At 34.4% G+C, this 144,179-nt stretch overlaps 1 protein-coding gene across 5 annotated transcripts; it reads right to left on the reverse strand.

Moving 5' to 3' along the window:
* Positions 1 to 15,666: 15,666 nt before the first annotated feature.
* LOC149531765 (P-loop containing nucleoside triphosphate hydrolases superfamily protein) lies at positions 15,667 to 89,480 on the reverse strand. Of its 5 annotated transcripts, none has more exons than XM_089811373.1 (20): positions 89,315 to 89,480; positions 88,728 to 88,862; positions 78,005 to 78,151; positions 77,772 to 77,862; positions 61,432 to 61,550; positions 60,016 to 60,206; positions 59,597 to 59,807; positions 42,629 to 42,872; positions 42,040 to 42,228; positions 41,689 to 41,921; positions 21,068 to 21,257; positions 20,540 to 20,748; positions 19,629 to 19,978; positions 18,218 to 18,311; positions 17,820 to 18,038; positions 17,493 to 17,732; positions 17,187 to 17,396; positions 16,849 to 17,088; positions 16,556 to 16,759; positions 15,667 to 16,389 (listed from the first exon to the last, which is right to left on the reverse strand). In XM_089811373.1, exons 2-20 carry the CDS (start codon positions 88,839 to 88,841, stop codon positions 16,228 to 16,230), a joined length of 3,657 nt encoding a protein of 1,218 aa, XP_089667499.1. In that variant the 5' UTR covers positions 88,842 to 88,862; positions 89,315 to 89,480; the 3' UTR covers positions 15,667 to 16,227. The 5 variants fall into 5 exon arrangements, with proteins under 5 accessions (XP_089667499.1, XP_089667503.1, XP_089667501.1 ...); XM_089811377.1 differs by having other exon boundaries at positions 18,218 to 18,314; positions 19,632 to 19,978; positions 41,689 to 41,903; positions 89,315 to 89,475; XM_089811375.1 differs by having other exon boundaries at positions 41,689 to 41,903; positions 89,315 to 89,475.
* Positions 89,481 to 144,179: the final 54,699 nt, after the last annotated feature.

The following is a 144,179-nucleotide window of genomic DNA, read 5'->3' on the forward strand; positions in this document are numbered from 1 at the left end:
ATATGCTCGGTTCTAAGGCCTTCTAGGTTAGGGCCAAATACAAATAGAAATTACAATACCAGTTCTACAAGATCCCACAAGATCTAGTTACCACACACCAATTTCAGCTAGTCTAGATCCACAACTGGATAAGAACACCAAGAAGAATCCACACTTGTACCCTCAGGTCCACCAAGCAATCCTCTAATTCCTAAGCCGCAAACCTAGCTCTTCAAAATTTGCATCTATACTTCATCCCCTTCTCTAATTCTCCAACCTAGAATGAATCATTATCCCCCTTTCAAAAAGACTCTACAAGACCCCTTCTTATACCCAACTAAGCCACAAGTCGAACCAACTTCTTAAAAACTAAATTAAATCCCTTACATTAAATATAGGTTGAGCCACAAGTTGGCTACAACACTAAATTAAATACCCATACATAAATTAACTTCCAAAAGTTAGCTCACAGATAACTCAACACCAACAAAACCAAGACCAAACCGAGTGTCAGCAAAACCAAGTCCAGCACCAGTAAATTCCTAGGCATTTTCGAGTTCCACAGACCATGCCAAATTCCACAGACCATGTCGAGTTCCTAGACCATGCCAAGTACCAGTATCTGTCGAGCTCCTAAACCATGTCGAGTTCCCAAACCATGTTGAGCACCAATATCTGCTGAGCTCCACAACTTTAAGCCAAAAATCCTCCAAACATGCAAGATTTCAAGCAAGCCTAGGATGCTCCTGCATCAGACACCCTAGGTTCGAAAAGATGTTCTCGGTAGTTGGAAAAACATCTTCTGGGATTCAACACATAAATCCCTAATTGGTTCTTCACATACATATCCTCCTAGTCTTCAACTTGTACAGTCTTTCCCTTGTTCTTCATCTACTTCTTCACATACATCTTAGGTGTGCTACAGGTCTTCTTTCCACACTAATCTCCAACCTTCTCAGAATTTTCCAACTCAACTCACCTGCCAATACTCAGGCTCCTCCTACCGAGTTCTTCATTCTATAAAGGAATCAAAGAAAACTTTGTGCCACCTTTCTCAACGGTAAACACATTCTTGACACAATCATGCATAGCCCTGCAATCATACTGCCAAGGTCTACCAAGCAACACATGAAAAATGTTCATGTCCACAATATCACAAAACACTTGATGCTTATATTGTCCAATCTGGAAATCAACAAGGCATTAATCCCTCACTTCCAAAGCATGTTCACCTTACAACCAACCAATCCTATAAGGATAAGGATGTCTTACTCTCTTCAAACCAAGTTTTTGAACCATCTCTTCAATGACAAGGTTATCAGTACTACCACCATCCACAATCACCTTGCAGACTTTTCCATCAGACTTACAACAAGTCCTGAACAAGCTAGTCCTCTGAAAAGAATCCAATGTCCTCTCACCAACCATTACTTGTCAAGCTAACAAAATTTCTCCTTCCTCAAGTTGACTGTCTTGAACTACAACATCATTCACAAGAATAGTTGTCCTACTAAGTGGACATTCAAAACATCTATGTCCTTCTTTACCACATCTGAAAGAATTACCTTTGAACACACCTCCACCTATCCTTTTTTTTTGATCAACAAGTTTTGGTTCACCCTCTACACTCAATTTAGCTTGTGCCAAGCTATCCTACTTCTCCTTCCCTCTAGCATTACCTTGACTTTTTCTTTTCAACTTATCTTTTGCCTTCAAAGCATACTGATAAGCAACCTCAACTAAAGAAATATTTAGCATACCAACCTCATCTTGAATATTGAATCTCAAACCATTAATGTACTAAGCTACTTTTTCCTTTGACAATTCTCTATGACTAGACCAAATAGTCAACTTGTAGAATTCCTCAGTATAATCTTTCACAGACATATCTTTTTGTTTCAGATTCTACAATCTTTTAAACAACTCAAGTTCATAATCAACAAGCATGAACTTAGCTTTCAACTTAGTCACCATCAATCTCCATCTAGTGATCTTTGTTTCACCTTCCTCTTCTCTATCTCTTTTCAATTCTTTCCACCAAAGAGCAGTATGTCCTTTCAACTTAGTTTGTGCCAACCTCACTCTGAGTGTATCCTCAATATCCTCAAGCTCAAAGTAGTCTTCCAATTCACCAATCCAATTGATCAAGTCTTTAGGAGGCAAAGTACCTAAGAAATTAGAAACCTCCATATTATGCTTCATCTTCAAGTGAGATCCAGGTCTAGCAAACTGACCAGCCCTAGTTCCAATAGGTCTCTCCACATGATCAATTATGTCCTCACCACTAGATCCAACAACTTCAAAATCTTCAACAACTTCCTCATAACTACCTTCAGTGCCCACATGCCTATGTATACCACCTAAAGCACTTACAATTTTAGAAACCTAGTCACTCTTCATCAATGCAATCTCAAATCTAATCTTCTCTAAGATCCTTTCTTCCACAGCATCACTGAGATCACCAATTTCCCTAGGGTCCAATCTTCTTGGAGGCATTTTCTAAAATTTTAGTAAACCCTAAGCAACAAATCCACCAATCCAAAAGATCAATCAACCACAAGATCAACCTCCTCTACAAGTCCTAGTGTAAATTGCCTCAACTTCGACGATCTATCAACACACTCAAGAAAAACCTTTGCTTTGATACCACCTGATGCAGTATAAGGCAGGAGAATCCCCAAAGGAGATGTCTAAACCCCTAGCAAATAACCACACAACAGAAATACAAAAACAAACAATAATAATGCAAGATCTGATACCAAATCATAACTCTTTATTCATATAATAACTGATCAAATGTAATATGCCCGACTGTAAGGCCTTCCGAGTTAGGGCCAAATAAAAATAGCAATTACAATACTAGTTCTGCAAGATTCCACAAGATTCAGTTACCACATGCCAATTACAGCTAGCCTAGATCCACAAGTGGATAAGAACACCAAGAAGAATCCACACTTGTACCCTCAAGTCCACCAAGCAATCCTTTGGTTCCTAAGCTGCAACCCTAGCTCTTCAAATTTTGCATCTATACTTCATCCCCTTCTCCAAGCTAGAATGAATCATTGTCCCCCTTTCAAAAAGACTCTACAAGACCCTTTATACCCAACTAAGCTACAAGTCGGCCCAACTTCTTACAAACTAAATTAAATCCCTTACATTAAATATAGGTTGAGCCACAAGTCAGCTACAACACTAAATTAAATACCCATACATAAATTAAATGCCAAAAGTTGGCTCACAGACAACTCGGCACCAAGAGAACCGAGAACAAACCAAGTGTCAGCAAAACCAAGCCGAGCACTAGTAAATTCCCAAGCATTGTCGAGTTCCAGAGACCATGCCGAGTACAAGTATCTGTCAAGCTCCTAGACCATGCCGACTTCCCAAACTATGTCGAGCACAAGTATCTACCGAGCTCCACAACTTTAAGCCAAAATTCCTCCAAACATGTAGGATTGCAAGCAAGCCTAGGATGCTCCTGCATCAAATAACAACAATGAACATCCAAGATGGTTCATTTGTACAATTATCAATCTCCTTAGAAAAGAAAAATGAGGATAAAATTTTCTTAGCATGGCTATATCAAGAAAAAGATGAAAACAAAGAGATTAAGTACTATGAGATATCCCCATAAAAATATGGACTGGGATATGACCTTGCACAAAAAATGGGGTATAGAGGCTCAAGTCCCCAAAAACAATAATGGACTTGTAGATCTCATAGAAGCTAAGTATAAAAAGTGGGAAGACAAAGTTGGATTTAGTTTTCACTAAGCCAAGTTCCACCTAGTAGCAAACATAGGTCCCATCTTTGATGAGGAAAGTGAAGAGTCCAAGGAAGAAGCTAAAATTGAAGGCATGTCTTATGAGAGATTACTACACATTCAAATGGAAAATTGTGCATATCATGGCCTTCAAATACCGGGAACCTTAAAATCTAGAAGAGCCTCTTGAGGCTACGTATTTGGTACAAACAACTGAATAGGAGATAATTGAAATTCCTAAGACATCCCTACAAGAGGAATCCCTAGCGAGTACCTCCAATAAAAATGTAAAGGTTTATATGTCTCACAGATAGAGCTACCAAGAACACATAAACATCCTAGGTTAGAACACATAAACATGATAATCTCTCAATTCCTCAGTGGATCAAGGGGCAATGTTAGTGAATCCAATGAGTATGAGTAGGATTCCCCGTCTAATATGATTGAAGAGAAAGAGATAGACATGGTGCATATATTTTCTAGTCAAATCAAAGTAGTGGATGAGTCAAGTGATAGGTCTAAAGGATTAGGTGTACATGTTTCCTTTGCAAACATCAGTGATGACACTATGATTCCTACTAGGTTGAATACCTGAGTATAGGATGACATTATATATCTTGACTTATTTGTTGCTGACTTGTTATACATACTGTGAATACCCTCGAGGCTTCCACCTCCACTACCTTAGTTCATTGTGAACTTATCGAATAGACATAGAAAGATAAGCCAATTAAAATGCCTACATTTCCTAATGATTATGCATCGATTTTTTATCTAAATATTTTTGAACCCCTCACCTCTTCCACTAATAAATGTAGTGTGAACATAAAGGAGACAAATATCAAGTACCACAGTCATAAAATCAAATTGAAAAAGAAGTGGTATGACAGTGAAAACCACATCATGGAAGTGTCAGAATCCAAAAAAAAAAAATTTAAATTATATATATATATATATATCCGAGGATGGAAACCTCTTTGAGGTGCTTGAGGATGGGGTGTTTGGTGACTTGTCATGTTACTTTAAGGGGAGATCATTAGTATTTATTGATCATGCTAGAATAGCTAGGAACCCAAATCAAGAGTGGCTAAACAACTCACCCACAACATGGGGAGGAGAATAAGAAATCAAAGAATGATCTTTCTTGCATCAGCAAACAATTATATCACTAGGATCCCGACCACAAGTGGGAGAAAATGGAGAGAACTTTCTTGTAAGACTGTCAACACAAAGGGACAAAGTTGTATCAACGTTGCACATTGGTAGCCAAAGACTAAAGCAAAATAGGAGCAACAAACAAAGAAGATTCCATATGACAAGAGGGGTTGCACTAGCAATAAGAGGTCAAGTAGGATCCACAGGGTTTGAGGAGAGACAAACAATAGTAGAAGCATTACTCAAAGGGTAGTCATCATTAGTTTGTAAAATGTCATCAAAGGAAGAGTCAAAATCTAAGATAACCAAATGTTACTATTAACATCCTTTCACCATGTTGCAACACCTTTACAATGCAAGAAAGAACAATTTGTTTTCAAGTGATCAGCAGAAAAGCACCTACAATATCAAACGGGAGACCCTCATAATCCAAATATTGAGACCAATGTATATCTCCAGCCATAATAACCACATCCACAAGAAGAGGTGTATAAATGTCAATATTGACCAAATTTTGGGTAAAAGAGAAACCAATGAGGTTGTGGTATCATAGATATTCAAGAAACAACTAATAGCATTGTTGATCCCCTCAAAACAAGAACTCTCACAAAAATAAAGAGAGATTTTGGGAAGACTAACCCACATTGGACGACATGTTAAGTGGTTCAATAAGAGGGTTTAAAGGAGATTTTCCAAGGTTTGGCGAAAAGAGAGTTTGTCGAGCCCATAACTTGTTCATCACCATAAATCAATCATAAAAAGAAACAAGGACAACAATAAAAAAACCTTACAACAAGGAAAAATATAAATATTAATAGAGACTAAGGGTCTCCAACAATTTGTCACCTAATGGTGAATCTCAGGAAGTGAATGCTAGAAACAAGAAAATCCACAAATCAACTGAAAATGATGGTAGAAGTCCATATTATCAACCACATCTAGGCCACAAACCACCATGTATGAGGTCTCGGCACAAGCAAGAGTTTGAGGTTTCTACTTGAGAGGAAGAGAAACAACAACTTTCGCAATATGAACAAGGCTTCACCCATTAGCAGCAATAGAAATAGGCTACGGGGACGAGGGGAGAAGGGGAAAGAGCCCATGTTCATGGAATCAAGTCTTGTAAAAGAGGAAATAGTGAGCACTGCTTCAACAAAAATAGCCCCACACCAATAGTTGAGACACCATCCACTATTACACACAAAACTACACCAACAGGAGTTCCATCTACAACAACCTTTAGCATATACACGATAGGTAAATTAGGGGTAGTTGTTGATGACATGACTAGGTAGCAACAACAAAGTTCGAAGTCATTTGAATGGCTATGTTAAGCACCCAATTCTATTTTTTGTTAACCCATTCTTGAAGGCAAAATGGATAATAATTTAAATTGATAGATGATAAAACAATTGAAATAAACAAGACACGTCCTTGGCATGAAGAATATGAGTGTGCCAAAAAAAATCTCCTCTTACAATCTTTATTATCCTTTTTTGTGGCTAGTAAAATGTTATCAAATAAACGAGAACTAAAAGAAACTCAAGAAATTACAATGGTCTGATGGAAAAGGAAACAAGAATAGGTGTATAATGAAGCATGTTTTGTGTTGGGTATAAAAAAGGAGAGGTATAAGCTTTAAAGAATCAAAAAATTATAGCATATCCTTAGCTAATAAATGGATACTCAAACCCCTAAAAGGGAATGAGCCATGGATGGTTCTACTAAGAAACATTGTACAATTAGTTGTCCTGAAACATGCCAACACTTGGAAACTTCATCACCCTTGTGACCACGTGTTTGGTTATCTCCCTTGTTGGTTCAAATGTCTTCAAAAGCCTATGGAGAGGTTAGGAGTATTATATATTGATTAAAAAAAGAATAGCAACATTAAGGATAATAATAGAATCAATTTCCAACTTTCTAATCTTGACTCAACTATAAGAATTTTCAGCAAGCTCTTCATTTAAGAAAGGTATAAGTCCCTCAATGAAAGTCTATGTAACATGCAATTGAGATCTTTGACCTCCCTAAGCTCTAAATAGTATTTGTCTCCATCCAAATGGAGTACTGATTCAACAATAATGGAGTCTTGTAAAACCCTTTAGTTTCTCACTCTTTTTGTTCTAATAGTGATATGTTTTACTATCTCAAGTGATTTGATGGATCTAAACTAGACAAAATTAGTACCAAAAATGTATACAATTCCTTGCAAGAATCCATGGACATTGTCACTTTCTCAATAAAATTGGAAATCTCAACTTACCTGATAAACAATGGTCCAAAATTTTAGCTTTATTGTGGTCAATATGCCTAAACCTAAGAAAGCATATTTTTGTATGGTAGTGTACCTAATATAGACATTTTTAATTGAAAGTGCATGATCTTTATAGAATGGGAGAAATAAGGAAAGATTCTAAGGAATTAGAAAGGTGCTTATTGAATCTAATAAAAGAATCACTTTTCATGATATATCTATGTAGGTGACTATAACCACGAAGATATTCAAATAGAAATTTATTCAACTAATAAAGACTAGTATTGTGGGTGAAAACAAAACAAAACAAAAATATGTGATCTATTAGAAATTCAATAGATCAAACATCCCTTTTTCTAAAAAGGGCACTCTTAATTTTAGAGGAAACATTTTATATTATTTTTATAGAGACGGTGAAGGGAGAATTTGTGCAGCGTAAACAATTTTTAATTAAGGTGACCAATTCCAACAGCGGCCTTTAGATATTGATCCACTTTGGGTTGGAACAATTTAGACTCCTACAATGACAACCATAGTTGCAAAATTCATCGAGTTCTCCATGAGTTTTTAAAACTCACGGATTTTTTTCCTACATGACAGGTATTTTTGCCAAAAACTTCTAGATTTTACTCACAAAACTCACAAAAGTTTTGAAATGTTCTTGGTAATAACTTGGTAGCAAAAGAATATAATGTTCAGGATGAACAAAATATCATTAAAATATCATTTTGATTAATTTTATTTGCTCCTCCAATGCAAAAACATCCTCCCAACCTTTGCCAATCATGTGCAATGATTTTGTACCAAGGAGTAATGATTTGTAGCTTATCTAATTGTAGGTGTAACCAAAGCTTTTTCAAGGCCATCCATATGAAGAAGAAGAAGAAGAAGAAGTTAGCTCAAAAATGCCTCAATGACATTGCCTTTTATGCAATATAAGATTCATTTAAGCATAATGAAGGTGGGACATTTCAAATAGTCCATTTGATTGGATGAACAGTGTCAATGGCATTTGCATCCACGAAGGAGGTCGATAACATGTCATGTCCAACATGGAGTCACAATCAAGTAGACATTTAAGACTAGACCCTCTAATAGTTCTAGATCTCCCTTACTTTATACTAGAGTTGGAAAGAGTGATATATTAAATATTTATATTTATATTTACTTTTACTTTTATAAAAATAATTTGCTCTTTTAATTTTACTTCAAACTATTTTGCTGCCAACCATCAAAACTTGTCATTTTGACTCCCTAGAATTATTTTTAGGCCTTGAGGAGTTTTTACTTTTGGTAATTAAATTAACTATGGTGACTTCAGATATTGCTAAAGGTAGCCATAAACAACAATTTTGTCAATTTCGTTCAATAACATATTCTTATAGGTAATATAAGGGTGACATTTTACTAACACATGTTTTTTTTGTCATATTTAATAAATCTATTTTCCATCCCAAAAAAATGGGGAATGATAATTTAACCATGTCATCTTGAATCACAAAAGCTAAAAAGTCCATCTATGTATTTGTAATTTTGTTTAATCATGCTCTATTATATTGAATAAATTATTTTTGTTTCCTTATTTAAATTTGTAATTAGCTTATACAATAGCTCTTAAATAGAATTATTATTTATACAAAATTCATCCAAATACATAGCAAAGTGTTAATATTTTATAGCTTCTGTTGGATAAAATATAAACCTTTGTTCATCTTGCTTAGGATTTCCGTGCACATTCCTTCACGCTAACCAAGATTGTATTCATTGTGTTTATTTCCCTGACGTTACCTTTGATCAATGTGTCGGTTGAGCAGTTTGTGTAGAGTCACGTACCTTTTCGTTGGAATCATATTTATTATGATAAGAACCCCCACTTTATATGAGATAGAAGTTAGATTGTACAAGCAGTCTGATTAAATCAACAACTTTAGAGCATCCATTGAATAAAAAGATTTATACAAATACTTCTATATTAAGGTGGCAGCAAATCAAAGACATTCATCATTTCAATTTTTTGTTCATATAATATTAAAGAGAATATACACACAGAATATATTTTGAAGAAGGATCCTAATTAAGTGTGAGATATAGACTCAAGTTGTCATCTTATAAAGAGATATAAATAATACATACAAGTGCTTACATAGTTCAAATATTTATAAGACTTTTATATCATATTGTAATTATATCAAAGGATTGAGAAAATCTAATCGAGAAATTTAACATGGTATCAAAACAGGTTTAAGAGACGATCCAAATTAGATTTATTTGATTCAATGCTCTAAAATTATTCTCAATTTCCTTATCAATCAAAATGGTAAGTGGTATCAAGGTCGAGGATAGACTTGATGGTGATTCAAATTATGCAGCATGGAAACTACAAATGAAGTTAACCTTAAAGGAAAATGACCTCAAACAATTCATTGACAAATCTAACCAACCACCAAAGGGGAATGATGAATTGAATAAATGGGAAAGAGATAACACTAGAGACATGAAATTCATTGTGGATGGTGTTAGGGATCATCTGCTCCCTACTATGTCAAAATTAGACACAACACACGAAATGCTTAAAACTCTTGAAGAAATGTTTGAGATAAACAATACAACAAGAATTATAACCTTGAAAGATAACCTCTCCAACATTAAAATGAACAAAGGAGAATCCATTGCTTCATATTTCATGAGGATACCATAACTAAGGAATCAACTCTCGAAAATTGGCCAGATTTATGATGAAAAAGAATTAACCATGATAACTCTAAAAGGACTACCATCATCATGGAAATATTTTAGACAGGGGGTATTTGCTTGATCAAGGCTTCCTAAACTTGCTTGACTAAAGAATGACTGCATACAAAAGGAGGGCATGTTAATATCTCGAGTCGATATTTCTATTGGAGGTGATATTCAGGCTCTCACAACCCAAGTTGGTAAAAATAAGAACCCTAAATTCAAAAGGAAAAGAAGACATCTGGATTACTCGAAAATGCAATGCTTTAGATGTGACAACTATGGTCACTAAGCATTCAAATGCCCCGATAAATTGAAACATCAAGCAGCTTTCGCCAAAGTTAGTAATTTTGATGTAGATCCAGAGAAGTATCCATTCTAAGGAAACTTCATAATATCCATAACATGTGTGTATTGGATTAAGAGGGGGTTCTCTATTATATTCATTGAAATGTAAAATAAGCATGTTAAAATTTCTAAGATGGTCTTAGAATATCAAATTATTGTACTATATTATCCATGTGTATTTACTTTTTAAACATTACTTATATGTGCCTTGACCTTTCTATTTTGAGAATGTTATTACAAGAAGAGGGTGTTAATAAGGAGCTCTGATGATTGATATTCAGTGGGAGTTGAAAAAATCTTTGTATATGACAATGATGGGCCTCCACCTATGTACATCATGAAGAAGTGATGACTTCAAAAATGACATTACTTGTATTTGCAGAAGTTATTGTAAGGTGACGATCTTACAATAACCTGTATTATGAGATTTAACAATTTGAGTATATGGTAAATGTCTTGCATCTCAACATTCTGGGAAGCCATTACTCTAAGAATATTTGGTGAATATCACTGATATTCTGGGAAGCCAATACTCTTGATATCAAATGTGATATCAAACCTTTGAATACTTGGTGAATATCATTAATATTCTAGGAGGCCAATACTCTTGATACCAAATGTGATATCAAAACTTTGAGTACTTGGTGAATATCAATGATATTCTGGGAGGCCAATACTCTAGATATCATAAGTGATATCATATCTTATTTTGAGTACTTGATGAATATCGAATGTCGATATTCTAGGAGATCAATATTCATGATGTAAATGTAATACCAAACCTTTGAGCACTTGGTGAATATCATGTTTTGATATTCCAAAAGACCAATACTTTGATATCAAATGCAATATCAAACAAGAGACACAATGCATCATAGTTCCTACCTAACGCATCATGGTTGTAGAGATGTAGATGAGTGAGAATAAGGTTAAATAGTTCTAAACTAGCATTGTGAATGCATTATTTTTTGCCTAGAAATGCACTTGTGATCTGATAGGATGACTCATATTTTGTTGTTAAGTTCTCGTGTTATATTATTATATCTTTGGGTATTTAAACCCAAGAATAAGAGGCCAAAGTCTCCAATATGACACTAAGTACTTAATATCATACTATGATCAATACATATGCTTTAGACAAATTTGCACCTTCTACATTGACAACTTAAAATATGTGCAACGAGGAAAGATATCCATACTAATATTTGAATTATAGAACTTGAAGAAGTGATGAAGCATTTTTTAATCATTAGCATTGGACAAAAACTATGATAAAGATATAGATAGAGATAAATAGCAATATAGAACAATAACAACATAAACATATATGCAAAGGAAAAAAGGATAGATAATATAGAGGAGGAAGAGGAAGACAGATAAAATAGTAAGTTTGTGTGTGTATGAGAAAATTAAATATAATTATTTTTCTTAATTAATAGTCAAAATAAAATCATGGTTATAATAAAGAATTAAAATATATCATATTTTAATTAATGAAACTAATAATTTAATTTTATATTAAAACTAACATTTATATAAGAAAAAATGAAATTTATTGAAATATAAAAATATTTTATAAGTAAAACTAATCGTTTAATTTTACACAATTAGAAAAGGTTTACTATTTGATGTTTTATATTTCCAAATTTTTCATAAAATTAAGTAATTTTTAATTATAAAATAATATCTATATAATTTAGTATGTACATTTGTAAATAATAAATAGATGTAATACATATAAATTTGATGTTGATGAATAAATATGATGTAATAAATAAGAAATAGAATATTACTATTTAATTTTAATACATAATTTATAAAAACTTAATAATAATTTATATATCTTTTACAATTGAATTATTTCTTTTTTGTGGTTATTTTCTTTAGTAATTTTTTGATATAAAATATAATTATTAATTTTAATATTAAAAGATATATTTAAGTTTTAATTATATTTAATCTAAATGATAAATTGTTTAAATAAAAAATATTAATAATAATAAATGATATAATTTGTAAATTGTAACATTGATCAATTATAGATGTTACAAACACTATTATAAAATATAATTAAAAATAATATTGTTTAATTTATTTTTATAAAAGAGTAAAATAACATTTATAACTTAACTACTTTTTTTTTTTTTTTAAGTTTTAAAAAAATTAGAAATTCAAATATAAAGATATAACATATTGAAATTATATTAAAAAGACACACACACATAACTAATACTACATATATTTAAAATAACAAATTAAAAATATTTAATTCTATATTTGAACTTGGTAAGAAAATTAGATTGTGATAATTAATATTGATTAGACATGTTGTGTGAGTTGGAAGATAAAATGATTGAAAAAAAAAAACAAATCTTATCAACTTCTCACGAATGTGGAAAAAATAAAGTTGTAATTAATGCATTTGTTGAAGTTGTTAAAAAATATTTGTATTTTTGTTAAAGAAAATTATTTTTCTCCCCCACCAAAAATAGTATGGACCATTAGAATGAATGAAAAATATGATTTATAAAATAATGAAAAATTAGAAAAAGATATAAACATTTGAAATTTTATATAAACATTTAAATTTTTTGATTTGATTGGTTAGTCTTAATGTCATATTAGCATTGACATAAATGCATAAATATTCTTTGGCAGAAACTAATAATGGATATAGTTTGAGATATCATTAAAATTGTTATTTAATTAAGTAATATTTTTTTTTAATCCTTTGCCAAGGAGTGTTAATGTTTTAAAACTTCTCTTAGATAAAACATAAACATTAATTCGTTGATATATATAGAGAGAGATATTCAAAAGTCTTTCATTCATGTCCATCCAATTTTAATATTAATATTAATATTTCCATGTGACCTAGCATGATGCATGTATTTGTGCTTCCACGTATGCAATGGTAATAGGGGTTTTATAGTTACGAGGTACTATGTCTGAGTCAGGGTTTTGTAATCTCCTTAGTCACATCGGTCATTGTGTTAAACCCGATGTGACCCACCTTATACCTTCGATTTCCGTGCACATTCCTTCACGCTAACCAAGATTATATCCATTGTGTTTATTTCCTTTCCGTTACCTTTGATCAATGTGTCGGTTGGGCAGTTTGTGTAGAGTCACGTACCTTTTCGTTGGAATCATATTTATCATGATAAGAACCCCCACTTTATCTGAGATAGAAGTTAGTTTGTACAAGCAGTCTGATTAAATCAACAACTTTAGAGCATCCATTGAATAAAGAGATTTATACAAATACCTCTATATTAAGGTGGCAGCAAATCAGAGACATTCATCATTTCAAAGTTTTGTTTATATAATATTAAAGAGAATATATATACAAAATATATTTTGAAGAAGGATCCTAATTAAGTCTGAGATAGAGACTCAAGTGGCCATCGTATAAAGAGATATAAATAATATTTACAAGTGTTTACATAGCTCAAATATTTACAAGACTTTTATATCAAATTGTAATTATATCAAAGGATTCAGAAAATCTAATCCGGAAATTTAACCTAAAACATGGTTTAGGTCCACGTGCTCCTATTAAAGATATTCAAATGTCACGATTTGAGATTGTATCTGCACCTTACTAAAAGTTTGAACCTTCGGTATCAAGCACAAATGATTTTACATACTGCAAACTTTTTTTTTGATATTGCTATCAAGATTCAACTATGTAGATTTTGACTCAAACTCAATGTATCATGAGTAGTGATTCAGAAGAATCCATCTCTCATGAGAATAAATGGAACACTTAGCACTCATTGGATCTAGGAGATGCTCACAGAGGTGAAACATCGACACTTCTCGAGAGGTCATCCATCTTAGTACTACTCCAACTTGAGCACACTTAACTATAGAGTTTCCTCCATGGTTAAACCCACTCTGCTTGCAACCCCATTTGCAAAACCTTCAACAAGTGTCGTGCTTTGTGAACCATTTATTAGAAAACCCCTTAAGCTCATGAATTTATAAGTGGGAGATATTTTTCCACAACTAGTCAAATTTTGATATTGCTATCAAGATTCAACTATGCAACTTTTGAGTCAAACTCATTGACTCGTGTTTCATAAGTAGTGATTCACAAGAACCATCTCTAATGAGAATAAATGGAACACTTAGCACTCATTGGATCTAGGTGATGCTCACAGAAGCAAAGCATCGAGACTTCCTTGGAGGTCACCCATCCCAGTACTACTCCAGCTTAAGCATGCTTAACTACCAAATTCCCTCCATGGTTAAACCCACTCTGCTTGCAACCCCATTTGCAAAGCCTTCACTAAGTATTGTGCCTTATAAACCATTTATTAGAAAGCCCCTTAAGCTCATCAATTGATAGGTAGGAGATATTTTTCCACAGCAAGTCAAATTTTGATATTGCTATTAGGATTCAATCGTGTAGTTATTTAGTTAAACTCATGTTTCATGAGTAGTTATTCACAAGAATCCATCTCTCATGAGAATAAATGGAACACTTAAACACTCATTGAATCTAGGTGATGCTCACAGAGCTGAAGCACCGAGGCTTCCCGGGAGGTCACCCATCCCAGTACTACTCCAGCTTGAGCGCCCTTACTACAGAGTTTCCTACATGGTTAAACCCACTCTACTTGCAAACCCATTTGCAAAACCTTCACCAAGTGTTGTGCCTTATGAAGCATTTATTAGAAAGCTCCTTAAGCTCATCAATTGATGAGTAGGAGATATTTTTCCACAGCAAGTCAAATTTTGATATTACTATCAAGATTCAACTGTGTAATTTTTGAATCAAACTCATTGAGTGGTGATTCATAAGAATACCTCTCTCATCTCTCGTGAGAATAAATGGAACACTTAACACTCATTGAATCTAGGCGATCTTCATAGAAGTGAAGCACCAATACTGCAAACAGTCAATATATGAACGACATTGATGACAATGATAATACCATTCTAGTATGTATATTATACTTAAAGTGATTAGAGACATACAATGCTAATAAAGAAATAAATGGTGCCAAATAATTTTTAAGTTTTGCTAAAGGCTTTGTCCAGTTTTAAACTATAGTACTTCCTTGCATACCCTCCATAAACATTATATTAAATACAGATTTTATGTGTAAGCTAGTACTAGGATTGTGATATTGCCATTAGGATTTACTAAAATTGTGATGAACTAGACTAGGATTGCTAGAGCAGTTCATCTTAAATCAAAAGGCTCGCAGATACTCACAAGATTTGGATGATTTACCTTGCATTTTCTATTGTGGACTTCATATGTTACTAATGCTTTCTTGCCATTCATATGGCAACCCACTGAACATTTTTTATATAAAACTAACACACTGAAAACTTCCAGCTTGAATCCTTGCCTGTAATATTCCAGTACCTACGCATATAATTAGAACTTAGCAATCCAATGGAATAAATATAGAAATAGGCAAAATCCAATGGAATAAATTTGGAAATGGGCAAATGCTAGAAGCATCTGTAATGTGTCAAGCTGTTTCCGCAGTTACGTGAACCCCAAAACCTAAAGAAAGAACATTAATATTGGGAACTGAATTGACCATCGCATACAACTCTGAGCGATTCATTATTCCCCACTAAAAAAGTATAATGCAATGTTACTCAAAATTGTGAAGATTATAAACTGTGAAGATTATATCTACGATTCAGCGCTCCTTTAGAAGTACTCTTCAAACGCGTATACTACATCAATCTTAATCACAAAATGCCCAGCAAGAAATTTTCATACTAAATATAATTGCTATGATTTGCCCAGGGGCTGTTAAGTTGCTTGAACATCCCTTGACCAACTGCGCAGCTACTGCAGCAAAGAACAACAGCCCTTCTGCTCGGGTGTTTGGAATTCCTAAAAAATTATGAAATGCCAACACCCTCTTGATCTACCTTTTGCCGGTACTGTAGATTTATAGAATTCAACAGAAAATGTTGAACCAGTGGAGTTCTTAAGTTGTAGACAAGTTATTAGTTATTACTCAGCTTTTTGTCTTGTGCGTCTTTCTTGCATTGCTTCTTCTCTGTACCGTTTTCTCCGCTCCTCACGTTGTCGTTGCTTCGTGACCTGTTCATCTTTAGCCTTTTTCAGCTCATATGCTTTTCTTTGATCCTGGTGCTGCAATTTACGCTTCTTTATCTGCAAGAATATTGGAGTTGCATAATATGTTAGCATCAAGATACGGTGCAAATCTTTCTGATTAGGAATCTGTCATAGAAAATGGCATTCAATCCAATACAATTTTCTTGATGTAAAATCTTTGAAATAAATTAAGTTGCTTACTGTGTTTACTGTTAACATATACCTTCTCATTTCTTATTGTCTGCAGCTGTTTGACAAGAGTGTGAACTTTCCGTTCATGAGGTTCCATAACCACAGCACGGCGATTTTCAAGTAAAGGGGTTTTTCGTTTTGGAAGATTTTTTGGCTTTGATTTAAAAGGAAGGGCCTGTTGCAGTTTCTTCGGTACTTTCAACACATTGAATTGTTTGGGTTGTCGTTCTATAGACTGTAATGAAGAGAAAAAGCGTGAGTTACGAGGTGATCAAATGTAAAAGTATAAAAAACGTGTCCCAATATAATATTAGTTTTCCTCACCTTGTACAAAGAATCCTTATTCACAGGAATAGGAAGAGATTGCTCTCTTCTGAGTTCTGCTACAGTTTTCATGCCTTTCCAGACATAATCACGAGACTGAAGAGATGTTGCAACAGGGTTAAAGAAACGTGGAATATCAACTCGAGTCCAAGCTCGTAAGAAAACTATATCACTCATAAGGATTTTATCCTCAAAAGTACACCTCACACTACCTTCCTTCCCTTGTCCAGTCTTTACAGCCTGCAAGCAACATGAGATCATATTCGTGTCATGTAAAAAAAAATATATAATGTATATGTTACAGAACTCTGTTGCGTTTATAATTGTTTTTATAATACCTTCTTCACTTGACCACGGATTCCACTAACTGTTCTGATAGAAGCACCCTCAAACCTAGCCACTTCTAGAGCTGATGTGAACATGTCTTTGATAAAGGCTGTTTTTTTGTAGATTTTGTAGGGGTGCCCCACAAGTTTGAGCTTCTTAACAATCTGAACTGAATGGTTAAACTCTAATACAACACCAGTACCAGTGATCCGAAAGGATGCCTGTGTTAATACTCGAATTAGTCAAATGAACCTGACACTTGAAAGAAACTAAGATGTGCCAGATAAAACTATAAGCTACTATGAACACTGACAAACCTGATTGTTCGACAAATTTTGGAAAGCAACCATTCCAGTATTGGGAGGTGCAAGAGGGCCCCAGAATGTTGCAAGGCAATGCATGTGTTCTGGTGTGTATTTAAGCATTCTGTGGCGGCCATTTCTATCCTCAAGTGAGTAGACAGGCAGTGTTTGATAGCGCCTCCAACCAATAGAAACTACAATGGGGTCTCGATTCTTCAATACCTTCCTGTGCCATCTATGCTTCTTCAATCGAACCTATATATACATAAGGAAATCCTCAAGTCTAAGCAACATATCATTCTCAGAAAGATTGGTTCCAGTGATAGATGACAGATAACAAACCTGCATGTATCCCACACTTTCCTCGCCTCTACCAATCCCTCCAACCAGGACTGGATGCCGTGGGTTAAAATACTTAACCATCTCAAAAGGCATAGCATGCACCTCCAACCTCAAGTATGAACCAGTTTGAAATCCTTCCATTTCAACACGTGTAACCTCATCAATCTCATTAAGCTCAGCTAAATTCCTCTGCTTGCGAAGCTCAATCTCTTCCTTAATCTGAAAAAGGAAGACATTCCGTAAATTAAAGTACTCAAGATTTTGTAATGCTATCACCATGCTGAATTCCCCATTTGTATTACAGATAGATAATGCTGCAACCAAATAATTTCCGCAAAAACATCTGGTCATCTATAGGCAGTCATATTACAACCCTAAACCAATTAGAAGCCATTCACCTTATCCAAGAAATCACTCTGTCCAACTTGACTTGTATGATATTTGGTTTTCTTCACATCCTCTTCTTCTTTGTCCAAAGACTCGGATCCATTGTATGTGATTCAGTAGTCAAAGATAAATGCAAATTAAGATATCCTGCTTCAATAATAATTGAACTAAATATACAAAAACAGCATGAAGGAACTCCATGAATTGCATAAGCTAGAGAATCAACAAAGAAATATTTAACGAAATTTTTAAGGTCACTGCCAAAAAATAAATGCATGCTAATTATTTGCATGAATCATGAATTGGATATTGTTTTGTTGAAAAGGACATTGAGTTTTTTTTTTTTTCGCAAGTTCGAATCTATGCTGAAAGAACAAAAGACTAGTATCATCCTAGTATTCTAGAGTATACTTGATTAGACAAAGAAATGCTAGTTTAAAACATAAATGCAGCATATAGGTCAGACTATATCCGAGACACTTACCAGGGGAAATAGGAATAAGAATACTAAAGTCCTCTCTATAACGAGAACTGTTTAGACTATAGAAAAGATGTTTAGAGTGAAGAAAAAGTCTTTAGACTGAAGAAATTGATAACATGAAAGAATAACAGAAAGAGCAGATGACCTTCAATATAAAGAAACAGAAACAAGGATTAGTAACAGGCACAACAACAGGTGTTAACTGTCTTTTGTGCAACCATTAAGGAACATTCAACCATTGTGTAACTTATTATACACATTAGAAACATTGAGGGCAGATCAGATAGTGATGGAACCTTTTGCATCATTCTACAAAGCAGCAAATCAAAAAGTTCCTCCTATTAAGTTTGAAACGGAAGAGTTCAAAGTTGAGAAATTTGCAAAGCAATAAAGAATACAGGCAAATAAAGTAATTAGGGCTAAGAGAAACAACTGAAATTACTAAGAAACACAGAAAATTGAATTGGGATGATCTTCTGGATTAGGGCGTTCTTGAAGGCTAGTTATACATAATGTGTGAAGTGTGTGAGCAATTATTGTCTATGGATTAAATTAACCACCTAAACTTTCAAGTTTGTGCTAAATTGATAATCTTTTTTTGTTTAAATTTATTTACTAATAATCCGAGCATTCCATTTATCTATGCCAATTCCCAACCTTAAAGTAGACGGTCATTTAGCTCTTCCCACTCATATTTATTGTGCCCAGATGGCTGTGTACCTAATTACCATTAATTCTTTAGAAATAGACTTTCCCAACTCTTGCAATGCAGTCACCCATGCAAGGGAAACTCTGGACTTGCAATCCTGCATCATATCCTAAAAATGGATCTCATACACAGTGCTGTCCAAGAACATTTTTTCACAATGTTATGAACCGTGGAAACTAAATATCTTTAAAAGTAGGCATTGTATGACTGGAAAACAAAATAGCCAAAAGGATATTGAGAATCAAATTTGGCACGAAGTGCAAGCTTTTTCAGTCTTCGTTGTTCTTCTGCAGACTTCAAATTTGTACTGTCCTCCAGGCTATCATTAGCTTCATCTCCATATTTCTCTCCCGTCTCCAGATCTTCAAAATCTCCATAGGCAGAGTCATCATCTTCATTGCTCTCATCCATTGCTTCACCTCGGTGAGCAGCCTTTGACCAGTCACCAGTAACAAAGCGGTCGCGAATGCTTTCAAGTACATCCTGATTTAACCAATCACTTAATTGTGAATCATCTACCTGTGGCTTAGTGCAGTCATCAGCATTAGGATCTTCAACATTGAGATGCACATCATGTTTTTTCTGTCAAAGTACAAGCAGAATAATATTAAGTCTTTGATGTAAATAATTGCTTACAGAACAGAAAACATGCAAAAAAAAATAGCAAATGGTTTTCCATCCCACAATTTGCTTGCTCCATAGCAATTATGACCCGATTGGAGGAAAAGAATGAATGCGGACAGATTTCAATAAACAATGAAGCATTACAAAACATATAAATATCATCATATCAGTTGGATTCCATGTGCTCAGACCACCTAAATGTGCTTTTTCTATTTTTTGTAAAAAATATTTTTCCCCTGAAATTTGAGTCTCCAGACCCGAAACATGATTACAACATAGGACTTGACTTTCTTAAGTAATTGAAGCAGCAGAGATAAACAATGTGGCACTATAATTGGTGACACATGCTTTTCAAGGAAAGTCAACATTTAAAAAATGATAGTTACATGGCCAAATGAAACTTTTCTAAAAGGTAATTAATCTATCTATAGGCAGTGAATTCTTTTAAGCTACATTTCATGTGTTTCAAACAATATAGTTAAAAACATTGACAATTCTATCATCCGTTTTACCAATTACCTTTTCAGAATTCCGTTTCAGCTTGAACACTTCCTCCTCATCACTACCGTCACTGTCACTATCTTCTTTAAGTCCTTGAAAGAACTTTGGAGTGGAAATCGATGTAGATTGACCGTACACAAGGTCCATCAAATTTATTTTCTTCTTCAAAAATGATTGAGACGTCAAATTTTCTTTCCATTTTGATGCATCACCCATCAAACTTGTATCTTCAAAAGAGGGAACCAGGCATGCAAAGTAAAAAGTCAATATTTTAACGTGTCAAAATATGATGTGAAAATCTAACTATGACATATAACTTCATTGCAATGATATTTACACAGTACAATTAGATCAGTGCAACAACATAGGTCTAGAATTTAAACACAATCCTTGCTGAGATTTAGAAGCAAAGAATAATATGCGAGGCTATCCTTGAATGGTACATTATCAGTGTTTTAAGTGGATATTAGATTACAGGAATACCCACAAATCCTATTAATTATCCATTTTAAAACTCAAAAGACTGATCATCGTAGTAACAAGTACCATTTATTTTTTCATCTTTTGATAATCCTTCACATCTATTTGATGCTCCATCCTGCAACTTTTCAGAATGATTTTCTTCAAATTTAAGCATTTCATGTTCCTCTTCACTGTTGTATTCATCACTTGGAGAAATATCATCCTCATCCTTCTCACTTTGTGACCCATCTTCACTGTCACTTCCAGAATAATCCTGTTAACAATAAGAAACACATTTGAATAGTCTACAAGTCAAACTCACCTTTATCTTGTAAAATAAATCTTTTCAAGAAGCACATACACTAGTATATATTATAATTTAATTTACTACATCTAAAATTATTTATATTTCTTTTATCTCCATTTATTTAGTTTTTTACTAGTTTAAACTTTGTATTTGAATTTCTTAAAAAATGGATGATTTATATCTCCAAATATTATAATTTAAATGAATATTTTATGTGGCATTTATTAGATTATTTTAGAAAGTATATTCTATCTATAATAAGATTTAAACTTTTGACATGTAGATGGTTGTCAAATTTAACCTGGAAGAATAAAAGTTAACATTAACACACTCACACCATCCCACTCCACCCATTCTGCCATTGTAGAATGCCTATTGGCATTAAAAATGCTAATTACACCTTATGATATATTACCTAGACAGAGCAAAAATACTAGCACCCTATCTTTTGTATGTAGCTCATAACCAAATAAAGTGTCAAATTTCTAACATGTTTGCATTCATTTTGGTGTGTGAAAGCTAGCATTCATTTTGAATAAATGCAATTATTAATAATTTGTTCCATCGGGCAGGTTTGACATTTACCCAACCTTAATGAGGTATGTATTTATATGGATGTTGTTGAAGAACAAAGCATCAGTTAGTTTATTTGTGGAGAGCATTACCGTTGCAAGAACCAGCTGCCTGAAGCCTTTATGGAGTCAGCGCAGTTCCTGGGACCATTTTTCCCCAGTTGTAAAGGACCGCTATCTCTGTTTTCGACTCTTTGAACTGGGGCAGGAATGTTCTATAGTACACTGTCTGCCTCACTCACTTCAATCCCTCTCCTCTACAATTACAAGACACAAATCAAATGCAAACCTGAGGAGTTCCACAACTGACAGGACGGAATCCTTGTCATACTACTCAGAACTGTGCAAGACCAATGCAAGGTGCAATAAGTTAGGCTATAGGCTGGATTGCAATTGGTCTCTTCCTTCAGGCATATGAGGCGAGAGAACTCCTTGCGCACCTCTGTCTATCTATTGATATGCTTGCACCTCTAAAATGCAAGCATACACTTTGTATCGATTCCCTCTGCCATTGACCAGTCCTACGGCAAGTTAATGGTCCAAGTATGGTCTCATTCCTCCTGTTTATCAATTAAGATAATTTCATACTGGAATGCATCATAATATTTTTATAACCTTCTGTTTGCATTCTGGGCACTTATATACTACAGCAGTAGCATTATGATTTGGTCTGGAAATTGTTTTTGAGACATAAAGCTTATATTTTGTTTCTGAAAACTTGTTGCTATGACGTATTGAACTGATTATAGTTGTGGTCACAAAGTTCAATATTTTAAATGAAGTTGCAAACAAGACTTGAATATATATTTCCTGGACAAGGTGTATACATCAGACTGTGTCCTAAGGAATCTGATCTTTCTTAGACACTGTTGTTTTTATGAATTAATATGTAATCAGAAATTGATTCCAGTTGCAACAACTGTTATTGTAAAAATTCGAGCAATTTTTTTATTTGATATCTTCCAGAGGTATCAGAGCCACCTTTCTGCCAGCCTATGCATTGATAAATGACAGGGATCAGAGTTACAAGCAAAGGGAAAAGAAGGCAATGCGTGATAGGCAAGAGGGAAACCCCCAAGAATTCACTAGGGAGATCAAACAGATCCATACCAGCATGAGGGAGATAATTCAATTTTTAAGGGGAATGATCCAGCAACTAAGTGCTGATATACCCATTCAAAATGGTGCTGAAGGTAGCATTTTTGGTGGACAAAAAACTTCAGCTAGTGTTGGGAGAACTTCAGTTGATACAATAACCGCTAGGGCTAAATGTTTGAGCTAGCAATGAAGTGCTGATATACCCATTCGAAATGGTACTGAAGGTAGCAGTTTTGGTGGATGAAAAGCTTCAGCTAGTGTTGGGAGAACTTCAGTTGATACAATAACCTTTAGGGCTAAATTTTTGAACAAAGAAATAGCAGTACATATCAAGGAAAAACAACCTAATTTAGAGCAAGACATGACAAGATGGCATGATGCATACTATATGTTAAGCCCTACCATACCTGCAGACTTAAAAGAAATGAAGAAAGAGCTGGACGTTAAAATTTGAACCATAAGATACAGAAAAAAACACGAAATAAGAAATGCAATAAAAATGAGGTTTCTTGGGAAAACCACTCCTCAATGAGGGAAACAACCCAGCCTGCTAAAATTTAGATCTTTATTGATTCCCTTAAATCAAAACTACAATACTTCCGCTTTTATCAAAAGCACACACATATCAGGGATGAATAAAACAGTAGTAATCAGCTGCAGGCAATTCCCAAATAGTAAATGTTTGCAAGAGTTCAAAATATTTTTTAAAAAATGAAAAACTACACTCTCAGACTTCTGTATCAGATGATACTGTTGCTTGAACCATTGAGCATAAGAATGAAATGATCAAAACAACTTATTCTGCTTATCACACAGATTGCATGTAATGCCTACTGATGAGAGAACTTGCTTGAGAATAATATCCACATGTTTCTCTGCAGAATCTACCAAACCCAATGACCTGTAGACTTTAGATCGAACACAATGATCTCTCTGCTTTAGATACACATGATATCACCGTACATTATTGAGAACCAAAAATGATTACTTTAAAAACTGAATAAGACCCATTGCATTCAAAGAGGCTTTCCGTGGGGAGATCAAAAGACATGGGTTACAAATACACAGCCGTTATGAATGCTCGAGCGCTTGTCACATTAAGTTCTGCCAGCAAGGAAGAGAGCCCACGATGATCCTAGATGGATGCCACGATGGAGACAAAAGCCAAGTCATAGAAAATACCAAACAATAACAACCGTTGGCATAATAAATAAGGACCTGTGTTAAACATAACACAAGATGCTATTAATTGCCGTCGTCGCATGACGGTCTTCCACCAACAGTGAAATGCCTTCGGTGCAGGACAGACTGCCAACAACTGCTGCAAGGCAGTACACTTTTATGCTAAGAGAGAACATACAAACATGAAGGAATTGACAAACAAAACTAAGAAGAGATGCCATTAGCTCAGATACAGCAACACCAAACAGGATGAGGAAGAAGGTATGACAAGCTGAATGATAGCAGCTGAACCTTAGGTAAAAGATTGATCTTGCATCTACACTGATTCAACACTGGGCATGGGAGGAGAAGGTTGAAGAGAGGAAAGACATTCAGCATCATTTGGGAAAAATCACTACTCCAACTTTTGATGGTGCTGGTAATTCCTCAACAAGGGTTTGGTTACACAAATTAGATACATGGTATCATAAGCATGATTCAATCACCACTTTGGAAATTCAACCAAAGGTTGCTAGAAAGATTCAGTTTGAAGGATTGGGAACCTCATTTTAGAGAGTTAGTTCAGCTGAACCAAGAGGGTACGGTGAAGGATTATGCAGCAAAATTTCAGCGGTTCGTAGCAGTGATTTCCGATGCGTCAGAACAAAGGCTTATAGCTTCTTCATGTAAGGCCTAACTGGGCCCCTCACAGGGTTAGTCACAGAATTTAGCCCAAGCTCATTATAAGATGCCACCAAAAGGGCTTTGAGTTTTGAAGATTTGGCAACTGGGGAAAGATTGAGTTCCAAGCAAGAATCTCCTATGGAATCAAAGAAAACATTTCAGAATAGCACACTGCCTCCTAAGCCAAGCCAAATAGAGGTGTGTCTAATAACGAATTGCCAAGGAAAAAGCTATGATTCACATGCAGAAATCCATGGCAACCAGATCTTAGGCTTTTGGGGAATGGACAAATACACTATATTCAGGTAGTCACCAATGAGGGTACACATGAGGTGATGTGAGAAGGTTTTCATCCAACTCGGAAGTTGCTTGAGGACAAGCAACATCCAGGACAGGCAAACTGTAATGACCCCAGTAAGAATGGGGCAGCCCAACTTTGCTAAAGTGTGTTTTTTAATAAATAAATGTACTTCTGAATAAATTAAAAAAATGATAAAAGTGATAATTAATAATTTGTTCCCAGGTTGACTTTCCTTCTAGCCAACATTGCAGCGGTTTAACATGCAGCCGACCTTAGTTGAGCGTGTATTTACAGGGGTATTGTTGAAGGAGAAAGCGTTGATTAGTTTATTAATGAAGAGCGTTAAATAAATGCATGGCACAGCTCAAATGCAAACCTGAGGAGATCATCACCATATGCTCAGAGTTGTGGGAAACCAATGCAAGGTGCAATAGACTACATGAGTTGCAGCAGCAGTGTAGAACAGGCAGTAGTTAGTGATTACAACTGGTGTCTTCCTTCAAGCATATGAGGTCAGATAACTCCTTCTGCACCTCAGTCAGCATCTATTCGTGGTTGCACCACTATACGCAAGCACACACTTTGTATTGATTCCCTCTGCCAGTGACCAGTCCTAGGGTGATTGAATCATCCAAGTATGGTCTCATTCCTCCTGTTCACAGATGAATATAATTGCATACTGTAATGTGTCGTACTGTTTCGAGGACCTGCTGTTGAGTTCTGGGCACTTTTACTCTATAGTAGTAGATTATGTTTTGATCTCAAAATTATATCCAAGACATAAAGCTTATTTTATTTCTGAAAACTTGTTGCCGTGATCTATTGAACTGATTATAGCTGTGGTCACAAAGTTCAGCCCTGTAGTCTTTAACTGAAACTGTTGCAAACAAAATCTCAATATATATTTCTCGGACACGGTCTATACATCAGACTATGTCCCAAGGACTCTGATTTTTAGTAGAAACTGTCATTTTTCTGGATTAATATATAATCAGAAATTAGTTTGAGGCTGCAACAAGTATCATTGTGAAATTTTGTGTAATTTTCCTATCGGGCATCTTTCATACTACTAGTATTAATCTAAAAATTAAAGGATTTTTTTTCTCCATTTCTGTTTTACCCTCTGAATTGCTAAAGCTAAAGTAAAAGCTTCTCCTTCACACCCTTACACACATCCAACCCATCAAGAACTTTATATCTAATCTTATTTCCAAGCAATATCTTATCAATGCATGAAATATTGTATACTACTCATCAGCCTTATCAGAAAATTAGAACTTTGGATTCAACTCACAGGCCTAGGTACATATTTATTACTTGGCTTGTTTACCAGTGATCAATGATGCACCAATCCATTTCACATTTCCTTTGTTTCTACCATAGTAACATGAAATTGTCTTTGTGACCTTGTCCATGCCTCCTAGAGGTAACCCATCGGCATGGTATCCCCATCCACCAAATTAGAACTTTGAACAAAGGCTCTTTTGCCTTGAAAACGAAAATAAATAAGTTTATATTTTTACAAAGTTATATATATGATGTTTACATTCGTATTTGTTATTTACCTTGATTAACTTCTCTGAACAAGTCATCAAAAACTGTTCTTGCAAACTTCTTCCCTTCAACTTTTCTGGAATTACGGGAGCCCAACTAGCCATTCACAAGAAGGATTTGTGGCAACAATGCTTTGCAAAGTGAGGGAATGGCTAGAAATCATGTCACCCCTGATCACACAAGATTCTTGTCATTCATGCACTCCCTCATCAAAGAAAGGAACCAGACATAGTTTGAAAACTTGGCAGAAACTTGCCACCACTTGCCAGTCTTGTGGCTCACCAAGTCAACTCCCCATGAACTCGTGAGCTGAGTCCGGGTAAGTCACATCCAATGCCTCATTCTTTTTTGCAGAAGACTCGCACAAGTCCAAGGTTGGGACTTGCAGATTCTATGTTGGGACTTTTGCCGCTGGCTGCAAACATCAAAACACTTTAAAAAAACCTCCTTTTATCCCTTTTTTCTCATTTCAATCCACTCTTTGGTGCCCAAAACAGGTCTGCATTGTGAAGTAGGGTTTGAAGAAGATGAGCATACCAGATCAAAGATTCAAAATAGACCTAGTAAGTGATTTTTATTCTCTCTTTTTTTTTCTCTTCAATTGAAATTAAAAAAACCTCAAAAATAAAGGGCAAATGCTGGAAAGAAAACAAATCATTGCCTTTCATAACCTAATTCCTAGTATTTTTAGTTAGTTATTGAAATCTATTTTTTCAAATCATTGATATCATGCCCCCACCAAAGTAGGAATTGCAACCCTATTCCAGGAAGAGTGATCAGAAAATATTATTAATAGATAATCAATGGATTGATAATAGTGGCAATGGATAAACTGTGGTTAGGATAATAAGGAAAAGGCATGCAGTGATTAATTAATTCATAGCAATCTCTGTAAAAAAACAGCAGTCAACTAAAGAGGCGGTTAATTGTTCCTAAGAGTTGGGTAAGCAATGCCAATAGCGATCAGCATTAAATAGATAAGTAATAATTATATTATTGGCAAATAATGAAGGGGCGTGATGGTGTAGCAAAGCATAAACCCTAATCTAAGGGCCATAACTTCAGAAAACAAAGAAGACACAACCTTCCAAATTTGTCGGAAGAGGTATAAGACACACGTTAAAGTAGCAATATTGGGGACAGCTCATAAATCAATATCAACATTGAAAGTCATTAGCATTTTTACAAAAAGAAAGATTGATGTTCTTCATGTAAACTCTGAGCAATGATAGCCCACTGAACTGACAATAAGAAATACAAATAAACCAGTAAGGAGAAGCCAGCAGAAATGATGGAATCTGGAATATGGGAATGATGCTCAGACCCAATAAGACCCACACAGCCAGCAATGTATAAATCTGTAGTGAAATGCATCAAACAGAGACTAAGAAAAGGAAATATACACCACAGTTATATTTTACAATGATCTGGGGGTATACAGCATTAATGAAGAGAATAGAAAACAATCAGCATTCTTTACTGTTCCGAGGGTGGACTCGTACAGCAATACCACCGTATCAGCATCTATTGACAAGCAAACACCTGCAGATCAAATACATATTAGAGTAAAATCACTCTAATTTTGTTTCTCTCTCTTCCGTAGATTTACTTCTACTTCTAATGGTCACTCTTCTTGTATGTTTCTATTTTCTGTCTTTGTTCAATATGGAAACTTTCTCTTTCTTTCTTCAGAATGTTTTTGTTTCTCTCTCTTTGTTCATTATAGAAACAACATTCTTCTGTATACTTGTATATATAGATCATTTATGATCTCTGTTTAATAACAGATTCATTATTTTACCATAGTATGGTATCAGAGCTATTTTTTTCGAAAAATAATTTCAATATTGAAATTTTCTAATTTAATTTTCGAAATAGGTTTTGAATATCTATAATTTCTTCATAAAATTTTTAGACTAAGAGATTTCTGACATTTGTGCCTGGGTGTGTTCATTTTTTGTTTTCGCAGGAATTCTTTTTTTCCTTCAAATCCGAGTAGGGTTTTTGGGCGTTATTTTGTGTTTGTTTTTTTCGGGCATCTTATATTTGGTATTTCTAAGTGTAATTTTCATGCTCCTTTTTCGCTAAGCGTCAGTGTTCTGAGTGATTTTTTCTGCAAAACGGTGGTTGCTGTGCACGATTTCTGCAAAATCGTGGCCATAGTCTTGCATACTAGCACGAACAACCTGCAACTGTGTGAAAAAAGACCTTCAGTTTTTGTGATTTCTCAGTTCCTTTTTTTTCGCAGACATTTTTGCATTCCACCAACATTTTCGGTGTTTTTCAACCTAAATAATGATTGATTTTTGCTCCTTTGAGGGTTTTAATCATAGTTTGCAAACTCTCCGAGCACTCCCCAAGCTGCTGAGTACTCTTAAATTTTTTTTGTTGGGCAAGTACTCTCAAGTTCAACTCTCGTGTTTTTATAGACACAAAAAATCATGGGTAGAAATGTCAAAGTAGGTAAAACGATGGTTGAAATATCTTTTTCACATACAATTTTTTCTATAAAACCATGCATTTTCTCTTTCAAGATGTTAATTCTTAATTTAATACATTTTGTGATATTGCTATCAAGATTTAACTATGTGATTTTGAGTCAAACTCATTGACCCATGTTTCATGAGTAGTGATTCAACATGAATTCATCTCTCATGAGAATAAATGGAACACTTAGCACTCATTGGATCTAGGTGATGCTCATAGGGGTGAAGCACCAGGACTTCCTAGGAGGTCACCCATCCCAATACTACTCCAGCCTGAGCGCACTTAACTACAGAGTTTCCTCCATGGTTAAACCCAAAGCTTGCAACCCCATTTGCAAAACCTTCAACAAGTGTTGTGCCTTAATACATTTTGTTATTGAATTTTACAAAAGAAAATATGTTTCTTTAAGAGAATTTTTTTTTTTGTTCTTTCTAAGTTGCCGAGTTTTCCCCGAGTTTTTGTTAAGTTTTCTCCCAGTTTTTGCTGAGTTGAAAATTTTGGGCCTGCCAATTACTCTCTGGGTCCGAGTCTGAAAACTATGGTTTTAATAACCCTCTATCTCTGCTATATGAACAGACCACCTATTTCCACCATTTTTTTCACAGCAATCTGCCATTTTTAAACGTTTTTTTCGGACAGCTAGGGTTTCTTTCGAAACTCTGGGTGTTCGTGCCAAATTAAAAATCTTTTTGCAAATTCTTGGTGGGTTTTTGCAGATCTCAGCTAGGTTGGTCTCCGTTTTTTCTGGGTGCATCATTTTTCGTGCCAGCAGAATCAGAATCTAATTTCAGATTCTTCCTGAATTTTTCGAGACCTCTTTTGGGTCTCTTTTTGTTTTTCCTAGGTCTTTCGTCAATCTGCCTTGAAGTTCGTGCCATTGCTGATATTCACATTTTTTACCATCATAAAACGTGTCATGGCATCTCCACCAATCTTCTCTTGGAAGGCAGTCAATTCAATGGAAATAAGTGCAACACCTGGAAGCAGAGAATGATGATGATCTTCAAGTATCGTCGCCTTGTGGCGCTTGTTCTCGGTACCAAATTCGTCCTACCACAATCGATACTACTCAAGAAGTTTGATGAGCGTAATCGAGAAGCGGATATGCTTATTAAGCTTTCAATTAATGATGATCAACTGCCTCAAGTGTCGTCTAGCAAGAAGCTGCAGAGATCTGGAAAATATTGAAGGATCTCTACAAGACATCAAATAAAAGAAGAGCCTTCTTTCTGAAGAATCAGCTTGAGGCCATTGGTCGTACCATTAAGGAAGAAGATATGATGGTCATTACTGTGAAAAGTCTACCATCATCCCTTGAACACTTGATTGAGATGCTCAACATTACTGCAACTATTGTTGACCTCAAATTTCCCGATTGTACACCAAACTTTTGCAACAGGACCGTTGGAAACAACAATTTGGCAGAAGTGCTCCTTCATCATCCTCTGAACAAGCATTTTCAGCCCAATCTCATTCCTCTGCTCAATCTCATAATAGCTCCAAGAAGAAGCAAATCTGGTGCAACTATTACCAAAAATTTGGTCATGTGATCTTGGAATGCACGACTCGCATTGCTTCTGACCAGCAGACACAAGGAGGGTCTCAGCTATAGGCCAATATTGCACATGTAGAGCTCATTGATCAGCCTGAGTCTACCTTCTACACCTTTTGAAGATTCTCCTACAATTTTTTTGTTTGAAGTTCAATTGACCATTAAGGGAGGGTATTACAGTTAAATCTCTCTAATTTTGTTTCTCCCTTCCGTAGCTTTACTTCTATTTCTAATAGTCACTCTTCTTCTATGTTTCCATACTCTCTCTTTGTTCAATATGGAAACTTTCTCTTTCTCTCTTCAGGATGTTTCTATTTCTCTTTGTTTGTTATATAATGTTTCTATTTCTCTCTCTTTGTTCATTATAGAAACATTCTTGTGTATACCTGTATATATATAGATCATTTATGATCTTTGTTTAATAACCCATTCATTATTTTACCATAATAGCACAACAGAAGCATTGCATTTAGTGAAAACAAGGAGGCTTTACAACAGAACACCATAGAACTCAATACATCTTCGAACTCATATTTCTTAGTTATATATTATGATCGCCCATCATGACTATAAGATAAAAATATGATGTTTATAAGTATATATCTAAGTTAGCAATTTGGATGCAGATCCGGATGCGGATGCATGAAGCAGGTGCATAGATGCACGGATTTTTTAGGGGGTTGTGTTTGGATGCGTGTGTGTGTGTATTTTAAAAATACACACATGCACATATATTATGTATATCCAAATAAATGCATTTTCATTAACGTTGAATACTGAATAAATGGATTGTTCTAGGATCACAGATTCACAGATATTGACAATCTCAGTCAAAAACAATAGATCCTGTGAACTGGAAACAACATCATTAGATAGGATCACAGCTTTAGTCTATCTATTATTTCCTTTAACATTTGTAATGGAAAACACCAGGTATGGAAATATTAACAAGCATGGTAGAAATTGATATCTGGATTTAAATATGCTGCCACAAAAACTCTTAGACACATTTTATGCCTATAACACAAGACAATGCTTACAAATGCCCTCCATACATAGAGTAACCAATAATTGTCAACATTTAGATTTAACGATTCTGAATTTTGAATTCTCTGCAAGCCTAAACTGGATATAAATCTTATGTTTTAGCCAAATAATAGAAGCATATGCTTGTGGAAGCCACTTGGAAGTGCCTCCCAAGGTGATAGGATTCCACTTGCATTCAGATGCCCGGGAGGCGTTTCCAAATGGCTTCTACAGGCATTCGCCTCGGAATCCACCTCCACAAGCACCTGCTTCTACCTCCAAGCCCAAGATGCCCGTTTCAGCTTCTAAGGTATATAACGAATAATTTTGATTATCATATATCATCGTTGATGACTAAATCGCCTATGATGACAGTTATGTGAAGTGTTCGACTATTTTAATGCATCTTGAAAGGAAGGTCTTGAGGTGTAAGCAAAGGAGTTTTCAAGGCTACATAAGTAGAGGATCCTAGAATGGGCTTGACAACCCTTACGTCAAAGAGTCGAGGAACCCACTTACAACCTCTAGCAACTCCACAAGATGGTTATGTGTTTTCTAAAAGATGAGGCAAGATGGGAAAGAAACTTTCAAGCCGCGAAGTGAGAGAGAGTTGCAGTAGACTTCCCTCTTGAACTTGTGTAGAAATGGCTTCTAGCAGACCCATCATGTCTCTTCTTGCAAACCCTAATATATTTGTAGAGTACTATTGACAAGCTACAACTATGATGTGGTGCTAACCCTAGTTTTGTGTGTGTGTGTGCGTGGGTGTGTGGGAGATAATGTATGTCTGTGTGTGGATAGTTATAATTATGTTCTTTTTTATTGCAGGTTTCAAATCTCAAGGTGTATTACCATAGAAATATTTAATTGGTGAGATGTAAGCCAAATCTTAATTTGTCACAATTATGCTTTTAAGAAAATTCTAGGGCAAATTAGGAAGGGGACATCACTATTGATAACAAAAATTTTGCCGACTTATTACAAAACCTTGCTAAAATTCTTATTTTTCAATGTTATAACAGCAAAGTCAACTTCAAGGGCAAGGCTACGTAGAACAGAAGACAAAGCATGGAAGTATGGGATACTGGGAAACAAAAAGGATGAGGTCACTTGTACCATATGTAGTAAATGTATGACAAGGGGATCAATAGATTGAAATACTACACTGCAAAAATACCAAGACAAAACGTGGATATATGCCCAAAATGTAACTCTGGAGATGGTTAGAGAGATGAAGACCTTTATTGCTGATTCCAAGCTGAGAAAAGAAGAAAAGCAAAAAAAAACAAAAGAAGCCATAGCAGCAGTGAGAACTCAAAATGCATCGACTTTGGATCCCCTTGGTGGCCAAAGTCCACACATCCTAACAATGGTGAGAATCCTAAGGTTTTTCTTCCTACTAGGCAGATTCCTCTGTCATCAAGACCAAATTACTTTATTCCACACAACGTTCCAAGACCACAACCTGCATTTGAAGGTTCCAAATGGAATAAAGAGAAACATCTTGAAGCTAGGATGGCAGCAGGAAAGTTTTGGTACTACTTTAATTTACCTTTCAACACAGCAAACAGCCCATACAAGGAAGATTTGGTGAATGCATTACGATTGGAAGCAGGGGATTTAAGGCCCCTACAGCTAATTACTTGAGTGGGCCATTGTTAAAGGAAGTTGTAAAGAATGCATGGTCATCGTTGATGAATAAAGAGAAATTTGGAGTCGAAAAGGATTCAACATCTTATAACTTCCTTTTTCACTCCGATTACCTCTCCTAGAGGAATTAAGTGTGTTGGGGGCTCGTCTGCTATTACTCACACCGGATCAATAAGGCCGCATATAGATCATATGCACATACACCATCAACAACAACAGCCCCTCTCTCTCAGGCAACAAGCTCAGACTTCTTTGCACACTGATAGTTATCCTTCGATTCTGAGCTACTTTTTGAAGACTACAAACTGCTAATTGTTACATGGTCTCAATGCCTCTCTAGTGTAGGGTTGTCTCTCTTTGTCTGCTTCTTTCTCTGTTTGTTTCCTTTTCTCGACACCGCTTGGTTGGTCCTGCTACATTCTAGCCCCTATTTGTATCTTCAATCCCTTAGGCCTGTTTGTGGTCTTTTGTTGGACATTAATAGTTTATCTTAACTTATCATATGGATGGATAGCCTGATTGACAGAATATAACTCTACAAAACTTCCTAGTGACTTCTCATGGAGCATTGGTATTCCTAAACTCTATAGATGCCTCCCATAAAATAAAAAATGTTGAATACTTGTGCAATTTATTAGATGGGGTGATTCAGGAGGTTGGTGTTGGGAATGTTCCAAATAATCACAGACAACACAAACTGCATATGTAGCTACAAGCAAAATGCTTAAGAAGAGCATCCTACAAATTCATGGAGTCCTTTGCGCTATACATTGCTTGGACTTATAGTTAAAGGACATTGGGAAGATTGGATGGGTGAAAAGGGTGGTTGAAGATGCTGAAAATGTGACCAAAGTTACATACATCCATACTTGGTCCTTGCTTTGTTGAGAAAACACACAAATGGCAAGGACCTTCTAGTGACCAAGGATGGTATGATTTGCTAGCCACTTCATCACATTGCAAAACATTCTTGGTGTAATTCCTCATCTCAAGAAAATGTTTGTGTTTGATTCTTGGTCGAAGTCTACATTTTCATAAACATAGAAAGCCGAGACAATTGGAAGTATTGTTTTCGATGAAACAATCAACAATAATATAGATAGGTTGATTAAGATACTGAACAAACACAAACATAAATTTTATGTGCTGTTTTTTTCTTTGAAAGGTTATTTTTGCATACTTTAAAATTGATTTTCTTTCTTTTTGGTGGCAAAACCTTTGGTAAGGGTTCTTCATACGATGAAAGGAGAGAGCATGCCAAAGGATTTCATTTATGAGGCCATTTCACAATGGTAAGGTAGAAAAAATAGCAAATATGGAATCATTTGGTGCATCATTGATCGTAGATGGACAAAACAACTCCATCATCCCATCCACGCATTGGCCTACTTGTGAATGGGAAATTCTAGCTCTCTGATATATTTAGGGTTGACGAGGTCATGGTAGGAGTTATTGTTGATAAGATGGTGCCTCATCATGAGTTGAGAAACAAGATTATTGATGAATTGGAGGTAAGAATTACTATATCTTATTTATGAATTTGGCAATGTTGACTGGGGGGAAGAAGCCAATAGTGAATTGGGGTCCAATAGCAATTCACTCAATTTTAATCATTTATTTACCAATACTGGATCATTTAATTACCAATAGTTGGTCAATTTTTTGCTTTTTGGAACCATGATTGGCTCATTTGTGCACCACTACTAGTGATAAATGAACCACTACTAGAGATTTGTGAAAGACCACTGGAGATTTGTGAACCACTAATGGTGATTTGAGTAGATAATTATTCGTGAAATCGGGGTCAATCAGTTAACACTTTTTTTGTACCACCTTTTTACCCTTTCACACATAACATCTTCAGTAGAGTGCATCATTTTTGGGCAGAAGCTGAAACCTTGGCTTTAAGCAGTTAAGTTGCATACGAAAACAACTAAAAATATATTGTTGAAATCCAATACCATTTGGTGCCTCAATTGAATGCGCAAAGTTAGCTATAGCCACTATTGGCTCCTTTCTCCTATCCAAAAACATCCATTTTACATACATAGTGACTAAATATTTGATTTACATTTAATTTCAATCTGTATCTATTCAAGGTCTATAAGGGTGTGGACAGCCTCTTTTCTTCATCTCAAGCAATTGACAAAAGAGAAAAAAGACCAGGTAAAGATTTAGTTCAATATTACAATAAGAAATTAGAAGCTTGATTGTTATATTTTTCTATTTAATGCTTATATATCAAAAAGACTTTTTTGTAGATTTATGGTGGGAGAGTTATGATGTCGGCACACCTTATCTTCAAAAGATAGCCCATTGTGCTTTTCAACATTTAGATACCACAACATCAACTATTTCCAAAAATTAAGTTACAATTGGAGAGGAAAGAAGACGATGCAAACTTTAGTTGTCTGTTTTACTCACTTGGACATATCATTATATGTAATTTTGTAAACATTAATAAACTTTGGTGTTGTTATATATTTCAAAGTTTGAAACTATGAGTATATGAAGATGAAAGTGCAACTAGTGAGTTTTCGAAGATAATATGACATGTAATGTTTGAATTTTGGCTCTCATGTTTTGCAAATACATTAATTTATTTTTCTTTATTCTAAAACTACAGTTTTCTTCTTTGTCGAGTCCTAGCCGAGTTTTTGCCAAGTCTCAAGTCTAAGTCCTAATTTGGGCTACCGAGTGTGTGCAAACTCCAAGTTTTCAAACTTTAGACCCAAGCATGGTTGTAGATAAGTTTGAATACTTATTTAGCACCTTTAGCATGTGTTTAATGATTTATCCCTTCAATCTTCTCAAAGCTCTTAGCCATCACATCCAAGCAATGTGCTGTAAAAAGTATAAGAAATAGTAGGATGTCTCTCCATAATAAGTCTCTCTACAAATAGATATGTTGTTGCATTGTCTATGATAATTTGGACAACATTCACAACCCCAACCACGTAAATCATCTCACCTAATAGTTGCACAAAGTCTCAACAATTTCTACTCTATACAAAAAGAACAAAAGAGAAAATTGATCAAAAGAAAAACATGTTTCAATTGTATTTTTATTCGATATTGTATTCGTTCCATCAAAGTGCCTTAAATAGGCATTACAAGAAGTGTGAACTTACATAACCATTGAAAGTAACCGATAGCTTTAATTAATTAATCTAAACCTAAATAAACTAAACTATTTAATGTAATACTCCAACACTCCCCCCCTTATTACATTAATCCAAACATGAATGGAAGTTGCAAGGGTCTTAAACCCAACCCTCTAGAGACTTTAATCAAGCACCTTCATGAGTTCTTGCTCACTCAAGAAACACTGAATTGACCGCAACAGTGGATTTCTTGACTTTTTTGATTAACCAAGAGACACTAAACTGCCCACATCAATGGATCTCCTAACTACAAAATCTGAAACCATTTGTACAATATGAGGGCTTCCACCTCCCACGCATAATGAGACACATTGCCTCTGAAATTCCACATCTCCTCTGAGTGTGTCTAATACCTCCTTCGGTGCTACACATGATATGCCTTTCCTTTGAAAGTCCACATCTCCTTCAAGTGTGTCTAATGGCCCCCCTCAAGTGTTGCAGAAACAACCTCTCTTTTGTTGCACAAATCACCAATGTTATGCCTGCACACGAGATGTTTTTCCTCTAAAAGTATACATCTCCTTCGAGCGTGTCTAATGCCTCCTCTAGTGCTCAACATATCACCAACCAAATGCAGATACATCAACAATAGAAGGACCGCAAATGAAGAAGGGTTCCAAGCGAAACTCTTCAAGCTAGTATTACTGTTTTGGGCTCCTATCTCACAGTCCTCTTTAACAAAGTGGTTTGCACTGGTTTTCTCAACTCTTGGTCACGACATATTATCCATCTGATACATAAGACCAGCTCAATCTCAGACCTCAACAACTACATGACCATCATGGTTGGGCATACTTTTGTCAAACTTTATGCTACTATATCCAACATTATCTTATCCAAGGAGCTTGATCAACAGCTTTGCCAAGTAGGGGGCAGGCTGGCTTTTGTACATATTATCAAACCACAACCACATTCTGACTATGCAAACTATCATTAAGGAGGCTCAGCAGCACTCGACGAAAGTGTATTGCTTCTTTGTAGACTTCCACAATGCCTATGACTCTGTCCCTCAAACCACTCTCTTCCAGAGGCTTAGGGATATTGGGATTTCAAAGAGTCTCTTGAAGACTATCATGAGAGTATACAAGAGCATGGTGGGCAAGTTCAGGACTCCCCAAGTTTTTTCAGATCCTATCCAAAGCACCATCAGGGTGAAGCAAGGATACCCTCTCTCCTACTCTTTTCGGTATTTATATTGACAAGCTCGAGATTCTCCTCTGTGACTTCTCGCTCCCTATTGATGGTCGCTATTTACACAAGGTTTTAATCTCCATTCTACTATTTGTCGATGATGTGGTTCTTTTGGCTTCATCCCCAGAATAGCTCCAATGGCTTCTTGATGGATTGGCCTCCCTTTGTGAGTCACGGCAGTTAGTTGTGAACCTGGTCAAGACCTCGCATCTCCATTTCCACCTTCAAGCTATGGAGGTTGAGATCATCCTCCTACACTTATCTGGGGATTAAGTTCTCTGGACCCTGTTTCAATTTGAGACTTGTCATGCAACCCCAGGTTAATAAGGGACTCAACTCCCTAGCTATGCTTGAGAGATAGTACTTCAAACATCACTTCCAGGATATCACAACCAAAATGTCCCTCTTGGACTCTTTGGTCAGACCCACTGTTCTCTCAAGTTCTATTGTGTGGTGGCCTTCTCTCCTAGATTCCAAATGAGCTTCGGTTGAGAGTTCAAACCCTCCTTCATGCGTTATCAGATGTCATCGGTCCACCCCCTGCAATATCATCTTGGTTGAGTTTGGGGCTCATCCCTTCAAACTTGGGACCATCTTCAATTTGATTTGGTTCCTTCATTGGCTTTAGAGCTTCACAAACTCTACTGAGAGCCACCATAGATATTCTTACCTAGCTTATTGCTCTTCCATGGCAGTGGCAAGCTCTGATCCCACTGGCAAAGCTCGCTATTGATTCACCCAGGCTTCTACTCTTCTTGGCTCAACGAGCACATCAAGCTCGACATCTACATACAGTATTTTATTACGACATGGAGTAACCCTCTAAGGGGACTCCGCCCGAGGATGGCTCTCTATGCTAAGCAATTCCTAGATATCCATGGCAAGGTCATTGTGCGCCCTTGGTACCTCACCCGCCGTTAGACTCGTGCCCTTTGCATCTCTTTGGGATCTTTTAGAATGGGCTCCCATCAGTTGCGTATACGCACCAACCACTAGATTGACGGAGAGAATAGGATCTATCAGCTTTGTCCCCTTTCTGTTGCCCTGCCTACTATGAGATCAGGAGAAGGTTCTACATCTTATTTAGAGTGCACGTCCATCTCATTCTTTAGGTATACTGATCAGCGGTGTCTCGCATTTTACCTCCTAGAGGCCATGTGGTTTGGCGATTGCACTTTGCAGCTTTTGTTCACACCGAGACAAACTTCAAACTAGCTCATCACCTCCTTCTTCACTACTATGTCTCTTGCCCAAGGGACGAAGCAGTTGCTCGGCCTCCCCTCAGGACACACTAGGTTCGTGAAGCTTTGCAAAGAAACTACTTGGCAACACCAGCATCACCATACCCAATTGCTAATTTACTATTTTTAGTAAGTCTAATTTAGGTAGTTGCCATATTTGGCAGTGCAATTGGTGATGTTGGCAATTGGTCATCACCTGCATCAAATGGGGTTATTTATTACACAGGCTCATTATTTATTAATTAAGTTTATATTACAATGGCACTTCATTATTATTATATGTTAGAAAGTGATGTTGTGTTGGTGAAGCTTCTTAAGTGGAGTTATGTTTGGGGACTTAAGTGTCATTTGAAGATTATAAATATGAGCCATTGTGAAGGAAAACACATCCAATTGTCTAATTTGCTTTTGTTGCTTTTGTGTAGGTTTTTGCATTCTGATTTCAATTCCCTTGCTATGGGATGAGGATTTGATTGGAGGATCTGAAATTGGTGTTTCCTCATTCTGTTGCATACTGTGGTTGAGGAGCAATTTGTCTACTGAAGAAATTGGGAGTCTTCTCTTACTGTCTTTCCACTGTAGCTGAGAAGATGAATTGTATTGAGGAGGGTTTAAGGATTTTAACAGTAGCGTTTGGAGCTGATGAAGAAAACAAATTAGTGAGTTGTGGTTGACTGCTGTCCTCAAGAAGACAGTGTTTCTTGTTTGCTGGTGCTATGATCAAGGATTGCGGACCTGCATGTGGAATCCAGGTCCCGCGACTATGTTTCTAGAGGTCACATTGAATAAATAAAGGGCTAGGTCAATTTCCTGGTGGCTTGCAATTCATATTTTTTAGCTGAAGGTTGGCGTTGCAGAGCTGAAATGTGTGGATAGCACTCAAGGGGAGCTGAACGTGAATCCCTACAGAGGGATATATTGCTGCAAACATCTTCCACTTACCAGATACAGGTTCTCTCCGTTATACACAATACATTTGTAATTTGTTGAATATTAAGACAAAAACTTTCAGCATTAGTGTGCCTTAGTGATTTGTTTGTGCATAGTTACTTTTCCTTTGTGAATTTCCAGAGTTTTATGCTTATTAAAAAGGGGTTTCAACCCAATATATATCTGCTGCACGTAGGTTAGAAGTTGGGAGAAATATCAAGCTTATCTCTGGTTAGTAGTCTCTTGATTTGGTAGTATAAAATTGCAGCGTGTCATTTCAGAAATTGGCCACATAATTAATATATTTTATGCTGTCATCTCTGCCTACATGAATTCTCAAATTCAAAATTGCAAAAGCATTAAAATTCCTAAAAAGAAGTTACATTACCACAATTGATCAGAGAGAAGTGTTTTAGGCTTTACTACACTGATAGCAGAGATTACTGAAGTATTTAACAAAAAGTCGAATAACTAAATAATAAAGAAAATTAGTGTTTTTACAGGTAGTCATATTCAATAAAACCTCTATTAGGATAAATCTAAAAAAAAAATAGAAATGTAAAGTCTTATTCAAATAAAAAAGATTAAAGGTGGCTTTGGCATATTCACGTTCTGTACACATTGATTAAATCTATTCCAGTAAGAGAAACATATAATAAAAATGATCTAATGATGTGGCCCTATCTATTTAATAAATTCGTTTGTGCAGTGTTTTATTAACAGAAACCATTTGACAAATACGGTCTAGTCATGTGGAACCTATGTACTACTAATATATGCTATGTTAGTTTCTTAAATTCACATAATGTAGCGTCTTCAACAAGAGAAAGTTGTCAAATAAGGATAATTTTTATTAACTTCTATACTACAAATTGTTCATCATTGATAATTCCAAAGCTAAGTCTTTTTGGAATTCAACCTGCATATTTTTAGTCATCTTAAGATGAACTCTATGCATAGGCATTAAACTAATACATTTTGTCTGATGAACTAATATATCTTTAGTTATTTTAAGATGATCTCTATGCATAGTCATTAAAATAAAATAAAATAATCGCACTGAAAGGGAGTCCAACTTAAACAAATTTATAAGCATTCTCCAATATATATGTATGATTTTTAGACGAGAAACTCGTAAAATATTCATGCATAAAAGAATTAATTACTTCTTGCGAATGGTTACAATGCAAGAAAGGGTTTAAAGTCATCATAGAACGGGAGGAAAATTGTAAATATGACAAGAAAAGGCAGCTGACAACATAGCCAAAGCTCAAACAATCAAGTCTCATCAACAAAGAAAGAAGACACCAGATGAAGACTGTGGAATTGGCGATGAGAGATAATGGAAACACCAAAGTAGGATTCAATTCATAATCTTCAAATAGGAACCATTAAAAAATTATTATTAAATACAGATTGTAATGTACTCTACATTTTCTACAACCAAGAGTTCACATTAAATCCAGGTGTACCAAAAGGATTATTCATAACAATTTCTGAAAGAATTTTCCAAGGTGACACCCAACATTAAATTGTAAAAAGAAAAGAGTATGCGGACAATAATATTTTTAACGTTTTTTGCATGTTGCAAATACAGGAACCTAGCCTTCAATGTGGATGACAAATATTCTTGGAAATGTAACAAAAGAAATGAATGATGAGCTCTATTCAGCCATTTATCAATAATCTAAACTGAAGTATTGCTTCCAAAAGTTCAAGAGGACCACACTACCATCTAATTAAATGACAAGAAAATCTCAGATCACCAAAAACAATAATCAGCATACCTTTGGATTGTCCTCCTCCTCATCCTCAAAAAAGACTGCTTTTCTCCTTATTCTTCCATTTTGAAACTCTGATACCTCTCTCACATTTTGTTTTGGAAGGGTCTCCACCTCACTGTCAGACATGACTGTAACCTTCTCTTCTGGAAAATTGGTGCTGATAATGGCATGTCCATCATTTCCATTTGGCAATTTTTTGTAAAGTCCATTGCTTCTCCCTGTATCACCATTGTCAACTGAAAAACTATCAGAATAGAAACCAGGAAAAGCAGTATCTGCTTAAGCAATACAACTAAATTATGAATAAGCCCTGATCCTTTTCTCTATGTTTGCTATGGCCAGCACTTTGATTACCTTGTCCTCTTTCTTTGTCACTATTCTCTTCTTCACTGCTGGACCCTTCGCCAATGTCTGTAGGATTAGCATCTTCTCTTGGATTTCCTCGAAAAAGTTGTATAAAGCTCTGCTCCAGCTTTTCATTGATTGAATACTTTGTATTCTGAAGTGTTTTTACAAGGGCTTCACCCACGTCAAGGGTATTTCCTAAATAAACAGAAAACAATTTTCCCATAAGCTTGGAGCGATACATCTACCAAATAATTTGACTTGGAAACTGAACAATAACTCAGGATGCAACTGACAAGGCCATCCGACTATGTAAGTTAGCAGAAAAAGGAGAAGGGAAGAGTGATATTTGAAAAAACCAAGGTGATAATTCGAACCAGCACAATATCCCAAAAGCTATAATGATTACAAACTACATTCTCTTATGTTAATTAATCCTCTCCTACACTACTCTACCCTGTAATCTGTAGTTCATTTCCTTGCCTAATTATAAATATAAAAGATACATAGATAAAAGCATCTCAATAAAAAAGAATCAATGACAAGTTGCAGGAATGTTGGAGACCTATTTGTTAGCATGATGAAAAGGACGAAGTACCTTGTTTTGCTTCTGTTGCTCCATTACCATCTCCTTGTTTGGAAAATTGAACCATATGATCATTAATGTTAATGTAAACAGCATCCTTGTCATACAGGAGATCACCAAGATCTGACATTGGTGCATAGAAGAGTTTCTCTTTCTCACGCAGTCCTTTTCTCTTTGCTACTGAGGGCAGAGGGCATGGATCAGGTAAACTAGCAACACCAGCCAAATGACAATCCCCAACACCTGCAATGTGTACCTGCCAATGACTTCAAAGTGTCAACCAAAACTGCTTCTTAACATATAAAAGATTTGAGAATATGGTATTATGGGTAGTTTCGAGATGACAGTTCTATTTACGGCTTGCCCTATGTTGTCATAAGTTAGAACTATACACCTCAATACATTTGTCTCATGGTCGCTTCATTTCCAATTACTAATAGCTAGTGTAAACTCAGACATTACTGGTCTAAGCAATGCAACATGGTTTGAATTCATGTCCATGATAGGTGCTTCATTTGGAATATACTGAATCGAAAAACTATCATTGTGTCCATTGTTTAGTAGGTTTGATTCTTTTTAGTTCATAATATAAGTTCTTAGAAAATTAGCTTGAAAGTATTCAGTTCCAGACGAATAATTTATGACAATTAATTTTCAAGTACTCAGTTTCTGTAAACTATACATAGCAGATAGTACATGATATCAGGCACATTAAAATCTTAGAATTTTTTCTTTTTAATTCCTTTTAATCTGTACCAATAACCCTAACCGTAAGAGTTTATGGGCTCCATCCATACTAAGCAATAACTAAAAAAATGTAAACCCAATAAAACCCTTGCTGGGGCTGCTACCTCTCAACCCCATTTCTCAGCCCCCAAACCCCTAATCCACCACCAACACCAAGACTCCATGGAACATCGGCAATTTTTAATTTTCAATGTCCACAAAATTAAGGTTATAGTCCTGCATTTCCTATTATTCCACTAGTAAAATCAAGCTGTCTATTTGAGGTCTTCTGGGTCATGATGTAGTATAGTGATTTTTTGTTTCATCTTTTGAGCTTTGTTGATGGCATTTTACATGAAGTGTAAGTTGCCTAGTCACCTTCTCCTCATGTGGATTGAGACAGCATAAAAAGATAAGCTTGCCATCAAATTGGAGATCAAGAATACTGGTCTGGATGCAGGTGAGGTAACTTTGACTTCTGCATTGACCAATGTGAAGGATGGTGGATTGGTTGTTTAGTTTAGATTGTCATAGTTGTCAGGTTCTGTTTTGGTCAAGGTTTTAGTATGTCTATAGGTGTTTATGTTTGTATCTTCTTTCTGGCCAGGAAAGCTCTTTCTTTGTACCTCTCATTGGCCATGAGATGGTTAAACCAAGCTTACAAGGAGATGGGGGTACTTGGAGACTCCAGTGACTGGTATTGGTACTGGTACAGCTAATTCCCAAAAATAGGAGACAACAATACTCGGAGTTGTTTGATTAATTTAGAATTTCTAGAAAATATCATGACAGAGAATTTTGAAAACAAGAACAATGTTAAGTTTAACATTAGCTTTAAAGTTTAAATACAGAAATGTCAAATGTCATGTGTGAAAGAGTCAAAGAGTGCAAAACTCAAAACATATATTTCATATTAGATTATTGTTACCTATGGAAATTCAAAAGTATCGATACTTTGATGCCAATACACATGGCACAAGATATGAGATGTGTGGTTATGAGAAAAAAATTACAGTTCTTTTGAAAGTGGGGAAGGTTTGCGTGGATGTGTCCCTCTAAGATATTTGAGAAGGCTGGAAATGGTGGCTTCCATTATTTCCAAAGGTTGAATTGTTGGTACGCAAAGATCTCTATTAAGATTTTGGCGACCTAGCAATTAGTAAATCATGACACTATAATTGTACATAACTGACAAGTCTTTTTGGAGAGGCAATTGAGCAGATTGATTAGAAGACTATAATGGCTATCATTATCATTACTAATCATAGTTCTGAGATTCTCTGCGAGTCAGGCGAGTACCCCTACTCAGGTCAGCCTTGCCAGATCCGGTATGGCAAGAGGCAAGGCTAAATCTTCATAAAAATTTCAAGGGTTTTTGTTGCTTTGCCAAATCAGGGCCGAGTCCGAGTCTAGGAATTTTGTTACTAATCGATATGTAATAATGATTTGCAAGGTGATGATAGAGTATTTAATATTTATGCCCTATGCTTTTTGGTGGGAAATGCCAATTTCTGGTCAAGAGACTTTGGAGATGGCAACCAAAAGGACCGTATGCATTAAAATGTTTCCAAGGACATCTCTAGTAACAAAGTCCTTTGAGAAATGTCTCAAGGGGTAGGAGACAAATCTCTTGGTAACTATGGATTAAACTCTAAAACAACATTTGCCTGTATATACTTATGATATAATGCAAAAAGCATGAAACCCAAGTCCATTTGTATCAATGTAACCCCAATACTAGGGTACGTTGGGATGGCGAAACGTCGGGACAAGTTTTTGAAACAGGGAGAAAATGGGCCTCATTTTTGGGATGACGAGGGGACGGCCAAGGGACGACGGCAAGGGGAGGATGGGGAAGGGAGGGGTGTTGTGTAGTATACATATAGAACTTGAAATGCTTGTTATGAAATGATGTTTCAGTACAACATACAAAATTAAAATACTTGAACATAGAAAAATTGCAACATGAACTAGAACCATTGAACATTCAACATAGTAACATTCAAAAATCAAAAGTCAAGTACACATCCCAATGGCAGCATGGTTGCGGAATGGTGGAGGTGGGGGTACTTGGGTACACAACTACTCGATGCGGGGACATCTCGAGGACGGATACTTCAAGGTTTGGGAGGGGGCGCAAGTACATGTGTTACACTGATTTGTATATATCTTAGATTTACATTTATAAGATTAAAAAAAAAATTTATTTCTTTTATATTATTTTTATAAATGGCCTGAACTAGTTTTCAAATTAAATTTATCTTTATATATGATTGTTTGTATAATAATTATTTAGATTTATTGAGTTTAATGATAGAACTTAACTATGAATAATTTAATTGATTTCTAATTTTAAAATTTGTATGCTTTCAAATTTATTTTATTAAGATTTTTATTTATTTATTAATTTAAATATCATTTCATGATAAAAACAAATGAGAACTGCAGAAAAAATAGAAAGTTAATAAGTACAAACTAACTAACTTACAAAATATAAAGTTATTAATTAAAAGCTAAATAGATGACTTAAATTAACATTATAAGCTAAATATGGGAATGCTACTTTCATAAAGGAGGTGTTATGCACATTTCTTGAGTTGTCAATAGGGGACACACCTGCTGGAGTGTTTGAATACCCTTTTGACAGCGTCTACAAAGTAATAATCTTGAGTCTAGCCACTTGAAGATGCCAACTTCGAGTATTTGAGATGTAATCAAATTCCCATTCTATTCCACGCTTATCTTGGCCAAATATCTACATAAATTGAATAGCATCAAGTTCTAGATGCACCATGTGACTCTTGTTTCTCTCATTATTTGATTCTGATTTAGTTGTTTGTTAGATAGAGCATCCTTATGTGTTGTAGATCCTAGAAATTAGATATCTCATTTCCACAGCAGTCGCTTACAATAGCATCACTTTATGCCATAAAGGTCTGCTTGATTCCATCCAAACAGTATACTGGTACTCAGACTACCTTTTTTGTGGTCTTGTCATTGAGCTCAGATGAGTTTGCGAGAAATAAATTGTTTGCATTCCCAACTGAAATCATGTGTTGGAACTTGGTTCCCAAGAGAACATCTCCAGAAGAAAAAAAAACATACAAGGTCATTGGTGTCAAGTTAAAATTAAAAAAAATCTTAGAATGTTCCATCTCACTTTGTTGTAGGCTTTGGTGCTATCAAATTCGGTGTGTGCATTATACTATAGGTTAGATTGATTACTTCCAATATTTATTCTCTTTTATATAGCCTCCTTTCTCTTCAAAGATTATGGAGAGCAATATTGTTGCAAATGATTAGATTTCTTACAGATTGTACTATATATGTCTTTTAATTTTCAGAATGTAATTCTTACTGATTTATGTATCTTATTTGCAGGTTGTAATCAGATTATCAATAATCGTTTTCTTATCAAATGTAGAAATGATGCCTCAATCAATATTGAGAAATACTAATTATTATTTCACAAGTTTGACACTGATTTTTGATGCTTGATCTCCCAGAAACAAACATTAATTGATTTTGGTATTCTTCTTTGAAGATCGGATCTGCAAATAGATCTATGGAAGAGGTATGTCCCACGAGCAGACATGCCTCCACAAAGTGAAGGCATGTCAATTCATGGCCTGCCCATTCAAATGGGTCATTTTGTTACAGTTTAGACAACCGATCATTTATTGATTTTATGCATTAATTATGTCTTTAACTGTTGAGTTTTAAGATCGCTACAAATGTAATAGCACTGCCTATAAAGTATGTATTTTCCAAAGGCAGCAATCTCTCTCTTATTTATAGTGGATGAGACATGGAGAGACATGTCCCTTCATGGGAGTCTATTCATATACTCTTTAAATTAATATCATGACATTTATATATATATATAGTCTCATTATATTAATTTCTCTAACCTAATAATACTTATATATATATATATAATCTCAACGTGAGAACATCTTTGGTTAGAAGATATACACTGTTTAGATATCATCTCGTGATATCAAGAGTAATTGTCTCTTAAATGTCAAGTCACATGACATTCACCAAGTACTCTGAGTAATGGCCTCCTGAACATTAAGATACATGAATGGTCGAATAGTAGGGCAATAAGGGATCTATGTCGTAAGGGGACCTTTACCTTTATAATAGGTTGAGGGTATGCAAGGGGGTTGGGAGGGCCACTATAGCACTATAGTGGAAAGGGCAGTCTATTGTGCTTGATGAAAGGGGCCGCCCCCCATATATAATTAAGGGTGTGCCCTCAAATAGATTATTGCAAGGCAGATTGTTGTGCCTGCCAGGAAAGACCTAACAATCGTTTATTTGAAATGAAGGGCCGAAACAAAATGTTATGGAATGGGAGCTAGATGCCTACCGACAACAATTTGTTTATGCCAGCCCCTGCCCCTAAAATATGTTTCACCAAGTACTCTGAGTCATAGTTTGCAAACTCTCTGAGTACTCTCAAAGTTGCTAAGTACTCTCAAGTTTTTTTGTTGGGTGAGTACTCTCAAGTTTAACTCTCGCGTATTTATAGATGTTAAAAAAGATAGGTAAAAATGCTAATGCAGGGAAAACATTGGATTAGATGCATTTTTCACATCATTTTAGTGCTATAAAACTATAGATTTTCTCTATAGAAATTTAATTACTAATTTAATACATTTTATAATTGTGTTCTACAAAAAAAAATGTTTCTTTAAGAGATTTTAAATTTTAGTACTTTTTGAATTGCCGAGTTTTCCCCAAGTTTTTGTTGAGTATATGCCAAGTTTTTTCCGAGTTGAAAATTTTGGGCTTGCCGAGTACTCTCTAAGTCCGAGTCTGCAAACTATGCTCTGAGGAATGGCCTCCTAAACATCAAGTCACATATATTCACCAAGTACTCTGAGTAATGGCCTCCTGAACATCAAGTCGCATATATTCACCAAGTACTCTGAGTAATGGCCTCCTGAATATCAAGTTGCATGACATTCACCAAATACTCAAAATGTTCATAAGGTATGCGCACACATATCCTCAATAATACTTAGCATATGAACATTCATGGTTTGTTTAAGGAACTTAATCCACCATGCAAAATATAATCTATCATGATCTACTTAGACATCATAAGATATCCATCATAATATAAGATTAAGTTATTATAAGATCGTCACCTTCCAATAACTTCAATAAATACAAGTGATCGTCATTTGCAATTCGTCACTTCCTCGTGATATACACAGGAGATAGGCCCATTGAAATCATGCAGTCACATATAGATTTTCACACTCCCTTTGAATATCAATCTTCTGAGCTCCTCATCCAATGTTGCCTATTGATGAAGTGTCAAACTCCCTCTGAATCTGATATCAATCTTCCTTTTCTTGCAAGAACATACCTGGAGAGAAAAGAAAAGATCAGTCAAATAGCTCTTATAATACATATAGAAATATAAATAAAAGATTATCTACAACAGTAAATAAAGGTAGTTCTTGAGGTACAATTATCAAAAAATACTTATCTCACTTAATATCCTTTACAGTTAGTATCTCTAGAAATGGCTCATCTTCATGAGGCACTTGGATTATTCATTCTTTGTCTTCTCATAGAGACTTTATTTCAACTTCTTCACATAAATGTAAATATGTTCACAAAAATCATATTTTATTTTTATTTTTTATGTACTTCTATCCTTCCATTTCATGCCCTTTCTATTTAATTAATTCCTTTTAATAATTGGTGTCACTCTTAGACAACCGCCCACTTCAATTTTAAATAGTTACCTTTATTTGTTAATGAACTCCTTTTGCCACATTCCATGGCCAACCACGAATATATTTATTCATATAATTATTATCGCATTCATTGGGTCAACCAACTATGTGCCGATTTAATCATATATTTTATCTGGCTTCATTTTTCAATGGGTCCACCTCCCTACGTGGCATATGACTGAACTTTCATGGATTTTCTTTCTTGTTAAAAACTTCCATCTTCCTTGCATTCATTTCTCAATCAGTATGGTATGACACCATTGTATAATATGTCGCTTGGTTTGGCCAAACAAAAGTTACCATTTTTACATACTCTTTCAATGGTAGCGGGTCCCTATTCACTCACCACCAAGCAATCCACATTTCTTCCTCTACTTATTATCTTGTCTTTTAACAGGTATTGGATATTCTACTCTTTCCTTCCAATAACCATTGACACTGGAGACCCGTATTAGGCATTGTCAACGGTCGCTTACCATATTTTTGAGGACACCACTAGTCTTTGCTTATCCTCATTTTGTCTTGGAATATCGGTCAAAGAATTACATGGCACTAAAACTTCCAATGAAGTTTTAGTGCCATATTCCTTCTCACAGCATCTGCAATGATGGTATTCAAACTGCCTTCATAGTTTGACTTTATTTGCCAACATTGCACCATATTTCTACAGAACTCACTCACAGAGATTAGATGATTATAATACAACATGGGCAGATCATTCCTCCTCGATACAATGCCCCACCACAACCATTAGACTAGTTCTTCACTAATGAAATGATCAGCACTCCTAGTTTGGGGAATTATTCATATATCTTTAATAATAATCCACCTTCCAAATTGTTTTCTTGATTTTCCTCTAAGTCTCTTTGAATGACCTTGGAGTTGGAAGTCACACCTTGCAACATACATGTCCAATACTACAGTAGTGTATTTTATGAATTGCTTTGTCCTCACAATACTCAATGTTGTTGACACAGTTTCCTTCGCACCTATTAGATTTAGGAATCTTCGTTGAGTTGGATTCTTTCTTTACCATCTTCATTTTCAGCCTGGGTCTGATACCATGTTGACTTTTAAGATTGCTACAAATGTAATACCACTACTAGTAAAGTATGTGTTTTCCAAAGGCAGCAACCTCTCTCTTATTTAAATTGTGGATGAGACATGGAGAGACATGTCACCACATGGGAAATGTCTATTCATATAATCTTTTAATTAATATAATGAAATTTATAAATATATATAGTATTTCTTTAGTCTTATTATATTAATTTCTCTAACCTATTAATACTTAGATATATATACATTTATATCTACAATAATATTGACACATAGGTTTATCCGACTAATGCTACCAAACATCAACATTAACAAACATGATCGGTATAGACAATGTAATCAAGTTTGTTCTTATTGTAGTCTTTGCAGAAACAAATATCGGATCTGTACGCAATCATTGAAAATTATTGTTCGATCAGGATTATGTAGGGAACAAGAAATGATAATAATTTGCAAGTAATAACCTCCAAATGCAAATTGACAACATACTTGGAACTTATTATGTTTCGATCAGGTACATGAATGATAATTGAATTCCAACGATTAAATCAATTGACCATATGGTTATAAATAATTAAATATGTATGAATATATATGAATTTACATAGTGTATACTGATATATATACACACATATATATCATAGAATCAATCATCATTCCTAAATCTGACCGAAGCTGTCATTTGTTCAACACTCTCTCTTAGCTAAGGAAGATAAAGTTTAACCAAGTATACATCACAACAATAGGCTCATCTATTGTGAGAAGAGATATCACCTTACTCGTGATATCAAAAGATATGATATGCTCAAGAATATCAAGTCACGTGATATTCTTCATAAAATATCCAAATTATGGTATGTGCACTGACATCAAGTCTCATGATGTCTACCATAACAAATCCTAATATATCCATGGATACATTATCCACCATGATTATCTCATTAGGATCATAATGATCTTCAATTGATATCATTTCTCATGATGTCTTTCAAATGTCCAAGAGATACTAACTATCATGACATGTCCACATACATTAAATCACATGATATCCATCATGATAGTGAGACTAATCATTGTAAAGTCATCACCTTACAATGTCAAATACAAGTGTATGAAAGATCGCCACTTTTCAATAATGTACACAAGGGGGCCCATAAAATCATGGAGTCACACACATGACAAAAGAGTTTACACGAAGTCACCACAGATTTTCTCACATGGTGTTGTCATGGCATCACACACACGACATCCACCATGAACTATATCAGAGTTGGATCCATCATAACTACCCCTAGAGGGTGGAATAAGAATTTCACTTTAAGCTTCTCTCTCACAAAGAAGAATCCAAAAATCTATTTCAAGAAATCACTGATGCTAAGATTCCCTCTTAGCAAGGGCTTCATTCTTCACAACTCCGAGCTAGTCTCAAAATGCACAAACTTTACCTTGGTAAGAGACTTGGTGAGAATATAAGGCGTTTGTTCTTCAGTGATAATGTACCTTGTCTAAAAACCATCTCCATGATCTACTCCCTCTAAATCACTATGATCAACGTCACCAAAGATCCACTTGACATAACTCCTAGCAACTTTGTTTTGATCACAACATTATTCATAGAAGTAGTTTCTCGTACACAAATGTATTTGTATGATTTCATAGTAACATGAGTGAATGTAATAAACTATGGATTTATCCCCAAGCTTGGCGACACCAACATTTATGATAGTGTCACTTCTATCTGAAGCTCCAAGTACATGCATCAACCTCTTGACCTTCTTGTCCAAGGTTGCCTTAGAATTTTTTTGAATGTGATATCAGCGTTTTGACCTCCTCATCCAAGGTTTCCTCCGATAAATCATATGTCTCCCTCGGAATCTGACTTCAAAGTATCAAGTTTTCTTTCCCTTGAGTGCAATTTCTTCTACTCCTTGGTTTGCCTTGAAGACTATCCAAATAGTTAATAAAACTAAATTATCTCAAAGGGAAATGTTAATCATAGAAGCATACAACATTTGTCATCCCACATTATAGCAGGAGCTAATGTGCTTGTTTACAACCTTCTCTCTAGGAAGAGGCTTGGTGAAAATATTTGTCATTTGTTCTTCAATGCTGATGTACCTCAACTAAATACTAATGAAACTATCTTGTTATGATCTACACCCTTTTCAAACAAACTAATCATAATTTGTATATACAATAGACTCTTCCTCTTTGAGAGATGTCTCAATTCAATCCTTAAGAACAACATGTGATGGCCCCTCGCTCTTCAATTTTGAAGACAATTATCATACTGTTACATCCAAAAGATGAATCCATGCCAAAATCTAGGAAATGCAACACTTGAATCTCTTCACAGATTGGGCTGCCAATTTGGATTTTAGAGTATCAATAGAGAGAACCCCCACTAGTTCTAAGTTTGTTTTCACGATAGCATTTGGTTTATTCCACTGTCGTGCTAATATTACCCACCATATGCCTTCAAAATATGCACAAGTTACAACAAAATATATATGCAGTGTATATACACAACTAATTTATACAAAACAACTTCAGATATATTTGTTGACACAAATGTTCAGACATATATTCCAACTTTGTGCAACCACTTAATAAAGAAAACTGCAGATTTTTCATGGAGTGCACAACCAATCATACGTGCAGCATCAACTAAGTACTCTAGTTGGTACACAGGGATATCCTTCTGTATAAACTGTTAAAACCAGCTTAACAATGTCATCAAAATGCATTTTCCAGAATCAATATGGGGAAAACAATCACTAAGAACATATATATAATTTTCCCCTTTTCGCAGAAGTCAAGTTTTTTTGGTGTGTAGTGCAAATCAAGAATACTATTGACATCAGTGACGTGCATCTATTCAGCCCTGCATCTTCATTGTGATTTGTGTATGATGGCCAGAGCCAGAGTCGCTCTCATCATTTAGACTATGTCCATGGCCCAGCAAGGTATTAGCTTTCAAACCAATATCATATCTTTGTTTCAAATGTACAAATTATTTCCCCTTTCCAAGTGACTCAAGGACAATTTTACGCTAATATTATTGATCGTCACTGCCAATTACTATGGTAGCTTGTAATAGAAGTCACATAACTTGGAAATAATACACTGTAATGCTTCGACTATGAATAGCTTATCAATAATTGCCAACAAGTATATTTGTCAGCAATTGACATGCAGTGATGACTCTTCTAGAGTAATTTCCAAATGATCAGTTTGTTTTGGAAATGGAGCAATAACAAGCCCACGCACTTATTACAATGTAATTGGTAAAATACTTGCTTGTTATTAACAAAGACCGAGAGGTCTATATATACAAAAGAATGAAAAGATATTTCCTTAGGAAACCATCGCAAAGAATAAAAAACATTATATTCTAGCTAAAAGAAAGCTAACAGATAATTACAAACTAACTAATATTAGGCACATTCTAAAATTCCCAACAGATTATAAATAGATAACAATTAACTAATAATAGAAGCTTATCTATTTCCGTAATACCCTCCCTTAATGGTTAATCTATCCACAACACCAAGTTGTCCTTTGAATTTAACAAACTTATCAGTGCCAAGAGGCTTGGTGAGAATGTCTACAGTCTGATCCGTGGCAGGAACATATTGCAAGTCTATTGTCTCGTCTTCAACCAGTTGTCGTATATAGCAACACTTAACATCCACATGCTTGGCTCATTCATGGAAGACTAGATTCCGTGCTAACTTGTTAATGCCTTCATTATCAACAAAGTGGTTGGTCCTGTTGGTGACATTTGCATATCCCCAAGCATCCAACGAGGCCAAACAGCTTCACAACTTGCCTTGATTGTCCCTCTGTATTTGGCCTCCGTAGAGGAGATAGAAACTGTTGTTGCTGCTTACTAGCCCGTGTGACGGCACCGCATCCCAACCTAAATACATATCTAGAAGTTGACTTTGTATCGTCAACAAACCCTGCCCAATTTGAATCTGTGAACCCACTAAGTCTAGGTAAAGAAGTCAAAAATCTGTAGTGCCCTTCACCTAACAAAGCATACGCTTTGCTGCCATCCAATGATCAGCCTTAGAAGCTGTCATAAAATGTGAGATGTAGTTGACTGAGACGCTGATATCAAACCTAGTAGCAAAGAGGTAGATGAGGTTGTCTACTAGTTGCCTATATGTAGTATCATCAACGGGAGGAGAATCAAACCTGGCGGATAACTTGAGACCTTTCTCCATGGGTGTAGATGTAGGCTTGCAATCTTGCATATAGAATTTGTCTAATAGAGTTCTCGCATATTTGGACTGAGAGATGAAAATACCAAAAGATTGTTGCCAAACCTCAACACCAAGGCAATAATGCATGAGCCCAAGGTTAGTCTTACCAAAAGACTGACATAAATTCTATTTGATTCCCTGAATCAAAGATGTCAAACTGCTAGCGATGATTAAATTATCCACATAAATAACTAGAAGGATGATGTCACTGTCAGTAATCTTGATGTATAATTTGAGTCTAAAGAACTCCTCTCGAAGCCTTGACCACTGAGGTACTTATCAATTTTCATGTACCATGCCTGAGGGGCCTACTTCAAGCCATAGAAAGCTTTCACTAATTTGAAAACCTAATGTTCTTTATTGGCAACCTTGAAACCAGGAGGTGGCATCATGTAGACCTCTTCTTGGAGATCACCATTTAGGAAAGCACTCTTGACGTCCATTTGATGGACCTTCCAACTAAATTGTGTTGCCATGGCTAGGAGTAATCTAATTGTGCTCATCTTGCAATAGGGGCAAAGGTCTCCTCATAATCAATACCTCAACGTTGAGAAAAGCCGTTTGCAACTACAGGAGATTTTTACTTATCCAAAGTACCATCAGATTTGTATTTGATTTTGTAAACCCATTTGCAGCCAATGGGTTTCTTCCATGGTGGAAGATCGGAAAGGACCCTGGTGTTATTCTTTAGCAGGCTCTGTTGTTCAGATGTCATGGCCTGTTCCCACTCTGGAATTCCTTTAGCCTCGAAATATGTTTGAGGTTCAAATACATTGTTAATGTTGGCTATGAGAGCAAAGTTAACAAACTCTATAGGTTTGCTCTTTTTACGAGCAGTTCTCCCATCAATGAGCTCATCATCACAAAGATCAACAAGTGTCTTGGCCCACCATTTAGGCACGAGAGAAGAATGATCAACATTAGTATCAGGAGATGCACTATGATCAAGTTCCTCATATGAAGAATCTAGATCAAACTCAGGTGAAGCATCTACAAATCTGGGTGATCCTGCAGAAGAAGCTGGAGGTGTCTGTATAGGGATTACTGGTATAACTGGAGCTATTGGAGCCCTCCCATCAGGTGGACCTAATGGAAGTCAAACTCCTAAATCATGAACCTTCATAAGCTGGTCTACTGCATCAAGAATAGGACAAACAGGCATAAATGGTCCTTGTTGCTTATCAAAGACTACATCACAACTGTACAGGAGACGAGATGTCTTAGTGTCAATCAAACGATAGGCTTTGTATAGACTAATGTATCCGACGAGCATGAGTTTCTAACTCTTGGTATCCAACTTGGTGCGAGACGCATCAGGGATCCAAAAAAGAGCAAGAGAGTCAAAAACTTTCAGGTGACTAATTTTGGGCTTGAGACTTGACTAGGCCTCTTCTAGAGTCTTACCTTTGACCGCTACAATGGGTGACTAGTTCAAAAGATAAACTACAGTGTTAACTGCTTCTGCCCATAATTTCTTTGGAACATGTCTGTGTTCAAGCATTGAGCAAGCCATCTCAGTGATTTTTTTGATCCGAAGTTCACCTACACTGTTATGTTGTGGTGTGTAGTTAATTGGCGTTTGATGCCATGAGTATCCAAGAAGCTAGAGAATTCATTAGAACAAAATTCCCCCCCCCCCGTCTGACCTAAGAGTAATAATAGATTTCCCACACTCTTTTTCAACTAAAGGTTTAAACTTTTGACAGAGAAGAAATGCATCTGATTTTGTTTTAAGAAAATATACCCACATTTTTCCACTGAAATCATCAACGAACAACAAAAAATATCTAGACCCAAGAATAGAAGGAGTGGTCATAGGGCAACAAATATCGACATGAACAAGCTGAAGTACCTGAGAAGCTTGCCATGAATCGCCACTAGTGAAAGGTGTGTGATGTTGCTTCCCAACATGGCATGCATTACAAACTCCAAGCTGCTGATTCTGAATCTCTAGCAAACCGAGGACAAGCTCTTCCTGAGCAAGCTAAGAGAGATAATACACATTTAAGTGTCCATACCACTAATGCCAAAGTGTGCTAGCTAGTGACCATCAAGCAGCCATGGCTAAGTCTCGAGAATCCCTGGAATCAACAAGTAAGAAAAGACCATGATCCTCAAGACCTACTACAACAATAGACTAAGTCACCCTATCCGTGATGGTACACTGACGTGAACTGAAGGTGACATTCAACTATTGTGAATATCACAGCAACTAACTAATTGAGAGTAGATTTAGTTTCATCCCTGGAACATAGTATACATCGAGGAAAATGAGATTCCTCTTAGCAAACTAAATCTGAATGTTCCCTTTGCCGACAATGGTGTACTCTTCTCCGCCACAAAAAATAACAAAATCTAAATAAGGCTAGTTGTCAGTGAACCAATCTCTGCAGTGGGTATAATGATGAGAGGCACCTAAATCAATGTACCAGGCAGACGACTTCACATGATCTGCTGGTATTTTAGCCATGAAGATGTAAAAGGTAGATTTTGTTTGCTCAGTGTGCTCTGCATTGTTTGCCTTGAGCTGCAAACCTGATTGTTTGGATTGGGCAGCTAAGCATTTCCGACATTCAACCTTTGTGTGACCAAACTTGTGGCAGTAGTTGCATTGAATGTTCTTCTTCCAGGAGCCTTCTGAAGCTAGAGCAAAAGACTTCTCTTGAGAAGAGTGTTAAGACTTGCCTTTCCTGTTAAATCCATTTCGTGTGCAGATACTTATAACATGTAGTCAATGATAACTATATCTGTATATTGTTCACTCCATCTGCATAGAAGTCTCATTTATAGTCACAATGTTCTGTAGAGATATTAAGCCCTACAAGCAAATACAGATGACTATGGATATATCTGTAAGTTAATTTTTCTCATGACAAAATAAAGATACCAATCTTGCAGAGGTTAAAAGAGTGGAGGGGCTTACAAAGTCCTCCTTCTATTTACTATTGTTGCCCTTGATCAGGTTGAATGTGACTAACTTCAATCCTAGTTTGCAGACATTCCATTATAATGAATTCCTTCTTACAGTTGTTTTACTACTTCATTTGTCGTCAATGATATGGCCCTATGGCCTTTCACAAACTCATGGTTCCAAACTGCTAGAATGCAAATTACTATGAATGGTAACTCAATATTCTCCAATTTCTTAATCCTTCCGTAGATAGTCTCGCATCAACCATGGGTTTTGCATCCCACTGGTCAGCATGTACAGAGGCAATATCCTTCAATCAAGCAAGCAAATGAGGGGTTAAAAATCCTCAAATTATCTTGCTCCTTGTTCCTGCAAACAATGAACATCTATATTCTCTTTAAGAGATAAGTCTCTCAATATGCACCTGTAGAATTCACTACCCTCACTATCATCATCGTTGAATAGAGATCGTTGACCTTGCATAAAAATCATAGATCGCAACAGACTAGCCACGATATTCAGATCACTCATATACTAGTGAGATACACATATGGAAGCGGGATTCTGGAATACATCAGTCATATATTGTGGCCACATTTCTCAGAGACTGTGAGCATATATTAGGCTCATTCATTGGTGATCATGGCATATTAATTTATTTATTGGACTGATAGCCTTCAGTGCTGTTAGTGTCCGGGCACAGGTCTGCAAAGTAATGTTCTCACCGTGGGAAATTTATAGCTTGAATAGATCAATGAGTCACCAGTTGTGAATCATCAACACCTTCGATGCCGTTAAATGAACAGACGTAATCTTGAAGCTCGTGAACTTGGATTAGGTTTTGACCAAGTGGCAATGCCAAACACCACTAATAGCTAATCTGCACTCTCAAATCTAATCGGATCTTCCTTAACAAGGCTCTGATATCATGTTGAGAATGACTAGATTTCTACAGATTTGTACTATATATATCTTTTAATTTTCAGAATATAAGTCTTACTAATTTCTGTAACTTATTCGCAGGTTGTAATCGGAATATGGATAATTGTGTTCTAATCAAATGTAGAAATGATGCCTTAATCAATATTGAGAAATATTGATCATTATTTCACAAGTCTGAAACTAATCTTTGATGCTCGATCTCGAAGGGGCAAACACTAATTGATTTCGGTGTTCCTCTGTGAAGATCAAATCTGCAATATATATCTATGGAAGCGGCATGTCCCATGAGTGGACATGTCTCCACATAGTGAAGGCATGTCAGTTCATGGCATGCCCATTCAAATGTGCCATTTCATTACAGTTTAGACACCAGATCACTAATCGGGTTTATGCATTAATTATATCTTTAACAAACATGATCCGTATGGACAATGTAATCAAGTTTGGTCTGATTGTAATCTCTGCACAACCAAATATCTGATCTGAATGTAATCACCGATAATCATTGCTCAATCGGGATTATGTAGGGAACAAGAAATGATAATAATTTGCAAGTAATAATCTCCAAATGCAGATTGACTATATACTTGGGATTTATAGATGGAGGATTTGAATTATGTACAGTTGAGAAGTTGCTCTTTAATAAGTTAATACGGGTATGCCCTTAAGGTGTCCTGCACCCGTTCTGGGTATGCATTGCCCAGGGGTATGCTTGGATACACCCTGGGTATCTACCTGAGGGTCTGGGTATGCCCAGGTACGTACCTGAGCCTATCCAAAGCGAAAAAGTAACAAAAATATATACATTTTTTACTTTGTTTTGCATCCGAAAACTCTAAGATAATTGATTTCCAAAGATTAGATCAATTGATGATATGGTTATAAATAATTAAATATGTATGTATATATATCAGTATACAGTGTATACTGATATATATACACACACATATATCATCGATTCGGTCATCATTCCTATATCTAATCGAAGCTCTCATTTGTTCAACAAAGATGAACTTAGCAATTGACTTACTTATGATTTTCTAGATTTTGTTAGACTGGGCAATACATCAGAGATCTCAAAAGGTGCTTTAATCCAGTTTGTTTAAATAATATTTGCAAATACCACCTGCTGCAGTGGCGATTTAATGATCTGTTATAAAACAATAATGAGCCGAGAAAAAATGTGGCCTTATAGACAATTCAAATTTCTTGGTTTTACGGGTGATAAGCATTCAGTTTAAAAGGTTAGGGACCCACAAGGAAACCTATTTTGCCAATTAAATAGAAACACGAGGGCAAGCCAAAAACTTACCTTTGTTCCCTTCTTCAGATTGCAACCACGCAAGTAACCATAAAGAGTAACATTTCGATCACATTTTTGGTCTTCTTGTACACACTCCGGAGGAGTGACATCCTCAAAACGATCCACCAGTATGTACGGATGAGAAGTTCTCCACAACAAGGGGCGAAACTTTGCAACAGAAATAAATCTTGCAAGATTATGTATTTCACGCTTGGCATACCTGGAAGAAAAATGTAAATCCAGAAAAGTTAAAATATTTAAATAACCACTATGGCTCCTTAATAACTTCTTCAGTGATTATTTTAAACTTGTAACCTCAATGTGGGTAGCAATATCACCATCTCATAACAAAAACAGTACTACTCACATGTCACAACTTCAGATTAACAGTCAGCAAAGCAACAAAATAGGAAGAAACAAACTCTTACTTTCCGTGAATTAGACCAGAGAGATAGAATAGCTTTGCACCATCATAGATCTCTGTCCAAAAACGATGTTTGAGACGCTGCTTTGTCTTCCTTAGCTTCTTTACATCCTTAAACTTGTCTAAATGTGTCAGAACTCCCATGACCTTGGGAAATCCATGAACTTGGAGAACATTCAAAAACTCAAACGTTTCCTGTTAAAAAAGCATGTTACAGTTAAAAAGTAAACAAGAAAGCATATTCACTTACATAATACGCACACAAACAATTACCTATGAGAATACATGTGACTTCAGCCTCAAATGTGAATAATGAATTGTTATGTCCAATACACACTCTTGCATGTTCTCAACAAATGCTAAAGATTATGTAACATTTAACAGAGAAGCTTACTTAACCAAAGAACTAAACATAAAAAATGACTACAGATGAAGGAATAGAAACATGAAGTAAGCTTGAGTTGGTGACATCCGACAACACCAGCAAGATTGAAATTATCAACCAGAAGAAAAGGCAACCCACAAATAAAAGCCTGAATCTACACAGAATGCTCCTTCTGGATTACCCAATGGAATGTTGTGATATGAGACTCGTGATAATAAGGTATGTATAACTTAAGCTAAATAATATGATAGATCTGGCACAACACAGAAAAACAATTATAGAATAAGAAATAAAACTAGCTATGCATAGAGAGAAGTTCACTCTAGTTATGATTTTGTTTAATTGAGAACAAATTTTTTTCAATAATTCATCTTTTATGTGAGTTTTTAATGTTCTTTTATAACCCGACATCTCCATATGACCTGGTACCTTATCCAGAAACACCAGACATGATCTTAAATTGTGGTATTATTCAGATAGGTCCAAGGCTCCAAATACTGTATTCTAGCCTTATTGAGACTGCATCCATGTTCATATCTGATACATAGATAAAGGTGTCTGGTCAAGAAAATGAAGCATCCAGCAACTCGGTAACACCAGACATGATCTTAAATTGCGGTATTATTCAGATAGGTCCAAGGCTCCAAATACTGTATTCTAGCCTTATTGAGACTGCATCCATGTTCATATCTGATACATAGATAAAGGTGTCTGGTCAAGAAAATGAAGCATCCAGCAACTCAGTTTGGAGCAAGATAGACTTGAACTTAATAAATCAAACTCAATAAATTGTTCTGCATTAGAAATTATCAAGCCAGGGTATAGACAAACATTCAAATACATGATAAAAAAGAATACATCTGATAAATTTCAAAATAAATTATGTAATAAGTACATAACAATCTGTTCCTTAAAAATATAATTGGAAACATGCATTGCCGGAAAGAGTTAATATATTGGTGCTAAGAGAACATAACAATGAAATTATACATTTAAACCTTCTGCAAACATCCATAAACAGTGTGTGGCCCTCACCATTTCAAAACCATAGCTTCCATCTATAAGAAGCAAAACAAGATCAGCAAATTTTGCTGCATCAATCATAGCATTCATATCATTTGGACACTCCACAAATTGCAATCGCCTTTGTTTACCTGAACCACAATCCAAAAACAAGTGTTAGTGTCACCTAAACAGAAACAAACAGAATGGCTGGTTGGCTATCCCTAACTCCCAAAAACAAGCAACCTTCATCAATATACAATCATAGAATCAATAGTGGAGACACCTTATGTTCTATTATGATCTCAAGTGCTTTATTATAATCATTGTGCAAGAACTCAAACAACGATTATATTCCACAGTTTTTCGGTTTTCCTCAATATAAAAAATTAGAACAGCAATTTTGGTCACCCTTTGGTATAGTATAACAGGAATATAGATTAAAGTGAAACTATACACTAATGATTAAATAAGTAAGATTTTCTAGGTATATACACTTTTCTACATTGTAATAAAGGAAAATGTATAAACTCAAGCTGGAGTAGTACTGGGATGGGTAACATCCCGGGAAGTCCCAGTGCTTCTAAGTGTTCCATTTATTATCATGAGAGATGGATCCATGTTGAGTCATTACTCATGAAATATGGGTCAATGCGTTTGACTCAAAAACTACACAGCAAATCCCTGATAGCAATATCATAATTTGACTTTCTGTGGAAATTATCTCCTACTTATCAATTTATGAGCTTAAGGGGCTTTCTAATGAATCATTCATAAGGCACAACACTTGGTGAAGCTTTTGCAAATGGGGTTGCAAGGAGAGTGGGTTTAATCATGGGGGAAACTCCATAGTCAAGCACACTCAAGCTGGAGTAGTATTGGATGGGTGACCTCCCAGGAAGTCCCGGTGCTTCACCTCTGTAAGCATCACCTAGTTCGAATGAGTGCTAAGTGTTCCATTTATTATCATGAGAGACAGATTCATGTTGAATCACTACTCAGGAAATATGGGTTTATGAGTTTGACTCAAAAACTACATAGTTAAACCCTGAAAGCAATATCATAATTTGACTTGCTGTGGAAATTATCTCCTACTTATCAATTAATAAACCAGAATCTTTTTTGACTATGTAGTCTTATGCCCAACACTCTAAATAAATAATTCACACCAGTCCAGACAAACCATTCACCATTGCAGCAGATGAGATCCATACAAAGACTGAGACATTGTACAGTTAATGGAAATTTTCCTTTATACACAGTTTGGATGCCAAAAACTTAAAAAAATTGAAACAGGTGAAAATAGACAAAGATTCCAACTAGGAGATTTTAAATGATTACTAGGATCCAATGTCTCTGATCCAAGTTATCCGCCAGAGTCAAACTAATACCTATCTACCCTCTACATGAGTGTGTGTATACATATAGAGTCTAGGGTCAAGACAAATGCCAGAACAAAGAGAGAGAAAATAACTATCAGGAAAATACATCTTATATAATACATACAGTCTAGACAGATGCCAGAACAAAGAGAGATAATAACTATCAGGAAAATACATTTTATATATAATTTATATTAACTTTTGTGATGCTATCATTTAACTGCAAGGTTGCATGGGTACTCGTACCCACACCCCTGGTACTCGTACCCACGTACCCAAGTACCGGGTACACGTATCCCACGTCCGGGTACTTGGTGGAGAGCATCATAGCTAAGGACCTTGATTAAGATTCTGAATTTTTTTTTTTGGTTTTTTGTTTTTGTATTAGCTGCTTGTTTATCAAACTTAATTCAATACCAAATCAATTTGAAACTTTGATACTCATTAACAATAAACTTTATCACTGTTCAAGTCAAAAGTTTATCATTTGCAATATGTGATTGTCATATGGTTTAGGATCTTCTTGTTCATGTTTAAAGTCTGCCTTCTTTGTTATGCATCTAAGCATTTATCATGTATTATTATTTCAAACATATAGCAAATCTGAAACTGAAAACAGTACATTACATTTGCAAACTTTATCACTGTTCTTGTTTTGAAAAACCATTGTCATGACTCATAAAATCAGATTTTTTATAAATATAAAAGTGTAATTTTTAAATAAGTTTGAAATACCCAAGTACCTCCGTCCCCTATTATGAAAAATACTTTAAACATTCAGCAATAGCATATATATATATTTGACTTATGGCTCATATTTTCAAATTTCTTGTTTTGAATGCTTAATGTCATGACTCATGACAGATATTTTGATTTTTATATTTTCTATAAAATATTAATTATATAGAAAAAATTAGGCATGCACACGTACCCCCGTCCCCTATTTTGAAAAATATGCGTACCCGTACCCGTTCCCGTTCCCGTACCCACGTACCCATGCAACCTTGTTTAACTGTTAATGCAATTCCTTGCTATTACTTTAGAGTTTATTACTGAATTATTCATTAATTATCATGCACGAACGCATGCACCACACAACAATTCCTTGAATTGTTATTTCCTCAGTATGTGTTAATTTAGCATAGTCTCAATATCCTTACAATAGTCTCCTTGACTTAATTAGAATCTGTACTATTTAAGGCACAACCTTTAAATTTGATGTAACAATCAAGGGAATGTATTTGTACACGAGTTCCAAATGCTGTCACCTTCTAAAAAGTTGTGTTTCTTTGCCATCCTTTAAGAATCAGACCTGGCGTGAACAAGAAAAATGGATTGGAACTATCTGAAAAAAAGTGCTAGTAGAACATACAGCCACAACATTCATTTTATTATTTCTTAAATTTATTTCTGTTTCTCCATTATATGACAATTAAAAACAATTGAATTCCTTTAATACTAGTGCATTATAGTGCCTAATTGATCATGAATTCCAAAGATGTAACAGGCGGCCAACCCCAAAAGAATTGATCATTTCCTATGTAAATATGGAAGGTATATTACAAGGATTTGGTCAAGTCCTTTAGTTAAGCCTTCCCTTGAATCAATTAATAACAACACCTGGTGTAAACAAACAAAATGAATTGGAACCCTGTTGAAAGTAAAGTCATTGATGTCAGAAAGGAATCTGCTGTCCAAGACTGTTGTTATTGATGTAAAAGGAGTCCTCAATATGAGGTAAACAATGTATTGAACATGTTATTATGGCAAGAAGACTCCACTTAGTTATGATGCCTGATTTGATTATGTGCAACAAGTATACATATAAAAGGACATAAGTGTGGGGCATGGAGCAAAGAAGAAGATATAATTCTATATGCTAGCCTTATTTACATGACAGCACTTACAACTTTTATATGCTGACCTGCCTCATTCCTTTCATGTTGGTGCCCATGTTTGTGCATGACAAAGTCAAATTATTACTTTCAAAGGTGGCTGACTTCACTCATAAAAGTGTTTACAGCATCCAAGTCAAAGATTAGAAATGCGCAATCAAAAGAATTCCAAATGCACAGATTTATATGCTATAAGAGGAGCAATTAAATTTTAAAATGTTTCAAAGGTATTAAAATAATATCTCTAAATATCTTATTTATTATTCCTTTAATGGTCAAATATTGTGTTTCTTGTAAATATTAGAATGTTTTTAATATTCTTTGATTCTTTTCCTATTAGAATGTTTCTAATAACAAAGAGTGTTTTGTACAAGAAACATCATCTTTGTAAACTATATATGAGCATCTTGTTCATTCATTGATCTATCCCATATTATACCAAATTACCTGTGAAATATGGTACAGTGCTGGTTGTTTTTTTAAATGAAAAATCTTCATTTCTAATATCTCTCATTCAAAGCCCGTTAATGGGATTTCAAGGGTTAATCCTTTGCCTTCAAATCATACATCCAGGGAGCAGGTCTTGAGGGTGGAGGAAGGATGGTATAGAGTACATTTTGATGGGGCCTCAAAAGGTAATCTGGGACGTAGTGGAGCAGGGTGTGCTATCTTAGATAAAGCCAATAATGTTTTGGTATTAGGAGCGAAGGCATCAACAGAGGGAATGAATAATGTGGCTGAATGCCAGGCAGCAATATTCACTCTCAAAGTTGCCAAGAAATACGAGGGTAAGAAGATCCATCTATATGGAGACTCACAAGTAGTGATTGATGGAATTATAAATGTTAAGATGGATGTTGGGTTCCTGGATAAGTATATTAGAAGGATACGAAAGCTACTAGATGGGTTTGACACCTTTCAAGTCTCCCACACTAGAAGGGAAGGGAAAGAGTTACCTGACAAAATGGCTAATGTAGGTGTTAGAATAGGAGGGCACCAAGAAATGAGTGAGGACTTTGGACACATTTCTTTATCATAAATCTAAATCACCTTCCCCTCAATCGAACAGCTGAATGATAGTTCAACCACAATGATGGAGAGGTGGGGCAGCTAGTTGGCGCTAATGAGAAGTACACAAGCACGTGTAGAGGCATTATTAGATATGTGCAAAGGCCGCAATGAGTGGGCATCACTCTCTGTCATGTAGGCTTCTTATAAGCTTTCTAGAAAACGGAAAAGTTAAATAGTGCCAAAGGCTAGATGTCTTTGTCTTTCCATAGTGAGAAAAGGGTAAAGTAAAAAGGCAAAATGGAGGTAAGAAAATTTCTACAAATGCCAAAGAAGAAACAAACACTTGGATTTCCTAGTAAGATCATGCCACGCCATTTAGGAGAAGTGTTTTGAATCAATGAAGATGAGTTCAGTAGAATCATTGAGCAGTTGTTGGGTGACATTTCTTTGTTGTTCTGCGAATGGGCTTTTGTCTTAGCTGAGGAAAAGGAGGGGGCTACCAAAATGATCAACCTAAGTTTGGAAACTGACTGGCATCTAAGGTATTAGACGTGGCTTGACATGGTGGAAGTGGGAGATGGATTCTGCACTGCTAAGGGTGTTTGGCAACGAGTTCTTGCATTGTTTTTAGCGCTTCAACTCTAGTTTGGCAAAGAACGGGGAAGGCTCGTACAGCTTGGATGGAATTGCTTCACTTCATGGCCACATGGAAGGAAGATTAGAGACATCTGGCAAATGAAAGGAGGAGAAAATGGAAGCATACTCCAAGCAAAGTCAAGGAATGGGATTCTAGAAAAATTTCAAGGCAGGTATAGCCACTTTTGTTGGGTAGGAAGAAGGGCAAAAGAGACACAGTTGGTGGAGTAATGCTCAACGATACTAGGGAGGAAATGATGGCGCAATGGGGGCTCGATGGGTGAGCTTTTGTTTGTCTCATTCAGCAGAGCCCATTTTTTGTATTAAAGTATATCTCCTTATGGTCTGTAGCGTGCTTGCATCCTCTGTAAATTGTTAGCTAGTCCTAGGCTGTGTCTATGTTTGTGTCGGGTAGGTAAATGAGTGTTTATGACCATGTTTGTTGGAGTCTATGGTGATTTTGGTTGTAACATTATGGGAGTACCTGAAAAATCTTGGTTTTTAGGACTATTTTTTGCTGCATTGTAAGGGGGATCTCTGAAAATCAAGGCTTTAAGGTTTGTTTTGTCAATGTAAAACTTTTAAAAATCTATCAAAAAAAAAACTTTCATTCAAAATAATTTTAGTCAATTTTTCAAAACCATTCTTTCTCGGAAATTTTGTGGGTCTACTCTAGGGAAATATTTCCCTACCCACATTCATTTTTTCTTTTCCTAAAAATCCCCTACCCGCATATTCTATTTTTGTGCATTTTTTTCACCATTTTTTTGTGACAGTAACCTCCTATTTCTGCTTGTGGCTTGCACGACCATTCTTTGTGGTAGATTTCTATTACAAATCACAACAGGTGTGGTTTTTCTAGGGTGTTAACCATTTTTTGGTTTGTTTTTCTCTGCAACACAAAAACACATTTGAAGTTTGTGGTTTCTTGGCCCTTACAACCATTTCCTTTTTGTCGTTTCTACGAATAAGCAAGATTTGCAGCCCAGTTTTCTTCTTCAATTGGATTTGTTGAAGCTATTGGCCTTTTTTCAGTTTTCTCTACTCATTCGGCCAGCACTACCATTTTCCAAGCTTGTGTGGTCCCTTTTTCCTTGCAAATAGAGGTCTTTTGCAGCGACAGCTCTACATCTGCCTCTCAAAGTTTTCAGCAGTTTGTATTTCGCGCGACCAATGTTTATTTTTTCACACCTTGTGATCCATAGTGGGTTTTCTTCATTTTTCAATCAATTTTGGTGTATTTGCAAAAAATCATCTAGGGTTTCTTCAAAACCCTCCAAAAATTCCAAATTCTTAATGGGTTTTTCGAGAGCCTTTTTGGGTTTACTCGTGCCTAAATATTTGTTGTTGAGCCTCGAAACTAGAGTTCGTTTTTTTGCTTCAATCTTATTCAAAACGTGATTTTCACATGTTGATTGTATTCTATCTTGACATTCATATTGCCATTAGGTTAACCAACTTTGACCTCAAACTTATACATTGGCACCTCTGACGAATATTCTGCTTGAGGGAAGTCAAAAATTCATTGGCGAAAACTACAATATGTGAAAGCAACTAATGATGGTAATCTTTAAATATAGATGTCTTGACAAGTAATTTGTGAGTAGTAAGTGAGTTGTCACATGTCATTGATGGCAACATATCTCATTTGCATGATCAATTGGGTTAACAACCAATTTTCTTATGACAACTTTGTGAAAAATGCCCGTCTAGGAAGGGAATACAAGATACAGTCAAACAATTTTAGCCAGCAATGACAATAGAGTTATCAGATGTCGCTACAATTTTGGGAACATGATATATACAATGTGTAAAAGCTACTAGTATGGGCGCTTGGGTTAATATGACAAATAGCACATGTTTAGGTGATGCAAAGCAGAATAGTTCCAATATGTTAATGTTACTGGACAATTATGAGATTAGGTAATTTTGCTTAGCTAATTGTATTGTTTTGACGATTCAATTGCTTAGCAATTGAGGGGCAACATCCAAGGACTTAACTCTGATAGCATGGTCCAATGTTGTATTTTGGCATTTGAGTGGACATGTTTTGTTAAGGGTAAGTATAGCTGACTAAATTAATAATTCACATAGGTATTAAGCAAAGTCTCATTTGGTATGAGAGGAGAATGGATGTATTGTATGTATGAGATGATGCTATGTACGAGTCTTGATGTCAAATTAGAGCAAATGAGAGCTACAATGGAACTAATCAAGCGATTGTGATGTCATGTATATTTCATTTTTGATATAATACTTTCTTTGTGTTTGGGCAATGAGTCCAAAAGGTGGATGTAACCTTCATTCTCAAGCAAAAGCTTTTTCTTATTGTTCTCAACTCCCTATAGGATTGTAGATCTCTAACAAGGTCTTGTCTCCTAACAAAGACTAATATACTAAATGTTATGCAACAACTCTTAATAGGGTCAAATCTCCTAACAAAGATACTTTCAGATTAGTGCATCATCTTGTGGGTTCAATCCCCACCAGGGTTTTCTCTTGCCCAGGGTTTTCTCTTGCCCAGGGTTTTCTCGAGAACAAATCATGGTGTTATGATTACTTCTTTGATGTATCTTATACTTTTATGCATTGTGGTTTATGGTTACCTATGTTTAAGTAAAAAAGTGTTGAATTGGTTTAAAAGTGTTGCAACTAGTTGGGTGATTAGATCTCATACCTAATGCAAGATATTAGCAATTTTGCAAACAAAGTGTTAAAACCCTTGATTTCCTAGGGTTTAAAGAACAAATGTGATTATTCACACTTTCCACTAGTGGAATCGTGGAAAGTGATTCCCAAGAATGTACTATGGTTACATTTGGTTTTGACCCAAGAGATGGAGGGATTTAGGAGAAACTAGAAGCCCTAACCAGGTGTCTTTATCTGACTGGTTACTAAATTGTGCAAATGTGTGTTGCAGAAGGGAGATGTATGAGTTGATCAAGGATTAAGGGTGGACTTGGAGGTTTGGCATAGAGGCAAAGGTGTTCCAAGGGTTGGTTAAGTTTGGCAAGTCCATTGGTGTGTAGTTGTTTTGGCAAGTCCATTTGTGTGTAATTGCTTTGAAAAATAGGCCTAATTAGCCCTATGTGATCAGTCACAGTTTGGTGGATATTGTTTTAAGGGGAACCCAAGTTTAACATATGTTGTCAAGGGCCCAAAGCAATTTATTTGGGAGAATCTAGAGTAAAAAGGGGAAAACTAGGCGAAGAGCCCTAATTGAGTATTAGGCCTGTCTAGGACAGTATGACTCATCAAGGGAGAGGAAACTGAAAAAGTGTTGAAACTCACTTAGAAATTGAGTCTCTACACCAAAAGATATTGAGGGAAGGGATCAATTCATCAAGGTGAAGTTTTGAAGGTTAAGGGAAAGACAAGGCTAGTTCACTTGTATGCAACTAGAAGGGTTTAGGGTGTGAAATCAGAATGTGGGAACTTAAATTGATGGATTGTTAGTGGGGACATATAGGAGTCTTGGAGTTTGCAAGTGGCTCTTGGGAACAAGGAGGAAGGAGGAGGCTAGGTAGATATTGGATAGCCTAGTGATTAGAAGAAAGGAGATAAATGTTTAAGGAGGGGTAGCAGTTTTTTGTTGCTACGACCACTTTGCATCAGAAGAACTTAACAAAATTCGCAATGCCTTTTTTGACTTGATCAGATTTAATGGTGGATGAAGAATTTTCTTAACACTAAGCCAATTTCAAAACTCCTTAGTTTGAGCATACTTCACTTGGAACATGGAATTTCCTTCTTGATAGGGGCAGCCTTCATACGAGTTTGTGGAATTTATCCCTACTTCAACAAATTTCTCATCCTCCTAAGGCATACTTTATAATGATTTAAGATATTTGCGATGTTTGAGAGGGTGGACTTCAGGTTTATTTAAGGAACTTCAAACACTTAGCAGTTTTCTGAGGCTTCCAAACCGAGCAGAATCGAAGTGTGTTTATGGAAATAGCCATGCCTTAAAGTTTTAAACATTTTTTTTTTTGTGCAAAAAATTGTGGAATTTCCATCTCCTAATCAAACTTCAACATGTCCTTGGGAATTTTTATCTTGATACTTGGCAAATTTGTAATTCTTGACTACACTTGAACTTCACCATGGCTTGCGGATTTCCTTCATGTGAGGTCAGACTTCATGATGATTTGACAATTTTGCCATGCCTAGGGAAAATTTTCTTATCTTTTTAAGGCAGACTTTCTATTGAAATAAGGATTTTTCAAACACTTTTGACAATTTTTTTATTGCTTTCCTCCAAACTTTCAAAGTTCGTCTCCACTTGCTTTCCTCTTGTATTGAGCTGGGCTTCAACTAGGTTTGAGAAATTTCTTTGCTACATTTTGCTCATTCTACTAAAAATAAATTAAAAAATCCAGGCTAGGAGAGGATATGAAATTTACGAATGCAAAGTATGGATTTTAAGTCTAATTCTAATGTCACTTTTTACATTTTTATTCAAATTTCACCTTCAAATCTTTAAAATTTTGAACTTTCAATAAAGAATTAGAACTAAAAAGCTTGAAAAGGCAAGATAAGAACTTTCTCAAAACTTAGATAAATTCACCAAATTTGTCTTATTTCTGAAATTTCAGACTGATAATTTGAAATTTCATGCAGAATTGCCCTTGAAACCTGCATAAAATCGCATATACCTGCTAAAAACACAAGAAAAACAAGAAAATGCTTAGGAACTACCCTCAAACCTGCACAACAGAAAAACCTTCCTCTTTATCTCAGAATTCCAGAACTCTTTATCATGTTTGTATTAGTTTGTGGTGACTGATCAGGGAAGTATTGCACACTTTCCTGTGGGTCAACATGTTGTAAGCCGCAAAAATCTTGTATAAAATGGCTTAGGGTTAGGGATTAATAGCTTCTTGTGGAGGTATCGAGCTGTAAGGGATTACAGATTGTAATCAAGTTGCAATCACTAGATAATAAAATATTGGACTGGACGTTTGGTGGACGTAGCCTAGATATTGGGTGAACCACATTAAATCTTTTTGTCTTGTGTTCTTTGCTATGTGCATTATTATTTTCTGATATTGGATATATTTGCATGTAAGTGTTATTTCTGTCTCATTAATCCTAACACTTTGTAAATGATGAAAGGCTTCACCCTATATTTATAGGAAATTATAATGAAAGAGGATAATCTTTAGCTCTTTTTCTGTTTTTTTTTTTTTTTTGTTTTTCCCTGTTTTTTAAATTTTTTCCTCCCCATGGTCTGAACTTCTAGAAGAAAGAACTTGTTTTTTTGTTTTTTTCTCTCAAATTTTTTTTTAGGGATTTATAAATATTGCTTTTATTTTTTACTTCTTGACTTTCTCAATTTACCCCAAGGTGATCAAATTTCTTTATAGGAGAAAAAAAATGTGTTGTTCAATTTTTTTAAATTTGATTTAATAATTTCTTTTTTCCTGTAATTTCTCTCCTCTAGACTTTTCTTGATTTTTTTGCTTTATTCTTGAATTTTTTTCTATGCTCCACAGGGATGCATTTCCAACCCTTTTATGCTCGTCCCCGTGCCAGGTACTAAACGAGGATGCGGGTACCGATTTTGGTCGTCCCCTTTGATGTCCCGAATAGGGGGAAAAGGGTACCATCCCCAAAACTCCAAAAAAAAATTGCAAGGAAACGGGGGTACAAAATCCCGTACCGTGGACTCCGTTCCCGTCCCTCGTGTTGGTTCCCAAAACCGCAGATTGGAAATCCAAGAGCCTGCCACTTCTCCGATAGGACTTCTCAATCAATTATGACCAACGAACAAGAATACTTCTTGATTCCCCTGCACTTCAAGCTCTGCTACACCTAGGCGGGTAGACCTTCTCCTTGAACCTGATCACTTGGTTCAGAGTTTTTCTAAAGAGAATTTAAGCTTTTGGAGTTCTCTAGCTGGCTAGGTCCTTGAACTCGATGAAACTAAAACTAGATGCTGGATAATAATTGAATGTTTTGTATAATGTTTGAATAATAATGAATTTGAAGCTTGTAGGAAGGAAGTTATAGATTTTCTGACTTCAATGATAAAAAGAGCAATGCCTCTCTACTCATCTAGGCAATAGAGTCAACTTCAGGGAATTTTCACATACAACTTCATAATGTTTTACACACTTTTATTGCCAACAATTAAATAATCAAGATGTGGCAGATCAATTATTATGCAATCTTTAAATTAGTCCAGATTGAATTTTAACTCCTCTGAGAGACAAACTAGACACAGATACAGAAACAATTATTTATTTCACAGTATCTGTGATGATCGAATTTAACTGCTAAATGACCTTGTCCACTTATAAAAAATAAATCAAATATTAAATTAACTATTTTTTTAAATCGGTAAATATTAAATTAACTAAGTCTATTACAAAATAGATTACAAAGAATTAAATTGATTACAAAAACTATATAAATTGAAATAAAAATTTCATACAAATTACATTATGTAAAAAACTATATACTAATTATATGTAAAAATTATATAAAAAATTAAAACAAAATATAAAATTAATAACTATATGAAAAATTAAAACTCTATACATATTATTAGAAAAATACGAAAGGTTTAAACTTTATACATATTAGAAACAAATAACAAGCTATTGAATATGTAATTCCCTAAAGTTCTGAAACTATACAAATGGGAAAAATGAATCTGCGGCGTGCGTTTAAAACTTTAAAGTGAAACTATACAAATCCGAAAAATGAATCTGTGGCGCCACTTCACACAGACGTTGCCGCTTCGAGCAGGACAAAGGGCCGAGAGAGGGATTTGCGAGGATGGCAACTTTGCTCAGGAAAACACAGAAGCTTTGCTCAGGACGAAACTACTCAGGAAAACGCTAAAACTTTGATCATTCACACTCGCAGGGTGGATTCTTTGAGAGTTTGAACAACGTTTTATAGAGTTTTTTGCACGACAAAACCCTAAAAACTGTGCAAACGGCAATTTCTAAATGCATTTGACTCTGAATAGGAAGTCCATTTTTAACGGCCAAATCAACAACGGATTTTGGCGATTTTTTTAGGCAAGTTTCACATTCGGCAATATCTGAATATCAAGCTTGATATTCACCGAACCTTGTGACTTAGGTGTACATACATTGAATAACACCTTGAAGGACTTTGGGAAAATTGATTGGATAAAGACTATGGTGTTTGAGGCTGGAGACATGCAAATGTTTATTTGCAATCATCACACATCTCTTGCATTATTTAGGACATTTTCCAAAAAAGAATTCCTCAAGCCTACGGAGACTCGATATGCTAGCTACTTCATTTTGTTGGAGAGGATGCTTGAGGTCCAAGAGGCCTTACAATCCACGGTGGTCAATGTAGAGTGGAATAAATGGCATGAATCAAGCCTCAGATGGAAGACTTGTCAAACAAAGAATCCTAGATGAGAACTGGTGGACCACAATGAGGTAAGAAACTTAAATAATTGTTATTGGCAATTTATTGCTGATTTAATAAAAACATTTCTGATTTAAGCACTTGCTGATTTTTTTAACATATGATGTTTCTCACTTGAAATTTTTTTTCATTTGCAGATACATTTGCTCCTTCATTGACCCTATTGTGCAGGTCATTAAATCTGTTGATATTGACTCTCCTAGCCTTGGAGAGATTTATGAGACCTTTAATAGCATGCTTGGGCAGATCAAGCAAGCTATTAAAGAGAAGGAACCTACTTTGGAGTTCTATGAGGAGCATCTTAAGCCCATTGGAACAAAAAGGTGGAACGCTATGAACACCCCACTTCATATGGCAGCCTATGCAGTCAATCCGAAATGGTATGCACCAAGGCCTGGGAGAGTGCCTCCATCTAGTGATGAGGAGGTGAGTTTAATTTATGTTAAAGATTTCTGATTTTATAATACGTTTTTAAATTTTTTATTTTATTTGTAAAGTTTATAAACTCTAACTTCTTAATTTTTGTTTATTTAATATAGGTGAAGAAGGGCTTCTTCAAGGCCCTTTCAAAAATGTATAATGCAGAGGATGCTGCAAAAATTCAAGGGCAATGGCTTGACTTTGCCACTTTTCATGGTCCAACATTTGGTAGACCAGAGGCAAGGACTGATAGAGCTACATTGGCTCAAAGGGACCCGATTGGATGGTGGACATGGCATGGTAGAGACGCACCTGAGCTGAAAGGCCTTGCCATCCATCTTCTCTCACAAGTTGCGAGTTCCTCTACTGCAGGGAGGAATTGGTCTACATATAGCTTCATTCAATCGGTCAAGAGAAACAACCTTACCTCTAGACAATCGGAGAAGCTTGTGGTTGTTTATAGTGTATTGCGACTACAGGAGCAACGGAGTCTTGAGTATCGACAAACTCCAACACTACGTTGGGCTGTTAATCCTAAGGATGCATTGCAAATTGACAAGGATAACACACCTCCAGAGCTGCTTGGTGTTCCATTGGATGAGGACCCTCTGCCTACCCCTGGCAGTGATTCAGAGGAAGAGACTGATGATGATCTTGATTTAGATAGAGATTTAGATTCCTAGAGGTCAGCCATACATTTGGCTTTCCGCTTTGCAAATACTCAGATACATTATTGCTTTTGGTTATTATGGAGTTGGACATCTCATTTACACTTCTAGTATTTACTTTCATTATGTCATTTTGATTTCATGCATGATGATGATACATTGATACTTGGAGCCTTTGGGCATTTTTGCTGATTGTATGCGATATTCGGATATATCATATTCTCATTTTGATTTTAATCTTGATAGTTTTCAATTTCCAAGTATTCTATGGTGAATGGTTTATCAATGTTATCATTGTTATGATATGCATATTTGAAATATATCTCTAAAGAAGTCTAATTCTCCATACATAAAAAAATTTAAATCCCCTAGATTTTATAGTCGTCCCTTGAGGTCCCGTCCCCTAAATTTTGGCCTTGATCCGTACCCGTACCGGAAACACATTCCCATCCCCTAAAACGTCCCCGTCCCAAAAACTCCGTGGAGCATAGATTTTTTTCAAATCAATCCATTTATTTTCTTCTAGAAATTTCTCAAGTTGAGCCTTTTGCTTTATTTATTCTAGAATTTTCTCAGTTTTGAATGTCCTTCATTGATTTGAAATCTGAAATTCTGCACCACTTTTCTTGTTTTTCATGAAATCACAAATGAACTTGAACCTGAAAACAAGAAATTTACAATTGGCCGCAACTTTGACTTTTCTAAAAATAGAAAAGGCAAACAAGCAACTTTATAATTTTAGAAAAAGCAAACCAAAAAACAAGCTCCTGCATTGGCCCCAAGTGCCAAAATTAGAAACTTTCAAAAAAGCAAAAAACTACTTTCCCTAAAAAATAGGAGTTGTCAGAATTGACCTCAAAATGTGAATCTTCACCTCTTTGCCCTTCTAAGCGCCACTATGGCATCAGAATACTCATTTGATCATGCTTTCTTTTGTTTTAATTTTTGACATCCCTGACTTTGGATTGAACTCCTAAACTTTGCACTGGCAAGAGACTGAAGACTGAAACTGAAACATTAAAAGAAAACCTTAATAGCAAAAAATTGGGGGTCCCAATTTTTAATGGGGCGATTCTTGATAACGTCACAACACTACGATGCTAATATTTGGCATTGTCATATAGGACTGCACCAAATATGGATGTTGATATAGTTGATAGACATAAAAGAACTTTCAAAAAATGTTTATAGATCATAAAGTTTATGCAGAGATTTGAGATGAGTTAAGGACTTTTACATCCCTTTGATGCAACTTCTGCAGAAGTTGATGCAATGGTAAATATAAAAAGAAATGGAACATGGTAAGTAGTGGAACTTCCATGGTGCCACAACTAGACATTTGTAAAAGCTAGCTATCAAACTTATATCACAGGTCCAACTTTATATGAAGTATTCTCTACTTTGAATTATTTTTTATTTGTTTTTAGAAGTTTCACATTTTTCTACATCTAAGAGGAATTAGAGTACATATGGCTTTTTCCATTTTGTGAAATGAAATAAGTCGTCAACCACCAAAGCAAGAGACCTTGTATATGTGCATTCCAGTCTTCATATTTTGTATTATTCTTCCACAAACGACGTGAAAGGACCAAATAGACTTTGGGATGTAAAATTTAAGATGAGTGATATTGATGCATTGACATATCTCAATCCCATTGTTGAGAATTCTAACATAGTAAGAGAATCATTTACTGAATCTTCTTTTGGTTCTAAGAGTCTAGTTGCTGGTCACACTCAATCCAGCTAATTTAAATCTTCAAAGAATCCTGATGATTTAGAACTCCAATTTCAGGAGAACATTAATGATATTTTGATAGCATGTGATTCTACCAAGATATTATAGTATTTTGCAATATATGTAGCATTTAATATATCTATATTGCTTTTACAATAATGAAAATCTTCTTCAATAACTTATGCATCTGTGTTTTTTATGAAAATAGTATCATGTCAACATCATATCCATCGCAAAGGTCTTGAAAAATGTGTATCCGTATCCAAAACGATACTTGTATCTGATATTGTACCTTAATATGTATTTGTGTTTGTACATCCCAGGGACATCCAACCATCTCCTATTTGTTTCTACTTCATCTTTTCAATCATCCCCCATACCCCCTCAGTCATTGTGTTGGTTTACATCTAATATACTGTGCAGCATATCATTGTTTCCCCACAACCCTATTAGGTTCCCCACTCTCAAACCCTCGCTATTTATTGGGATCTTTTATCAGATAAGAGATTTGATTACGATGAGGGGGTCTAGGATTGGAGACCAAAATCGAGAACTTACACAACCAATTTTATCGCTATTACAATATCATTGATCAATGATGAAGAATCATACTATCAATATCAAAATCTCAAATGCAAATAATTTTTCATGTACACATTGACATGAACAGAAGCAATTATTACTAATAGTTTGTCCTCCTCTCATGTGAACTCTACTGTTCTGTTTTACTTTTGCTTCAATAATGTATAAGTCAATATGATTATATTTGCAATATCTATAGCTGTCCCCAGCCATTCCTAAACCACGTTCCTCCATCCCAACATCCCTGAAACTTAGTTGAACATAGCATCAAAACCTTCAACACAATTTAAACAGGTGCCTTTCAAAAAAAACTAAAAAAGTGGTACTAGAACATAGAGCCACAACCTACATTTTATTATTATTTGGATTCATTTCTGATTGTTCTTGGACATGAGAATTAGAAAAGTTGGAATCCCTTACTACTTGTGCATTATAGAGATTGATTGATCCTGAGTTCCAAAAGACCCCACAGACAGCAAACCCTAAAAGAATTCAACTATTTCCCAAGTTCACTCTAATAATGTCCTTTTAGCAATAAAAAAGATCTTTCAATATTTTAGAAAAAACAAATATATCTTGTGAAACTGAAAAAATTACTTTTGAAAATTCAGCCAATTTAAAAACACACCTGAGACAACAGTGATTGGACCACGAACATCTGAAAGATTCTGCTTGGTGTAATGCTTTACAAGGGATTTGATCACTAGAGACTTCCCAACCTGAAGTCAAAAGGCTCCAAACATCACTGCAGTTTATCAAAATCTTAAGAATAAAGTTTTCTTTCTAGAAGCTCAGCAAATTAAGCTACAGGTACATCAATAAGAGCCAGAAGCTCTGTTTAATAATCTATTGCATTCTTACCTGTGGTGGACCCTGTACCACAATTACATAAGGAGCTGGTTCCCCATGAGAACGGTCAATTGTGGGAACATGAAGCCGTCGTTGATCCTTCTCTGCTGCAGCAGCTTGCAGACGTTTGGCCTTTACTGAAGAATTGAAAGCAAATGCCTGTAAAAGAAAAATGATGATTATAGTAACTTAAAGCTCTCAAGGATGCTAAGGCGTGAGTGCCACATTGACATGTAGTGTGATGTCTCCTTTCTGAAATAGGATTTAAAAAATAAAAAATTATATTAGACTTTTAAATATAATATAATAAAAAATGAAATTGAATTTAAAAATGTAACGTAATAGAGTATAGTTAATAAAAGGTCAAAATGCATAGTTGTAACTCTCTCAAACCTGACATAAAAAGGGAGGAGAACTTAATTTGAAAGGAGAAGAGAGGAAGGAAGAGAAAAGGGAAGAAGGTGAAGCAAGGAAGAATTCATGGAAGGGAAAAAAAAAGAAATGAGAAGAAAATAAGGAAGTGACTCTTTCAAAGGGCATAAATGATTTAGTATCATAGGGCATAAATGATGAAGGGTTGTGAATCATCCAAAGGATGGTAATAGTGAAGGTTATGACCTTTGCAAACGGCGGCCATGATGAAGAGGTTTGACTCTCGCCCACACTATAAGATATCAAGGTGAGAACATTCCATTTGAGAACATCCAAGAGCGGGCGATTTGAGGAATAAAATATTATTCTCAAAGGGCAACAATCAAAAGTGGTGACTCGGTTATAATAAAAGTGGTAACCCTTTCGCCAATAAAGTATAGAGGAGATTTCTTTCCAAGCAAAAAAGGAGGGGCCACAATTAAAAGTATTATTCAGATTTTGAGAGCAGACTGAGCAGAAGAATTCCATTTGATAAAGCAGATCAATCTAGGAGATCCATCTGATGTGAGAAATTAGACTTCAGATATTTATACAACTCATCTCATCTTATTCGAGTAAGAATTACATCCCTAACTGCATTTCTGCTCCTGTTTCATTTTGGAATTGTGAATTTAGGGCAAAGTATAAAGTGATCCTGTACGGGGACATTACATGTAACTACACTTTTAGCACTAGAACCTCTATATGTGAGTAAATAGACTGACTGGGAATTTGGAATGATCTTAACCAGCTGATGACATTAATTCACGAAACCATCAGTGCTACCATTTGTGGATGGCTAACTGAGAACTACCCCATATGATGTATCATCAACTAATCCCATTAATTTGGATGACATATGATATTAGTGCTTCCATAAATGTATTGATAGTTTAAGACAACATTATAAACCACTTAGCATTAGAACCACTGAACAAGAGTTATGGCAAAATGGTTCAAAAAATTTATATCAGATGATCCAATTAATTAAAAAAATTTGACAACTTTAAATTTGATATTATAATTCAGTGTGCATGGATATGGCAGACTCTCTGTAGAAAACTAAGGATAATTGGAATTTCTACTTTTGTAACCCTTTGTGTCTTATTATTATACCCAAAGCATGTGAAGACATCAATTTGACCTTTCCCCAATGGATAAACCTTTTATAGTGATCTTGTCAAAAGCCTCTGTACTATATCCTTTCTTGAATGGTTACTAGACCACTGTTACTATGTGATTTTATGCCTCGGTAAACAAATATCATTGAACAACCTGGTTGGTATGTTTACTTTTTGTTCTCTATCTGTTTTTTCATGTTACTACCAGCAAACCTTTGGTGTTTCTGTGTTGCATTTCTTTCTCGAACCAAAGTTTTTTAATTTGGAACAATTTATTCCTAGCAATATAATAAAAAATAAAGCCATGCCAAAATTATAGTGATCAACCCAGAACACAACTCTCCTCCATAGTGCATGATGATTTGCAACAGTTCCAACCAAAGTTAGGATAGTTGCACCAAACATGTTATATTATTGAAGCTTGAAAGTCATATTATATTCAGCTTTGACGGAATACTGTGTGTGAAAATGTTTACAGAAATTGCTTACAATGCGATGGAGTTTATTCCTAGTACAGCAGAATGCATGTGATTACATCCTCTGGGAAATAGTGAGTAGTGATGATCATGACCTCTATTTAAAATAAGTTCTCTATTGTTGGATATATATGTAATGTAGCTGTTTAACATAAACTGTAATTTCCCCTTCTTAAATTGCCTTAGTATCACAAATGCAACAAATTAGGGTCCAGGAATGAATCCATGAACAATGACCAAGGAAACAAATGCATACACCTACATATATATACTTCCAACTATTAGGGTTAGACAAGAACACATAACATTCATATAGTATCTACAATATTATTCTACCACATTAGGATTTGGATGAAGAGACATGATAGGTCCACACAAAGCAACATCCATGCTAAGCCCAAAAGCAGATTGGTATCAGAGCCCTCTTGGTCCTGTGAGCAAGCAACATGGACATCCACCAGGGTGGCCTACATGGTGGGGTGTTTTTACCTACTTTCCCAATCTCTGCTGCATTCTCCTAAAGACAAAGCCATCATTGTAGAGTCAGAAAGAAGATAGTTAAGTGGGTTTCTTAATTGTTTTATCTGAGCCCAAGAGTGGATTGATATCAAAGCCTGCTTGGCAGCAGAGGCATGCAATATGGACATTCATAGGGTGGTCTGTTAATCATAGTAGCTTCGGTCAGATCTTAGGGTGCATGCAATATGGACATTCATAGGGTGGTCTGTTAATCATAGTAGCTTCAGTCAGATCTTAGGGTGATTGATCTGATTTTATATATATATATATATATATATATATATATTGCTATGCTCAATAATCATTATAAATCTTTGAAGTAAAATCAATCAGCCTTATACCTAAATTGAAACTCAGTGACAAGTATACTGAAATCTGTATTTGCAGATTCTAAAACATAGTTATTCTTCTCTTGGCAAGACCGAGAAATGATCTCAAAGATTGATCAAACAGATCAAGTAACGATCGTTCATATTTAGCCTGTCTTAGATCAAGTTATGACTTATCATATTACTTGCAGATCAGCGACTTGGAGTATTTCGTATTTGACCAAGTCTTGACAAATCAGATATGTGATAACTAATATTTGTTTAAGTAATCCATGTCATGAACAGACATGAGATATGTCCCTTTATGACATGTCTTTTGACAATATATCTTTTGGAAAGAATATTTATTGCCACCCGATCATCCAAGCAAAGTATCAAAAATCAATAAATGCTTTCTCTTCTTCAGATCAGTGGCTTCAGAATTGCAGACAAATCATACATACAGATTTGAACATATAGTTTCTTCATTGCCTTAATAATTCAAGTTCATTCTTGATTCAATCTGATCATAGCCCACAAATACAAATAGCAAATGAGAATTGTAAATATGCAAATTGCTAACCTATATCAGTCTAATTAGAAGTTGAAATAGATTTACATGGTATTGGAGCGTAGTCCCTTCTATAAAGCCTAACAGCTTGAAGGTTAATCTTCAGATCCAGTCCAAGGAAGATCCGACCAGATGATAATAGAGACAGGAATAAGAAATGTTGTGTTCAGCGACTACAAATAAAAAGGCAGTGACTGTGCCCAGCAGGAAAGAGCAGTGACTCAGTGAAAGAGATCTTTCAAGGGATATATCATATGATGGAACATAAATAAACACAACCTATTATTCCCACAACGGAAGACGTCAGTGAATAAAATATTCAGTCAGCAATTGTTTTGAGTACAATTTGTATTGCATTCAGTTTCCTTGTATTATTATCAATGATCTGACTCAGCAAGAGAGATCTTTCAAGGGATATGATGGAACATAAATAAACACAACCTATTCAGTGACTTAGTGAGAGAGATCTTTCAAGGGATATGATGGAACATAAATAAACACAATCTATTATTCCCATGACAGAAGATGTCAGTGAATAAAATATTCAAAATCAGCGATTGGTTTGAATACAATTTATATTACATTTAGCTTCGTTGTATTATTATCAATGATCTGACTATACTAAACGGTCATTATAGAGTTTATGTGGCAGCCAACGGTTCTAGAAGCCAATGCACAGGAAGATAGATACATATCAGACGCAATCACAAATTGAAAACTGTATATCTGAATCAGACAAGGTATCTATTAAATGTAATATAGGCAATTCACTGAGATGGACAAGCCGTGTATGTCCTGAGATACAATATGTTGGCAACTGCCATTGGAACTTAACCCAGGTTGATCTTAATAAAAATTGGATGCAATCATGCAAGCATAAAATAAGGAACATGTTAAGAAGTCAAACATGGATGGAGGATCAAATGTTGGAAATCAAATGATGATTCCACTTAAGATGTTTAAGGACGATTCCAACACTTTATTTAACCATTAAAATTTAAGACGGGGATTTTATTTTTGAAAAGTGTGATAAAATAAAATAAGCATTAGCGACAACATATCATTGAGTATGAATGGAAACAAATCACATGGTGAGAATCAGGACTTTTTGAGGCATAGACGAAAGTGGTTCCACTATGATTTGGAAAAGAATAGCCCCTATCTCTGTCGGGGGATCATCGTCTGGTATTACACCACCTAGATGTATTCTTCTACATGGCTACTTTGGTATTGATAAGACACTTGCTATGCGAACTTTAGTGGGTGCATGTTCCCAAGGCAGATATCCTATTCTGCCGCAAGGGAGCAAATTGTTTAAGAAAGTATGTTGGGGATGCAGAAGGTCAGTTGAGATTATTATTCCAAGTGGCTGAACGATGCCAGCCTTTAGTCATTTTCTTTGATGAAATTGATGGTCTTGCACCAAAGCATTCATGTCAGCAAGGTCAGACACACAGCTCAGTAGTATCTACATCACATGCTCTTATGGATGCTTTGAGGTCCTGGGGATCACCGATTGTAATTGGTGCTACAAATTGTCCTGATCACCTTGATGCAGTATTGAGACGTCCCAGGAGATTTGATAGAGAAATATATTTACTTTGCCTTCTGTTTAGAAAAGGACAGCCATTTTGGATTTTCATACCAGGAAATAGCCTATACCTCTATCTGGTGAAGTTCTTTCCAGAATTTCACAGCAAACACCTTATTATGCTGGAGCTGATTTGGAGGGCTTTGTTCAGGTTTTCCTGATAATGCAGCAACACATTAAATGTCCAGAAAATTTATGGTCTCTTATAATTCCAAATGAATCCTCAAAACTGCAGCTAACAGGTTTTGTGTAATTCATAGAAATTCAAATGTGGAAGATTTTATCATCAGGCTGATTGAAAATCACACCTCTTAGCAGTCAAATAATATTTATCTGTTCAACTTGTGGCATAGAGACTTTGAAGACTATACCAAAATTTAAATACTGTGAAAATTGAGGATCATATTGGGCAATGGCTGCAGTGACTTTTATGGAGGCATTTTTACACAATTTCAATGATCTCATTTTAATTGTTGACTAGAGAATCTCGGGGATTCTGGGAATGAGTAGCTACGCACTCTAAACCAAATTCCTCATAGGTGATGAACTCAAAGCTCTGCAATTTGAGTTAAGTGTATAGTGGAAGAAACAAATAAAGAAGAGAAGCTCACATGAATCATCTCCTGGATTCTGACTATGTATTGCTGCCCCTGAACAAACGGTAATGATAGTCCTGACTGCTGTGAATGCATCAACCATGAGAAGCATGGTTATTGAGATGAATGTCAGATTATATAAAGCTGTCTAAGGGGAATTGTGAATATTCACATGATTGTTGGAAACTTAACATCTTCATGATTACTGTGCCTTTAAATTAGCATTAATGTCTGGTATAGCCAAACCTCAGGACAAATCCATAGTTTATTACATTCATTCATGTTACTATCGAATCCGACAAGTACATTTGTATACAGAAAAAGTGATCCAGTGAACAAAGTTGTCATCGTTGAATAAATAATTGTGTGACTAAGACAAGGAGACTTTTCATAGAAGATTCAGTTCTGATGCATCCTATGCAAAAGTCACATAGGCTGAAGAGTAAACACATGGCTTGCTGCCATAAAGGCTCACATGACGTCACATATCTAGATCAGTTTCTTTAAAGAGGGAGAAGGATTCTTATCCTAAAATGGTTCTGGTTCTTAAAAGAGGAAGAATAAACATAAAGAGGAAGTCTAACAATCAATCAAAGGCAACCTTGGACAAGGAGGCAAGAAGGTTGATTCCAGATTCAGAGGAAGTCTGATATTTCATCAGAAGTAATCAAGGACGAGGAGGTCATTAGGGTTTAGAGAAACTCACATCATCATGAAGACCTTGTTAATGAATTCTTCTCCGAGAGGGAGAAGTTTGAGTTACAATCTCCTGTAGCATTCTTCTCTGAGATGGAGAAAACTTAAGTATCAGCCCTTGCAAATGCATTCTTCTTTGTGAAGGATAATTTTGAAGTGAAAGGTCTTGTTCCACCCTTTGGGAGTAGTTATGGTGAATCCGCCCTTTGATATGGTTCATGGTGGATGGTATGTGTGTGACACCATAACAACACCACGTGAGAGAATCTGTGGTGACTTTGTGTAAACTTTTGTTGTCATGTGTGTGACTCCATGACTTTATGGGCACCCTGTGTACATTACTGAAAGCTGACAATCTTTCTAATAATATACACTCATATCTAACATTGTAAGGTGATGACTTTACAATGTTCAGTATCGTGATGAATATCATTTGACTTGATATTCATGTACATGTCATGATAGTTAGTATCTCTTGGACATTTTGATGAGATATCATGAGACGTAATATTTGTTGCATATCATTATGTTCTCTATGAGATAATCATGGTGGATATTATGCGACGTAATACCTATGGACATGCCATGATATGTTATGGTAGACATCATGAGACGTGATGTCAGTGCACATACTATAACTAGGATATAAGAATGGCATGTGACTTGATGTTCTCTATATTCCTTGATATCTCGAGTTAGGCGATATCTAAATTGATTTTTATTTGTTTATCTTCCCTAGCTAAGAGGGGAATGTTAATCATAGTAGCTTCAGTCAAATATTAGGGTGATTGATCTGATTATATATATAAATTGCTATGCTCAATAATCATCATAAATATTTGAAGTTAAATCAATTGCCCTTATACCTAAATTGAAACTCAATATTTATTCTTCTCTTGGTATGATCGAGAAATGATCTCAAAGATTGATCGAACAGATCAAGTAATGATCGTTCATATTTAGCCTGTCTTAGATCGAGTTATGATCTATCATATTACTTGTAGATAAGCGACTTGGAGTATTTAATATTTGACCAAGTCTTGACAAATCAGATTAAGCTGATAATTAATATTTCATTATATTTGTTTAAGTAATCCATGTCATGAACGGACATGAGATATGTCCCTTTATGACATGTCTTTTGGAAACAATATTTATCGCCACCCGATCATCCAAGAAATGTATCAAAAATCAATAAATGCTTTCTCTTCTTCAGATTGGTGGCTTCAGAATTGCAGACAAATCATACATACAGATTTGAACATATAGTTTCTTCATTGCCTTGACAGTTCAAGTTCATTCTTGAATCAATCTGATCATAGCCCGCAAATACAAATAGAAAATGAGAATTGTAAATCTGCAAATTGCTAAACCTATATCGGTCTGATTAGAAGTTGAAATACATTTACATGGTCTACTTAGATAGCCATCTTATAACTCCCCTCTTACACCACCTACCTTTCGTGCAAGATGAGTTCTAAACAGTTTCATCATCAAACATATGCATTTTATAATTGCTCATATGAATATACGATATATAAGAGATAATTATTGTTTATCTATGCTTATACTAATGGATCTGGAAATAGTATTAATTTGCTGTTCTTAGTATGATCTGAATGTTATCCACCACTAATAAGATTTTTTGATGGAATTATTAACGTTTGGTCTGAAGTCTGCTGCCCCCTTTACTTGCAATGCTTGCTTATTCAATCTGATATTGAATGAATTGACTGACTTGAATGAATCCTTTTTATTGTATGACATGAGGTATCAATGTAATAATGAGCAGTTTGCAGATTAGATAAGTGATGATTAAGAGATTGTTGATTAGATGACTGATGAGTGATAATGTAATGAGTGCTGGTTTGATATATTCGTAAAATTAAATGTAAGTTGATTTGATGGAGTGGTCTGCCAATTGATTGTTTGCTTGATCTGATAAATGATGATTGTTTTATGGATTCATGGGTGATGATTCATAAGTTACTTGAATCAGTACCCTTCATTGCTGCCCTTTGAGAGTAATAAATTTATTTCCCAATCGCTATACCTTGAGACTTCTCCACAAATTCCAATGTAAGGGAGAAATCACATCTCTTCATAATTTCTGCCCTTTAAAAGTGTCACAACCTTTCACAATCAGCACCCTTTGGAAGAGTACAACCCTTCATAATTTCTACCCTTTTGAAATAATCTCTTCCTTATTTCCTTCCGATTCTTTTATTAATCCTCCCTCGATTTAGATGCTCCTTTATCCATTCCTTCCTTCATCCATTAATTCTTTCTTGATTCAGATCTTCAAAATATACCTTTTTCTAAATACTTCTCCTCTAAGCTTGCATATACTTTCTTTCTGAATTTGCTTCAGCGTATTCTTTTATATCTGCATATATTCCTCTTTTATGTCTGGATATACTCTTCTTACAATTCTGCTATAAACTCTTCTTACTGTTATGCCTTCAACCTTTCTTTGATAATCCTCCCTTTTATCTTCTTATTTGCAGATTTCCAAATGTAAGTCTACATAAAATCTTCCTCCCCTCAAACACGCTTTCCAACATCTTAATATATCTTCCCAAGAGTGGTGTCTCCTCCACTTTCTCAATACCTCCTTAACTAATCTGAATTGCTCTTCTTTATTTCTAATTCAGATTTATTTGTGAACTCTTTCCTAATTCCAACCTGATTATTCCATATTTGGTTCTTGCTGCCTCACTCCAAATATAATGTCTTTCATTTCATACCTCTATGTCTTGAAGCAATGCATCCCCTTGAGTTTGAACAGAGATCTCTTTTCTAGGGACATGGCTTTCTATTTAAACTCTAAGTGCTGCTTTAGACTTATTAAAAAAGATAAAGCTTACTAGTTTGTTATTGCTTCTTCTACTAATTATAATATTTCAAAATTCACCACCCGTGGGTAAGATAATAAAAATTAATTCTGTAACTGCCTTTATTACCCAAGGAACCGCCACACAGCATTAATAAGTATTAATTATTATTGTTTCCTAAAAGTAATCACTATTCTTGTTTTCTGATAACCCGAGTCTTTGGCTGTGATTTGCATGCTATGAGATTTGTCAGTATTGGGGTATGACATAAACAGATTGATCACATAATCTGTACTATTCTTCATTGTTTTATTACATGCAATGTTGAACAGCATTCTAGAATTCAATTCACATGAGTTAAAACTTTACCAACTTCTTCAGTTCATGGGTGCATGGTGCAATGCTGTGTTTATTGGCTATTTGGCAATAGCTTCCAAGTTCGGGCATTGTCAAATTGTGTTGCTCAAGTGTGTACTTAGTGGACAATGTATTCCAAAGTATGGAGATGAGGCATGTCACTTGGTGCCCACCAGCTGGATCTGCTAAACCCAAAAATTTACATGTAAAAATAAATATTATCAACTTTTTCTGCTTTCCTGACTTCTTTGAAGTGCCTCACCAGCACTCGGCGGACAATGTGTTCCAAAAGATGGATATGAGGCATCTCATTTGTGGCCCACCAGCTGGGATCTGTTAAACCCGAAATTCACATATAAAAATAAATATCTAACTTTTCCTGATTTCTTTGAAGAGCCTTACCAGCCAAACAAAGTGCTCCACATGCTTAGACTGTTAAAATTGTACAGTCAATGGATAATCAGCGTCAGTGTTAGTTATTGGTACCAGATTGGGTTTTGGTTAAATTCATTGGAATCAGTTTTGTGAGCCCAATAGAATCTTGTATAATTGTCCCTTATTCATCTAAACGGGTGATACAATGTACATCTTCTAAAAAATCAATACGCCAGCAGTTCTTTGTGCAGATGTCTGAAAATGCGCTCCAGCCAAGGCAGCAGTAATATTGCTCCTGATGATCCTTCCCGCCTAATTTGACACATATACCTTATCTCCTCTTCCATGCACTGTCAAATCTGTTTTCTCACAACAATAAAGTTTTCTCTTCCCTGTTTTCTAACAGCATTACAGTTCTCTTCTACAGTTACATTTTTTGTTTTTGGCACATTTTAAACAGTATTCAGCTTTCAATCTTTACAACAGTTCCCTGAACTTCTTATTTTGGTTATCAGTCTGGATTAAGTTTACACAGTATTTTTCATTTCCTCACATTGGTCTCAAACTTTCACAACCCTCAACTGTTACAATTTCCACAAGCAGCAGTGAAATTTTCACTACTTTGCAATTCCTATCATACTTCAGTTTTCTTACAGTTATTACAGCTTTGGATTATTTTATGCTCAGCTCCAATAGTGCTTTACAAAGCAACTAGATAAAAATGAGCCCAGAAACACACTAATAATAATGTCTATCCAATCAGGTTCAACCTTGTACTCTAGCGCTTTACCAATCTAGAATTTTCAACTGAAAAATGAAGTTAAGGTTTATTAGGCTAGATATTTTAGCTGCAGAAGACAATCGTAAGCAGGCAACAAACCTTGGGATTATGCTTGTCATTAGAAATTCCACGTTTTTTCTTGTCTGCTCTCTCCTTTTTCTTTACAGAAGGTCCTGATTGGCGGCCTCTGTGAGCCTTGTGTGATTGTTCCATTACGCACTAAACTCTGTAAACCTGCAATAATAGAATATGTCAATATGCAATTTAAGAAACATTAAATATATGAAAAGACTTTGGACTAGATTGTCTAACCTATTGAAACAAGCTTGTTAACATTTGAACTATATGAGAATATTGGAGACTTTAATAAAGGGGATTTGTAATCAGAATGGAAGGTCGGGAAAAAAAGGGCAGAATCAGTTTTGTGAGTCCCACTGGAGAGGCTAATGATGGCCCAGAAATTGATGGCAACCGAAGAAGGTAGAGAACCACAAGCCCTCAATTGAGATTGATAAAGTTGGTGTACAGAGTTTGGGATTTCACAGGAGAAATATGAGGCTCGAGCAAGGTTTATTCTCGAGGATAGGAGCTCCGCGTTTAAGATTTTAAGAAACAAGATAGAAAACAATGTGCACATAGACTTCCATATCCTTATAATCCTGGTCAAAATTTCAATCTCTCAGTACCGATTTTGAGTTTCTCTCTGCAACGAGGCCTCCAGCGGATTTAAAACGAGACTGATAAACCTCCTCCTTCCCGTTACCTTCGGAAACCCCAGTACACAATGTAAAAGCTTAATTATATTATGCCCTTTTCACCTGAAATTAAAGCGGTGGTATTTAGACTTATTTTTAAAAAAATTGATGTCTTTCTAATCTATATACGTATGGCGATTGTTAGGGTTTTATGGACACGTATCATATTACATTGGTGCGGGCTAAGCTTTCGACATAATGTACTTAAAATAAAAAATATTTTTATTTTTTTCAAATTTTTAAAAATTCAGTGATTTATTTGCAAATTTGTAAGAAATTTTTTACAATTACATTAGGCTAGAGTGAAGTAGGGGGTGGGGGTTACAATAAAGAATAGGTGATGGTTTTTAAATAATTAATTTTAGAGTATTGTTTTTTTTTTAATTATAAATCGATTGATCAAAAAAAAAATTCAAAAAGGAGAGAGGGGGAAGCATCACCCCACCAAGTCTACTAAAACAAGTAACCACTAACTATATACAGCCATCATAATATAGCAGTTTTCAAATGCATAATACGAAAAAAAGGAGAAGCAACAGTCAATGAAGAACATTGTTGTGATCATCAACCCAGAAGGTCCATCCTTGATCCCCCTCCATCCAAACAACTTTTTTCCTTTCCAAGACATGTGCGAAGAAATCGAGAATTGGTCCAAATTTAGAATATCCTATTTGGTTTAATTTGTAATCAAATAAATAAGGTCTATTGTATTACAAGTTGTTAGAAGTTCTTATATCATTGATATTTTAATTTAGTCGATAGGTTATTTGTGAAAACTTTGTTTTTGAGAATTGAAATTTTGACGAAAAGTTGTCGGTTGGCCAGAAAAGTTATCAATTTGGCCAGAAAATTGTAAATCTTTTCCGTTAATTATTTATCAATCAATTTTTATCTCACTCCAATTTTAACTCTTGTTTTGATATTTATTAGTTGTTATCTCCACTTTTAACTATTGTTCTTTTTTTTTCTATTTATTTAAAACATTAATTACTTGTCATCTCCACATTACCTCGTGTTGTGATCTCTATTTATTTAACTTTTGATTAGATTTTAGTTTTTATATTATTTTAATTTATTTTTTTATATTAGTTTATTTTTTCTTTAAATATTGTTTTATTATATTTTAAATCTCCACTTTTAACTATTACTTTTCTTTTCTTATTTATTTAAAAAATAATTACTTATGAGGCAAGAGCCTACAACACAACGGTAAAATTGTGAGCCTCTCATATGGGAGGTCTTGGGTTCGAATCTACTCTTACTTAATAAATAATCATAATTAATAACAACACTTAATAATAATTAATCTTGGCTTAGGCCTCTTAGCGATCAAAAATAATAATAATAATAATAATAAGTACTTGTGATCTCCACAAAAATAATAATAATAATAATAAGTACTTGTGATCTCCACATTAGCTCATGTTGTGATCTCTATTTATTTAACTTTTAATTTTTAAAATTGATTTAAGCTTTAGTTTTTAAATTCTTTTAATTTATTTTATATATTTGTTTAGTTTTTCTTTAAATAATATTTTTTAGTTTCTATAATTTATTTAGTCAATAGAATATTTGTTAGAGATATGATATTTTCATATTAATTTTTTGTATTTCTCTTATTAATTTTTCATAATAGATTTTTTGATGGGGTTTTTATAAATGATTTTTTTAATATTTGATAAATTAAATTTAAATAAATAATATTTGTTAATCTATTTACAATATTTGAGTAAATATTATGTTATTTAAATTGAAAATTATTAATAATCTAATTTGTTCAGATAAGATTATATTTTTTAAAATAATTTTATTATCGAGCACCTATTGACTTATCATTACAAACACATGCAACTGCTAGTTTTTATGTACTTGACAAGTATGATACATATTCATAATGTAAAATTTTGATATTATATCATAATTCAATTGTATTTTTTTTATTCAAGCTTATTGACCCATATCTTATGAGTGGTGGTTCCCATGAACTTGGTTATCATAAGCATGAATGATTCACCTAGCACTCATCGCATATAAGTGGTGTTCATAGGTGAAGCATTGGGACTTCTTGGGAGATTAGTCATCTTAGTACTACTATGGTATAAGTGTGCTTAAGTATAAGATCATTTTCAATTATCGTGTTGTAAATCAATTTTTTTCACCACCTCGAGATTCATGCTAGACTCTCGAAAAATGTGTCCACTTGTACCGAAAACTACCTTAGGAAGCGTACCAATTTTATACCAAAATTGTCTCGATTTACGTGAAAAAAATATTGATTTGCATGTGAAAAAACTCGATTTACATGCCAAAAAAATCTTGAATTGTGCACTAAAATACCTCGATATGCGTGCACAATAAATCTTGATTTTCGTGTTGAAAAATCTTGATCTGTGTGCTAAAAATTAGAAAAACATCACCTTGGGAAACATGCCTAATCCATAAGCAATATTATTTTGCCTCAAATTCTAACTATGTCCAAATTAGACAAATTTTATGTGAAAATAGGGGTTTTGGGGTGCTCTAAGCTCAATGGTGATGTCTGTTTGGGCTCAAAGTGACCCAGAAATCAGTGGCCCCCCAAATTCAATACAAAATAACTCTAAAAAATGAAACCCTCTGAAAGAAAAAGCACAGATCTGAAAGCCAAGCCAAACCTCTCATAAACATAATAGGGGCATGAAGATATAGAGTTTCAATACCATGTTGAAGTTGATGAAAGATCAACCCCGCAGCTCCCAAAAATACCTACATGCAAACACCTATCATAGAAGAGAGAAGAAAAAGGCTATGAAGGCTAAAATTGCCAGATCCGTAGATGAGACATTCTTGGTGAGAAAAAAGAGAAATTGGTATTGTTGTCACAAAAGTTTACACCCTTGTCTGAAGTTTTTACCTAAGGACAACCTTGTGAAACATGGAAACAACCTCCAAGCAGTGGGACTTGAACTGTGAGGTTGAGTCTTTGGAGATGGTTGGCTTCCTTTACTATCAAGGCGTACCTAGCTACACTTGGAGAGGAAAAGGGAGAAGGAATGCATGAAAGCAAATCTACCTATTCTAACCTAAGGGGTGATGCAACAAAATAGAGTGTTCAAGCCAATCTCCACCCATACATGCACACTTGAACCATCACGACACCAAAAGATATACACATCAAGACTTGTTTTAATTTAACAATCACATGTAGACCATAAGAACCCAAATAAATGACACAAGGAAGAAGATAATTCACTTATATATCATTTATAGGCCTAAAGGAGATACAGTCATGCAAGATTGCAGATATCCACAATACACTAATGAGAGGCAAATAGGTCTTACACAACTCATCAATGTCTGGAGGAGATAAAGTAGAATGTCATATAGGTTCAAAGGCAAAGGGAAATTGCAATGAACTTATAGAGCAATATCAAGAAAATAGAGAAGAGTCGACCCTTTCAAAGATTACAAAATATGCCTTTATAGTTCAAGCATAACTGAGATATTTTCTAACTATAGTTACTCCACAACTACTGCGTTAAATGCTCAAAGAATAATCACACAACTCTAGAGAAAATCTTATCTTGGCACACATTTAGATGCAAGAAATCCAATATTTCACACAAAACAAACAGTGAGAAGATAAAAAAAAATGGTGCCATTAATTGTTCTAACCAAGGTAGATGGATAACCTAGAGGTGGCAGAGTGTTTCCTTCATTTACCAAGCATGGCATTCATTGGAAAGTGGTTGGAATTGATCATGAAGATCGGATCGTGCAAGAAAACATCTCTTCCCTTTACTTCTGGCTCATGAGTCAACAAGGTCAACAGGTCAACGGAGTTCTACAACCAGAAAGCACCACGTGGACCAGTATCCTTCTATTTTTTTACCACCTCACAAGGTCTTCATGCATTTGACCACACAACAGGTTACTAATTGTGCCAACCTTCCAACTTAATTGCGATGTCACATAACTGTCAGCCTTAACTGTGACTATCTTTCTTTCAAACTAGGTCCAAGATGACACATGGCGATTAGGTGCATTCTCGCATTGTCTGAAGTCCTTGCAACTTCAAAATGTAGGAAAGTGTTGACAGTTGATCTCCATAAGATCAACGATCGTAGAAGATCCTAGTTATCACAGTATTTGCTTTAAAAAACTTTAGGGCCCACCAAACACTCAACATCCACCTCCGTAGACACAAAAACCTTTGACCAATCAGAATGGAGCAATTGACACACATTTTTCACCTAGTAACCAACTAGCATTACCTTTTAACCTTGACAGCTCACATGAAAGGACAGACCCACCAGTCCACATGTCAAAACCTCACTTTCCTACAATGTTTAAACATATCGCCTCTTCAAGAAGCGAGGAAGTGCCTATCATTGATCCATCTAAGATCAGACAACCCATAAACATGCAACCAACAAACTGTCCATGTCCATACCTTCGACCAATGACATAACACCAAACTACCACCATATGCCAACATGCTCCAACAGCTCGTCCACCTTGTCGGCCCATAATGGAAACAGGTCCCACATGCCACATGGCACAAGGCCGCTTACCCACATTGTCAGAAAGTCTAACAAAAGACAAAATGTAGGAAAGCATCAGCCAATCAAAATGCCAATGAACATTGGCATGTTAGTATAGTCACACAACGACCCACAAATAAGAACAAGGCCCCACCTTGGATGCATGGCAAAGGGTCACTTCCCTGCATTTGTAAAAAAGTGGGCAATTCTAGAATGCAGGAAAGCGACTACCATAGATCTGTGAGAGATCTGAGAATATGAAAAGTTGTAGGGTCGGGAAATAACCAAGAAATACATTAAAGTTTTATTTCGTTCATTTTTGTATTCTGATTGAATATTTAATATAAAAAGTGGGATGTGACTGTTGGGTGGACCATTTGATCATTTGAATTTAAATATTTGGCAGGGAGGCAAATATGGTTAACAGGTATATCAAAACTAAATGAATAAATTACAAAGAGACCAATCCTTGTAAAAGGAAATCAAAACCCTAATAGGTACCTAACCTAGGTTGCATTATAATAATTAGTAAAAGAATTAATTATTATATGCCCAAAGTTTAGCGTAAGTAAACTAGGGATAATAAGTGGCTTAATAATTAAATCAATATGATTTAATTAACAATAAAATACTTTATTACTCTAATAAAAATGATTGATTTGATATTTGATCAAATGCTAATGGATATAAAATCAATTAATACAAAGTAGATATACTTGATTATGTAGGCAATGCATGATAAGTAGGATATATGCATGAGATAACCTATCAATCATACTAGGTGTAATCATGTGTCCACCAATGGTGGATCATCCTGCATTGTACAACAAAGTATGTGCAACAATGAGAGGGTGATAATATGAAAGCAAAAATAAAGGTAGATCTCATACACAAAGAGGTATGAGATGACAACTAGCTCCAATTGAAGTGGACTTCTTCAACACTATGTGCTAAAATAATATAAAAACTCATATGTATCTACATCACAACCAATATGAAAATACATTATTAGCACAATATTTAACTACACCAACACATACAAACAATAGTGAGATGGAAGCCTTAGTGCAACCTAATATATTTTGATGCATTTTTTATAATGAAATGCATCCTCCACCTACAAGGGTATGGAAGAGGAACATATCAACATTTTTTTCTAAAGTAGTTCATCTATTTCAATGTTCAAGGCTTTGGCCAAAGTATGTAGAATAAATGAATTTTCTCAAACAAAAAATATCTTTCTCTATTTACCCATATTTGGCACTCTTTCCTAAAAACATCTCCCAATTGCAAGAGGGAAATAACAACTACTTTCTTGAGACAAGCATCTAACATGTCTATTCGATACAAATCACCCTCGTGTTGTATATAATATTATCATGATAATAAAGTTTTTATTCTCCGTTGCATGAAATGATAACTTAAATAAGACATTTCCTGATATAGCTAGAACTAAATTACTCTTTGTGCACACTAATCATGAACTTGTATGCAAAAGTGACAACATTCACATATTTATAAGCATTTAGATTCTTAGAAAGAATGAGAGATTGAAGATAAAACAAAGATTATGCAATATTTAGTAGAAAATTATACATCACATATATGTATAAGCATTACATATATACTTCTTTTTACATATATGCATTTAAATTCTTATAATAATAAGAGAATTGATAATTAATGATAATGACTAACATTAAATTATAATTTATGACCAGTTTACCCAAGAACTTTCACAACATATTACTTCCTCAAGACATCTAAGAAGATCATGTTACCATCAAGTACTTTCTTAATACTTATTTAACTATATTTGTATAATCAATATTCTAAAATAATTATAAATATAGCATGTCTTCATGAATTGGGAGAGTATAGTACTTGTATAAAATTATTTAAGTACATGAAACATTTTGTATAAACTCTATACCATCTCATTTTCAACTATAAGAATATATTGCAATTATAAAGTTGTAGGATATGTTGAAAATTTTACAATATAAAGAAGGTTTTAATCAAGCCCAAACAATGATCTTTATCCAATTAAATCTATGAGTAATAGACAAGCTCACCCAACAAAGGCCTTAATTTATCATATTAAATATGACCATATGATCTACATATGAGATCAATAAATCAATTAGACTAGCAGTTGCATGCTTTGTACATGCAACGAATAAGTCGATAGGACTTTTGGTTTTGAAGAAAGTATTTATTATAATATTGATGGAACAAAAAATAACATTCATTGCTACTCTAAATAATCTACCATATAAATCTTTAAAAATAGTTATCAAATAGTTAAATCAAAATATATTATTTATTACAATTCTACAAAAATGTAATATAAATTTGCTAAAGGATAAGCTTGCAAATTCAATTAAAAGTTTTTTGAATCCCTAAAATGCAAACAATCTTGAGTGCTCAAAAAAATTAACCTAATAATAAAAGTCTAACTACTAATAAGAGAAATTTGATTTTATATTTATCTTAATTTGATATGTTTGGTTGTGGTTTTGATTTTAATCAAGAAGTTTTACTATCTTTCATTAAATATATTATTTATTCTTCTTTCATACACATAATGTGGTAAATATATTTATTGAAAAAATCATGATATATTATATAATTAAAAATAACAATTATTAAAGTTATCTTGAAAGTGATAATTTTGTTTAAAAAATATAATCTTGATTTATTTTAATCAATAAAATTAGGCAACATATATATGTATGTACATGTGTGTGTGTGTGTGTGTGTGTGTGTGTGTGTGTGTGTGTGTGTGTGTGTGTGTGTGTGTGTGTGTGTGTGTGTGTGCGTATAATTGTACATATATATATATATATATATATAATAATTTTAATATTTTTATAAATGTGGAAAAATATATTTCACATAATTAAATAAATTTTGAGAAACATCATAAAATGAAAAATATAAAAAATGTTTTACTTGTAATTGTTTTTATTTCTGAAATACTTGAAACATTTGTCCCTTAAAATTCAAAGTACAGAATCTCATGGGCCATTACATTAATACTAAATATAAAAACATTTAGTGAAAGACAATATATTTGGAATCCAAGAGAAAATATTGCAGGCATTAATGTTATATTCTAGCTTGCTTGATTGCAATGCTTAATTGCCTATCATTTTTTTTCCTCTTCTTTTTTAATGCCTGCAATATTTTCTCTTGGATTCCAAATATATTGTCTTTCACTAAATGTTTTTATATTTAGTATTAATGTAATGGCCCATGAGATTCTGTACTTTGAATTTTAAGGGACAAATGTTTCAAGTATTTCAGAAATAAAAACAATTACAAGTAAAACATTTTTTATATTTTTCATTTTATGATGTTTCTCAAAATTTATTTAATTATGTGAAATATATTTTTCCACATTTATAAAAATATTAAAATTATTATATATATATATATATATATATATATATATATATATATATATATATATATATATATATATATATATATATATATATTAAAATAATAATTTTAATATTTTTATAAATGTGGAAAAATATATTTCACATAATTAAATAAATATATATATATTAAAATAATAATTTTAATATTTTTATAAATGTGGAAAAATATATTTCACATAATTAAATAAATTTTGAGAAACATCATAAAATGAAAAATATAAAAAATGTTTTACTTGTAATTGTTTTTATTTCTGAAATACTTGAAACATTTGTCCCTTAAAATTCAAAGTACAGAATCTCATGGGCCATTACATTAATACTAAATATAAAAACATTTAGTGAAAGACAATATATTTGGAATCCAAGAGAAAATATTGCAGGCATTAAAAAAGAAGAGGAAAAAAAATGATAGGCAATTAAGCATTGCAATCAAGCAAGCTAGAATATAACATTTCAAAAGATTAATGGAAACAAAACCACCATAACTGGCTTTATTTTGTAACACTATCACCGATGGATACAAGACTTCAAGCACAATCCAAGAAAAGAAATATATAGAAACAATTATGCACAAGAATTGCATTTAAGTTTTATACTTACAGTTTGCAAGGAAAACATGTAACAATGTTAGAAGTGCTCCCCAACTAGAAAATCACCATCAAAGCCTATACAAGATGAAAATAAAGACACCATCTTCAACCTTATAAAATGAACATTAAAGGTTGACATTCCATCTCAAATCGTTATTCCAAACTCCACGACCCAATCTTAGAAATGTTGATACCAAAATTATAAGTTGTTGTAAATTGTAACACATTTTTTAGATGAGAAACATAAAATCGCTATGACGCAAACAAAAGGAATAGATCCCATAAACTTTGAGAACATCTTTATTCCAATAAAGTTATTGATCGTTCAAAACCCAAATATTAAATTGGATCAAATATTTATAACCCAAAGCTATATAGAGGAAAAAGCAATTTTACCAAAGTAAGAACAAGAGGACATCAACTGAGTAGAATGACTTAAAGCCTACACATCTTTTGAGAATGGTTTCTTGTCTAGAAGATGTGTACTAGATAACTTTTTTTAACCATATATTTAGTGATTAAATTTCTATTTAACTTGATGGTGAAGAAGGAATGGTGGATGTTTCCATGTTTAGTACGAGAATTCACCTTGATTTTTCACCCAATTTTGGAATCAATGGTGTGCTTTCTAATTATGTTCTCAAAACTCAAAAAAAAAAATCTAAACTATATTATTAATTTTAGCAATGGTTATATAATTGCATTCACGTTAAAAAATCTCTAAGTTTCTAAGGAAAACAAACATAAGAATGAAAAAAAAAGGAAACATACTAAAGTAATAGGGAAAAAAAGCTAGAGTGATTTTTATATCAGAAAACTAAAATTTGGTAAAGAGGCTGACAATTTTTCGGAAGAAAAAATGCATTTCCAGGAGAAAAGCTCCCACATATAAGCCTATCGGCTTAATTATTCACTTAAGTAGTAGTACATTAAGACGAGTAATTGATTTTGTGTATGTTGATTGTTTGATTTTTTTTTATCGGTACAAGGCCGAAGCAAAGATTCATTATTATTATGTGTTGTGATTAATTATTATTATTTATTAAGCTCAAGTAGAATCAAACCCAATACCTCCCAGATAAGAGGCTCACGATTTATCTTTATGGTGTAGGCTCTTGCCTTCATATATTATCCTTCTAGTTCTCCCAAATATTAAAATTATTAAGCCTTAAATACTATTTAATGTATATTACTAAGCTATAAGTATACTCCAAAAATATATCCCAAAACTCCTAAATGAAAGATTGATATTAACATTTCCATCATGCATTTAATCTAAATAGTAACAATTTAATCAAGAGACAAACTATATTGGCCATCCACATATTCATAAAATTCTTATTGTTTAGCAATAGGATAAAGCCTCTCGAACACAAAATTTAATCTATGTTTGATTATAAATATAAAACCTATATTTTGTCCATGATATATTATCTTGGTACTCATCATGTATCAAGCTTGAAGGTACCATATGCATGAAATAGGAATTGGCATAAATTTATATAAATAAAAAATATCGTTAAGGTGTCGCCATAGTTTCATAACTGTATAACTTAACCAACTAAAGCTTTGAATTCAAAAAAGGATATCATAGAACATAAAGATTAAAAGAGTTGGAAGGTATTGATGTAATATGCCATCAAGGAAACATCTACTAGATATATGAATCATTTGACAAAAAACCTTAATTGTTTTTGGAAAAAATATATTTTACCTTATGTCAAAGGGGGAAAGAACATTGGAATCATTATGTGATGTGTTTTCAAAGGAAATTCCTCAAATAAATGTAAACCCATCTATTTCAAGTTCACTATTCAATCATATGATGCAATGGGCATTATCATTTTAGGAGTATAAAGTATTTTCCTACCTTCTAAATTGTTATTATATACGTGATCCAATTATTGTGAATATTGAAATAATGTGGAATAGGGGTGATGATCAACCCTACAAACTAGATATCAAAGGAGAGATTTGACACTTTATCCTACTTCAAACCAATTGAGGTAGGTAAGAGTTGGATGCAAAGTGATTTTGGAATAGATGCTCTCCCCCTTTTTTTTTATCAGTAAACGACCAAGGCCTTGATTATTTTATTAATATAAAAGATAAAAGTACATCAGCTATCTTTGTTCAAACGGGCACTGGTATGAAAGAATGGAGAAGAAAACCTCTAGTCTAGCCCGGGACAAACGTCTTTTATTATTACATCTTAAAAGGGGCATACCCTAGTTACTAATAATCAAAATACAAAATATATCCAATTGTTATACAGAAGAGAGGGAATGAACCCTAGATTAATTGCGTAATTCCTAATTAATTGGAGCATATGCTTTGTCAAAATCCACTATGATACTTCAATATAGGTACACATTTGCCTTGATGACTTACTTCCCACTCTGATGCAAATAAATAGTCCTCTCTATAATCTACTCAATAAACATGGTTAGAGATAAATAATAACTTTAATAAAATTGGCAACCTTTCATTGTAAGCAAATTATCCTAATCTGAAAACCTACCATGAGAAAAACTATACCAGCTTATTACCATGCTAAATAAAGATAGAGGAATAAAAGATTATCTAACAACTAGAATAATTCCTCTGCTAATCATAGCATTAATCCACTATAATCAAGATAAGCCAAATAATATGCTAATCAACTACATAGTAACCGAGAAATTAATTATACAAGCCCCTAACCGAGGAGATACCCAACAAGGTCACAAGCCTATTTAATTAAGCAAGAAGGAACACTTCAGAGGCTTAATCATATCAAAATCAGAGCACCAAAATTGATAATTACAATGTCGCAATCAAGCTAACTTAACCTTATCATCCTCATTACAACTAATTTCAACTTATCCAATCATTCATAGAGGCCTAATCACTAGGAACGCACATTAGCTCAAAGTCTCTGGCTATTTGAATTGATGGATACCCATATTAGATAGGCTAAATAGCTAAATTAAGAGCCTTAAAAAGACAATCAAACATCAAGCTTGGCCACAGAATACTAGTCTAGAGCATCCCCCATCAACGAGGATGTCTCTGGCTCATTAAATTAAAATAACCAAAACAATTAATTTGAATAACTACATTAAGAGACTCAATAGTTCATACCATCAGTGCCTTGTCACAGATACTAATCTAGATCAACCCCGATCAACTAATCAATAATTAGAGATAATGCAAGCTCAAATTGTGAGATGAAATTTCCAGCCGAGAGGCAAATAGTAGATAACCAGTAAAGAGCCTCCTCAAAATAATATAGGTTCACAAGACTAAAACAATCAACATACATCCAACTACCATCTACAACTATTAAGCACAAAAGCATCGAGATTAAGCCTCTTAAATTTACAGGATAAAATAGGGAACCCAAACTGCAGAGATTAGATTAGCAGAGTTATTACCACTCATCCATATAAACATTTTAATAATATGCTATCAATCTAATAAACCATCAACAGAAGTAAAAGAAATGAGATCTAACATTAATCAAAATAGTCATCATCAACTATTTCGCTGCCAAACCATCTAATCTCAACCAAGAACCAACCAAATATAAGTTATACCCATATCATTACATATTAACTAGGACTATCCATATAAACCATATAACATATTAACCTTACATTGTTCGTAAGAAATTGAAGGAGCTAGTGTCTCCATACTGAGGGAAAGAGCTATATACAACCTTGCACCTATTACCTACTATAAACATAGACATAAACATACCAATACAAACCAAATTTGGGCATGAAGCTATACAAAAAATGCCAACCCTAACACCATATTGATCCGACCATTACAATATTTCAATATATTAACCAACTAAACTAGTAAACATAGCTTATGTCCTGTATACCATTATGACATCAGAGATGTCATTGGGATTTTCTACTTGAAAATTAGGGGGAAATTCAAAATCAAATTTAGCCCTACTTGTCTTTTCTGCATTTGGCGTGCAAAAATTTAGGGCTTCAAGTTCCTCAAAGGTAACCCCAGGTTGAATGTAAGCATTAAATGCTTTCAGATAATTGACTAACCAATCTTTATTCTCCTCCTCCACGATGCTCCTCCAGTGGAGAAGGAATTGGATACTAGCCTCCATTTTAGGCCATTCCCTATAAAGATGTAATTTTCTCGAATAACTAAGGATGGACGGCGAAAAACAACCCTAAGCTCTGGCAATCCTGGAGGGAGATCCATGTACTTCTCTGGCAGTGGGATCCTTAGCTTTTCATTAGTACTGCATTACGCTTGTTCTAACCCCTTCCTCCACGTAGGGTCAAAAATATTATGGTAGAGACAAATGATATCATTAGAATTCACCTTTGCCCTCACCATACATCCAATGAATGAACCAATTATGTCACTGTTGGTTCTCCATGTATACTTATAATCAAAGACACCCTCCCCAATTGCTCTACTTATTGTGATTCTTGTCATGTCATCCATAGGATTCAGAATCAGATTCCAACGTTCAGGTTTGACTTTACCACAAAATGCCATGGTGCGGGATTCTGATTAATATTGATTAATATGAATTATTTTGATTCAATAAAGAATAGAAAAAAAATACATGAAATCAAACACTACTAGCATAAATAAAGAGCTAGAAGCATTAGTAAACAATGATAAACACCATTATAGAAAGAATAGTTAAAAAATAACCTATCACTAAAATTTTAGTTCAAAATGGTATGACTATGCCAATTAGCACTAATGTCATCTAAGAATGTAAGCAAACAGTATCACCTGTGGGTCCATAACAAAAGTGTTACTTTGATGTTGCTTAACTAGTTTAAGGATGATTGGTAAGTGTAGACAATGCAATACAATGTCCTAATATAGCAACTAATCTTCAATTAAGTAACTTTCTATCCCAATAGAAACTAATTTAATTATCAACCACTTGGATGTATTTTCTTGGATGACACCTACATTGTATGTGTAGCATAATCAATCCAACACCTACCAAAATATAGAATTCAACTAAAACCAAGTAAATTAAAGCATTTTAAGTCAATCCTAACACAAGAAACTTTGGTTGTGAGTAAAATAGTGTGGTTGAGTTTGACAGAGTCAATGTTTAATGTAATTAATTGAAATTAACTAATTAGCATAATAAAGTTAATGCAATAATCTTAACTACCTCAACCTACATTAACCATGTACAAGAGATTAACTTGAAAACATATATTTTAATGCATCATATCAAGAAAATTAAATAAAAGATGAACTAATCTAGTTTAAAAGTATAGCTAAAAATATACTAATTAAATGCAACTAACTACTTTTATGCTACTCGAGGATTGCATCATCTTAAGTGGCCCTTGCTTGAGGATCTATAACCTTGGATTAACATGGCACTCCTATTAAACAAGAAGAACCATCCACCTTTTATTATCCATAACAAAAGTATAATGATGAGTTAATTACAATGACAAATAAAACAAAATATAATACTGTATTTTTTTTTATCAACTGTCAACTTTTGTAGGAGAGATAACTTGGAGTGACTAAAGATAATATTTTTACAAGATTTCATTGCACTTGTCACTTTTAAGAAGAGTTTGACTTATTGACCAACATAAAACACACCAAAGAAAAACTAAAATATGGAACATTGTTAAATAAGACATGGGTATACATCATGAAAACATGTGGCTAAGTCAACATGAGACTCTTTCCTTTAATTGAACAATCATTACTCGTCACCCAATTCAACTTGCACCATTCATGGAAATGACAAGCTCAAAGACACTATGATTTGCAAAGGTTCCTTAATTATAGGATTGACCATGTCTTATGCATAGTATTAATTAGTCCCCCATGTCATCTTTTGATTTTGTAGTTACAATTTCTCTCAGACAATATAAGATATAGACAACACATTAAAATAGCTCAAAAGATCACATTTAATTAGGATCAAATACTAGTTTACACAGAATTAGATCTATAATTAATAACATTATATCATGTACATAATAACTAGAAAAAATATCATAACATACTCAATTATAACCAAGTCTTGGAGAAACTACTAGAATATCATGAAATTGAACCTAAAAGACACCAAACGTGAACTCATCACACCCCCTACTCAAAGTCATGTTTTTTCTTCAAGTAGGTTGACTATTATAGTAAAGAGCATCAAACATGTAATCTACATCATGTATGTGTCATATATCTTCTATTTGTGGAAGCCCTTCCTGGATCTAATCTTCTTCCATCTTTATTTATTCTTAACAAAGTCCATTCCTACCCTTTTCAACTAGTGTAACCCTGGGTAAAGGAGTAATGGTAGCTAGAACTCTAAGGGAAGCCAACTATTCTTGGTGTCCATTGCTTCTCGGATGTACTTGAGTGTCTTAGATTATAGTGCAATGCAATTATTAATGGAGTGGGGATCATTATTTTTTAATTCTTGGGTGAGTTGAGAACATCACTCATGAAATACATCCTCTATTTCCTTCCCATGTGCAACAAACAAGTCCTTAAAAAAAAATCAGTCTTGCAATCTGCATTGGTGAATGGTCTATGTAATTGTACCTTTGTGCATCATTTCAATCCACTAATCAACTATTTGTGTTGACTTTCATGCTTCTACCCTTATATACAATAGGTGTAACACCCCGCTCGGGAACCCAAGTGAAATAAACTTAACATGTTACAATGTTTAGTGAACTAATTTTATAAAAAGTTTAAACAATAACATTGTGGATGCAATATACACATACACATCAAGTACACATAAGCAATTACAAATATAGTTTCAATTCCTCAAGGGTTCCTTCATGTTGAGTCACGTTAAGAAGTTTGTATAATTAATTTAAGTCTCAAGTACATTGTCTTATGAACACAAAGAAATAACAAATACACCATCTCATGAGCTAATGCATAAATATAACTGATACAATAAAATACATCTAGTGAATAACATCTACTATACATGTTGTAGGGTATGAGAGAATAAATACAAGTACATCAAAATACATATATATATATATATATATCAACCAAAAATAAGTATCCAAGATAGGAAGAAGAATGATAATGGTACAACTACATCCACAAGCATCCAACATCTATCAAATGAAAGGGGATCCAAATGGTAAGAAGTCACTACCTCCCAATAGTGTGGTCACCTAATTAGGCTTCCACTCCCACCATGCAAGAAAGATAATGAATGATCCACAAACAGATAATCAAACCATGAAATAATCCCAAGCAAGGAATCTCGATGGCCAATTCTACCTCAAGGGTAACACAAGCTACTCAATAAGAAAAGACAATCAAAATCAAAAGGGCACTTAATCCAATACCAACACCACGTTCTAAAGCTAAAGTCAACATACAGATACCAAGTATAATTCAAGTATCAAAAATAAAGAAATTAAACATTGAAATAATAACCATTTCCAAACAAAGTGCCAAATGTCAAAAGCATAATAACTGACAAATAACAACTATCATCAAAGAGAGTAAATCCCCAATAAACAACTTCAACAATAGATACACCACTAATGAATAATTGAAACTTGTAAATAAAAGTCAACCATCAATAATATAAGACATCCAACCACTATGTAATAACCCATGACAAAATCATCTAACACATACAACACCAAAGGCAAATATAAAAACCATGAAGGAGACTTAGGCTACATAGTAGGGAGTGGCATCACATGGTCAAACTACTTGAGTTACCTTAGGGTGGTTATTCTAGACCCCAGACCCTCAACTTGACACATGCAGAACTAGAAAACCCTCTCATGAAGACAAGAAAAACTAGTCATACCTCTCACTAGGTATCATCCCATTCCCATCCTTATCCTGTACAAGCACTCAGGGCATGGGCAAGGCAAAATCTCTAACTTATTTTAATTACTATGTTCTCATGTATTACACAACTTACAATGAGTTACATTGGCAACCACTTTGGGTCCTGACCCCTATTGTAAGCCACTCCCATAGAAATGCACCTAGAAAACCTTCCCAAAGCTTACAATCATAATTGTGTCCCATACCAAAAAAGGCATAATGATAGGAATTTGGTCCCCTAACAGGCAACCCAAAAACAACACTGGTTCTCAAAACCAAAGTTCTCATAAATCTCATCAAAACAAATCTCAATTTGACTCATAAAATACATCATGACATCCAACCAAATAAACATCATAAAGAAATCTCAAAAGTCTCTAGTGCGCATCCTAGTTTGGCCAATGAAATAATTCATAAAGAAAACCATCACAAGAATAAACATCACAAGACTATAAAGAGAATGTAAGAAAACACGTAGTTCTTAAGCTATATGGTTCAATTCCATGTTTTTCTATATTTAGATTGAATCATAAGGATGTGTTGAACAATAAGGTAAGAATATACTCGTTGATATAAATTGTTAAGTTAATATACTTATTTAAATGAATAAGTATTTAAATGTCAAATCTCTTTGTGCATATAAAATCACATGCAATATTATATTAATATAGCTTTGCTTTGCGAAAATGACAAAAATTGCAAAAAATCTAATTCTCTAGAGAAAAACATAATTTAAGAAAAACTCTTATCACCACTCGCAAGTGAACAACATTGAACACTATAACTACCCTAAGCTGGCATCAAAACCTCAAGCAGAGAAAACATAGATATCCAATTCTTTTTGTACTAAAAACATATTTGAAGCACTATCATCAAAACTAGAAGGCAGATGATGCACCAAACCAACAAAAAAATCTAATGGTTTTGAAACCCTAGTTCAGCTCCATGAAATTTGAAACTTAGCCATCGTAATTAACCAACAAAACACCAAAGATCATAATGGAGGCAACTGGCAGATGGTAACTAATCATAGAAATAAGAGAGAAGGCTATGCCCTACTCTTTTCAAACCCAAGCATTAAAGAAGAAGTAGGAGTTAACTAGACCAAGTATTAAAAAAATAGGAGAAAATCAGGTAAAAAATTCTCCAACAGGAGACATACACAAATCTATTTTGACCCCTTGTATTATTCCATGACCAACAAAGGTCTTCGATGCAAATAATGTTCCATTAGGTAGTCTAAAGCCTAACCCTCTCCCCCCCCCCCCCCCCTCCCAAAGTTTGAAGATCTAACTAATAGGTTGAAAATTTTACCCTCTAGCTCCACCAAACCTCCAGTCTACATTCCTCCACATAAGAAAAAATAGTTAAACTTATGCAAGAGAGTTGACACCCAAAACTCTCATCCAAAAGAAAAAAAAAAACTTATGATAGTAGAGGTACTATCATTATTAGCAATGAAATTAGTGAGACAAAATGACAGGAATGCTCTGATCTAGGAGCATACGTGATCTGGAATGACCCGAAAAAATACAAAGCTAAACTGGTAAGGAATCTAGCAAAGATCTGTGGTGCCCAAGTAAGTATCATCACCTCTTTTGATAAACATTCCTTGTATATTCAATGCCAAAATTATAGAACCAAGAATGAATTGGTAGGAATATCTAAATGTTTTTATAAAGGATACCCAGTCAAGTTCATAACATAGGTACCAAATTTTAATGATAGCAGTAATCATAAACCATTAGTATAAAAATGGATAGAATGCATAAACTTTCCTCCAAAATTAAATGACATTGACGTCCTAAAAAGGATAGGGCAATCTCTAGGAAATCTTATAGGTCTAGAAGCAAATTTTAAAAGCTCAAGTAAGATTAGATTCTTAGTTAATATAGAGTCATATCAAACTAAACTCAAATCTTTAAAAAAACATAACTAATAGACCAATTTACAATTTAACCTTCACTCATATGAAGGAGAAATTAGTGGAGTTATTGGAGCAAACTTCAGAATGAATAACACCAAGAACAATCTGAAAGAATCCCTAAGGAACATTAGTAATTAGGAGAAAAAGGTAGATGACAACAAGAAGGAAGGAAGTCAAATTAACAAAGAAAGTCTAAATATTCAATCAAAGGGGCCCAAAGAAATATAGCAAGAAACACAAAGGATAAACATAAGGAAAACAAAGGATCTAGAAAGTGAACTGAAGAAGATTATGGAAAACCATTTACATTAGCAAAATTTTAAAAATGTGAAGACTACAGAATAGTAAAGGAAAGTCTAGAAGAAATGGAACTCAACATGAAAAAATTGAGCATGCTGACTCATGAGGTCTTGCTCCTTCAAAATGACTTAGAAGATCAAATTACACTAGCAGACCGTAATCATACGGAACACAAAGGAAAGACACCCAAGGACCTAGATACATAAAAGATTACAAAAGAAGTAAGAGAAATGACAACCAAAGAGATATAAGAAAAGATTTTATAAGGAACAAGGTACACCACAGAGTAACTAGGATCTAGAAACAAACAAGAGCAACAATGGGAAATTAGAAAGTCATAAGATAGAGGGAAAGATTCTAATAGACATGAAAGAAGCAAACACAGATAGTCAAATACAACTCTTACCCATTTTGACAATAGATTCAAATCAATGGAGCAATGTGACCATCAGGAATAAAACAAAGAAAAAGAGCTACAAATTCTGGCAAACACCTACTAATGGAAAGAATTTATTTGATCTTAATAAGGAAGAGGATATTAGGATGAAAAAAGAAATCACTAAGGAACCCCTAATACCATTGGAGATAGAAACTTTCATTAGAGAAATAGAACCGAAAGATAGCCAATTATGCTCACAAAAAGAAGATCAAGATAATCAACAAGGGAGCAACCAAATTTGGGAAGAATTTGGAATTTTGAAGGAGAAAATCCATATGCATGAAGAAGAAGAGAACTTAGGTAATGGTGACAAAGGTAAGGACCTAAAGGAATGGTATAGGGTCACCTTGAGACATAGGGCCCTCAGCAATAGCAATTTTGTTGTGCTATTCTCTAAGAGAGCTTTGCAAATAAAATAAAGGTCTAATGACCTAGTTGTGTGCTTTGGCAATATTGGTTAAGGGATAGGAAGTCATAAGTGTTCTAGGAGGGGCCTTAGAATTAGTAAGGTACTCCTTGTCATGAAGTCCTAGGGTAGGTCTCTAGCTTGGAAAAGGTTCTCTAGCCTTGGAAAGCTAAGAGTTAGCCAATTTGGCAAGAAAAATATGTAAATAAAAAGTTGCAAGGTACAAAAGTTGCTAAACAACATTGTACAACACCTTCCAAACATGGTGGAGACTGATGTAAACCCTAGTTGTGATGGGAAAAAAGATAAGAGGTAGTATATAAGCTTGCAAAACCCTAATGTTGTGAATGTGTGGGTGTTAGTGTACAGATAATATGTTGTAGTGTGGATTTTGAATGTAAAAAAGATAAAACAAAGAGCAATGAAAGCTTTTGAATGATGAATTAATTACTATAACACCTTAGCATTTTAGTTTGTTTTGTTTAGATTAGTTTTTTTTCAATAAAATAGGTGTGTGTGCGTGCGTGGGTGTGTGTGTGTTTCCTTTCAAGTGCGCAAATCTTTTTGTTTTTGCCAGTTCACTGTCCTGAACTGGGTAGATAGCATTGAGGAACATGTAACTCACTTTCCCATTGTAGAAACAATGCGACCTCTTGGGGATAGTGAGTGTACTCCATGTACTACTTTCCTATAGAAGGAAGGGCCCTCAAAAGCCCTAGAAGCATTTTTAAGCTCTTTCCCTATGCGAGCCAGTGCATGCCTGGCTAGGGAAGATTAATATTACAGAGCTTACAAACAACAGGGTTGTGAAGATCATTAATAAAAAAAGTATGGAGTAGGAAGGGGAGTGAGTTAAGATTCCTTGGGAAGAAGGAGGGATTGATAGTAATCTTGTAAGGCACCAAACCAACCCATACAGTAAACAAACCTAGAAAAGGCCAAGAAACTCTTTAAAACCCTCAATTTGTATAGAGGTGTTGTACGGTCTTTTTGAGACCCAAAATCTAGAAAATATGTGAGTACTAACAAATTTATGGGAGGGCTCTAAAGAAATTTTGTGTTGGTTAGTTGAAGAAATTTGAGTAAATCCTTGATTTGTCGAAGCAAGAGGGCTAATTGGGGCTCTTTTTTAGTAGCCCTATTTTGGTGGAAAAGTGTGGAATTGGTAAGAAAGGTAAATGCTTTCAATTTCATTGGGTAATGGAAGAAGTGTGTTGAGAGGTCTTCAATCATCACCATGACCTTGCAAGATGTGTGTAAAGATTAGCCAAGAAAGACCTAGAACAGTTTAGGAACCTTGAGTGTTCTCCATCTAGTATGAGAACCTAGCAAGTGGTTAAAAAAAGGATTTTCCTCAAGATAGAAGAGTGGGGTTTGGGATTATGGGATCTTTTCATAAGAGGGATCCTATAGATCCATTTTGTGGACTTGGAAGTTAGTTAGGTATCAGTGGCAAACTAGAAGCATGAACTAGTGATTAGTTCATCCCCTCTCCCTATCAAGGAAGAAAGAACTTCAATAGAAAACCAGATGAGTAGAGAGATACTAATAGAGGAAGAAAAAAATGTAGAGGAATCAGATGCACTAGTTAAAATCAAAGAGCAAACAAATTTGGAAAATCTAGGAATATCCATCAATCAAGAAGGTCTGAAAACACCAAGCTATGGGAAACAAAAACCTAAAAGAGGAAGGAAATCACTAAAAGAACTAAGGGAGGCAACATGACAGGTAAAGAAGCAAACAAAGATAAGTGAAATACTACAAGTAGGAAAGGGGAAGATCCTTTCTAAGGACCAATGAGAACAACAACCTAGAATGCTAGGGGCCTAAATGACCCTAGCAAAAAATGCTTGCTAAAGTGTAATCTCACATTATTTGAATCAAAAGTCATATTAATTCAAGAAACAAAACTAAAAATAGAAGAAGGAAACAAATTAGGAATAAATTTAGGTCCATGGATTATAGAACTTAAAGAGTCAAATAGAGCCTCAGGAGGATTGGGAATAATCTAGAATCCTAGAAAGATAGATATAAATATAATATCTACAAATACTAATTGGATGGGATGTAGAGCTTCAATTTCAAGAAATAACCTTTGGATCATATTGATAAATGTCTATGGGCCTACCCATAACAATAGATAAAATGGTAGTATGGAATGAGATCAACTCATTTATAGGAAGTCATCAAAATGAAAACTTTATCATTGGAGGAGATTTCAATGCAACAATAAAAAGAGGAGAAAAATATGGAGGTCTTCAAGCAACATCACGAGCGATAGTGGACTTCAGAGAATGGAAAGAAAAAAACTCATTAATAGATATTCCAACCAAAAATAGAATATTCACTTGGAATAACAATACGAAAGACTTCAACTACATAGTAGAGAGGTTGGATGAATTCTTCTTTAAAGGAGATCTAAGTAATATAGACATGGAGATCAAAGCAAAGATTCTGCCACTAGCAAGTTTAGATCACTTTCCAGTAAAACTAGACATTATTGAACAATCCAAACCTATGAGAAACTCATTGAAATGCGAAAAAACGTGGTTCGTAGATAAAAATTTCATGAAAAATGTAAAAAAATGGTGGCAATAAGGACAAGTCCAAGGATAAAAAATGTTCTACCTTGTGTCTAAATAAAAAATGGTCAAAGTTTTTTTTAAAAAAAATAGAACAAATCACAATTTGACAATATATTTAAAGAAAAACTTGACATGGAAGAAAAAATGGATAAATTGAATCAACAAGTCATTAAACACAGAATGAACAATGAGAAATATACACAACTAAAATATCTGCTATATAAACAAGAAGATATTTTAGGAAAAGAGAAAGTGTTTTGGAAATTAAAAAACTAGGGAGAAATGGTTGGCAGAAGGAGATCAAAATACAAAATATTTCCATACTAGCACCATACAACATAGAGCAATAAATAAAATTTCAAATATTAAAAACAAAGAGGGCAATATGAAAGATAATTTGGCCAAAATTACTGAGGCTTTTGTAGATTATTTTAAAGATATCCTAAATAACTTTGAATCTTCAAATCGAGTATCTCAAGAGGAGATGCTAAAAGCAATCCCCAAAATAATCATAGAAGAAGTTAATAAATCTCTCAACAAACCTTTCTCACTTAATGAAATTAAAACAAATCTTTTTAATATTAATCCTGATAAATCACCAAGACCATACAAATTTCAGGCATTCTTTTTTTCAAAAATGCTAGGAAATTATAGGGGAAGACTTATGGAAAGCAATCAAAACTACTATAAATGGAGGGTCACTACTAACAGAAATTAATCACACATTCCTAACCTTGATTCCAAAAAAAAGTAAGGTTGAGGAACTAGGAGATTTCAGACCAATAGCTCTGTGTAATACGATTTATAAAATCTTATTTAACGCTCTAGCAATCTACTTAAAAGGTTTTCTTCCTAAACTCATATTGAAAGAGAAAACAGGGTTTGTCCCCGAAGATCCATTCTAGATGGCATATCAATTATTCAAGAAACTATTCATTCAACATCAAAGAATAAGGAGGCATGCATGTTGATGAAACTAGACATTCAAAAAGCATAAAATAAGGTGGACTAGAGATTCCTATGTAAAACCATAGAAGCATTCAGATTCTCACATCAATGGATCAACATCAACATATCTCAACCCCAAAAATATCGTTGCTAATCAAGGGAACACCAAAAGGTGTCTTTAGTATCTCAAGAGGGATTCAACAAGGAGACTCTATTTCACCTTTCCTCTTCATCATCATGGCAGAAACCTTTGGGAGAGTAAAAAGGAATAGGTTGTTTCAGTCGAGGGCACAAGGGCAGACTGGGTTTGATGGTAGGGTGTATGGCAGCTCAAGGTGGTCTTTTAACATCCCCCGGGCTACATATGATAGTGATAGGATGCCTTCATGGTGGAGTGGTAAATGATAGGGTTGGGTTTTTTCATAGTGACAAGAGGCCTGGGAGGAAGGGGAATGGGGCTTCTCAGCATTTTAATGGAGATCTTTCAATACCTCATCACTTTGATTTTGAATAGATTGAATGGAAGTTTTGGCAATTGATACAGGTTCAACAGGAGAATACAGCGACATCGGGTATGTCATCTGATGCCCTAAACAAAAATATATGTAGGGTTTCCACTCTCCCAGTGTAAAATCCCTCCTAGAGTGAATCTATTAAATGTCTTCAATGTAGGGCTTTGTTTATGAAGTGGTTAGGACCTTGGCCTTCTATAGGAAAATTTAGGAGTGGGGTAAAAAAATTATGATTAAGCCTTTACCTAATAAATTTTTCTTGGTGATTTGTCCTACACCTAATGATAAGAGGGCCATCTAAATGGAGGCCCATATATGTTGGATGGGAAAGGTTTCTATGTTTGTGACTGGTGGCCAAATTTCAACTCAGAGACTGAAAAGGTGAAGGAAGTTTTGATCTGGGTTAACCTAAAAAAATTACCATGCGAATACAAGGACGAGGAAACCCTACAGATGATTGGTAATAGTTTAGAGATTTTCGATAAATCAGAAGAATCGTTGGAAAAGAATCATCTGTATCAGTATTCTAGGATTCTGAGTAAGATGCAGGACTATTATTTTAAGCCCGATCGAATTGCTATTCACACTCCAGAAGGGGAATTTGCAGTTGTCATTGATGTTGATTATGCTGATCATGTTACTCTTCAAGAAAATATTGGTAAAGGGAAAGGACAAGTGGATAATTTTTGTTTGGATTCGATGAAGTATATTGAGAGGTAGAGGGAAATTATTCCCCCATAGTCTATTTCTTTTGAGGAGGAAATAATTTTTAGAGCTAAAACAAAAGTGGATTTTTATGATGGCTTGGAGATTGGTTATAGTGATGGAGGTCACGGTCTAGGTGCATATTTGAGTTGCAGGAATGTTGCCCAGTCTACACAAGTTGTGATAGAGACCCCTTACTCCTAGTTGTTTAATCTCTAGGGGACCCGAAGATTGTTTCTACCCCTTAGGGTCAAAATTTGTATGTTCTGGATACCTTTGACAAGAATGTTGGTGAGGGTGGAAAACAAGTTTTGGATGCGAGAGAGTTAGTGCCATAGAGGGAGGAGTGTGTCAATGAGGTGGTGGGGGAGGTTTCAACATCGGTGGGCAAGGATTGAGTCTATATAAATCTCCCCAATCAAAATTCTAGATTCTTTTTTGGATAGTGAGAAGGAACGAAGGAGGGATGCCTTGGCTTCTAAATATGAGTTTTCTTGTGATGAGGATATTGGGGCAGATGAGTGTGGGGTTACAAATTCATTAGTAATTGAACAAGAGCATTCAATTCAAATGACACCATCAGTAATTAGTAAACCAAAGGTCTCTGAGAAGAAAAAAAAGGGGCCTTAAATCGGTGAGTGTCAAACTTGCCATTGCTGATAGCGCAATGGACCAGGCTAAACTACTGAGATCGAGAAGAGGATACACCTCTTCCCAGAAGCCATAAAGCTGCTTTCATGGAATCTCAAGGGCTGCAATGCCTCTAACAAATTGTGCTTGATCAAATGTGTGGTTGATCAAGCTAATCCTAATGTTGTCTTTTTACAAGAAATGAAGTTAAGTGGTGAAGGTAGTATTTTTCTCTCTAAGAAACTTTCATGTTGATAGTGTTTGTTGGTGGATGTTGATGGTGTGCCTAGTGGTTTAGGTGTCTTCTAGAAAGAGTATTCAATTTGTGTTTCTTTGGTGGATTCCAGTTCTTATTGGCAACTAGTGAATATTTCCTCTTTTCAGCTTCATATGAGTTTTTTTGGCTTTTAACATATATGGGTCATGTCAACTGACCCTTAAATCACAGTTGTGGTCACTCTTGATGGATAAATTGAGATAGTGGGATGGAAAGCTGGTGGTTCTGGGTGGTGACTTTAATGCAATTTTATCTCTAAGCGAGAAACTAGGTGGGTTGATTAAATTAAATAGAAGTCATTAGGAGTTTGTTGGTTTCATTCTAATGAACAATTTACAAGATTTACCTTTTTCTAATGGAGATTTTACATGGACTAATCAAAGAAAAGGATTTACCAATATTGCTGAGAAGATTGATCATTTTTTATTGGGTGGCAATTAGAGTAGCACAGAGTGGTTGTGCCAAGCTGATAGCTTGCCCCTTACAGGTTTTGATCACTTTCCTATTTGTTTAAATATAAGGAATGATTCAACGCCGGAGTGTGCTCCTTTTAGGTTTGAAAAGATGTGAATGCGTGAAGATGGTTTCTTTGATATGATTAAAAGATGGTGGAGTATGGCTCCTAAACGTAAAGGCACCTTTGTTTTTAAGTTTTTTAAGAAACTACAGTTTGTGAAGGAACAACTAAAAGTGTGGAACAAGGTAGTGCTTAAGAATATCTTTGATGAAAAGTTTAAGTTAGAGAAATAGTTGGCGGAAGTGAATGAGGTGGTGATGGCTGGGGGTATGGATGATGCTTTATATTAAAAAGAGTTGAATTTGAAGAAAGAATATGATGTAGTTTTACAGAAGGAGGAAATTGTTTTGAGGCAGAAGTCTCAAGAATTGTGGCTTAAGAAGGGTGATTGAACTACTAAATACTTTCATAATTCAATTAAGGAAAGGAGAACAATCAATAAGATTTTCTCTATTAAGAACTTGGATGGGGTTACTCTTATGGATCAAGCACAGATTAATGGTGAGGTAGTAAAGTTTTTCAAGGATCTGCTAGGTGTTCCAAATAATGAAGCCTCAGAGGAGGATTGTCAAGGTTTGTTGGATGGTATTCCTAAGTTGATTTTAGATGCCCAGAATAACATGTTGACTCCACCGATGTCTATGGAGGAAGCTAAAACTGCCCTTTTTAGTATGGGAAGGGATAAAATGCCTAGTATAGATGGGTTCCCAACTCTTTTCTTTCAGGATGCTTGGGATTTTGTTGGGCAGGAACTCTAGGAGGTTGTGGAGGAATCTAGAAGGAAGGAATTTGTGTTTAAAGATCTAAACAATACCTTTATCTCACTCATACCCAAAAAAGGGGATAGAGAAACTTTTAACAACTTTAGGCCTATTTCCTTGTGTAGCACAGTTTATAAGGTGATTTCTAAGGTAATTGCGAATAGGCTTAAGTTGGTTTTTCCCACAATCATTTCCTCATAATAGAGTGGTTTTGCTCCTAGAAAGTCTATCTTTGAAGGTATTATTATAGCCCCATGAAGCCATACATTCGTTGAGATTGAACAAGGATGCTAGGATGATGATTAAATTGGATTTCTGGAAGGCTTATGACAATGTGAATAGGCCATTTTTGTTGAAGGTTCTTGATAAGTTTGGTTTCAGCAGTTGCTGGTGTAAATGGATCTTCTCTTGTATTGATTCCCCCTACATCTCAATGTTAGTCAGTGGTAGCCCTAAAGGTTTCTTCAAAATGGAGAGAGGTATTCATCAAGGAGATCCTTTATCTCCTTTTATTTTTATTATTCTGGAGGAAGTGCTGGGGAGATCAATTTCAAAAGCAAAAAAGGATAGAAGGTGGAAAGGCTTGCAGGTTGCTAGAGGTATTGATTCGGTTACACATTTACAGTTTGTGGATGACAATTTTTTAATGGGGGAGGTCAGTGTTAGGGAGGCTTGTTGTATTAAAAATTTTAGAGAGGAGTATGGCAAAGTGTCGAGGTAGTTCATAAATTGGCAAAAATCTGAGATCTTCTTTTTCAATACTACAAGCAAATTTCAAGCTAAGATATTGCAAATTTTGGGGGTGAGGCATGGAAAGCTACCTAATAAGTACTCAGGAATACCATTGTTTCAAGGTAGAAATAACTCTAATTTATGGAAATAATTGATTCATAGTTGTATTAAGTGCTTGGATGGTTGGAAAGGGAGGTGGTTGTCCTTTGCAGGAAGAATTTTACTTCTACAGATGATAATTTCAGCTATTCCAACTTTGTTTATGAGTTGTTTGAAAATCTCGATGGAGGTGTTAAGGTATATTGAACAGAGAATGAGGAAATTCCTATGGAATGGGATTCAAAATGAGGAGAAAATTCCTTTGGTTGCATGGGAGTCTTTGTGCAAGTCGAAGAAACAATGGGGAGTGGGTCTACATAGGTGGCGAGCATCCAAAACAATTATGGGTCAAAATACTATAGGCTAAATATTTAGACTCTGGAGACCCTTTAGGGATTCTAACTGTTAGGAACCCTCCGAAAGGATTAGCTATTTGGAATTTCATGTTGGATTGCAGACATATCATCACTAAACATATCTCTTGGCATATTGGTAATGGGGAAAAAGCCCCCTTTCAGCATGATTCTTGGAATAGATTGAGTAGGTTAGCTGATCTAGAGGGAGTTGAGGATCTTATTCTAGTAATGGAGTTTGCATGGGGTGACATAGTGGATTGTTATGTGGAGGAGAGGCAATTAGAGGTGAGCTCTTGCTGGGTCTGGAAGGACTTTTCCAATTTGCAGTTGTCAGAGGATCATAAATTGAGATTAACAGGTATGTTTTAGGAAAGGCAGATTAATTTGAGTAATAAGGAGGATATGATTATCTAGTGTGCTTCCAAGAGTGGATGTTATTCAACAAAGTTGGGTTATCAACTTAGTGGAAAGGTGACTATTTCTAATGGGTGGCCCCATAAGTTGTGTTGGAATAAATTATGTTTGCCCAAGGCTGGAGCATTTGCATAGTTAGCTTTGAAGGGCAGGATTCTTACGGATGATAGGAGGTATAAGTTTGAGTTTTTTGGCCTGTCTTGTTGCACTCTATGTCTAAATGCGACAGAAGTTGCGAATCAACTTTTCGTAGAATGTGATTTTGCTCAACAATGTTAGATGCATTTGAAGATACATCTATGTTGGTCTACTTCCCTACCAGATTCTCTTCAAGGAATTTTTCAAGGTTGGCCAGTAGATTTCAAAAAATCTATTTACTCAAATATTTGGGTTGTTAGTCCAATTTTAGTCATTTGGGAAGTGCGAAAGGAGAGAAATAGGCGTATCTTTCAAGACAAATTAGAAAGCGCAGATAGAGTCTCAGAAAGAATTCATCGAGCTATTGAAGGGTGTATGAATGCCAATGGAATGCTACAACACACGAGGAGAATTTTTAATTGCTAGGACAATAGGGTGCAATTTTTTTTGGCTCGAGATCAAAATAAAATGGGCCAATGATGGAGGATTGGAAGGCAAGCTAAAAGTTGATAGGAAGGAAGTTAGATGGCGCTCACCAAAAGGGGACTAGATTAAAATTAAATTCTATGGCACTTCAAAAGGGAATAAAGGCTTATCGGGTGTAGGGGCAGTGGCTAGAAATGGACAAGGGGATATTATTGGTTTTGTGGCTAAACGACTAGTGGATGGTACTAATAATATTGTCGAGATAGAGGTTGCACTTCTAGGAGTATTATTAGCCAAAAAATTAGGTGTTAATTATCTTCACCTTGAAGAGGATTTGAAAATTGTGGTTAATGGTATTGTTAAAGGTTCTATGCAGGCATGGTTTTATCAGAATTTGATATAGACAATTAGAGAGGAGCTTGAAACTTTTAATAATTTTAAGGTGAGTCACGTATATAGGGAGGGTAATGTGGAGGTGGACAAGCTGGCAAATTGGGTAACAACATTCCCCCAAATTAACACAATTGCATTTGATGACTTTCGAATGGTATGATTGGATGGGTGATTTGGCAGTGGCGATTGGTTGTTATACTGTCGTCAGTTATTTACTGTTGGCTGGTGAAGTTATGATGGATTTGATGGGGCTGTGCATGAGAAGAATGGTAAGAATGAAGTTTTGTACTTGTTTTTTTGGCTTTCAGATTTGTGTTAGTAGCCAGTTTTGTTTCAACGACGGTGGCGTATGGGACTCAGTTTTGAACGAACACTTTAAGCATGCGAGGTAGATGTTTTTATGAGAGATGAAGTTGGTTGTTTCATTTACAAAATGTGGTGTAGGTGGTTGTTTGTCTCTGGTTCTCTTGTTAGTGCATGGAGAAGACCACTATAATGGAGGCCTCTTTCACCATGGACTCAAACAAGCAGCTAAAAGCATTTAAAGGGCTTGTTAGTAAGGAGAGGTTGAAGGGATTACTTAAGATAAAAATTGAAGGGATGATCGAGGAAATTTTGGGTGTAATTGGTGCCAAGTTTTAGGAGCGAACGGTGAAACATCACTCAAATCTCAATGACATTGTGATGGTAGTGGCATGGGGGCTGGAGTTAAACAACACCACAAAGGAAGTCGGCTATGTTGCCAGATCACTATTTGAGGAGGACATGTTGGGAGGCCTGGATCCTATGCTTGAGTATCCTATTCCAGGTATTGGGTCAAACTTTTCTGAGTGTTTTGAAGATGAGGATGAAGGAAGGCATTATGGTTACATCCCTTTCTATGATGGAAGGCAAAGGCAGATAAGCCTTCTCTGTTTAAGGTAGCCAAGGAAGCTTGGGAGAAGTTGCGAAGGAGTTAAGCAGGGTAGAAGGTGGGGAGAATCAGCTAGAAAATGAGTGGGCAAATGTCCCACGTCGAAGGCATAGTCCACAAGGCTAGAGAGCTATTTCTAAAAGTCAGGGTTAGGCGTTTAAGAATTGTTGGTATGCTACAGGTGTATTTTTTGCTGGGTTAGTATATTGTGGTTTAAAGTTTTTTTTGTTATTAGGTGATTGTTATGTATGTACTTTTTGTTGCTATGAAGCAATATAGAAGGTTCGGGCCAGGGGTGGGATGGTTAGGGGTATTTTTGGTCATGGCTGTTATAATGTATCAAAATTTTGGTAGGCAACTGTAGGTTGGTATTTAAGGCTGGAGGGCTTTTTGTTAATGGTGGTTCGATGCTTTTTGAAGGACTTGTATGTAACTATTCTACTTATTTTATGTTTAATATATATAAACCATACCAATCAAAAGAAATATACCACTCATCAACAATTTGTAGATGACATAATCCTAGCAGGTACTATTTCTAAAAATGAAGCAGAAAACTTCTAAAAATTCATTAATAACTACACAAAAGCATCAGGTCAACAAATTAATGTAGAAAAATTAGAAATCTTCTTCCTCAATGCACCACTAGAAGGGAAGACTATATCTATAATGAATTAGGGTATAACAAAGGAACCTTTCCATGCAAGTACTTAGGAATTTATCTAGAAAAAGGAGCTAAGAAGAATCAAGGCTAGGAGAAAATTCTAGAAAGAATAGATAATCATACGAAAGCATGGAAAGGAAAGTGGCTAACTAAAGCTAGTAGAACTACTAAAATCAAAGTTGTTCTTTCAGCATTACCCACTTACCAATTATCATGTCTTCAACTACCTACGAACATCAATAAAAAAAATAGAAACAAAACTGAGAGACTTCTTCTGGAAAGGTATGGGGGATAAAAATAAGGCAACTCTAATTTAATGGGACAAGATCTATAGGCCTAAAGAAGTAGGGGGATTAGGAGTCAAAAACCTAGACTGGCATAATGAAGCGTTAGGATCCAACCAATTCCAGAGGATGTATTAAGAAAGAGACAACAAATGGGCTAGAATAATGTATAGCAAATATTTGAATGCAACAAACAACACATCTCTTTTGAGAACTAGGACACCCCCCCCCCCCGCAAAAAAAAGGATCAATAGCCTGGAATTTTATGCAGTGTTGCCCATTGATTTCTAATTATGTAACTTGGGATATAAGTAGAGGTGATAAAGGCCTATTTTAGGAAGACTCTTCGAACGATCACCCCCCTAGACCAATCAGATTTCTCTATCAATTTTAAAAATCTACTAACTTCTATATGGGGAGCCAAGGTAGATAATTATATCGAAAATGATCCTTCTAATGAAGAAGTTCCATGGACATGGAAATCCATAGACAATTTGGGTCTATACCAAAAGAACAAGAGAAATTAGAGACTATTCTAGAGAACGCCCAATCAACTACCATGATAGGGAAGATAAGCTCATTTGGGCAGCCTCCAAAGATGAAACATATAAGGTAAAGGAATGATACAACCTAATAATCAATCCACAAATATGAGAAGCAATAAATATGCCATTAATTCTCTACTAGGACCCAAAAATAGGTATTTTCCTATGGCAGCCTCACAAAATCGAATCCTAACTACAGATAGATTCAAGAAATGGGATTTGAAAGCCCATCTAGATGCACTCTATGTAAAGAAAATTCAGAAATAGCAGAGCATCTCTTTTATCAATGTATATATACCACAGAGTGTTAGAAGGGGCTTAAATTGCAACTTATCTAGATTGCCCCACTCCCAGGGGCTTGGCAAGACCACTTGACAGGGTGGCCTAAAGACTCTAATTACAAGGTGTATGGAAAACTATGGAATATCACCCCTATTATTCTAGTATGGGAGATCTAAAAAGAAAGAAATAGATGGATTTTCAATAATGTAGAACTTAATGCTTCATCTCTTCTCAACAAAATTGAAGCAAGCGTCATAGAAGTCATGAATTATAATCTTATGAAGACTACAAAAGAAGATGGCTCATTCTCGGAGTGGGATGCAAAAATTAAAAAAGAACTAGAAACTTTTAATCAATCCACCTCACTCATAAAAAAAGAACAGTACAACTAGAAGTGAATGTAGGTGGGAACCTCTACCTAAAGGATGGAAGAAACTCAATTTTGATGGAGCCTCGAGAGGAAACCTAGGGATAGTAGGAATCAAATGTATAACCAAGGAAGATTCTAGAAATTGGATCATGAAGAGAGTTAAACCCCTAGGCATAGCTACTACCAACATCATAGAATTAGAAGCCTTACATGAAGGATTAACACTAAGTATTAAATTTAAAATCAATAGGATCATTATAGAAGGAGACTCTCAAATTATATTAAACACACTTAGGAAAAGGAAAACTCCTAATTGGGTCTTGAATTCTAAACTAGAGAATATCCTCAACCTAATGGATAAGTTTGAAGAAGTAAGAGTTAACCACATTTACAGATAAGGTAACTCAGAAGCAGACCAATTGGCTAATAAAGGAACGAATAGAGAGAATATTCTTCTATTAGCCAATTGAGTGAACTTTTAATAATGTTTTTTACTGATCTCTTTGAGTACCTTTAAACAAATTAGCAACACATTGTAACTATAAAACTTATGTATTCCTTTGCTCACATCTTACAATGATCTTTAGATGTCGACATCTCTCACTCCTCTCTAGATCTTTCCAGAGCCCTGAGATCTATGTTGTTTTATCTCAACTTATGCTTGGGTAGTTTTGACATTGGCTAGGTTAGGTGTGAGAATGGATACAAACATTAACCTATGTCATGCTCTAGAGGTCTATACTATTGCATTTAGAGGTAATGTGAAGCCCGAGAGATGGAATCGGCTACTCAATCATGTTGACAATAGTCTAGGGTAACCATTAGTTGGGTGCTAGGTGAAGGAGTCTCTAATTACGACTTCTCATGGAGAACTAACAACAATATTGTAGGAGTATCTGTTGGGTGTTTAGCTAGGGCCAAAATTGGTAAATGGGAGATCATCTGGCTCTGCTACAACTTGTTTGACCTAGTATGGTTGGAAGGTTTAGAATAGGTAGTTTTCAACATTGATGACAAGCTCAATATTTCTCTGCTAGAATTTTAAATGTCTCATGCACATTGGAGCTTTGAAATGGAAATTGTGCCTAGATGTCCATCTCTGGTCATTCAGGAAAACATCCTTTTTTTCCAAGAATGGCCAAAAATAGAGGCCAACATTCAATTCCTTCTTCAGTGGAGAGGCATTGTGGGGGACCCATCCAAGGACTGGCTATTGCATTACCTCCAAATCTTCAATGCATACATTCAACTTAGGGTTGAATTTGAAGACCTCGAAGCCCCAGAGTTTTATCTTCCAAATTTAGAAAAATCTAGTAGGGCTAGGAAAACTTTTGAGTTCCCTCTAGGTTCCAACGCCAAAGACCTGAAGAAAAATACAAAAATCTTTATGGTGTATTGGAAGAGGGAAGGAAAAATCTAATTTTGGAGTGTTCTGGCAGTGAAATTTTTTTGGGATACCTATTTTGGCTTCCGTTTCTACGCTTCTAGGTCAGATTGGAGTAGTTCCTCATTCTCTACCGGTTTCACTTGATGGTTATGTGCTTCTAGTTAAATTTTAGTATGGTATTAAGCTAGGGAAACCTCTTTTAAATGAGTTTTTGGCCCATCAAGGATCTTCATAACTAGGGCAGTTATAATATTGTCCCTTGAATATATTTTTTGGGCTTTGTGGTTTCTTGGTTTTAGTCTATGGCAGTATTCCTAGCAGCAAGGTTTTTAGCTGGTTCTAATTTTAGTAGCCAGGGCTTGATCTTTATGTTATGGCGTCGATGTAATATTGTTCTATATTAATATAAATTTGTCGTTGTCTTTTATATCCTTTCTTCTTTTTGTTTATTTGTGTGTTGTATCGGTTTTGATTATTTAGACTCTGGCCCTTTTAGCCTTATGTTTTTTCATGTTTATAACTTATTAGACTCAGTCACTATTTGTTGGGTATTATGGGCATAAGTTTCACTTATTGGCGTACACCAACAAGCATTGAATCTATTAATCAAAGTTTAAACATTAGACACAAATGCAAGTAAATTGTTAAAATGTTTTAATAAACTAATGTGTCAGACACTTCAAGATCAGAGGCAATGGTAGCATTTATCTTCTCCTTTCGAGCCTATTCTTGTTTTGTTGTCATTTGACGCTCTTCCCTTATTATTTATATATCTTGGTTTTAAGGAGGAATGACAATTATTATACTGAGTATTAATCATTAAACCTAACAATCAAAGTAAATAATATTAAGCTTAGGTGAATCATATGGAAATTTAAATTGATTATACTAATCCTAACAACTTTACAATATATCCAGAATTGGTAACATAAAGCTCTTTGTATCAGATATCAGGTAATCCATTCAAGAAAATAGGGTACACAAATTGGATGTTATTATTCTTTTAGAACAAACATTATATTTGAGTTTCATTATTTATCAACAAGTAAGGAAGGTGTTATCTCATTGTCAAGAATTATAATAGAACAAAGGTTACAAGGAAATGGAGATAAGACCGTCTTTGACATCTTCACCTATGCCTTCAGTTACAAAGGAGTCCTATATAAAGATCTAGATTTGGCAACATTGAGACGTGAATCCTATCAATTCACTTGTAAATAAAAATTAAGATTATAATATTTTTTTTGAGATTGGGGAATGCCCCTTTTAAACATGTAATAATAAAGGACTATGGTCCCGGGCAAGATTGAAGGTTTTCTTCTCTGATCTTTCCTACTAGTGCTCGTTTGAATGGAGATACTATTGTATCTTTTTTATTTAATTAAAATAATATATAAGGCTTAGGCCATTTACTGATATATATATATATTTTAGTCACGCAATATTATCATGTGTTATTAATTTGAATAATCTTAAATCATATATGATTTAGTAATTGATAACAAATGTATATTATAAGATTTAAATATTAATATCAATTTCATTTCTAAAATATTAAATTGACTTCTATTTAAGTCCAATATTAAGATTTTCTTTTCCTTTAATTCTTAATGCATTACAAATAACTTAAATTTGAAATTATAATTATAATTAAATTATTTATAATTTCTGTCATGGTTGTAAATATTCTTAACTAGATGATTATATAGTTAACTCCACTATAACTCCTCTAAAAATTTATAATTAAAATTACAAATATTTATTTATTAACTTCTCATTGCATTAATAAACATATGATCACTTATATGCAACTAGTAGTTTAACTAGACTTCAGATATCATTAGTACAAATATCTACTTTACGAATGAATGGACAATATTTATTTAATTTTAAAATTAATAAATTATATATATATATATATATATATATATATATATATATATATATATATATATATATATATATATATATATATATATATATATATATATATATATATATATATATATATATATATATATATATAAATAATAATATATATATTTTTAATATACTTAATCCAAAAATTCAATTTTAGGAATTAATAAATCAACATTATTATTATTATTTTTAATATATAAATAATAAATCTAAAAATTACTTTATAATTTAAAAAAGAATATAGGTATGCAATTTCTATTTTCACATGGCCAAGATCTTCTGAAACATGCAATCATAAATTTTATTAATTTTTTTTCTTGAATGTATTTATTTTCTAGAAAGAATTTCAACCAATAATTATGTTTTTATATGAAGCAAAAAAATGTTTAGTTTAATGAATATTTACAAGGGTTTCTAGTGAAGTTTTCAGATAACTTTTTTTCAAACCTAGTTGATAATAATCATTGTTCTCTAAAATTTAATGTTGTTTTTTCTCTGGTAGCTACAGTGCCCACCTATAGTTTGCTTTTCCATTATATTTACCAAGCTCTTTTATGCCTATTTCATGGATGTGTTACTTTCAAGGATATTATTTCAGAACTTGGACTAGAGATATATCAACGATGATTACTTAGTTGACTAAATTTAATGTGTTGTTTAATGATTATGGTTACTAGTGCATTAATGATGCTTTAATGATTCATAGTTAATAAATGTGATTTCTTTCATAGAAATGTTAGATGATGTTTTAATGATGATTACTTCATATTCGTAACAATGCATTATTTTATCTATGCATTTGATGTTTGACTTATAATTATTATGGTACTTACCATATACTTGCATGTGTATGGTGTGTGTGTTTGTTTTATCTTTATATTTGTCATATTTGATGTGATTAAGGAAGGGAGTCATAGTCACCTGCTAGTCAGGATCTACACGATGTACCACTATCTGTCATTGCTTGTTTAGTTTAGATATATTTATATACATGTACATGCTTGTCTTTTATGTAGAATGTAGGTACCCAACATCGACTTCCTTGAATTGCTAGGATGAGCGTGCCCTATCACAATAACTCTATGGTAAGAATGGGGAGATAATATTCAGGTCAAATCTCAGCCATAACCTAAATACTTGTCTTACAAGGAGGACTCGTAACTGACTTTCCACCCTTTTTTAAATCTGTGAATTTATCTTTGTCTGTGTTGTTTGATTTTGAGTTTCAATATGTTTTAGCAATGTTGCTTTTATGTGAATTTTGCTATGCGATTTATTTGGTAAATGATTTAATTATAATATTTGGGTTAGTCATATAATTAAATATTATTTGATTAAAAAAAAATATTAAAGCATGAGAATATTTAATTAATTAAAAAATTAATTAAATATGTGCTTTAATTTAAAAGTATTAATTTATTTAGAAGTCTAAATTTAGAAAATTGGTTAAAGAGAAATTAGAATATGATAATTTTTAATTAATTATAAATTAATTAAATATGTACTTTAGTTTAAAAGATTTAAATTAAAAGTTTAATTTAAGAAGTTTGATAAAAAGATAATTAAAATATTAAAGATTTAGTATTGCTTTATTATAATTGTTTATTTAAAAATAATTAAATTAGAGTTATATTTAAATAATGAGCTTTAATTATTAGTATTAATTTAAATAATAAATTATGCTTTAATTAGTGCTTGTACTAATTAATAAATTGGAGAAAAATAAAATATAAAATAATAAAATTTAAAGATAAAATTATAGTTGCAGAGTTATATTTATTTAATTTAATGATGATTATTTAGGAGTTTTATTTTAAAAATAAATTCTAAATAATGTTATTAATTAAATTAATAAAAATATTATAAAAAATGCTTTGAAAATTAATTAAATATAGAAAGCTAATTATTATTAGTTCCTGCCTTTGGCAGAAAACTAGTGGAATCACCAAGTTCCATATTAGTTCTATAGTCTAAAAATTTCATTGATCTACCAATGTTTGCAAAAGGTTTATTAATTTGCATATTTTTTTGAAATTGAAAAATACAATTTAAAAAAAAAATTTATTGGTTCATGATGAAAAAGGCAATGAAAAAATTCAATTTTCTTCATAAAAAATACAACTATTTTTTTCAACACCTCTATTAATGCAAACATTAGTTGCAACCTTATCTTTTCTTGTGACAAGTGGATAAACTTTTTTTAAAAATAATCATTTTTCTAACACCTCTATTAATGAATGCATTAATTTCAATTTTATCTTTTCCACATTTGTGACAAGTGAATAAACTTAAAAAAAAAAAAACAATTAGTTTTAATTGATGTTTATTTTTGTAATTTGTAAAATGTTATTCAAATATAGATATTTTAATCAAATATAGACATTTTAACTCTTTTAAATTGTCAATTTTTTTTTTTTTTAAATTATATAGTTTAATTTCATATTTATTTTAATTTTAATTTGTATATAAGTTTAAATTAGAATTTATTTATTTTTATTTTTACATATCTAAACTAATACTTTTAATACATTTTCTTTTATTATTTATTTATATATATAATTTTATTAGATTATACATTTATTTAACATATATAATTTTTACTATATTGATATTTTTAATTTATACTTTAAAATACATAATATTAATTTTGTATCAATTTTAATAAAGTTCAAATTATTTAGCTTGGTATATTATCAACTTTATTTATTATAAGTGTGTTTGGTTTTTTGAAAGCATAAATGTTATTTTTAAATTAATTTATGTTTTTTTTTATGCATTATATTTAACCTGAAGAATATTGTCCAGCTTCTGCAATTGAATGAATTTATCACTTGAACAAGATATATCAAACAATTTAATAATTGAAATTAATCAATTTAACTCTTTAAAAAAAAATTATACAATTTTATCTATATCTCATGTATAATTAGTTGATAAATATCTTTGGTATGATAAATGTTCTTTAGGATGTCATCTAATTTTAATTTAGCATGATACTATAATGTTTATTTATATATTCTTTTACTATTTTAATTAATATACATCATTGCAGTTATCTAATTTAATAATATACTAACTATACTCGTAATTTAATTTAGTTTAGACTATAATGTTATATTTTTCATTACTATTTATTTGTTATTTTATTAAATTAAATACATTATATTTTAACCAAAATCTACTTCAATCAACCATAAAATCATGAAGGCAGGAACTTTGGCGCATGCGCCCCTTGTTTAAATTAAGATATTTTGTAATTAAATGTCTAAAAGAGTTGTGCATGAAAAGGAAAAAGGTAATAAAGTAATAAACAATAATTAATCAGTGAATTCCCTCTTATAATTGCATAATCAGAGCCCTAATTTAGGAGATAACTCTTTATTAGAGATCTAAAGTTCATTTTGCAATTACACAGGTTTTGGGGAGTGAAAATTCAGAATTGGATTAAAAGAATTGTTGAAAGTTCTAGTGGATTTGGATTTGCATGCATTCACAGATTGTCTCAAATTTTAGCTATGGTTTTGAGGTAGGGTTTGAAAACCCATTGTAGAATTTTATTGAAAGATCTATCTACTTTGTGTCTTCCTGGGTGTTTGCATATTGCTTATTAATTTATTGTATTAATTGTTGAATAAAGAATTATGTTGTAGATTTTGAAAAAGAAAAACTTATTAATCAAGAAAACTTCATTGAGGAAAATTATAAAAAAATTGTAGAGAATTATTATGACTATATTCTTTTAAACCCATTTAGATAATATAGGAAATTTTTTATTATGAAAATTTGGAAGAAAATAATAAATTGAACAGATAGCTTTTCAACTACAAATTTTTCATTAGAACCATGAGATTATCACGAATTTTTTAAATATGGATAAATATTATTCTTATATCTAAAATAATTTAATTGCAATATTTATTTAAACAACTAAATATAATATGGTTACATGCATGTGAAAACAAATATACTAAAAATAGAAACTAAGTATAGTATGGTTATATGCATGTGAAAACAAATATGCTAAAAATAGAAAGCTAAATATAGTATGGTTACATGCATGTGAAAACAAATATGCTAAAAATAGAAAACTAAGTATAGTAAGGTTACATGCATGTGAAAATAAATATGCTAAAAATAGAAAACTAAGTATAACATGCTTGCATGATTTGAGAGATCAAAGACATGCGAAAATACCAAATTGCATGTTTATTTTTATTTTATAAAAATTTAATTTAATTTTTAGATTTTTTATTTTTTTAAATAATAATAATTTATTAATTTCTTAATAAAATAAATATTATCCATTTAGTTATAAAGTGAAAGTTTTTGATTAAGTAAAATAGGTTTTACAGGGATCTTGAAATCCAAAAGTTTTTACAACATCACTGAAATAGAAATAAAAAGTAAAGTCCAGCTACTATGTTTCTGCTTATAAAAAGCCAAAACCAAAAGATAGGCTCGCAGCTAGGAAACTAAAGCCACTAGCACTAGATAAGGATGAAATAAAAAATGAAAACTGTAACTATTAGTTCTCCCTATCTAGAACCTGTAGAGTCTCTGCAGCTTCATTAGCCTTCTAGTTGTCCACACCCACCTGGTCCTGGTTCAGATCATCCATCGATCCCTTGGTCTCTTTCGTTTCTCCCTCAGCTTGCCCAAAGTCCATACTGGTCTTATTTTCTTTTTCCCCGCCAAATCCAGCTTCCTTCAAAGATTCACCCAAACTATTGATATTCTCATTCAGGGTGTTCAAAGTTGCAATCACTTGATTAGCCAAGTTTTGATTAGTAGTTTCCATTCTTATAACTCTTTTTTCAACCCTTGAGATTCGATCCTCCTGGTCAACATGGTGTCCCTGGTCACTGCTTCTCATATGGCTGTCCTCTTGGCTTCTTTTCTCCTTGAGCTCTTCTATCTCATGAAACAACCACTTAATAGATCTAAAGTTATCTATCATGTTGTTCTTAGCATAATTGAGTAGATTGAGCCCATATTCTCTCGCATTGTCAGAAATTGCAACCAAATCCGAGTCGAGTAGTTCATCGAAATGAACTTTTCCATCTTTATCCTCCATCACTTGGGGGTTCATCGTCTCCCTGACAATCCCCATCTTTCAAAACCATCTCCCCACTATCTTCCACCTATAGTTCTATTTTCCCCTATGGCGAAGGAATAGGAGGGACAGGGCCCAAAATCACAGGTGACTGGTCATTTGGTTCTTCCAATAGCGAAGCCTCCTCAACCTTCCTTTTCTTAGGGTTCCCCGGCATAATTGTCATATCCTCCTTAACCATTTCACTATCCTCCCCCTTCATCTCTTCCTCCAACTCCATATCCTCTTCTTCAACGTTATGCTCCTCCTCCACCTATTCCTCAGACTTGGGGGGATTGGGGATTAAGCCTCGAGGGCTCTTTCTGCTAGGAGTGATGCTGGTGGAGGGAGAGATTTTCTCCCCTTGCTTTGGCTTCCTGTCTATTGAGGGGGTATTGTCTTCATCTTCCGGATTAATGCTTTGAACTTCCTTAGAGTCTGAGCTCTTAGTTTCCTCAGATACATTCCCAGTTTCATCGACGGATTTTCCCCTAGTTTGAGTCTTAAGGTACTCATAGACTAGTAGGAGCAAACCCTCATGGAAGGCTAGGTTTACAATAGGTTTCATTTTTTAAAACCTCAATACCCTTGCTCACAGAAGTGAAAAGATAAAAAGGAAATGAAATCTTTATGACATGCCTAAAATGATTTAGTAGAAGGAAATGATGTGTTTTGACCCTATCGAACCAAGTATCCAGAGATATATATTCAATAATAACCCTTAAGACATACCTCTAGAGATTTTTAATCGACTCCGTTTCATAGTATGTCTCAGTTTTCACGAGTTTCTTTCTTTCATCCTCATCCTTCACAAAGTCTTTGACGACGTTAGTTGACATTTTCTTGTCTTTGAAGAAGTTAATCCCCTCTAAGGGGATCTCTGGGCAATTAGTTCCACAATAACCTTATGAGTGACCCCATCAATTTTTACTTGCCCGTCCTTCCATGATTTCACCATAATCTTAGTGATCTCCTTATCGAATCCATGGAGTTTTTCTATGAATCTCATAATACCACCCTTCTCTAGCTTATGGCAGACCTTCGAGTTTTTCCTCCAATTATCTGCCTCCCCCATTAACTCCTTCCTACTTCTCTCCCCTACCATTATGTCCTCTAGTTTGAAAATCCTACACCTACTCATTGTTCTCTCACAAACTTCAGCTTCCTTTAAATTTTGAGCCCCATTTAAAATATATATATATGGCAATTGTAATGGTAGAAGGAAAATCGACCCATAAAGCGTGCCACACGTACTCGATATGATGGATAGTTAAAGCCTTCGCATGATTTTCATTTACGCCTTGTCCGTTGTGCAGTCTAACAAATCTTTCCATAATTAATATTGGATTGTCTTCGTACTTCCCTAGATGCAATCTAGTAAAATTAAATCTTTTACAACCCTTGGAAAGATGTTGCCATTATGCCACATCATCACCGTGTTTTTGACTACCGCTTCATTTGCAAATCAATCTGCGGCTGAGTTGGCCTCCCTATACACATGGTTGATGTGGACCTTATTAAATTTGTCCAGGTCAGATTTAATCTCCTCCACCACATTCACAATGGTCCAAGAGGGCAAGGATTGACCATTTAAACAATTAATAATATTTAAAGAATCCCCCTCCAACCAAAAGGTTCTCGATCCCAGAAGCCAGGGCCAATTTAACAATATGACAAGCTACAATGGCCTCAATAAAGTGGTTCGACTAATGCCCAAGAGGGTAAGAAAAAGCCGCAATGCCACACCCTTAACTATTTCTAATAATTCCTTCATAGCCAGTAGGACCAGGATTCCCTTTGGCTACCCCATCAAAGTTGGCTTTATGCCATTCTTCAAGGGGAAAAAGCCACCTAGCCTCTTGTCTTTTTCTATCCCTGTCCTTTTTCTTTTCTATGTTATTTCCTCCTTCTGCTATGTCTCCTCCCTTTCTGATGGCAAAATTCTCCCTTCATAGAAACTTCAATTTTCTTAGCAATAACAAAAACAGGGGATTCCTTGTCTCTGAAGATATGGTTATTTCACTCTTTCCATATTCCCCAACAGAAGTGTGAAAGAGACTAGGAACATAGCGTCTGAGTCTTCATTCTGATGTGCACACTATTCCATTGTCTGAAGAACTCTTGAATGTTAGCTAGGATACACCAACTAACCCCATAGTCCCTGGTCAAAAGATTCCAAGCCTAACAGGAGTAGGGACAATGAATAAAAAGGTGATTAATCATCTCCAAATCTTTCTTGCAAAGGCTGCACCTGTTAGTGATGATCTAACCTTTCTTTGCCAAGTTATCCAAGGTAAGGACTTTGTCTTGGAGGAGAAGCCAAAAGAATATGTTAATTTTTGGTGTGAGACCAGGAATCCAGGCTTTTGCCCAAATGGATTTCTCCATTCTATCCCACAAAGAGAAGTAGCTTGAAGTAATAGAGTATTGCCCATTTGAGTTGTCTCCTCAAATGACTTCATCCCTCTTGTTATTGAGAATCATAGCATTCAGGATAATCATCAAAGGTTTGAGGTCTTTGGAAACTAGGGACAGGTCTTGTCATCCTTGACTAGCTTTGTAGTCACTAACTTTCAGACCAAATCTTCTAATACATAATTCTGCCCATCTCCCAAAATTAGGGTGGTCAATAAGAGGTCCTTGGCAAAGCCAATTATCTTGCCAGAAAAAGATATTTTCATCATTGCCTACTTTCCACTTTGCCTTAGACTTGGCCAAGAATTTTGCCTTTAGAATCTCGTTCCATATGTAAGATCCTTGAGGTATCTCAGCGTCACTAAGCAAAAAACTAAGAGACTGCCTTCTCAGATATTTCTCCACCACGATGTCCCTCCATTCTCCCAAATTTTGAAAAATGTGCAATATCTGCTTGGCCAACAAAGCATTGTTGAGATATTTGATTTTTCTAATGCCAAGACCACCATAGCATTTTGGGAGATAGACATGATTCCAAGCAACAAGACAATATCTCTTATTATCTTCAACACCTGTCCATAAGAAATCTCTCTAAATCTTCTCCATTCTATCAACATGCTTAACCGGTACCCCGAAGAGGCTAAGGGCATAAGTAGGAAGATTTTGAAGGGTAGATTTCACCAAAGTACATTTGGCTACTTGACTGAGGGTGGCACCTTTCCAACCAACCAATTTCTTGTTGAATCTATCTATGATATTGTTCTAGAAGGAATTCGGAGGTTTGGATCAAAATGGCATTCCAAGATAGCTTGCAAGAAGAGACCCAACACCACATCCCAAGATACGAGCAATTTTCCTCTATCTTTCTAAAGATGTGTTGATAAAGTAGACCAAACTTTTATCCCAGTTTATAGCCTGGCCATAACCCCTCATATAGGTATTCAGTAGACCTTTAAACACTTTGGCTTCCTAGACCGAGGCATCTCCACCTAGGATAATATCATCTACAAATTGCTGATAGGTGAAAGAAGTTTTCCCAGATGAAGGTTTGAGACCATGCAAGATCCGATCCTATCTTTTCCTTAGAATTAACCTCCCCAAACACTCAGTGATAATAATGAAAAGAATAGGGGATAAGGGGTCGCCCTGTCTCAATCCTCTCGAAGGGAAAAAGAAATTCAAGGGAGAAGCATTGACCAAAATGGATAGAGAGGGGGTTGAGACAAGCTAAAGGATGAGTCTACAAACCTGGGCATCAAATCCAAAAGCCTTGAGCACAACCATCAAGAAATTCCAGTCCACCCTATCATAAGCTTTAGACAAATCCAACTTAAGCATAAATCCTTCCCTCTTCCTAGCTTCTAAGGAATGAATCACCTGATGAACCGTAATAATATAGTCTAAAATCTATCTTCTTGGGATAAAACCAGTTTGTTGAGGGGAAATAATCAGATGAGGTACACTAAGAAGCCTGGTGGTCAAAACTTTTGAGATGATTTTATAGAAAGAGTTGCATAGACTAATGGGTTTGAACTTATCCATCGAGTCGGCCCTCGAGATTTTCAGAATAAGCACCAGAAAAGTAGAATTGAGTTCTTTCAAAAGGTTCCTAGCCCCAAAAAATTCTTGAATAGCCTTCACAACATCCCTTTTGACCACCTCCCAATATATCTGAAAAAAGAAAGTCGAAAATCCATTCAGGCCAGGAGCTTTATCTCCAGGAAGAGAAAAAAGGGCTTGATAAATTTCTTGCAGGGATGGAATAGCCTTCAGCATAGCATTGTGATGATCCTACAATAGAGAAGGAATATCATGTTATAAAGTGAATGTTAGTATTAGTGATTATTTAAGTTTAATTAAATTATTAGTTGCATATAAATGATTTTATAATTATTAATGCAATAGGGAATTTAATATATAAATATTTATAATTTTATTATATTTTAAGAGAAGCTGTGGTAGAGTTCATTTTGTAATCATTTAGTTAATAACTATTTGACTTTATGAGAGAAATTATAAATAATTAAACTAAATTTATAATTTTATCTCTAGTTGCATTATGAATTAAAGGAAAAGTAAATATTAATATTAGAATTAAATAAAGTCATATTAATATTTTAGAAATTTAAATTAATATCAATATTTAAATATAATATTATACATTTATGTTATTAATTAAATCATTTATGTTATTAATTAAATCATTTATGATTTAAGATTATTTAAATTAATAACATGAAAATATTTTTTGATATTTTATATGTAAAAAAAGATTGGATATTTAAATATTTATTATTATAAATAAGTATATTAGCATAACAATTTATATTAACATGTATATTTTAGCCGATAGGCTATTTGTGGGAACTTTGTTATCGGAAATTAAATTTTTATGGAAAATTTGCAAGTTGGCTGGGAAAGTTATCAGTTTGGCTGGAAAATTGAAAATCCTTCCCATTAATTATTTATTGGCCAGCTTTTATCTCCCTCCACTTTTAACTCTTGTTTTGATATTTATTAGTTGTTATCTCCACTTTTAACTATTTTTTAAATTAAATAATCGAGAGAACAAAAAAGGTACAATATCAAAAGAGGGGGGGGGGGGGGGGGAGGTGAGCCTCAACCACCAAGTTCAAAGTCCAACTATTAGCCAAAATTAGCCAACTAACACATTAAGTAGCAGTTCTAACAAGATTACAAAAATAGGAGATAGATAAGCTATTCTAGAACATCATCATGATCATCGAACCAAGCTATCCATCCTAGCTCTCCTTCCATTGACACAACTTTCTTCCACTCGAGAAGTTGAGCAAAGAAGTCAAGTCTATTAGAAAAGGGGCCTCTGTTCTTATGTATTTCCTTGAGCAACTCCTTAAGAGCTTTTCTAAAAGCAGTCTAGTTATCAAGAATGCTGGTCAAATCCAACTCATGCTTCATCTCATAAATGAACATCATGGTGAGCCCATCATGGAGGAATCTTTTTAGCTTGTCCATCTCGAGTTTCATAATGCAGCAAATCTGTGAGACAATCTTAAAACAGATGAGTTTCAAATGATACAAAGTAAGGGATCTACCAACATCTTGAAATTTGTCCTCATTTCTACATTTCCAAATAAATCAAAGAATATGAGAGGATAGAATGTCCCAAAAAAAATTAGCATTTTTTTAAAGACCAGATATGTTGCCAAGAATGGTATCTAAAATAGGAACATGATCAACTATAGAAATTCCAAAACACTTCCATATAATCCTAGCAAATTGACAAGTAAAAAATATATGCCTTAAATTTTCAGGAACCTGGCAAATAGTACAAAGTTCGGTATCACCAAAATGATTTTTAATAGGAAGTAAGATTTTGGGGGGAATATGTGATTTCCAAAATCTGTCAAGGATTTTTTGCCATTCAAGAGAGTTCAAGTTCATATACCAAGTGGTATTAAGGTGAGAAATAACAGAGTTGTCTTTATTGAGCACCTTATATATATCTTTAGCTTTAATTTTATGTAGGAGAGATCCATCATCCCAATGGAAATTTAGAAATCTATGAGAGTCCACATCACACTTGCAGGGAAGATTAAGATTGCGACAGGCATTGGCAACCATATTATACATACGTTTATGGGAGATAGGAAGATCGAACTTGATTCTAATATCCTGCCAACTAACAGGGTTATCATTCTCCAAAATGTCAATAAAACTCTGGATACCAAGGCTATTCCAAAATTTCGCAGAACAACCTTGAGTCATGGCAAGAGGCTTACCATTATGTCACAGATTCCACCATATAGAATGCTCACTGTGAATAGAGTTATTGCTAGAAATTTTAGAATTATAGATGAAACCCCTCACAAGCTCCCAAGCTTTCCAAATAGACTTGAAAACCAGGGAACCATGAAAAGAGACAGGGAAGGACCCAGCAACCAGATCAACAAAAGGAAGATTTTTCCAATGTTTGGCTTGCTTAGGATAACTAGACCGAATGTTGTTTCTAAGAAGAATCTTCCAAGGTTCTTGACCATCAAGAGCCTAAAAAATCCACTTAGTAGCAAGGGAAATTCCTTGGATCCTAAGGTCTATTAGGCCTAAGCTACCAGAGTTCTTGGCAACATGACACCAACTCCATTTAACAACATATTTCTTCCTATGACCTTTGCCATCAAACCATAAGAATCTCCTAATGGCTTTCTGAATCTCAAACACTTGGTAGTTACTAAACATCCAGATAGAGGAGTAGTATATACTATAGGATGACAAGATTTTCTGACACACCTGTACTCTACCAGCAAGCGACAACACCATGTTATCCCACTTGTAGAGCTTCTTAACAGTCTTATCCTTAATCCAAATCCACATGTCTTTGAGAGATGGGGAGATGGAAAAAGGAACCCCAAAATATCTGACAATCTTATTAGGTCCACCCCATGAGTATCTAAACTGGAGAAACCAATTAGGAGGCTCCTCTTTCCAACCAAGCATAACAGATTTGGATTTGGAAATGCGAACTCCAGAAATGGTCTCAAACAGATCAAGTTTAAGATTAAGATGCCGAATATTACTACAAGATAGTTCAAGGAAAAGTGAAGTATCATCTGCAAATTGGATATTAAGAAGCTCAGAATTATCAGGGAGAGAAATCCCATTAACTTTGGGAGAAATAGTGTTATCTCTGATGATATAGTACAAGGCATCAGAAGCAATGACAAAAAGAGCAGGAGCAAGGGGACCTCCCTGTCGAATGGACCGAGATAGAGGTATAGGATTAGATAGAAAACCATTGATTTCAATTCGAGAAGATGAATCCTTAAGCAAGACTTATATATACCAAACAAATTCATCAGGGAATCCAAATGCCTAAAGAATAGAAAAGATAAATTCCCATTCAACGCGGTTATAGGCTTTCTCAAAATCTAAAAGAAACATAGTAGAGTTCTGATGTGAAGTCTTAGCCCAATCTATTGACTCCCAATTGGTGACAAGGTTCTTTAAAATATAGCGACCCTTAATAAATCCTATCTGAGTAGGACATATGAACTTAGGAAGAACATTAACAAACCGAGAAGCCAAGGCTTTGGCCATAATTCTATCAATTTTCTCCTTACTCTGCTTTTGTTCAAGGTAATTAAAGAAGAATTTAGAACCCTTATCCCCATATTTCAACCATTGCTGACAGCTTCTAACATAGGCTCCAATGGTTTTAATATGTTGATGTTTCCTCGGTGTATCTCCGGCAGCCGAGACACGTTCAACATGAGGAATGGAAGTGGGATTAGCTTGCATATCTATTTCAGCAAGATGAAGGCATTCATTTAATACATTTTCCACTCTTCTATAGTTTTTTGCCTTCCTTTGGCCAAGGGTTTGGAAATTTTTTCTCCACGAGGAGACATTTCTATTCCACCTATCAACTTGAGAGGAGAAATTATTAGCAAGATTAATTATTAGAACTTTTAACTATTGTTTTTCATTTTCTATTTATTAGTTGTGATCTTCACATTAGCTCATGATCTATTCATTTAACTTTTGATTTTTAAAATTGATTTAGATTTTAGTTTTTAAATTATTTTTATTAGTTTAATTTATTTTTTAAATAAAATTGATTCATTTCTATAATTTATTTAGTCAATAGAATATTTGTTAGACATATTTTTTTTTGTATTTCTCTTATTAATTTTTCATAATAGATTTTTTGATGGGTTTTTTTAAATGATTATTTTTTCTATATTTGATACACTTAATTTAAATAAATAATATTAATAAATCTATCTAAAATATTTTAGTAAATATTATGTTATTTAAATTAAAAATTATTAATAATCTAATTTGTTCACATAAGATTATATTTTAAAATCCACTTTTAACTATTGTTTTTTTTTTCTTATTTATTTATAAAATAATTACTTGTGATCTCTACATTAGATTATGTTGTGATCTCTATTTATTAAAATTTTGATTTTTTAAATTGATTTACGTTTTAGTTTTTAAATTACTTTAAATTATTTTTTTTGTACTAGTTTAGTTTTTCATTAAATATTGTTTTTCAATTTCTATAATTTATTTAGTCAATAGAATATTTGTTAGAGGTGTTGTTATTTTTCATATATATATATTTTAATATTTCTCTTATTAGTTTTTCGTAATAAATTTTTTGATGGGAATTTTTTTTCATATTTGATAAATTGAATTTCATTGTAAAATCTTGAAATTATTGAACACGTTTCTTAAGCAATATTCAAATTTCCTAAATATTGTAAATTTTATATCTATGTTTTAATCTTCAACTTTTTTATTTTTTATTTTCATTTAAAAAATAATTATATTTACATTATTTAATGTTCATTCTACATTTTTCTCTTAAATCTCATCTCCTATCGGCGCACTTGTTGCATGTACATAAGCATGCGACTGCTAGTCTTACTTTATTTCTAAACACATCCTTATGACCTAACGGTGGAATTAAATAACGTGGTTGAAAACTATGTGTTTTCTAATATTCTATTTATAGTCTTGTGATGTTTATTTACATGATAGTTTTTTTTTGTGGGTTGTTTAGTTGGCCACGTTAGGATGTGAACTAGAGGGAATTTTTGAGATTTCTTTTATGATTATTTGACTAGATGTCACGATGAACTTTATTATGTGAATTGAGATTTATGTTTATGAGTTCTATGCTATTGAGCAATTATGAGAACTTGAGTTTTGAGAACCAATGTTATTTTTTGAGTTTCCTATTAAGGAACCAAATTTGATCAATATTACTTTTTGTGGTATGGGATGCTATTGTGGTTTGTGATTTTTGAGAAGGTAGTCTAGGTGCATGTCTATGAGAGTGACTTGCAATGGGGGCTGGGGTCCAAAGTAGCTACCAAGGTAACTCATTGTAAGTTGTGTAACAAGTGATAACATAGTAATTAAAATATCTTGCCTAGCCCTTTTCCTTGAGATAGATTAAAAAGATAAGTTAGAAATTTTTCCTCATCCATGCCTTGAGTGCTTGTATAGGCTAAGCATGAGATGGAGATGATATCTTGAGAGGTATGACTAGTTTCCTTGTCATCACGAGAGGGTATTCTGGTTTCGCATAGAGTCACTAGGGGGTCGGGGTCCTGAGAGACTGCCAGGGTAATCTTAGAGTTGGCTCATGTGATGACACTCCATAGTATGTATCCTGAATCTCCTTCATGGTTTTTTTAATTTATTTTCCTCTAGTGGTGTACTTGTTAGATATTACTTTTGATGGTGCATTTATTGTGAGTTATTGCTCATTGATTGGATGTCATTTATTGTTAACAATTGAATTTTATTTATAAATGATCAGTTATTCATTGGTGGTGTTTTTATTGTTGGAGTTAGTGACCGGTAGTTTACTTTTATTGATGACAATTGTTATTTGTTGGTCATTGTGCTTGTGACACTTGACATTGATTTCGAAATGGTTGTATATTTTTGGTCTTGATATTTGTATGTTGACTTGGTATGAGATGTTAGTATTGGAATAAGTGTCCTTTCAATTTTAATTATCTCTTCTTCTTGAGTAGTTTGTGTTACTCTTAAGGTAGTTTTGGTTATCAGGATTCCTTGATTAGGATTATTTTATGATTTGATTATCTGTGTGTGGATCGTACATCATCTCTCCTGCATGTTGGGAGTGGGAGCCTGATTAGGTGACCACACAATCAGGAGGTAGTGTATTCTTACCATTTGGGTCACCCTCAGATTGACAAATGTTGGATGCTTCTTGATACAGTGGTACCATTATCATTCTTTCTCTTATCTTGAAGACTTCTATTCATTTGATGTATCTATATATCATGTGTTTTGATATCCTATAGGATATTGTATTGTATATTGATGTACTTGTATCTATTTTCACATACCATATGACATGTGCAGTGGATGTTATTCATTAGATGTGCTTGCATATTATTAGTTGTACTTATGCATTTGCTCATATGACTATGTATATGTTTATTCATTTTATGATTATGGACATTGTAATTGAGACTTAAACTTATTTAAAAGACTTTCTTAAATGTGACTCAATGTGAAGGAACCCTTGAGGAAGTGAAACTATAATAGTAATTGATTACATGTTCTTAATGTGTATATATATGTTGCTTCCACATTATTGTTACTTTGATGCTGTTTAAACTTCTAAAAAAATAGTTCAGTAAACTTTATAACATATTAGGTTAATTCTTTTGGGTTCTTGAGCGGGGTATTACAGTTGCTCAAATCTGAGATTTCTAAATCAAAATTTAGCAGCATGATTCTACAGTTTACATTTAGTTGTAGTTTCCAAACAACACATGAATCAATTATATTTCTTAATTGAAAATCAGAATTTTCCTTCATATTTTATTCCATAAGTTTCAACAAATAAATTTCAACAATATGACAGATACGAGGTAGATAGATCTTCCAAACTAATTTCAACAAATGAGTTCTCAGACCCTACCTCAATCTGACAGTTGAAATTCTAGACAACCTGGTGAATACATGCAATCCAAATACTCTTAAGCTTTTAACATTTCTTTACCTTTCATTTCTAAATTGCTCTCCCAAAACCTTAGTGTAACTCTAAATTGACCAGAATAACTCTAATATAGAGCCCTAACCCTGACTAGGGTTTCTAATTTTTAATTTAATTAAAACCCACTTACTTTTAATTAAATATAAAATAACTTAATTCATAAAATCTTTTCACGCACACTCAAAGCCCTTTTAACTTAAATTTATCTTATTTAATTTAATTAATCTTTTCATGCATATTTAACTCACCCTTTAATTAAAATATTCTTTTATTTTATTTTTCTCACTTTATTATTTTTGCAAGCATATTAAAACTAATTATTTATTATTTTAATCAATAAAGATAATTAGAGTTCATTATTTAAATGCAACTCAAATTTTAATCAATGTTAATTAAATAATTATACTAAAACAATATTTAATATTTAAATTCTTTTATTTTAATCTTCTAATTTAGAATTTTAAACTAAATATTTTAAATTAAGTATATCTTCAAAAAAATTCCAAGAATTAAATATCATCTTATTTACTATTTCCTTTAAAATAATTCAAATATCGATGATTAAATAAAAAATTATAAATAAGCATTCTACCAAGCAAATCACAAAGTCAAGCTACAAGAGATGCATAAGGAAAATCAACCAAACCAAAAATCAACTACATACGCGCACAAAGACTCACAGATTTAAAAAGGGTAGATAGTCAGATACGAGTCCTCCTTGCACAACAAGTATTTTGGCTTTGGCTAGGATTGGACCTAAACATTATCTCCCCAATCTTACCATTGAGTTATTGCAACAAGGCATGTTCATCCTGGCAATTAAGGGAAGTCGATGCTTGAACCTGCAACCTACATAAAAGATGAATGCATGTACATGTGCATATATATCTAAGTAGTCAATGGCGAGGAGTGGTAAATTGTGTAGATCCCAACTAGCAAGTGACTACGACTCCCTTCCCTTGTTAGAGTAATTATTTGTTCTAACTTATTAATTAAATCACTTTGATTTAATTAATTAAGTTGCCTATTACTCTAGTTTTCTTAAGCTATCTTGTAGGTGCATATAATTAATATTTTATTAATTATATTGTGCAACCCTAGCTTTTTTAGGCTTTAGTTTCCCTTTTCGGGTTTCGTGATTCCTTTATAAGGATTCACCTCTTTGTATTTTATGGATTCACTTATTGGATTATATGAGATATTGCTCTTTGCATGTCCATAAGATGGATCAAGCTTTTTGGCCTCCTTGATTTTTTCTTGTTTCTATTCTTTGCTTCATCCATGTAACAGGGTTATGCATGCAAGTGTTCTTGGGAGATTAGTTTTTCACCTAATCTAACATGGTATCAGAGCAAGCTTGCTGCTCGCTGTTCGTGGTTTGTTGAAGCATTTCAGAAGTTGCATTTTTCAAAGGGTTTCAATTTTTAGAGTTATTTTGTATTGGATTTGGAGGGGTCATTTTTTCGGTGCATTTTGAGCCCAAATGGACCTCACCGTTGGATTCGTAGCACCCAAAAACCCTTGTTTCCATATAAAATTTGTCCAATTTGGACACAGTTGAAATTTGATGCAAAAATTTGTTACCAGATTTGGGCACGCTTTCCGAAGAAAAGATTTTTTTTATTAAAAAAATAAATCATAAAATCAAAAGGCTTTATTAAAAAAAGGCTCATGAGTTTTTATTAAAAAAAGCGTTTGCTTTTTTTGCAAGAATTCTTCAAAGTTTTTTGTTTTTTGTTTAAAAAAACATTTTCAAAATCTTCCAAAAAAGGACGCTGCATTAGCAAAGTATGACAAAGAAGTGACATCAGCAAGGTACTGAAGCAGGTCTGACAGCCGCAGGTGCTGACGTCATCCATCTTTGGGCTGAAATTTGACGGCTTTCAAATCATCATTTCTATAATTTGTTTTGTTTTAAAAGCTGTTTGTGGTTTTTTGGCCATATCTTTGTCATACAGAGGTATTTTTTGATCTATCTTATATCATCGGAAAGCTCTTTCCGAGCCCATCACGATGGTGCTAGTTATTTGGACTTTTGATACAGTTTGGTTGCCTATTTTGGCAGTCAAAGCCAGATGTTCTATTTGGCACTCTAGGAGGCGTATCTTGAGCTTCCGATCTCTGATTTTGGACTTCTTTATATCGTTGGAAAGCTCTTTCTATGCTCTTTCCAGTGATGCTGGTTGTTGTTTCAGATTCTATTCTAGGCACATCCTATTCAGTCTTTTGTATTTTAGCATTCTGGTGGATATCCTGTTTGTTTCAGGTCCGAGGATCGATTTTGTTGCTTCAGTTGCTTCGTTTTGGGCTCTACCTTCTGTTGTTTCAGCCTTATGTCTTTTCTGATAATTGTTGATATTCATTGTAAGCATTTTTATGCAACGCACTGAGATAAAGTGCCACTCTTGCGTTTTGGGATCCTTTTCATCATTGTGATTCATTGTACTCGCACTATTATATAAAGTGCCATGGGGGGGATAGTTGTTTGCCGCTTATAGGCCCTCTTTCTCTAATTCCTCATGCAGTGTCGATGACATGTGCCTTTATTTATGTTTGTACCTCACTCTCGATGTGTTTGGCTCCTGTGTTGTAGGAGATTTTTGGCCCATCTTTTCAGCTGCCTGTCACCTCACATGCCTTAAGGAGAGGTTATATTGCTGTTCTATGCTTCTTTGGTTGATGGTTCGTGCCTTCTATTTCCATGGAGGTTCCTTTGGTTGATGGTTCGTGCCTTCTATTTCCATGGAGGTTCTACAGATCAGCATTTTGACAGAGTTTTGCGGTTCTTCATGCTTCAATGATTCTCTTCTGATCTCTTTGTTCCTTCTTCTGGAACATTCTTTGCTATCTCTTTTTGGAGTAGGGTTTTTCCCATGTGGTTTTCTCTATTTCTCCTCTTTATAGAGATTTTGTTGTGATTGGGTACCTAATCTGGGCTTGTTGTCAGGACCCAATTCTCTTTCATAGCTGTGCTAGGTTAGCTTCCTCCCAAGCTTCGCTTAAGGGGGGGTGTTAGAGTAATTATTTGTTCTAACTTATTAATTAAATCACTTTGATTTAATTAATTAAGTTGCCTATTACTCTAGTTTTCTTAAGCTATCTTGTAGGTGCATATAATTAATATTTTATTAATTATATTGTGCAACCCTAGCTTTTTTAGGCTTTAGTTTCCCTTTTCGGGTTTCGTGATTCCTTTATAAGGATTCACCTCTTTGTATTTTATGGATTCACTTATTGGATTATATGAGATATTTCTCTTTGCATGTCCATAAGATGGATCAAGCTTTTTGGCCTCCATAATTTTTTCTTGTTTATGTTCTTTGCTTCATCCATGTGACAGGGTTATGCATGCAAGTGTTCTTGGGAGATTAGTTTTTCACCTAATCTAACATCCCTAACCACACCAAACATGTTAGATAGAATTATAAAACAAA

The sequence above is a fragment of the Cupressus sempervirens genome, chromosome 11 (assembly GCF_028749045.1).
Source record: "Cupressus sempervirens isolate cs-2001-9-10 chromosome 11, ASM2874904v1, whole genome shotgun sequence".
Taxonomy (NCBI): Eukaryota; Viridiplantae; Streptophyta; class Pinopsida; order Cupressales; family Cupressaceae; genus Cupressus; species Cupressus sempervirens.

Excerpts from the sequence above, each read along its gene's own strand:
- LOC149531765 (XM_089811373.1), bottom strand. The coding sequence starts at position 88,841 with ATGGAACAATCACACAAGGCTCACAGAGGCCGCCAATCAGGACCTTCT. Across the intron at positions 60,207-61,431 it reads GAAGCTATGGTTTTGAAATG|GAAACGTTTGAGTTTTTGAA; the intron begins GTGAGGGCCACA and ends CTTTTTTAACAG. Across the intron at positions 17,089-17,186 it reads TCCGTGGTCAAGTGAAGAAG|GCTGTAAAGACTGGACAAGG; the intron begins GTATTATAAAAA and ends TGTTGCTTGCAG.